This window comes from Netta rufina (genome assembly GCF_964035555.1).
Source record: "Netta rufina genome assembly, chromosome: 29".
Lineage (NCBI taxonomy): Eukaryota > Metazoa > Chordata > Aves > Anseriformes > Anatidae > Netta > Netta rufina.
The window spans coordinates 2,656,995-2,792,765 of record NC_140153.1 but is presented as its reverse complement, the minus strand read 5'-3'; the positions used below and the strand labels follow the sequence as shown (position 1 = coordinate 2,792,765).

Below are 135,771 nucleotides of genomic sequence, written 5' to 3'. Positions count from 1 at the left end.
TATAACCAGTACCACTATAACCAGTACCACTATAACCAGCACCACTATAACCAGCACCACTATAACCAGCACCACTATAACCAGCACCCTCACCTCCACCACCACCGTTACAGGCAGCTGCCAGACGAGGTCACTCCAGAACAAGATACAGGAGATTCTCCCCCTTGTGCCTTCCCTTGCCTTTTCACTAAACGAGAGACAAATTTCTCCGTAGAGCCTCAAGTGTCTCAGCACTAGATAAATAAATAAATACAGTTTCGTTCTGCCCTTCCAGAGCACAGCAGCTGGCGTTTTTTGATGGCCATTATTTCCCCAAGAGCGCGATGCGTAAGTGGCACTGACTACTGAGCGTATGATCAGCACAGTACATAACAGCATCTGACTCGGGAACTTGTAATACGCAGCTCTTGGTGTTGGTTTGAGTGCTCCCAGCTCTGTCAGTTTTATTGCTGCTTTCCATCACCGCAACGATGCCAGGCAACTGGACGTGCTCTGTGTTCTCGCACATCTCTACCAGCTTTGCTTCTGTGCTCTGGTCAGAAGAAAACTGCCCGGCTCTGGGCGCTGCTGCTGTCAGACCCCAAAAACTTGCCCCCTGTATTTGTGGAGCTGCTAACAGTCGTCGTGAAGAGCTGGGGAAAATAAGCCAAAAGTTCTGCAGCTGAGCGATTGTCCCTTGTGTGTTCTTTTAACTTTCTTCTTTTTAAGTTATGCCATATTGGAAACATCTGAGAGACAGCAGCTTTCACATACCTTCTAGAATAAGTGTCTTGTAAATGAGAAATCCATGTAAACATAATTGCTTGTAAAAACAAATTGAGTTTTAATAACTGCATTTGCTTTCACTTTCTTAACGATGTCACTTGTCTTAACTATGCTCAGCTGTTTCAGAATTATCATGATTTGCCCATGAGTAATTCCATCACTTCAAGTGCCTGGCCAACTCTTACACAGATTAAAGCCAGATAGCTAGGAGTACTATTGCTTGTAATACTACCAAGCACTGAGTGATTTCTAACACTCAGAGGCAAGTTCAGCAAATGATTTAGCAGGCTCTTAGATCCCCAAGCCCATGGCTCAGCGAGGAGCAGTGCCCATAGCACAGCCCCACTGCTCGGTTCTCCTCCCTCTCCAGATCTGGCCAAGCCTTGCTCCACACAGGTAGGCTGCTGCTGCTTCTCCCTTGCAGAGGTCAAAGAGAAATCCTGTTGCTTTCCACTTCTCCCTCATCTACTCTTCCCTCTCTTTAAAATACAACTTCTTCTATAATACTGATCTAAGTTCTATTCTAAGACACATGTGTCTTTGCAGCCACCAATACTTGCAGTAACCTTGCAGATAGAGCTGGTGTTTGATTCCTAGTGAAAGAACATTTCCTATGCCATTAGAAATTAGGGTGTACTAGAGAAAGGAAAAAGAAACCTGTTGGGGAATTTGCAAAAGTTGCAAATAGAGCACCTTAGAAGACCTGCAGCGAAAGGCACACAGCAGGAATTTCCAAATTTAAATGGTTGTCTCAGTGGGCGGTTCATATTACTATCTTCTTCATGATTCCTCCCTTTGTTCTAAGAAATATTTTTGCTTTTCAATAGTATGATGTTCCTGGAATTTTCTTTGTAGTGAAAATGCTTAACCTTAATGTAGAAATTATGCAGAAATTTAAGCCTACAGCTATTCAGAAATCCAGAGCAGAGAGAGATTAATATTCTTCCTCCTTCTATCCCTCCTCATTCTTAACAAAGGTACAACTAGTCTGTTCAGACCTGTGATTTGAATGAGGAGTAACTCTAGATGTCTTGGTAAGAGAAAAATTAAGAGTCTCTCTCAGGAAAAGCCTCTCATTAATTTGTGTAACATGTTAATGTAGGAGATCTCAGTAACAACCAACCTTCCTACCCCTGGCAATATGCATCAATTAAGATGGAAATACCCCTCATTATATCGTAAGATAAAATACTTTAATCTCAACAAGTCCGTGCTTCAAAGAAAGCCCCAAACGCATGCGTTTATCTTTAACACCAAAAGCTTCAAGCATTTCGAGAGGTACGATCTCAGCCCACAAAGCTGTGTTAACTTCAGCAGGAGCACTGGGTGGGAGTGCACAGGAGGTGTGATTACACACCGGTGTAAAAAAAAAATACGACCTCTGTGTGTAGATTTTTAAGGAGCTACACTTATTCACCAAGTCAAGAATCAGCCAGGACTTTCATAAGACACTGCTGAGTTTTAAACGCAAAGTGAAAGGTAGTAGACATGCAAATTGCTTTCCTGTAATTGGAGAAAAAGACTTTGCAATATGCAATTAAAAATAATTAAAAGTACTAAACTGTAAATCACTGTCTTGAAACAAGAATGCTGATATTGAAGCTGATTTCATGTAATTTGAGCTCTGCTTTTGAGGAATGAAAACATCTTGTTGATGTTTAGTTCTTGTTTAATAGTGTGTTCTATAAAGAAAACTATTTTGCGGTAGGGTAAAACTCAATTTATCTTTTCATATTATTTTTCCTCAAGTGAAAAAAATCATGATTGAGAGTAATAAAAGCAAGGTAGTTGACAATGCATTGTGGTTTAACAGCTTCCTGATTACCAATTCCTTCCTGGCAATTATTTCTTCTGTGGTCTCATCCGATTAGGCAAGTCCACTTGACATTCCTCTTCTTGAAGACATTTAGTAACCTACACGTTACGTAGATTTAAGAATTTTGAATTGTGGCCATTGGAAGCGTTTCCAATTCACACGTTATTCTGCAGAGCACTTAACTTGCCTGCAGGACTCTGGCTTTGCATAAACAAAAACCCACTGGCTGCTTTTTGGACACAAGGCCTCATTTAGATATGTGACACTTGGCTTTATGGCCAAAACGTTGATAAGGCGACTGATGAAAATCAAGTTCCAATGAATATAATCCCAGGGAAAAAATATGATAGAATATTGCTCATGTTAATATGTAATGTAATCATGTAATGCTTCATTTTTTTCCCTTTAAAGTTCAGCACTGAGATACCCCTACATTCTGGCTGCCCCTCACCACTGCTCTTTTTTGTTAAATGCTGCTCTTTGTAGAGTATTTCGGACAATCGGCTGGGCAGACACCGTTACACCAGCGGACGAGGGCTGTACGTACACAGCCAAACCACCCCGACTAACCGACCGTACCGAATACAACTTCCGCCACGACAAGGAGTTCATAACCAAAAAGGAAGTTTCACCCTTTTGTTCTCATCACCGGTGTTTATTTTCCAGTGTCTTTAAGTCTGAGCCAGAAAGCCATATAAAAATTACAGAGCTGTAAAGCAGACCAAAGGTACGTCCGTCTGTTAAAGACTGAAATCGAGCCTGGAGAGCGAGGAATCTTTTGAGAACGTGGTCTTAACAGCATTTTAAAATTGATTTGGGGTCAGTTTATGCAAGCAACAATTGTAAAATGTGTTGTTAGTAAGTCCATAAGAACAAATTCAGGGAAGGTGGAAACTATATATATAACGGTAAAAATCAGGAAACAAAACTGTATTTCAGTAATACTAAAAGTACATTAAACAGTAGGAAAGTTCAAATACTTGATTTTAATGGTGTGTAACTTGATTTCACTTGGATGAACAACCTTAGTCGGCAAAATAGCAATTCTTATTAAACAAACTAATGATTTAGTTTCCTGGAAATTAGGCAGTAAGATTCCTTTTCTCCTCTGCTAGCAGCTGAAATGGAGATGAAGGTATCTTTGTAAAACATAAGGTTTTTTCCTGCAAGTTTGAAGAACGAGAATTTCTTTCAACTTCATGTTTTTAGATTGTCTTAATTTATGTGTAATTAAAAATATATCTATTTGATTTTTAAAATACATACAGGATAGTTTTTCACTGGCTCAATCCTGTTTCTGTCTTCATAGATATTTTTGTAATGAGCTGATAGCTCATCATGCTACCTATGAGACCATGTGTATATACATATATTTATGTTAACAAGGTTTTCTTTCTGTTTAAAAGCAAAAGGATTAGCTGTTTTTGTGGCATTTTTAAATACGGCATTGCTTTTATGACTTCTAGTACAAAACAGGGCAGCACAAAGACGTGAATTAGTTTAATTTTCAAGGCTGATCCTATTTTTTGAGGAGATCGTCTGACAGTGATGAAGGAACAGAGAGAAGAAAATATTATTAGTTTTCAGAACCACAAATTATCAAAGGCGTGTATTCGGTACTTCATGTATTCCGAATTTATGTATTTCAGTATTAATAAGTTTTTACTGTAACAGGGGAGCTCATTAGTAACAAACAGCAGCAGAGGAGAAATACCACAGTGTACTTTTCGGCAGAAGAACAATTATGAGTCATTGCTGTGATGAAGCTAAGGGAAAAAAAAATGCGGTTCTAGAACGTATTGAGAAAGGCACTTGCTACAAAGACATGCTAGTATCAGCATCGTTATCATCAGGAGCTCTCTCCCAGCCTTAGGCTCTTAATTAAACATTATTTCTGCATGTCCCCAGTACTACCACAAAAGATAGATTCCCAAGGGAGAAGGATGTGGCAAAGTTATCCCATTTTCATTGCATCCCCCAGGTTTTCAACTAGGTTTTCCTTCAAGCTTTGCTCTGAGGCCCTTGCAGGAGCGTATCAGGGGAAACACACCGTCACCCAAGTTTATCACACAGTTACCACACAGCTTTAAGCAAATAAACAAATGAAATCAAACTTTGTCAACTGATAGTGGTCTAACTAACAGACTCCTCCATCCTGGGGGAAATAAAATATATTTAAAAAAATAAAAATAATTTTAAAAAAATAGAGAGATTTTCAGTTTTCCTTAAGCTCCCAATGTCCCTGAGCTAAAACACCTGATGGATGCTCCTCCACCAGAAGAGACCAAGAGGTCTCTGGGGTTGGGAATGTGGGAACGGTTCCAGGTACCAGGCACCTTCCTAAAGCCCACTGCACACCACAGAGGTTTTGCTTCCTGGTGGTTCTGAAGGGTACATGATGCCAGCAAGGCTTCTGCCAAAGTCAGGATTAAAAAAAAAAACAAAAAACAAAACAAAACAAAAAAAAAAAAAAACTGTTAAGAGAATTTATTTAAAACAAAACCCCTCCACCCTCAAAAAATATCTTGAGATAGATTACTTGGAGATTTATATTTTGGAGAATTCTATATTTTTATATAAATCTACTTGCATAGAAAGTACATTAATATTTTGTTTTCCTGTAGTCTATGTTCCTTATGTTCTAACTAACAAAAAATACCAAGCAAGCTGAGAAAGAATAGCAAAACAGAATTTTATTCTTAAATACCACACTGAAAATCATCAAAAAAACGAATCTTAATACATAAACAGCCCCTTCGAAGCAGTACTTCGTGAGGTCGTCCCTCCAGACCTGCAGCTCTACCAGGCTGCAGCTGAGAGCCCCCGCACCCAGCACTGGCTCTGCCTGGAGGAGCGCCTCGTGCAGAGCTTCTTTTTCATCTACCGCAGGCCCGTTTTCTTTTTTCCTTTCATTTTCCCTTTTCTCACCACCCTCGGAATGCATGATGTGTGTTACACCCCTGTCTCGTGTGCTTCCTCCCACCCTGGGGGTCCCTGGGGATGACAAAGGGATGCGGTGAGTGCCCGTGGGGCAGAGCCGGTGCTGGACCCTACTCAGCACATCGGGGCAAAGCCACCCCGGGGTGCACAGTTCCCGAAGACGCTTCCAGGAACCTCAAATAAGATTATTTGCGCAACTGTTTTAACGGACAGAAACTATTAATCTTCAACTAGGAGGCGATGAGGAACTCTCATTTGCTCCCCCGCACTCATCGATACAATTATTTTATTTGAATTAGCTTTACTGCAGGACATGCACATCAAACGCACCATTTTAACATATTAATATAGGAAAAATACCTCTTCTTTTCCAACACAAAACCAAACATGAAGTCTGTGGTCATTTTTTTTTCTGGAACAGAATGCTTTTCCTCAGTGCAACGAGTTCCCAGCTTTTATGTACAATGTGGTTTTCTTTTGGTTTGTTGTTGTGGCCATACATTTATTTTTGGATTCTCCCTCAGTTCTGGCAGTTAAATTTGAAGCATGACGGAAGGGTTTCCTCAATTGTTTTGGGGGGCATTTTGTTTGTTTTTAAATGAGACACTCAAAGCAGAAACCGAAACATGCTATAAACTTTAAAATTAAAATTTTTATAAAAAAGCATTCTCCAAAAGAATAAGCTATAACTCAAGTGAAAAATCTGCCAAGAGGAGTAGCACCAGAATTTTCCCTGCCACAGGCTATGCCCTGCAGAAACAAATTTGCTGCCATCCTGCTCCGAGCAGCTGTTCTCACTGACTTTTTTTGCTGCCATCCTGTGCATTTTGCAACCCATGGGCAGCTGCTCGCTTGCCAGTCCTGCTGATCGGCGAACAGCAAATGGCGAGCGTGAGCGCATACTTACAACTCAGGCAGCAAACCCAAGCAAAACTGAGAGACTCAGAAAGCAGAAAAGGGAAAAAATATTCTTATAACTTCTAAACTGACCTCATTCTTTTGGTTCGGACATCTGCAATGTTTATGATTGGTGAAACTGGTATGCACATTTTTAGTGCACAGCAACTCTATTGCTGCCAAAATCAACACACACAGTATTTCGTTTACAGTTGAACGGGGCAAAATGTTCTTTTGGATAATTCACACTACTCCGTCATACAACTCAGGGTATTTTTCACTGTTTTCCAAGCCTGCATTCCTGAATCTATGTCCATCCACTTCCCCTTTATCACACAGTACCCACAAAGAAGCTCAAAAGCACGCTTCCTGAAGGCTAGGGGGGTAAAGGACCCTCATGGTGGTGTGTTCTCAGCAACATGGCTTTTTGAGCTAAGTTTCGCTTGGGGGAGAAGGATAATTAGCAGTCCAGGAGCATATGGGGATGGTTTTAGATGAGCCCCTGGTTCCACCACACACCAACAAGCAGCCTCTCTGCCCTGGACCAGGGCTCAAACAGTCCAGTGAAGGGAAGGTGCATGGTTTAAGAGGCCACAGACCCCACAACAGCGAGGTCTACATGAAATCAGGCAGAGCCACAGGAGGAGGGCGGCAAGGACTGGGGAAGCCATCAGGTAACCCCACATCCACCGTGCTTCCAGCTCAAATGTGAGGAACAGGCACATAAGATGCACCTGGAGCATGAGCTACATGAAAACATACTCTTTAAAAAAAAAAAAAATTATCTATAGCTAGCTTATTTGTTTTTTTCCTTCGAGGTAGCAAAGCCCAGCTACACTCATCCTCCCTCATGCAGAACATTGGGAACTACTCTGGGGTTTGTGTTTAATCTTTTTTTTTTTTTTTTTTTTTAATTGGGGGAGGTGGGAGTCGGACTCGGTACTAAATTCTGCTTTTCACACCAAAACACCACGTGCTTTGTGACCAGACAGACGGACAGGACAAGCCTCTGTGAGGGGACGGGGACCCAGCCTCCCTCAGCAGGGACAAGCAGGGGCGCGGGCAGCCGCCATTATGGAGCCACCGTTGGGGGTGGGCGGGGAGAGGGGGCGGGGCATCGCTTCAAAGCGCCCCCAGGCTTGCGCGGGACTGGGCGGGCTCGCACGGAGGGGCGGAACTGCGGCAAATCTCAGCCAATCAGCTGCAGGGACGCGCGGCTCGGCCCCTGCTGCCCGGAGCCGGGGAACCCCGTGGCTGGCGGTTTCCCGCTCTCGGGGGGCCCCGCGCGGCCTCAGGCGGGGCTGAGGGAGAGTCCTTGGGGGGAGGGGGGAGCTCGTGAGGGGGAAGCCGCTTACAGCGTCCCTGCCCCGGAGGGAAGCGATAATAGTGGAAATAAGGAGATAAGAGCCCACAGGGGTGGTGTAAGGGGGCTGGAAAAGCGATAAAAGGGGCAACAAAAGATGAGGAAGCCGCCCAGCCGGCCTCCAGCAGGACTCGCCTTCACTGCGACAAAATGGAGGACAGAGTCCCCCTGGGGCTGCTGCCGGAGCTGGGTGCGGGCTGGTGCGCTGCCAGCCCTCAGGAACAGCCCCTTGGCCAGCCGTGGGGAAGGATTCCCCTCAGGGAGGTGGCCGCAGGGACCGTCCCGCATTTGGGAGCCGAGGCAGGGAGGAAGGTGGTTTGGTGCAGGTCACGGCAAGCTGCTCGCCTCCACCAAAGCGAGCCCACACCCGCCCCTCGCCTCGAGTTTTTGCCTATTTTGAAGGCATGCCTACACAGCACCAAGCTTCCTCTCAAGCTCCCTTGTCGTGCGTGTGCCAGAATGATGTAACTCGGGTTTAGTTTGCATAAAGCCACCCGTATCCCCCCAAACTAGGCTAAACTTCCACTGTTAAAAACAATCCTAAAGCCTCGCTTTGCCCGTTTGCCCTTGCTCCAGTGGGCAAATTGCTCCGTAGGGAGCAAGCGCTGATGGAAAGGCAACTGCTTACCCTTCCCACCCCCCTTTAAAAAAAAAAAAAAAACACAGAAAACCACCCATTTCTTGGCTAATCACTCATCTGGTAGAAGAAAAGCCTGTTTAGTTACTAGCTTTCTCAAGTGTGTCCAGGGGATTTTTGCCAAGAATGCTGGACTAATCCCAAAATAAAAACAATGCTATGTCTAGCTGTATAGGAGAAGCAGCTCTTCCCCCCCTTATTTTTTTTTTTTTTAAACATTGTTCTTGAATGAGAAGTAATTTATACACACCAAGGCAGCTACTTTGAGGGAACAGCGTTAAGCTTGCGGCTCGGGCTGCCAGACACATCAAGTCACCATTTCTGAAGAGCAAAATGCAGTCTCTAGATTTTCAGTTTTGTTTCTTAAGACTCGCCAGATTTGTATAACTAAACTACACTGAAATAGTACGGATTTATAGAGTATGCAAAAGCCCTGTCAGCTCCAACACTCATTTCTGTACTAAACTCATCTGGAAACACTAAGTGAGCCATGCAAACATCACCATGGGTTGTACACTGCGTCCTTCCTCGACCACGGCAACGTTACCAAGACCTCCAATACCATTAAGTACCATCTCTAACCCCACGACACACGGTTCTGGAGGCTTCTCAGCAACTAAAAAGACAACAGGAATGAATGATTACCTCTTACTCCGTTCCTGAAGACGGACGGTATTCTCCTCTTCACAGCTGTACATACTAAAAGAAGTAATCCAATACAATAGTCTCAATTTATTTGAAATAATTCAGTTTGAAAACTTTTTAATTTAAAATTTACAGCACACGTGGGGAGGAAACATGTTTTGTTACAACTAAAAGTTATCAGAAGAGTGCTGCAGGGTTGTTTTCTTTAATTTAACACTGTCATGGCTTTATTCAAAACACAGTTGCACAAAATCTGTTACTCCAAAGTTTAAGGAAAGAGTTTGATAAGGAACCAAAACACACTATATACATACTGCCATACAAAGAGCATTAAAATAGGACAAAACCTCTACAAAATATAAAACCCACCCTTACATATTTGCATGAAAAGACCACCCACCAAGCAAAAAAGTTTCAAAAGTTATCTGGAGGCTCTGTATTATTTATTCTTAAAAAATGCTATGCTGTTTAATTGCATGCCAAGCTGACAAATATGAAACTATACTTAGATGGTAACGCTGAGGAAAAGACAAAATTACTTAGGAAGTAAGTTTTGTGTGAGGCTCAGTTTCTGAGATGTAGCAGCCGACGCACTACACTGCAAGTTGGCTTTAGGAAGCGGTAAGTTTGCATATCTTAGGGAAAGTCTGCTAACCCCTTCTAAGTTCATTTTGTTTTGTCACATTAGCTCATTCAACGTTAAAATTGGACTTGTTTACTGAAACAAGCCCAGTTCTGAAATAGTTTTAATTCATCAAAATAGTAAATGTTTCCATTTAAAACTAATTCTATATGCATCAGTAAGAGATAGTTAAGGAAAACCCTGATAACGAAGTCCTTTAAAAGTACACGCTTATAAATAAGTTTTCAATCATTCGCTGAGGCTAAAAAAATATAGCAAAAAGGATGGGAAAACACTTCTCTATCTCAAAGCTGAACACAAAGCAACTGCCTTGAACACAGAGCCTCCATGACAAGATAGGATGTGCACTTACCTAAGGTTTCTATTCATTCAGTATTCATACACAAACACAGGAACTTAGATTGTGGTTGCAAATGTAGTTTTACCACTACTTCTCTAGTGTCTTTACAGATATTCATTAAAAAAAATGCAAAACTCATTTAGTCAGTTTATTCCCAAGCATATTGCCATCTGCCTGACTCATTTCATTCAGATGCCTTTAATGGCTGGCTATGCTTTACAGCTACATGAGAAACTATGATTTAAGGCTCTATTTGGGGGGAAAAAAACACACACACAAGAAATTGGGCTTCGCAGAACTTCAACCCTGCAGTATCTAAACTTGATTTAAGAGCTGGAAGTCACATTTAAAGTCTGCTAGTGTGTGAAATACCTTATTAAATATTCACAAGTAACCGATCTATGGGTGACTGACTCTTACTTAGGTCCAGGAAATCTCCCTCTTCCCCACCCTTGGTGTCTTCCCCAGTTTAATGACAGCTATTGTCAGCCAAGACAGATACAAAAATAAGTCTCTTGAATAAAGCTGTGTGTGATATTTGGTTCAGTACCTACGTGAAACAATGTAAATTAGTTTTATATCAAGACTACTGCTTTAAATCCAAATCACGACTGAAAGAGGAATGCTGTATGTTTGAAATTGTTTCGCAGTGGCTCAAATAGAAAACATGAATCCCTTGGGGCAGAATTATTACGACCTGTTGGTCAGAACCAGGCTGCCAGAAAAGAGCTTGTCTGCATGTCTCCTGCACTTGCCACCAACTTGCAATGGAACAAGTTTCTGCAGCCGTTCTACATATATATATATAAAAAAAAAAAAAACAACTAATCTATTAATTAGTATTATACATGGACTTGAATGTTTTGGCTACAACCAGATTAAAAAATTTAAAAGGTGACCTGCAAAGAAAGACTAACTTATGTGCACCTTTCCCCCTTCAATGATTCTAGAAAAGGGTAAGGGGGTTTGTTGGAAAAGTGTGCTTGAAGGAGTTACCCGTTAACTTCTGCATTAGAAATGCATATATTTTATAGCCAAGCACAAGGATTGTTGCAGAATTCCTGAAGTGACAATGCAAGAGCTAAGTGAGTGAAAGTTTAACCAACGCTTTCTGCAAAAATGGTTTCAAGCTATGGATTATTTGCTTCTGTTAATATCTGCAGCGACCATGTATTTTGGAGAAAAGTTTAAGGATTACAACCCTCTCCGTTTGCCAAGATACATTCTTGAAGGTATCCCTGGCAAACACTGAACTTCTGAACAAGCAGGAAAAAAAAAGATCTTCTGAAACCCACTTAGGCTTTGCAATGCTAACATGCAAAACAGGGTAGAAGACTTAAAAGTTACAGGAGTCACCTTTTAAAAAGCTGAAATCAGTTGTAATCTAGTTGTTGGTTTCCAATAGTTAAATCCCTGGCGAACTCAGACTCTAGTCAACTCCTCAACAGAATCAGACCTGAACTTGCCAGGTAGCATTTCTGAGTTCAGCTTTTTAAGTATAAAAACTTTAAAACCTTGAAGGAAATACATGATATTAAATCCATGGGAGATGGGTGTTTTAACTCTGGGGAAATGATAACCAACACAGCAAGCTTGTATAAAATTAAAGAGCTCCAAACAAAACTCTAGGGGGAAAACCTGACAATGGCTTCAGTGTCTATAGGGCTGAAAATTGTTTTCTACATATAGGCTCACTACCAGGCTATTTATTGTATCTTATTTGGAATGATAAAAAGGGCAAGAATAGTAAAACCACACTTCTCCTATAAAAAGTTAACATATCTTCTGTAGGGACATCTATGGTACATGGAGACATACAGATCTGCATAATCACTATTGCGTATTCTGTAACTTAAGAGTCTGGTCCTACTCGTGTCTATAACAAATTAATCATCCTCTTCCTCGCCTTCATCTTCAGGGTCTCGTTTCCTCTTCTCCCCTCGAATACCCTCTGCTAAGGAAAAGAGGTATGGCATAGATCTCATTAGATTCTCTTCAGACATCACAAACAACGTTAAAGCATTTAGAAAAAGGCAATGGAAACAGATTGCTGTTTGCAGTTAATGCATTCACCACTGCAACATCCCTGAGTTGCTTATGGCTCTCAAAAAAGATCAGTTTACATTACCCTGAATAATTCATGCAGGCCATATTCAACTAAATACAAGCTAAGCATGTGATGTTCCATAAGGAATTATAAATACACTTCATATTGGTAAATGTTTGTTAACATATTTAAAAAAAAATAAATTTCCTTTTTTTTTTTTAAACATTTCCCTGACTTTCAGTTTTCAAAGGTGCATAAACTCCACCCAAAACCCATCAGCTCCTGTCCATACCAAATGGAAACCGCTCTGTTCTCTCTCTCCAGTTGATCAAGTGCTCCGAGCATCTTGCATAAAAATCTTTCAGCTTATTCTTAGAAATATGCCTAATTCAGTCAGTGGACTGTGCGCTCTTGTGGTGAAATCATGAAATGCAATTTTGTCAAATCTAATAGATTTATTTTCCAGCAGTCATTTCCTGGCTAATTAGCCATCCTGAGCGCCTACTTTGTTGTCTTAATAGATCTGAACGCTGCATTTGTACAAAGTGAGGAACTTCGCATCGCTGCTGCAGAATTTCAGTTTTTCAAGCACAAGATGCATCTCCCCAAACTGCTCCATTAAGCCGAGCATACAAATCAGGTGGGGACTAGCCTAGCGAGAAACTTTAAAAATCCCAGGATTCATCTGCATTTTACACAGCCACGGAAGAGGGCTTCAGGACTACAAGGCAACACACAACTCCGCAGCTATGGATAGCTGGGAGATTAGAACATAGCTGCTAACCATTAAAAAAGTGCAGTTCTGGAACAGTCTTCTAGGACCAAAAAGAAAAAAAAAGGGAAAAGCCAGCTGATTTTAAGATGAAGCTTGATACTTTTAGTTTTGAAAGGACTTCAGCAAGCAGTAATAGCACGGCAGTCCTACCCAGTGCCAACCTCACCACTGGTAACACAGATGCACACAGGAGGGTAACCCCTCCTGCCGCCCGCTACGCAGAATACCCTGGTATCTGAGCAAGATTTGAGATTAAACCTTCTGCAATACAGCAATTCCTGCTCCAGTCCGCCAGAGCAGACTAGGAGCTTCAAACGTAAGGTTGGGCCTGACCCTGAAAGGCTTCCAAACCTCAAACCACGTGGAAACATAGAGCGAGTAACGTGTTTGTCCTGTTTATTTTCTCACAGCTCCTTTTTAAGTATTAAACGATAAAATTAGTTATTGTATGAAAAAAAGGACTCAGGTAACCCACTTCTTGCAAACAGAACATCTGAAAACTAGCAAAGGAACTGCACCAGCCCACAAGAACGCCGCTTTTTCAACATCAGCTTTCTACATGATATCTTCTTAAAGCAGGATGCCACACATTGGCGCTTTTTTTTTTTTTTTTCAAGCTTTCAACTATTTCACATCTGACACAGGGACTGAACGCAGTGAAATCAAGAAGTTACAACCACGGATAAAAAGACTAGATAGAAAAAAATACGAGGCTGAATGTACAAGCCACCAGACGGTGTACTGGATTGAGCTTGCATCCTAGGAGCTGCCTCTAAATTGAGGGTTTCACTGAAGAAGCCACTCTTAGATTGATAAAGGGAAAAGATCCAGCTACTGCTGCTGCTAGGGCTTCGCCAGGGAAGCCTCCGTTGCATTAAACAAGATATTTTAATGTATTTTGAATGGATGTGACACTCGCAAATTACTAGAGGACTTACCTTCTTCCTCCTCATCACCTCCTTCTTCAACATAGTCGTCATCATCATCTTCATCCTTTAAGAAAATGGTGAAATACTTTTAAAATTGCAGTGTACAGAAGTTTGGCTGAAATGCTGATCCTGAGCAGAAATTCAAAAACCAGCAGAACAGTGAATATCTTCACGAAATCATGGTTTCTATACCAAATGAAGTAAGTAGGTGGGGTGGGTTGTATTTTTATTATTATTATTATTTTTTAAGGTCATTGCTGAAAAAAAAACATAAAACAATTGACCAGCAGAATCCCCCAGCATTAAACAGTGGTGCAAGATCTTTGGTCTAGAGACAACTCTTTTCTTTCAGCTCTTCATACAGCCCCTTGACCGCCACCTGTTTCTTCTCTAAATAAATACAAAATTCAAACTCAGCATCTGGTTTTGCTGCACCATCATCAGAGGAGTTGAGAGCCGTGGCACTTCTAACACCTTCACAGCTCCCCGTGATTATTCCTAGCCACCTACCACACAGAGCACATACACTATAGGCCGTGTAAATAATTCCCAGTATTCCTTCATCACACATTGTTCGTGTTCACAAGAACATCCCAAGGGCTCAGCTTCAAAACAGACTTAGTTTTAGCTCCATGAATTGCGTTACAGCCTCCTAACACTACAGGAGACAGCAAATCATTAAAAGAGCCAAACGAGGAACACCAAAGAAAAGTTAGCATTGAGATTTTCTGCACATCCGCTGCAAACGCAGCTGCTGTGATGTAAACTGTTATCAAAAGTAAGAGAAAAGGATGTGATGCCCGGTTTTTGATCTGAAATTGCAGACTTGCAAGCCAAATCCACGCCGGATGCATTCTCCAACTGAAACCCTTGGAACCACGAAGAGGACTGAATCGGGGCTCCTGGGTTTTGCTTCTGGGAAGCAACCATTTCTACATGACCAGCTTATTTCTACAAGAACCCATCCATAACCTAGGCTGTTTGTTTTCTTATTAAGCGTGTTTGTTTTCTTATCCTAGCTTAATATTCCTCCATTTACTTTGAAGCACAGTATCCCCTAGGATTTTTTAAGTGATATTTTTCACAGCTTTTCAACGCTACCGCTAGGAAAGTTTTCAAGCGAGTACATAGGAAAAAAAAACAACAGTATTTATTACAGAAAAAAATAATGACTTTTTTCCTTCATTTCATCTTACTTGAAGTATTGGTGATGTGATCCAACATCAACCTTTCTGCATGATTCCATGTTGTTGCTGCATTCTCTTCTTTTACCAGACTAACATAGCTTCAGTTTTCCAAAATAAGTTAATTTATTCTACTTTATATTGCTATTTTGACAGTTTAATTGGTGGTAGCACATAGTTCCAAAACATTAGAGAAAGACGATGCTTTAGTTTACAGAGAATAAAGAGGCTCTGGCATCCTGCAGCCCTAAGGGGTGGATAGAAGTGAGGCACGTTTGGGAAGTCAGCCAGAAGCACCTTCGTACCTGACAGCCACCGCTCACGTCCAAGCCAACGCCTCCTATTTCAGCAACATTCTCCCTAAAATATCTCCCTGCATCTACACCACACTCAGTGCCTGCACGTTTAAATTAACACAGAAGTCTGTGTGCAGTTTCTCTTCATTTCTTGCATTTGGAAGAGTCGACTAACTTTACCTGAATCTCCTCTTTCATCAGGTAGGAAAGACCAACTTCCTCCTCCTCCTCCTCGCCTTCCCCCAAATCTGAACCTCCATCATCTTCATCATCTTCCTCTTCATACTCTCCTGGAGGACCAGCTTCATCCTCATCTTCATCATTGTCGTCTTCATCTCCTTCTGAAATGAAATACACGCTCATATATATATATATATATATATGCTAAAAATTAAATTTCATTAACTCCTCTTTATGCAAGTTAATATATGCCAGGCCAAGCTTTTTTTTTTCCACAAGGTTATTTTTTTTTTTTTTTAATGCAGGTAATGTGGGAAACGAGTATGATTTAAATAAAGTTAATCTTTGTAATTTTTTTCGCCCTTGAAGAAAGGCTACCAACTTTTTTACATCACGAGCTTCAGGCAACATTCTCAATGCCTGAAGCAGCTGCGTATGCAAACTCCTGCAAGGGAGCTGAAATTTAGTCGATGGAAGAGAAGCTTGTCTGTAGAATCAAACCCTACAAATATTTAAAGGCAAAACCAGCACAACATATTACATTTATCTGGTTTTTAATCACTCACTAGTAACCATGAAGCACCTACGGTTGCAAAGAGCTGATCTCTCATTTCTTTTCTGTCTGGAGCCCAATCACATTCACAGTTGCAGCGATGTGAATTAGAAGAAGTGACAAGGTGACTGAACACTTCAATTCAGTTTCCAGTTAAGAGCCTATTAATCAATTTTCCACTACTGGGTTTATTTTCACATTCCAGGTACAGACACTTGGCTTTCACCAGGCTGTTTTAAGTGCAGACTTCCAAACTTTGATGGGTGACTACTACTTGGCAGCAGCAGCTACTGGCTAACGACTTAAGGGCAGGAGAAAACACTGAGAAACCCGTCATAAACAGGTACGACCCAAATCTGGCTAGTTTTTCCTCTGTGTATCTGGATGGATGTGTGACACTGCACCGTAACAGCAGCCCTGTCCTATTTGCTAGCAGCATTTAGACACGTTTTAGCTATTTTCTCCTTACAGCTTCGACTGTGTCAGTCATCTGCTGAGCCAAGGACGTTCACAGAGGAGCACACGTGCCCCATCCCTGCGATCGCATCAAGGCAGGACTCGCAGCCAGGCGCTGACAGACCTGTACCTAAGGGTTTCACGTGGAATCTAACAACGGGGAAAAACACAGGAATAGCCCCATCAGTGATTAGGACTGAGGTCAGATCAAAAGGAACCCTAAGGTTTTCATACAGAAACCTCTACTGTGGGATGGGACTGAAACCATCACCTTCATCTTACACTTCTTCCGTGGGCAGAAACAGTAAAACCAAGTTTTTCATACAAAATAACGTATTTGTCCCTTGGCTTTGTAACAGTGGTGCTAAATTGAGTTACTACCAGCAATAATGTATTTTGAGAACGTTTCTATCTTTGCAACAATATCTTTACTCATGTTTCCTTACACTTAAGAGGCTTCTGAAAGAGCACTCAAACCTTTGACATCAGTTTTCCTTCCCTTAAGTGGGTTAACACCAAACACATTCCAGAAGCATGCCTCAAGAAGAAGAGCACAGGATGATGCTCAAGCATTCCCAAAGTCCCGATACCCCGTGCCAGATTTACGTCTTTATTACAGTAAGCTATTGCTATCCACAGTTGATTTCATGAAGTTACCCTCATCATCCTCATCTTCTGAGTCCGGCGCCTCATTATCTTCCTGATCAAATCCGTCTAGGTACGTGATTTGCTGAAGCAGATCAAAAATGCTGTCTCTGTAATCCTCAAGGTTTGTAATCTCACAGCTGAACAGGTCAAGGCTCTTCAAGTTTTTAAGGTTTTGCTGAAAATAAATGAAAAGTGGTTTTTTTCCCCCTCCTCTTCTTGATACAACCACATGGTACCTCAAGTTATAAGCGCTGCCGTACCCCAAATGCGGTTACCCACAGCCAGGTACAGGATTTATTTTATCCCCATCCCCTCCTATTCAGGATTTTGCTCTCCATTTGGTGCAAATTTCAGTTCAACGTACTGGTTGCAGTAGCCAGATCTGCAAAAGCATTCTCACGAGGAATTCAACTCCACAGCATGCCCTACACATCCATGGAGCACCAGACCACCACGCACACACTGTGCAGCACATATTTGGGGTTGGTTTTTGTTGGTTGTTTGTTTTTTTTCCATAGCCTGCTTTTGTTCACGCAGCCATGGGCAAAAACTTAGCTCCAGCAGCCTTTCAGTAAACAGTTTGAGTAATTTAATTACAGGCATCTTGCGAGGAGCAAGCAAGAGGCACTTGGTAGGATTTATAATGACACTACCAAATTTGCTTCCCGAGCAGGAACAATTAGACAACCGATCGTGATTCTTCTCACCTTCCTGACTTCACACACACACACAGAACGAGCCACCTGCACGGCTTGGCAAGCAGCTAAGACCAAAATAAAAGCGTTTCTTCTGTAAAGCGCTGGAACCACGCTACTTGCTCTCCTAACCGCTAGGTTAGAGCACTGCGAAAGCAGGCAGAGAACCTCGGAGAAGTTTTACAAGTATGCAGGCTGTACCAAAATCCTAATAAAAACCAGAACGCTGCCAAAATGGGCGCACAGATCGGGGAGTGACAGACGTCGGCAGCTCCCTCCCACGTTTCAGTAACCTACTACTTGCGCTGCTCAGGTACGCTCCTAGCCAGCCGCCTCAGCCACACATCCTAATCACTTCACAGTTTAATGAAAGCTTATATTTTGTCTAATAAGCAACTGCCATATCTTCCCAAACGAACACAAGAGGATTAGCAACACGTAACTTGGATACTCTTCTATCAAAGACAAAACAGAAGCTCAAAAATCTCTTGCTCGGTACATCCCATTACGAGCAGAGGAGGAATTTTACAGCACTACGTTTACCAGGACTGTCTCTAAAAAGCAAGACATTGAGTTAATCAAGTCGGGACTGGCTGGAATACTGACAAACCTAAAATACCAGGGTCCTCTCAGCTGAGACGGCAAGGGAAAAATACGGAGAGAACATCAGACAGGTAAGAAAGGAAACTTCATTACCCCCTGCTTTGTTTCATTTCTCCTACTTAAAAAGGTGCCTCACATGCAGCCCTTGCAGCTGTTTCAACCACTCTACTGCAGCCATTTATTGATTAAAAACCAGCATTTATTACTTTTAAATCCTCAGTTTGCCCCCTCTCGCTTCATACTTACAAGAGCTTCCACAGTGCCGAGATCTTTGATTTTGTTGCCACTTAGATTTAGATATGTGAGATTCGGACACCTTTCCGCAAGGACCTCCAGGCCTCCTGAAATGATGTTGTCGCTCAGCTCCAGCTAGCGCACAGGGAAAGCGAAGTGATTAAAGGGCTGGCTCCTGAAAATGTCTCGAAGTTTACGCTGATAATTACAGAAGTACTCCTTAGATACCCAAACCTGTGAAATCTCAAGTTTTTGGCTGGCAGAACACAAAGCACTGCAACTCGCAGCACTCCCTCAGCACCCAGGGACGCGACCACCCCTTTCCCAGATGAGCGTTTACCACTCTAGGAGTCGTTGACCAAGCCCAATTTGGCCATAATTAGCTAGAAAAACTTTCATTGAACCCTCATAAAGCAGCCTGGGCCGTACACGAGCCCCATGAGGAGCAGCCCAGGGCTTTTCCTTCCCCACTCAGCAGGTGAGGGCCAACACCTACCTTTCGGAGCTTGCTCAACGTGGGAAGCTTGGCCAGCGACGTCAGCTGGACGTTGGCCATGCTAAGAAACTCAAGTTCTTTGAACGAGTCATTCAGGCCTTCGATTTCCCCGTTGCTGGACCGGCAGTTATCGAGCACCAACTCCGTCACCTTCAAACAGGATATCGAGTCACTCGGCAGCCGGAGGAGCGCCGCTGAGCCGCGCATCGCGCCCAAACCGCGACCCGAGAGCTCCAGCTCGGCCCCCAAAAACCAGCAGGGGAGGAGCAGCCTCGATGTTTGAGCACCTGGGCTTCAGCTGCTGGCGTGGAAGGTGGCAAAAATGCCACCACCACCCGGTTCCTGCCCTCAATCGGGGCAGGAGCTGTCGCTGCTTTTGCACCCGAGCAGCCCACCAGCTCGCTCCTGACTTCCACACGTTTATTTGTGCGATTTGAATCGTTAAAGGCGCTCGGTTTCGTTCGGGATCCAAAACCTCCTGGCTCCGGATTATTTTAGCAGCGAGCTCCGCAGGTTAATTAAGCCCAATTAAATAACTTCCTCGTGCCGACGCCGCTAAAACAACCAGATAATCAATGCAGGTCGCACGCTTCGAGAAGAAGTAACGAGGAGCAGCTAATTAATTTAAAATCATCTCATCCTTTGTGGAGCACACCCCTCGTTAGGAAGGACATTAATAAGGCCACCGTCCCCTCCTCCTGCACGCTTTCAACTCCAGCAACCTGAAGGCTGCCTCCTCGTGCTGCAGGAGCATTTGTCAACTTCACGTGGAGTCCCAGCACCCCGGATCCCAGCACCAATGTTGGGTTTCCTCCGGGACCAGCACCCCAGAACCCTTGGGTGCACCCTACCCAAAACCTCCAGCAGGGCAGAGGGAGCCCCCGATGCCTCCGGCGGTGCAAACCCAGGCCTTTAGCGATATCTGCCCCCAGTAAACCCACCGAGGCACGTGCTGGCGAGCCTGAGCAACGCTCGCAGGCACTTTTGTGGATTTTTTTCCCCCCCCCCAAGGTTTGGTCGGGCTCTCCCTGCAGCTCTGGACTTTACTCCTGGGGCGAGCGCGTTGCACCGCTCCGCAGCGTCCTCACCGCCCTCCACGCAGGGGCATCCCCCAGGCCCACGGCCCCAAAAAAAAAAAAAAAAAAAGCAGCTGGGGAAGCCGAGCAGCAGCCCAGGGCTTCGGCCCAAACGTTGAGGGGTTTAAATTTGTGGTTTTTTTTTATTATTTTTAAAGACGTTTCCTTAGAAATGGGAAGTTGGAGGGAGGGCGCAGAGCACGGCGACGCCGCTCGGGACTTTCGGCAACTCGCTGCGGAGCTGGAGGGGGCTCAAAGCCCTGACGGGGGCTCGCAGCTGGGACCCCCCCACACCCCAAAAATAGTACCCCAAAAAAATCCCTCCCCAAAAAAAAAACTCCCCCTAAAAACAGCCCCGAGCCCAGGGGTCGCAGGAGGTGGCCGGGAGCTACCAGGGAGGGCAGGAAACCCACGGAACAGCGGGGGGGGGGAGAATAAAAATTCAAAAATTATACATTAATAGGAATAACAAGGGGGGGAAGGATGTCATTTAAGATGGACTCGGTGCGGCTGTGCCCTGTTTACGACAGCCGCGCACACGCAAGTTCAGCCCGACGAGGCGAATGGGGGGGGAGGAACATTTAAAACAAAAATAATAAATAAATAAACAGCGTTAATAAAGAAATAAACCCGCCCCCCCGGGGCACCAACTGGGGGGAAAGTTGGGGAGGCGGCGGCGAGCCCCGACCCTCCCCAAACCCCCTCAAACCCCCTCAGCAAACTTCGGGGGGCGAGAAGCGGGGTCCGGGGGGGGCCTCACCGCCCCCCTCAACCCCCCCCCCCAGCCCGGGGCCGGCTCCTGCGCCACGGCTGACCCAGATTCGGCAGCGCCAAGGGGGGAGCGAGGCCGGGCCCCTCCCGGCCTGGTACCTCCGGGGAAGGCAGCGCGGCCGCCCCCCGCCCCCCCTTGGCCGGCCGCTCACCTCCTCCGGCGCCTGGTTCCTCAACTCCAGGTTGATGCGCTTCTTCATCTCCATCGCCCTCCTCCTCCTCCTCGCCCTCCTCCTCCTCCTAGCGGCCCCGCGGCGGTGAGGGAAGGGTGGCCCCGGCGCTGCTGCTGCGGCCGCCGCCTACGAGGGAGCCGCGTGTGGGCAGGGGAAGGCCGCGGGCAGCCGCCGCCGCCGGCCCGCTCCGCGCGCAGCTCCGAGCCCTTCAATGGCCGCTCGCACACTGAGCCTCCATGACATGGCGCACGGCGCCCCCGCCCAGGGGCGGGGCTTCCGAGGGGATACCGCCTCTCTCATTGGCCCCGCGCCGCCGCCGCGGGGGAGCGGCGCGCGATTGGCTGGGGGAGCTGTCCGTCTGGCGGCGCGGCGCTTTAAAGGGGCGGGGGGGTGGAGCGGCGGGCGAGCGCGCGCGCGGGAACGGCGCGCGCGCCACGGGGTTTGCACGCGCGGGGCGGTTGCACGCGGGGCTTTGCACGCGTGTTCGTGGCGTTTTGAGGGGTTTTGCACGTTTTGCACGCGTGTCCCGCGGAGGAGCGGCCTACCGAGGGGCCGCGCTGCCAGCCGCCTCGTGCACGTGGCTGTTCGCTCGCCCGCTTGTGCGCGGTGAGCGTTGCACGTTGTGGGGGGGGAGGTTTGCAAGGTTTGTTTGCCCACGGGGGAGCGTTGCACGCGTGGGAGGCTGCAAACGGGGGGCTGCGTGGCCCGTTGCATCGGGCACGAGGGTGTTTGGGGGGGTTGCACGAGTGTTTTTGCAGCTGAGGGGTTGCGTGGACGGTTGCACAAGGGGGCTGCGGGCTGGGGTTTGCAGGGCTGGTTGCACACGGGGCTTGCAGGTGGGCGCTTGCACGTGCTCTGGCGCCGGAGGGGTTGCGCGCAGGGTGTTGCATGCCCGGTTGCATAAGGGGCTGCAGGCGGTTTTGCACGCTGGGCGTTGCACGGTGGAGGGCCGCAGGTGGCGTTTTTGCACGCTTGGTGAATTGCAAGGGGGGGGGTCTTTTGCACCTAGGACCTTGCACGGGGGGTTGTGCAGAGGGTTTTGCACGCCCAGTTGCACAGAGGTTTGCACGCTGGGGTTATACCCTCTGCTGGTGGTTCCAAAGGGAGGCGGGGTGTGGGGGCTGCGCTGCTGTTGAGCTGCTCTGGTGCCTCCTCTGCACGTGCTGTAACAGCAGGAGAGGCAAATTGCAGCTGCCCAGGAGAGCCTTTGGGCGTTAAACTTCTGCAGGAATCCCCTGGAAAGCTGAACCCAACCATGCATCCCTTGCTGCCTTTTAGCCCGGTCCCACAAGACTAAAGCCCATGTGAGAGAGCTCAAGGAAAACTTTGCCAAATTGCTGGCCCTGCTTAAAATTTGGATGCCTTCAGCAGCTGATGCACAGCAAGCTCCTCCCCAGCAAGAGCTGCTTGGGCCTTGCAGCAAAGGCTGCAAAAATGCCCCGTTTGGGTTAATTGGCACAAAGGCAGCTTTGCAAATCCACTGGGGAAAGGTAGATGCACAAGCAGACGGTGAGCTGGTAAGTGACAGCGTAATTCTTTAATTTCAAGGCACAAACACACAGGTGGATATACTGTCTGCACATCTGGAAAACTTCTTTGCTACTTTAAAAAATAAAAAATTCTATATTTTAAGGCCACGGGAGGTGTTGATGTCCAGCAGTGGAGCCACCGAGTTCCTTGCCAGGCTGAAAGCGCTGCAGCAGCGGAGCTGCTCCAAGTATTTGTGTGTTGATTCCCTCGGCTTCGAGGCACAAATAGCCCCAGACGCTTTGGCAGCCGAGCATCTGAGCAAAACCACGGGAATCTCTGCTGGGAGGGGAGAAAATATTTCCTGGTTCAGGCATTGCAGGCTTTTCCTCTCCAGTTGTCGAGAGCTTGGCCGGTGTGTTCCCATATTTATCTGAGAAGGGGTTAAAAACGTGGTCAAAAGGACCCAATCTTGGCAATTCTTCAACATATTTGGTCTGGAAGGTATTTTTATTTAGCGGGTCAGAAGCACACAAATGCACCCACTTAGGGGAAAAAAAACCCTGGCTGGATTTGCTGAAGAGGGCAATCCGTTGTGGTGGCACTCGGGGTGCAAAAGGCTGAGCATCGCTTTATTGAAAACCGACTTTTCTTTGCAACAGCTGATATTGAAGTGCTTTAAAAGAGGCAATTCCCTCGGTGCAGAAATAAAAGCTCATCGGGGAGCTGGGGCAGGATTTAATGCCAGCTGTCTTGTCAGCGTGGCAACTTTCACCTGTTTTGGGACCTTTCCTGGAAAAGGCAGCAGGAAATGAGTGCCCTGTGTGCCAGGGAAGGAAATTCCTCGCAAGGGAAGGACGGGAGAATTGTGCTTTTTGCCTCAGCCTCACTTTTGCCCCCCTGCAAACGCTTTGGGATCACGGCGTCAGCATCGGTTTTGTGCATTTGTAACTAATGAATAATAAATAATAAATGCAGGAAACGGGGCTCAGCCCTCGCCACGGCGCAAAGCAGCGCTGCCTTCCCAGAAATGCCATCCTGGCTGTCAGCAGCTTTCTGCAAAGCCCTGACCCCAGTACATCCCCGCTGGCCCTGTGGAGGGCAGCTTCGAGCTCCTTTTTTCAGCTGCCTGCACGTTTTGGGGTGCACAGCTGGGTTTTTTGGGGGGTGAACCCCTAGTGGGGTGCCGAGCTGCCACTAACCCCCCTTTTTGGGGCTGGGGGCGTGCAGAAAGGGTCACAGATGCCAGGAGGTGGAGGTGAGGAGCCCCAAAGCCCCCCCAGCCTCCTGGTTTGGGGTTTTGCTGCTGCACCCGCATCGTGCCGCGGCTCCTCCAGGAGGCCGATAGGGCTGGAAAACCCAGCAGAGACCTTGAGAGCCCTTCTGGTTTCTTCCTGCGCAGAGATAATTGTGAACGGTTCTCGAAAACGGAGGGAAATCCTCTTTAGCCTTAAAGCTGCTTAGTGCATTTAGGGGCCGGGAGGCAGAGCCGAGCGGGGCACGATCGGGGTCCGGGGGTGAATAACGGGGGAAGCTTCAACCTCCTGCTGCAGCCAGGGGGCTGGACGGGCTCTGGGTTTTCCTACAGGGGGAAAAACGCCTGCAGGCGTCCCGAAGGGAAAGGATTAAATGAATGCTGCACGGTCTGAAGGTGCCCCGGTGCGTGCCCTGCGCGAGCTGCGGCTCCCGTGATGGAAACCTCAGGATTTTCCTGCGACTTGCGGCAAGCTGCACGGTGCTGTGTTGGGAAGGAGGCGTCTGCAGGCTCTGCCGAGTAATACCAGCTTCCAGGAGGCTGCAGGGCCCGTTCCAGCCCTTTCTTTGCCCGTTTGCCACCAGCTGGGAGAGGGCTGGCGCCTCCAGCTGCGCGGTGCGAGCCCTGCAGGAGCCGTGCGTCGCGGTCAGCGCCCGTCTCGTGCGGTCGTGCACGGCGGAGACAAAGTCAATTGTTCGTCACTTTATTGGCAGGAGTTCATATTTACAACAGAAGAATAGGAAAGAGGAAAGAACCTCAGCGTTACAGAGCCCCTCGGTGTTTGCACAGCTTTTATGGCCCGCGATGGCATCATCCATCTGCTGGGAGCCGTGGGTGTCGAGTCACCGCCGTGCTAAAAACAGAGGCGGCTGCTTCGGTCGGAGGATGTAACTTCCAACGCGGTGACGAAATTCTTTTCTTCGTCCCAGTCGCCGCGTCTGCAGAGAGGGGAAGAGGCTCGGAAGCGATTCCCATGTCCTCCCATTGTGTTTCGGGGCGGGCTGGCGGCCGCGCGGGGATCCTGCGCGCACCTGGCTGCCGGCGAGCCCAAAAAAGAGGCTTGGGTGCTTCGGGAAAAAAAACTAAGCTGGCTTTTTGGCATTTCTGCAGGCAGTCCCGGTGGTGATCTGTGCTTCTCTGGTTGTCCCCGGCACGGGGCTGGCTGCCCAGAAGGTTTCCTTGTTTCGGGGAGGCGCTGCCGGGTGCTGCTGCCTTGGGGATGTCGGCGGTAGCGAAATGCTCCAAGCCCTGGTGCTGTGTGGCTCTCGTACCTGCCAAGCCTGGGGAGTCACAGCAGGAGACCCAGGAGGCTGAGAAGGACGACGAGGGGCAGGTGGCAGTGGAGGGGCGATCCCGCAGAATCTGGCATCTCCTGGGAAGCCGAGGAAGAGAAATCAGCTGGGTCCAACACGCTCCACCGATCCCCTCTGCCCTCCCCTGTCCCTGTGCGTGGGCTGCGGGGCAGAAACCAAAGCGCCCCGGAGCCTCCCTGTGGCAGCTGGGTGAGCCAAATAGCTCCAGGTCACAGTTAAAATTTGGGGAGAAACCCTCTGTTTTGCACATCCCTTCCCCAAAGCCGGATGGTGCTCGAGCGGGTGGTCAGGAGCACGACCAACCCTCGTTGGGGCATCGGGCGTTAAATTTGGCTGGTAAGGTGTGCGGGAGGAGCCGATTTTTTTAGGAATCCGAAGAGAAATGCTTCGGGTACTCACCTCGTACATGTATATGGTGGGGAGTATCGTGACGTTCTCGGGGTAGTACTCGATGGTTGCGTACAAGTAATCACCTGCAGCGAAAGCAGCGTCCCGGTGAGTCGGTGCCACCCAGTGGAGGCTGGGAGCTGGACCCCGGGGGGCTGCGGGGCCGCACCAGTTGCACCAGTTTGCACCAGTGCAGCGGGTGTGGGAAAGCCAATGCTGCATCACCCCGGCGGGGTCTCTGCTCTTTGAGCACCTCGGTGAGGTTTTAGCTTGGCAGAGCGTGATCCGGGATGTGAGCGAGAGCCACTGGGGGCAGAGCAGCTCCAGAGAAAGGGCTTTGAGCTCTACTTTTAATCCTCTTGTACCGTTTTACGCAGCTCTGGTCCCAGCACTGCTTAATTTCGGCCCTTCCAGAGGGAGGATGCCCCTGGGGGCGTCCGGACCCCTGCCCCCCCTCCCCTGCTCCTGTTCCTGCAGAGCCTCAGCACGGGGTTGCCCTGCCCTTGCCCTGTGGTTCGTGTCGAAATTAGCAAAAAGCGAGAATTTCTTACTGAAGTGAGATGCGTATTCATATAAAAACTGTGTTATTTCCTCTTCTTCTCCCGCTTCAGCATACCCTAAAAACACAAAATCGAACAAACAATCAAGAGAGGAGCGGTTTGTGCCCCACCAGCGTCAGCAGACTTGCGTGGAGCCGGCTCGCTCCCCACCCCAGTGGGACGTGATTTCGCAGGAGCAGCTTTGCTGCTTTATGGGCACTTTGCGCAAAACTTGCTCCCTCGTGGGAGTGCCGGATTTGCATTCTGACCCCTAATTAAATCAGGGACTTCAGAGCAAAAGCTCTCATGTTACGGAGCGGACCGCAGCTTGACCCACGCTTGGGATTTCCCTCCGCGGGTTTGCCAAGAGAGGGATCGGGGGCAATGGGGCCACAGGCATGGGGCTGCATCCCCGTGCCCTGGGGCCCATCCCCATCACGGAGTCATTTCCTCGGGCAAGCCGCTGTGAATGGGTCCGTGCACCTCACAACTCGTGCCGAGCCCTGCTCATTTCCCTTTTCCACAGCTGCACTTTTCTCCTCTCACGCTCGGGGACCGCTGTGACCCGACTCCCTTATTCCACTCGTGCTGACGGGTGGCACCCGCGGGTTCCCCTCTCCACCCCCTGCCCCATGTCCTCGCGTGACCCCGACATCCCCGGGCTGTGCCCCCAGCCTGGAGCCTGGTTCCCAGCACCACGGCGTGCTTTGACCCAGCCTCGAGGTGCGTGGGGAGGCAGCACCGGGACCGGGTGGGCGCCTGGGACCTCCCTTTGGGAGGCTGGGACCCGTCGGGAACGCTCCGTTCCTTTCCAGCTGCGCTCACGTCAGCTCCCAGCCACCTTCTCCCTGCGCTGGGCTTTCTGAGAAAGTTTTCTGAGCCGGCTCCTATTTGTGCTTGGGATAAAAAGGGAGCTGCGTCCGGAGCAAAGAGCTTCCATCTGGGAAGCTGCGGCTTCTTTTAACCCCTTGTGCAGTGCAGGACGCACGGCTCCATCCCCTTGTTTGGCAGAAGGGCTCCCTGCAGCCCAAAGCAGTTTCCAGCCACGGCTTTGCTCCGGGCACTGCTGCTACCCCTCTTGGCTCACCTGGTGCCCTCCAGCTCGTGAGCACCCACCTGAGGACTCGGGCAGTCCTGTTTGTTCCCCAGCCCACGTCCCTCTCCCTTAATCGGTCCCAGCTGCGTGCCGCGAGCTCGTTTGAACGCAATGTGGGAAGCGTTAGGGATTGTCAAACCGCCTCCTGCAAGCACCCGCTCTGCTGCGACCCCCGGCATGTACAACCCATAGGATGCGTGCACCGAGCTTTCCCCGGCTCGGTTTTGCTCCAAACACCTCAGCCACCGAGCAAACCCCCCCAGCCCCTTCTGCCCGACCGCAGCCGGGCACCGTGCAGCATCCCGGGAGCGTGCACGCTCCGAGCTGCTCGAGCACCCAAATTGCGAGGCAGGTAAAAGAGAAAGAACAATGCGTTTACCCAGCAGAAAAGGAAGAGCCAAGACCGCCACGAACAAAAAACTCATCGTCCCGCCTCGCCGTGCCGTCTGCTGATGCCTCCCGGTGCTGCTGCTTGGCAATTTCTCCAGATGTCCCAGCGGCACGGCCGGGAGGCAGGAAATGACACTGCTGGGGGCCGGGCCGAGCAGCCCCCGCGCTGGGGAGAAGGCACCACACGCTCCTCCGAAACGCGCCCACTTGGATGCAGTTGTGGGGTGGCTGGGTCGGGGGGGGGGCTCAGGGCTTCCCCCGGAGTGGCAGCAATTGAGGATTTCCCTTGGCGAAAGAGTTTCCCCTTTGCCCAGGTGCGGGGCAGGTGGCTCCGGGGGTGGCTGCAGGCGGTGAGCAGCGCGCGAGGGCTGTGTCTGCAGGACGAGTGCTTCGGGAGGATAAATCTGCAGCTGAGGGGCAGGGGCAGAAACGCTGGCTGGGAGCCAGGGCTGCTAAAAGCGGCTCCTGACTTCCCTTAAAAGTTTAGGGGATTTCTGTTGTCCTGGCTCGCGTTTAGCCTCCGTGTGCCTCACGTTCTCGGGCGGTAAGAAGAACCGGGAATGGTGGTGGGTGGATTTTATCCCACGGGGTGCAGAAGTGCTCCGCTGCGGCGTGCCTTAGGCCCCTTCCTTCTCTCTGCTCACCGTGCTTTGCGCTCCTGTCGCTGCATCCGCAGGGTGTGGTGCCCTGGTACGAAAACTGAAAACTAAAAACAAGCTGGGAGAACGTTTCTTGGAAAGAAACCAGGAGGAAAACGAGATGTCTGCGCTCTGCTCTCTGGGGAAAGACGCTGGCGCAGGAGGGCTCCAAGCCGGGCGTGAGAGCGGCGGCAGCAGGAGGAGGCTTAGGGGCACGCGGCTTGCTGCAGGCCGCACCAATCCCTGTTAATGTTTTTTTGGGGGAAAAACACGCCTGGCCGCCGTGGGTTCTTCTCCCAGCAGCAAAACCGTCGCGATGGGCACGGCGGCGCAGAGCTTTGGGGGCTTTGGTCACCCCCAGCACCCCTGGCACCGCTTCCCAGCCCCGCTGCCTCTTGTCCTCCCCCTGCAAGACGGAATTTGCAAAACCCTGGCCTCATTTCGGGGCTGGAAGTACAGGAGCGAGGCGAGGAGGGAGGCTGATGGCCCACGGCCACGCCAGCTCTGCTCCGAGGCGCCGGGGCACGGGCACCGTGGGAGCAGCAGCACGGAACGGTTTTCCCCTCCTTGTGCTCTTCCTGTCAGTTTTACACTGAGGAATTAGCCAAAGTCTTCTGTCTTTTTTTGTCGTTAGAAGCATCAAACAGAGCCTGGAAACGTTTCGCAGCCACCCATCGTCGCGGGTGCTCTGCCCAAGGGGCTTTTTCCAGCGATCCGGAGAGCTTGACAAAGGGTTAAGCGTGGAGGAATGCTGAGCAACCGAGCAGGCAGGAAGCGAGTATCTCCAAAGCGTCCCCCCCGACCCACAGAAATAACATCAAAACCAAAATCTCAACCCAAGCAGAAATCTGAGCTGGCTGGGAGCGATGCGGCGAATTCCAGCGGGGCTCGGGTGGGAACGGCAGCGTGGGAGGGGGAGAGCCGTAAAAGGCCTAAACACCGGGGTTTTGGGGTTGGTGGGGAGGGAGGGGCGAGGCAGGTTTAGGAGGATTATCTTGTGTTTTAGACAGGGAGATGATGGGGCTGGGAAGACAAACTTCTTGGCAGGCAAACGAGCTGCGGTGGGAGCATCGTTCCTTTGGGGCTGAAATGGGGAAATGGGAAAGGGGCTGTGGCGGTGCTGCCGTGGGGGCTGTGCGATCTGCTCGGGGGCTGGCACGCACCTTTAGGTCTGCTCCTGCTCCCTCGTAACATCCGGCAACACAGAATTAAAACATCACCCGAGAAAAGCGGCCAAAAAGCAGCGCCTTTCCCATCTCTGCCCCCACGCGCCTATTTCAAAATCTCGCTCCTATTTTGCGTGAGCTCTGCGTTTTTCCCTCTTTTCCCTTCTTAAAGCCCGCGTGCCAAAAACCAAGCCCTCCGAGGTCGCGCGGCGAGGGACAGAGGGCGGCCCTGCACGTGGGAGCTCTGCAGCCGGCGGTGGGAGCGCGGCCTTTCACATGGGAAAGTGTGGGGCGGGAGCCAAAAAAAAAATGTGTTTTTTTGTGCAAGGAACCACGCAGCTCGCACCGACGGCTCTGACCCCTCGCGGCACCCAGGGAAGGCACCCAGGGAGCCCGGGAAGGTGCAAAGGGAACCACTGGGGTCCTCTGCTTTAGGCTGCGTGGCGTCATTTCCCAGCTTTAATAGGAGGAAGCAAAACTCGAAGGGAAATTAAAAAAAAAAAAAAACGCAGCTGGTAAATAAGGCTGCGCGGCTAACAATGCCTCGCGCCCGAGCAGATGACATTAGCAGGATTCCTGCGGAAGCGGCCGAAGGACGTTGTTTGGTGCTTCTGCTGCAGAAAAGGAGAAGATGGATGGAGCCACCCTGCGATGGGAGTGGGAGGGAAGCCCCCAGCCTGCTCCCCACAGTGCCTGCACCCATGGGTGCTGGGATGGGGACCCCACGGTGCCGCGCAGCGGGCGGACAGGTAGGTGGGGTGGGCGCTTCCCGCAGGAGCCCCCCATGGCAGGAGGGGATTTCTGCCAAGAGAAGGAGCCGATCCTCCTGCACGGCGCGGCGTTCTGCTCTAAATAAAGCTTTCCTGCCCTTCCCAGCTGGTTTGTGAGCAGCTCTCGGCAGAGCAGGGCGTGCGCGGCGCTGGGAGGGAGGCGCTGAGATGGGAGAAAGGCAGCTGTGAGCGGGGATTCCCAAAAAGCACCCACGGTGCAGCCAGGGTTTTCCCCGTTCACGCTGGTGTTTGTTGCACCGTCCTCTTGGGGGGCTCCAAGCAGGCTCTGGCCAACACAAAGGGGGTCTCCAGCCCCACGCCGCCCCCCTGCTGCTCCTCGGCTGGGACAGGCGCCGAGACCACCCCTGGCCTTCGTCCTGCACCGCCGACGCTGGGTGGGGAGCCCCAGGAGGATGTCTCCAAGCTGTTTGGTTGGCAAGCATCTGTCCCTTCCTAATTAAACACAGAGCAACGAGCTGGCTCCCAGGCTGGAATGCGGCTCGCTTCCCTTCCCCTCCCCATGGAGATGCTCCTCCAGCTGCGCGCGTCCGGCTGACGCCGAGGGGCCAGCGCAGCCCATGGGGGCACCACGAGTTTTGGCCCCGTCGCTCGGTGGTTTCCCCTTGGGGTTCATGTCCCAGCCACAGGAGCAGCAGCACACGTGTGGAGGGGAAGAGGAGGTTGTGGTAAACCCTAAAGCCAGGGGAGCCTGGATGCCCCAGCACGGGGCTATGCACACAGCCACGGAAAGGGAAGGTGCTGAGAGCACGGGGAGCATCCTCGGAGCCGCTGCGCATAGTGGGGTCGCCCTTCAGGAAGCAAAATGCAGAGAGGAGGGGCTAAAACAGGGCTGTGCTTAAGGCTCGAAGTGTAAAGGGACCTTTTTTTTGCCCTGTTCAACAGGAGCTCCCTGTGGCTGTCCCACGGGGTAGCACAGGGAGCAATCCCAATGAAGCCGAGACCTCCGTTGCTTACCAAGAAATCATGATTTTATTATCTGCATGGGATTCCTCACGGCTCTCGAGCTTCCCGCAGCGCTCTCCGCGTTCCTCCTCCCCCTCTGCCATGAAGCCGAGCAGGGAAATCCAGCAGAGCGCAGGATCCCACCACTTTCCCTTTCCTCTCTTGTTTTCGCTGCTCGCAGACCGCAGGCTTCTGGCAGGGCGGGCGCGGGGAAAGGGCTTCTCAGTGCCCCAGCGCCGCGTACTCGCACTCGGTCTGCAAGAGAGAGCGAGAAGCCGCGCGGTTGGGGCAGCGCTGCGCCTGCAGCTGCAGGGGATGCTTTGCCCGCGCCAAAGCCCCCGGCCGGGCTGCTCGGGAGCTCCTTCCTCCTGCCGTGCCCACAGCCTCGTGCCGGGGGCTGGGGAAGCAGCTCACCTCCGGGCCCCGTCTCGGCACCGCGCGGGCCGGCCTTCGGCGGAGCCGGGCTGCCCAGCACATCAAGGCGAGGACGGCGGCGCCGGGCGGCACGAAGGCCAGCAGCCACAGGAAGCATCCTGCTGCAGGGAGGGACGGGAGGACAAGGAGACGTTGGAATGGGGCACGGAGCTGGCGCCGGGGGCGGCCGGGGAACGGGAGCACGAGAGAAGCGGCTGCAGAGCGGGGAGATGGGGCCAGGGCAGCGTTTGCAGCGTTTCAGCCCAGGGAGACGGGGAAAAAGGGATTTAAGGCTGGAAGAAGCGGGCTTGGAGTCCCTGCAAGCGCAGACCAAGCACAGAGCAATGCCCGCGGTGCCCAGGGGGAGGCTGCTCGAGCTCACCCGTCCCAATGGTCTCGCTGACGATCCTGCCCGTGCCGCGCTCCGTGGCCGTGCAATTCATGGCCCCGTCCCAATGCTTGGCCGAGACCCAGGTGAGGTTCCAGGCACCGGGGAGGTGGCACAGCAGGGGGACAAAGTCCAAGGGCTCCTCCATGTCCACGGGCACCAGGAGGGAGACCTTGGGCTCGGAGGCATCTGAAAGTGAGAGGGAAAACCCAGTGTCCCCAGGGATGTCCCCAGGGATGTCCCCAGCACCGCCACATGCTGCCACACTCACCTGTGACGAGGAGCCTGGTCCCGTTCCCAAACTGGGAGTGCAACACGGAGGAGATGCAGTAATAATACCCAGAGTCCTCACGCTGCACATTGCTGATATTCAGGGAGAAAATACCCTGTGCTCTCATCGTCCCTGAGTATCTCTCATTTGGTTTTGAGGCCTTTGCGCTCCAGTGAATCCATTCCAAGCTGCCGTCCGGTTTCTCCCTGTACCAATTGGCACGGTCTAGGTTACCCGAGATGCTGCAGCTCAGCTCGGCCGTCGCCCCAGGGTGCAGCCAGAGCTCGGCCGGGCTCTGCTGGATCCGCGGCTCCTCCGCAGAGGCGGCTCCTGCACGGGGGGAGCGGGTCTGAGCGCAGCAGGCAGTGCCACGGGGTCACCCTCGCACTTCAGGCTGTCACCTTCTGGCTCCAAACCAGCGGGGTTTCGGGGGTTTGTGCAAGATTGGCGTTGCACAGCGAGGCAGCAGCACCCCGGGGTTTACCCCAAGCAGGTTGAGCGTAGCAGAAAGCGAGGCTGGAGCATTGGTGCAGCGGGACGGGACGGGACGTACCTGTCAGGAGGAGCAGGAGAACCCCGGGCAGGCTGCACATCTCCGCCTGGGGCTGCCCACGCTCCTCGGTCGCCTCTCGGCTCCTGCAAAAGGCTTCGACACGGCACAAGGGAGCCTGGCTGTCGTCTGGGGTCGCGGAGGCACAGAGGGAAGGGGAGGCGATGCCTGGCGAGGGGACGGAGCTTCGAAAGCCAAACCGGCCTCCTTCGCCCCCGCCACAAGTGCTCGATGGGCTCCTGCTTGCGGACTGCAATTTAATTGCAGCTCCTCATTGCAGCGGGGGGGTCCTGCTGCGCTTTGTCTGCCTGCGCCTCGCCCCGAGGAGCCCCGGGCATCGTCCCCTGCTTCTTCCTCTCTCACTTCAGGCTGCAGCAAATCTCAGGAGGCCGTGCCACGTGCACGGGGATGCGTGGAGGCACGGGTCTGCTCTGGAGAGGAGCACAACGAGCTCCGGGGAGGGCGGCGAGGTGCCTCTGGGCCCCCACGGAGCTGGAGGAGCAAACTCTGCTCGTGGAGGCTCGGCCTCGTTGCAGCAGCTGGAGGCTGGGTGCGGAGCTGCCGGAGCCGAGGAGCGCTGCGGTCAGCCTCACCTTGTTGATTTTGTCACCTCTCTGCTGTTTGCTCGCACCGAACCCCTGCCCCCCAGCAAACCGTTGGGTCTGAAGGTTTTTGTCGCCAAAGCTGGGCGCTGGGGTAGCAAAGAGCCACGGTTGCCGAACCACAACAGGAAAGCAGGGCAGGGCTGGGGGACCAGAGTTGCCTCTCGCCTTCGGGCCGCGGCCCTTTGAACGTCACCGTTCAGGTCACTTCGGCTGACGTGAGGATGGCTGGGGGGGCCGCGGCTGGGGGTGCAGCCGCCCCCGCCCCGAGGCAGCTCCCCAGCCTCTGCGCTGCGGTTTCCCCAAAGCAAGAGCGGCGGCACGGTGCGCTGTGGTTTGGAGTGCCCAGTGCTGGGGCTGGCTCCTTCCTTCGTCTCGAGAATTTGGGGGTGGGCACCCGAGGGCGTCGCGGGGCCTTTGAGGAGCCACCTGCAGCCCTGAGCGTCACAGAAATGGTTAAAAGCCAAATTTTCCTCCCGGATGTGGGTCCGTGCCAGCAAGCTGACAAGAGCTCTGCACCCGGCGATGCACCCCACAGCTGCCGGCAGCGGCGCGTGGGGAGGACGCATTCCCCGTGGGGACACCGCGTCCTTCGTGGGGACACCGCGTCCTCCGTGGGGACACCGTGTCCTCACGGCTGGGGGACATCGCTGCCAGGACCCCACACTTTGGGTAGCTGCAGGTCCCGGTGCACTCGGCCGCCCTGCAGAAGGACTGGGACGAGCACGCCGATGGCACCCCTGGGTTTCTCCTGCACGAAGGCGCTGCTGGCCACGGGGCTGCTGCTGCTCTGTCTGGGTGAGCATCGGGGCAGGCGCTGGGGAGAGGGGCTCCTCTCGCTTTCCGAGTGATCTCTGGGCGGTGGGAGCACAGTCTGGGCTTGGAGAGCAGGCGGTGAATGAGCCCCCGGTCGGTCCCTACAGCACCGGCAGCGCCACTGGATCTGCACCAGCCCCAGCCCGTCCTCTTCGTGGAGCCCAGCACTCCGGTGCAGATCAGCTGCATTCTGGGCGAGGGGCTCGATGGCAAACTCAACGTGTTCTGGTACCGGCGTGTCCATGGGGAGCGGCCCCGGCTGATCCTCAACTGCAGCCAGGAGGTTCAGGATGGATTTTCCTGCGAGTACACGAAGGGACGCGCCGTGCTGCACATCGCTGCTGCACACACCAGCCACACCGGCCTCTACCTCTGCGCCTACTACATCAACTCCAGGCTGAAGTTTGGCAATGGCACCACGCTGATTGTGGGAGGTAGGGGGGCTGCTGGGCTGGGGGTGGCGGGTGGTGTGGGGACCCCAACTTGTACCCCTGAGCCCTCCCTTGTTAGATGGGGAACCCCCCAAGTCTCCCCATTGCACAGTCCACACCCATGTCCCTACAGCAGATGGGACCCCCGTTTCTCCCCATTGCATGGACCCCCCCCATGCCCCTCGTGTCACTAGGAGGGGTCCCCAGGGGCGCATGGGGTCCCTGTCCACATCGCAGCCCACCGAGCCCCTGCTCTCGTCTCTGCAGACAGCTGGAGGGCCCAGAGCTGGGTGCGGGTGCTGGCGCCCCACGGCTCCCCTTCAGACCCCCCCGGCCTGGTCTGTGCCGTGGGCAACGCCAGCGGCCCCGTCCTCGTCTCCTGGCCGGGGGGGCCCCGACCCCAGCAGGTGCTGGGGCTGGGGGGCAGCACAGAGCCGCTCATCAGCCCCGCGGGCATCGCCGGGGGCACCGGGGGGCTCTGCGAGGTGCGCTTCAATGCCTCCGGTCCCCCCGTCCGCAGGAGCGTGGAGCTGCACGGGGCCAAGGGTGAGCACGAGCCTGGGCACCGGGGTGAGCAGGGGACAGGGCAGATGGGGTCAGCCCCCCTTCACGGGGGTTTCTCGGAGCTGGGGCACGTGTGGGGAAAGTGAGGCAGTGGGGAGTAATGGGGGATGTTGGGGGGCAATGGGGGGATGTTGGGTGGTGATGGGGGGAAGCTAGATAGTGATGGGGGCATGTTAGGGGGTGATGGGGGAATAATGGGGTGATGGGGGCATGTTGGGGATGATGGGGGGATAACGGGAAGCAATGAGGGATGTTGGGGATGATGGGGGGAAGCTGGGAGTGATGGAGTCATGCTGGGGAGCGATGGGGGAATAATGGGGTGATAGGGGGATGTTCGGGGTGATGGGGGGAAGCTGTGTGGTGATGGGGGAATAAGGGGGGGCAATGGCAGGATGTTGGGGTATGGGAGAGATCAAGGAGGGCACATGGGGGTCAGGAGATGGCTGGGACAAGCGGCCCCCCCCAGGTGCCTGCACGACACCAAGTGCCGTGGCCATGGCCGCAGCCGGGGCGCTGCTGCTGCTCGGCCTCATCCTCGGCATCTGCTGCCTCCTCCGCGCACGGACGGGTAAGGAGCCGAGCAGGGGCTGGGGGTGACAGCCCCCTGTATCCCTTTTTTCCCCTGCTGCCCGGGACCCCACTCCCCCATCCCATCCCAAATTCCCCTCCGTCCCCATGCTGGGGACACGTCTCTGTCCCCGCCAGGACTCCGGCCCAGAGCCCCGAACCCTCCTGCACCCCAGCAGCAGCAGGTGAGGCCATGCGGCCCCCAGGGGACCCCACACAGGGCAGTGGCGATAACGGGGACAGGCACAGCCCCATAAGGGTTGGGGGCTGGTCTTGGGGCCGCTCTGATGGCGTTGGTGCCCGCAGGGACAACTGACGTACGCCCAGCTCCGCTTCGCCACCCCAGCGAGGGCAGCGCCGTGACCCACGGGGCTGGGCCCCAAGGCCTCGGTGGCGGCGCCGTGCAGCCCCGGGAGGCTGCGGCTGCCCCGGCCGCCGGGACAGCGGGGAGGAAGGAATGGGACTGAAACTGCAACGAGGGGGCTCGAAGGAGGAGTGATTAACGGGATTGGATGTCAAATGTGGCGTTAATAAAGAGATTGAAACAAAAACATTGGAGAATCCATTGTATTGAAACTGAATTGAGGAGTAAATAGAGAGAGTGAACCTCAAACGAGGATGAATAATGGGAGTGGACCTCATATGTGGCGTTAATAAAGAGATTGAAACTAAAAGGAGGGTTGAACCTGAAATGGGGAGGAAATCAAGACTAAACTCAAAACTCAACGCCCCCTGCAAGAAACGCCGCTACTGCTGCCTGGGGCTGGGGGGGAAGCCCCAGGCCTGCTCCCCACGGCACCCACGGGTGCTGGCACAGGGACCCCGTGTCCTGCGGGGCCGTGGGGCAGGCGATTCCCGCAGGAGCCCCCTGCGAGGGATTCCCGCGGGTCCTGGCACTGGGGAGTTAGGAGAACAGGGCGGCGCCTGCCCCTCCACTCCCCTCGCCAGGAAGCTGTAGGCCGCCATGAGGTCCCCCCTCAGCTTCCTCTTCTCCAGGCTGAACAGGCCCAGTGCCCTCAGCCGCTCCCCACACGCCTTCCCCTCTAGGCCCTTCGCCATCTTTGTCGCCCTCCTCTGGACACTCTCCAACACTTTCATGTCCTTCGTGTACCGAGGTGCCCAGAGCTGCACTCAGTGCTGAGAATCATGCAGTCAGGGTAACACAGAATCACAGAATTTCTAGGTTGGAAGAGACCTCAAGATCATCGAGTCCAACCTCTGACCTAACACTAACAGTCCCCACTAAACCATATCCCTAAGCTCCACATCGAAACATCTTCTAAATACCTCCAGGGATGGTGACTCCACCACCTCCTGGGCAGGCCATGCTAGTGCCTGACCACTCTTTGAGACAAGAGGGTTCTCCTGATATCTAATCTCAAGGTGAGCCCGCAGTCCTGCCATGATGTCTGCCAGCTCTCTGAGCACCCTGGGATGAACCCATCCGGACCCATGGACGCGTACGGATCCAGGTGGAGCAGCAAATCCCGCACTCGTTCAGGGTCAGTTGGGATCTGATCGTTCCCACCGTCATGGTCCTCCAGCTCAGGGCACCCTGGGTCCCGAAGCCCATCACAAGCATTTGAAGACGGAGGCAAACAGGGCATTAAATGTCGCAGGGCACCACAAGTTTTGGCCCCGTCGCTCGGTGGTTTCCCCTTGGGGTTCATGTCCCAGCCACAGGAGCAGCAGCACACGTGTGGAGAGGAAGAGGAGGTTGTGGTAAACCCTAAAGCCAGGGGAGCCTGGATGCCTGCCCCAGCACGGGGTTATGCACACAGCCACGGAAAGGGAAGGTGCTGAGAGCACGGGGAGCATCCTCGGAGCCTCTGCGCATAGTGGGGTGGCCGTTCAGGAAGCAAAATGCAGAGAGGAGGGGCTAAAACAGGGCTGTGCTTAAGGCTCGAAGTGTAAAGGGACCTTTTTTTTGCCCTGTTTAACAGCAGCTCCCTGTGGCTGTCCCACGGGGTAGCACAGGGAGCAATCCCAATGAAGCCGAGACCTCGGTTGCTTACCAAGAAATCATGATTTTATTATCTGCATGGGATTCCTCACGGCTCTCGAGCTTCCCGCAGCGCTCTCCGCGTTCCTCCTCCCCCTCTGCCATGAAGCCGAGCAGGGAAATCCAGCAGAGCGCAGGATCCCACCACTTTCCCTTTCCTCTCTTGTTTTCGCTGCTCGCAGACCGCAGGCTTCTGGCAGGGCGGGCGCGGGGAAAGGGCTTCTCAGTGCCCCAGCGCCGCGTACTCGCACTCGGTCTGCAAGAGAGAGCGAGAAGCCGCGCGGTTGGGGCAGCGCTGCGCCTGCAGCTGCAGGGGATGCTTTGCCCGCGCCAAAGCCCCCGGCCGGGCTGCTCGGGAGCTCCTTCCTCCTGCCGTGCCCACAGCCTCGTGCCGGGGGCTGGGGAAGCAGCTCACCTCCGGGCCCCGTCTCGGCACCGCGCGGGCCGGCCTTCGGCGGAGCCGGGCTGCCCAGCACATCAAGGCGAGGACGGCGGCGCCGGGCGGCACGAAGGCCAGCAGCCACAGGAAGCATCCTGCTGCAGGGAGGGACGGGAGGACAAGGAGACGTTGGAATGGGGCACGGAGCTGGCGCCGGGGGCGGCCGGGGAACGGGAGCACGAGAGAAGCGGCTGCAGAGCGGGGAGATGGGGCCAGGGCAGCGTTTGCAGCGTTTCAGCCCAGGGAGACGGGGAAAAAGGGATTTAAGGCTGGAAGAAGCGGGCTTGGAGTCCCTGCAAGCGCAGACCAAGCACAGAGCAATGCCCGCGGTGCCCAGGGGGAGGCTGCTCGAGCTCACCCGTCCCAATGGTCTCGCTGACGATCCTGCCCGTGCCGCGCTCCGTGGCCGTGCAATTCATGGCCCCGTCCCAATGCTTGGCCGAGACCCAGGTGAGGTTCCAGGCACCGGGGAGGTGGCACAGCAGGGGGACAAAGTCCAAGGGCTCCTCCATGTCCACGGGCACCAGGAGGGAGACCTTGGGCTCGGAGGCATCTGAAAGTGAGAGGGAAAACCCAGTGTCCCCAGGGATGTCCCCAGGGATGTCCCCAGCACCGCCACATGCTGCCACACTCACCTGTGACGAGGAGCCTGGTCCCGTTCCCAAACTGGGAGTGCAACACGGAGGAGATGCAGTAATAATACCCAGAGTCCTCACGCTGCACATTGCTGATATTCAGGGAGAAAATACCCTGTGCTCTCATCGTCCCTGAGTATCTCTCATTTGGTTTTGAGGCCTTTGAGCTCCAGTAAATCCATTCCAAGCTGCCGTCCGGTTTCTCCCTGTACCAATTGGCACGGTCTAGGTTACCCGAGATGCTGCAGCTCAGCTCGGCCGTCGCCCCAGGGTGCAGCCAGAGCTCTGCCGGGCTCTGCTGGATCCGCGGCTCCTCCGCAGAGGCAGCTCCTGCACGGGGGGAGCGGGTCTGAGCGCAGCAGGCAGTGCCACAGGGTCACCCACGCGCTTCAGGCTGTCGCCTTCTGGCTCCAAACCAACAGGGTTTGGGGAGTTTGGTGCAAAATTGGCGTTGCACAGCGAGGCAGCAGCACCCCGGGGTTTACCCCACGCAGGTTGAGCGTAGCAGAAAGCGAGGCTGGAGCATTGGTGCAGCGGGACGGGACGGGACGTACCTGTCAGGAGGAGCAGGAGAACCCCGGGCAGGCTGCACATCTCCGCCTGGGGCTGCCCACGCTCCTCGGTCGCCTCTCGGCTCCTGCAAAAGGCTTCGACACGGCACAAGGGAGCCTGGCTGTCGTCTGGGGTCGCGGAGGCACAGAGGGAAGGGGAGGCGATGCCTGGCGAGGGGACGGAGCTTCGAAAGCCAAACGGGGCGGCGGGCGCAGCCCCGGCCTCCTTCGCCCCCGCCGCAAGTGCTCGATGGGCTGCACACCCCAGCTCCTGCTCGCGGACTGCAATTTAATTGCAGCTCCTCATTGCAGCGGGGGGGTCCTGCTGCGCTTTGTCTGCCTGCGCCGCTCCCCGAGGAGCCCCGGGCATCGTCCCCTGCTTCTTCCTCTCTCGCTTCAGGCTGCAGCAAATCTCACGAGGCCGTGCCACGTGCACGGGGATGCGTGGAGGCACGGGTCTGCTCTGGAGAGGAGCACAACGAGCACTGGGCAGGGTGGCGAGGTGCCTCTGGGTGTCTCTCGGAGCTGGAGGAGCAAACTCTGCTCGTGGAGGCTCGGCCTCGTTGCAGCAGCTGGAGGCTGGGTGCGGAGCCGAGGAGCGCTGCGGTCAGCCTCACCTTGTTGATTTTGTCACCTCTCTGCTGTTTGCTCGCACCGAACCCCTGCCCCCCAGCAAACCGTTGGGTCTGAAGGTTTTTGTCGCCAAAGCTGGGCGCTGGGGTAGCAAAGAGCCACGGTTGCCGAACCACAACAGGAAAGCAGGGCAGGGCTGGGGGACCAGAGTTGCCTCTCGCCTTCGGGCCGCGGCCCTTTGAACGTCACCGTTCAGGTCACTTCGGCTGACGTGAGGATGGCTGGGGGGGCCGCGGCTGGGGGTGCAGCCGCCCCCGCCCCGAGGCAGCTCCCCAGCCTCTGCGCTGCGGTTTCCCCAAAGCAAGAGCGGCGGCACGGTGCGCTGTGGTTTGGAGTGCCCAGTGCTGGGGCTGGCTCCTTCCTTCGTCTCGAGAATTTGGGGGTGGGCACCCGAGGGCGTCGCGGGGCCTTTGAGGAGCCACCTGCAGCCCTGAGCGTCACAGAAATGGTTAAAAGCCAAATTTTCCTCCCGGATGTGGGTCCGTGCCAGCAAGCTGACAAGAGCTCTGCACCCGGCGATGCACCCCACAGCTGCCGGCAGCGGCGCGTGGGGAGGACGCATTCCCCGTGGGGACACCGCGTCCTTCGTGGGGACACCGCGTCCTCCGTGGGGACACCGTGTCCTCACGGCTGGGGGACATCGCTGCCAGGACCCCACACTTTGGGTAGCTGCAGGTCCCGGTGCACTCGGCCGCCCTGCAGAAGGACTGGGACGAGCACGCCGATGGCACCCCTGGGTTTCTCCTGCACGAAGGCGCTGCTGGCCACGGGGCTGCTGCTGCTCTGTCTGGGTGAGCATCGGGGCAGGCGCTGGGGAGAGGGGCTCCTCTCGCTTTCCGAGTGATCTCTGGGCAGTGGGAGCACCTGCTGGGCTTGGAGAGCAGGCGGTGAATGAGCCCCCGGTCGGTCCCTACAGCACCGGCAGCGCCACTGGATCTGCACCAGCCCCAGCCCGTCCTCTTCGTGGAGCCCAGCACTCCGGTGCAGATCAGCTGCATTCTGGGCGAGGGGCTCGATGGCAAACTCAACGTGTTCTGGTACCGGCGTGTCCATGGGGAGCGGCCCCGGCTGATCCTCAACTGCAGCCAGGAGGTTCAGGATGGATTTTCCTGCGAGTACACGAAGGGACGCGCCGTGCTGCACATCGCTGCTGCACACACCAGCCACACCGGCCTCTACCTCTGCGCCTACTACATCAACTCCAGGCTGAAGTTTGGCAATGGCACCACGCTGATTGTGGGAGGTAGGGGGGCTGCTGGGCTGGGGGTGGCGGGTGGTGTGGGGACCCCAACTTGTACCCCTGAGCCCTCCCTTGTTAGATGGGGAACCCCCCAAGTCTCCCCATTGCACAGTCCACACCCATGTCCCTACAGCAGATGGGACCCCCGTTTCTCCCCATTGCATGGACCCCCCCCATGCCCCTCGTGTCACTAGGAGGGGTCCCCAGGGGCGCATGGGGTCCCTGTCCACATCGCAGCCCACCGAGCCCCTGCTCTCGTCTCTGCAGACAGCTGGAGGGCCCAGAGCTGGGTGCGGGTGCTGGCGCCCCACGGCTCCCCTTCAGACCCCCCCGGCCTGGTCTGTGCCGTGGGCAACGCCAGCGGCCCCGTCCTCGTCTCCTGGCCGGGGGGGCCCCGACCCCAGCAGGTGCTGGGGCTGGGGGGCAGCACAGAGCCGCTCATCAGCCCCGCGGGCATCGCCGGGGGCACCGGGGGGCTCTGCGAGGTGCGCTTCAATGCCTCCGGTCCCCCCGTCCGCAGGAGCGTGGAGCTTCACCGGGCCAAGGGTGAGCACGAGCCTGGGCACCGGGGTGAGCAGGGGACAGGGCAGATGGGGTCACCCCCCCTTCCCCATCAGCTTCTCGGAGCTGGGGCACGTGTGGGGAAAATGAGGCAATGTTGGGGGTACTGGGGGCATGTTCGGGGGCGATGGTGGGATAATGGGGGGCAATGGGGTGATGGGGGGATGCTGGGTGGTGATGGGGGCATGTTGGGGGTGATGGGGGGATAATGGGGTGATAAGGGGATGTTGGGGGCGATGGGGGAAAGCTGGGAGTGATGGGGTCATGCTCGGGAGCGATGGGGGAATAATGGGGTGATAGGGGGATGTTCGGGGTGATGGGGGGAAGCTGTGTGGTGATGGGGGAATAAGGGGGAGCAATGGGAGGATATTAGGGTATGGGAGAGACCAAGGGAGGGACATGGGGGTCAGGAGATGGCTGGGACAAGTTGCCCCCCCAGGTGCCTGCACGACACCAAGTGCTGTGGCCATGGCCGCAGCCGGGGCGCTGCTGCTGCTTGGCCTCATCCTCGGCGTCTGCTGCCTCCTCCGCGCACGGACGGGTAAGGAGCCGAGCAGGGGCTGGGGGTGACTCCCCTCCATACCCCCTTTTTCCCCTACTACCCTGGACCCCACTCCCCCATCCCATCCCCAATTCCCCTCCATCCCCATGCTGGGGACACGTCTCTGTCCCTGCCAGGACTCCGGCCCAGAGCCCCGAACCCTCCTGCAACCCAGCAGCAGCAGGTGAGGCCATGCGGCCCCCAGGGGACCCCACACAGGGCAGTGGCGATAACGGGGACAGGCACAGCCCCATAAGGGTTGGGGGCTGGTCTTGGGGCCGCTCTGATGGCGTTGGTGCCCGCAGGGACAACTGACGTACGCCCAGCTCCGCTTCGCCACCCCAGCGAGGGCAGCGCCGTGACCCACGGGGCTGGGCCCCAAGGCCTCGGTGGCGGCGCCGTGCAGCCCCGGGAGGCTGCGGCTGTCCCGGCCGCCGGGACAGCGGGGAGGAAGGAACGGGACTGAAACTGCAACGAGGGGGCTCGAAGGAGGAGTGATTAACGGGATTGGATGTCAAATGTGGCGTTAATAAAGAGATTGGAACTAAAACGGTGGATAAAGCATTGTACTGAAACTGAATTGAGGAGTAAATAGAGAGAGTGAACCTCAAACGAGGATGAATAATGGCAGTGGACCTCATATGTGGCGTTAATAAAGAGATTGAAACTAAAAGGAGAAGTAAATCGTGGGGTTGAACCTGAAATGGGGAGGAAATCAAGACTAAACTCAAAACTCAACGCCCCCTGCTCCCCACGGCACCCACGGGTGCTGGCACAGGGACCCCGTGTCCTGCGGGGCCGTGGGGCAGGCGATTCCCGCAGGAGCCCCCTGCGAGGGATTCCCGCGGGTCCTGGCACTGGGGAGTTAGGAGAACAGGGCGGCGCCTGCCCCTCCACTCCCCTCGCCAGGAAGCTGTAGGCCGCCATGAGGTCCCCCCTCAGCTTCCTCTTCTCCAGGCTGAACAGGCCCAGTGCCCTCAGCCGCTCCCCACACGCCTTCCCCTCTAGGCCCTTCGCCATCTTTGTCGCCCTCCTCTGGACACTCTCCAACACTTTCATGTCCTTCGTGTACCGAGGTGCCCAGAGCTGCACTCAGTGCTGAGAATCATGCAGTCAGGGTAACACAGAATCACAGAATTTCTAGGTTGGAAGAGACCTCAAGATCATCGAGTCCAACCTCTGACCTAACACTAACAGTCCCCACTAAACCATATCCCTAAGCTCCACATCGAAACATCTTCTAAATACCTCCAGGGATGGTGACTCCACCACCTCCTGGGCAGGCCATGCTAGTGCCTGACCACTCTTTGAGACAAGAGGTTTCTCCTGATATCTAATCTCAAGGTGAGCCCGCAGTCCTGCCATGATGTCTGCCAGCTCTCTGAGCACCCTGGGATGAACCCATCCGGACCCATGGACGCGTACGGATCCAGGTGGAGCAGCAAATCCCGCACTCGTTCAGGGTCGGTTGGGATCTGATCGTTCCCACCGTCATGGTCCTCCAGCTCAGGGCACCCTGGGTCCCGAAGCCCATCACAAGCATTTGAAGACGGAGGCAAACAGGGCATTAAATGTTGCAGGGCACCACAAGTTTTGGCCCCGTCGCTCGGTGGTTTCCCCTTGGGGTTCGTGTCCCAGCCACAGGAGCAGCAGCACGCTTGTGGAGGGGAAGGGGAGGTTGTGGTAAACCCTAAAGCCAGGGGAGCCTGGATGCCTGCCCCAGCACGGGGTCGTGTGCGTGGCCACAGACAGGGAAGGTGCTGAGAGCACGGGGAGCATCCTCGGAGCCGCTGCGCATAGTGGGGTGGCCGTTCAGGAAGCAAAATGCAGAGAGGAGGGGCTAAAACAGGGCTGTGCTTAAGGCTCGAGGTGTAAAGGGACCTTTTTTTTGCCCTGTTTAACAGCAGCTCCCCGTGGCTGTGCCACGGGGTAGCACAGGGAGCAATCCCAATGAAGCCGAGACCTCGGTTGCTTACCAAGAAATCATGATTTTATTATCTGCATGGGATTCCTCACGGCTCTCGAGCTTCCCGCAGCGCTCTCCGCGTTCCTCCTCCCCCTCTGCCATGAAGCCGAGCAGGGAAATCCAGCAGAGCGCAGGATCCCACCACTTTCCCTTTCCTCTCTTGTTTTCGCTGCTCGCAGACCGCAGGCTTCTGGCAGGGCGGGCGCGGGGAAAGGGCTTCTCAGTGCCCCAGCGCCGCGTACTCGCACTCGGTCTGCAAGAGAGAGCGAGAAGCCGCGCGGTTGGGGCAGCGCTGCGCCTGCAGCTGCAGGGGATGCTTTGCCCGCGCCAAAGCCCCCGGCCGGGCTGCTCGGGAGCTCCTTCCTCCTGCCGTGCCCACAGCCTCGTGCCGGGGGCTGGGGAAGCAGCTCACCTCCGGGCCCCGTCTCGGCACCGCGCGGGCCGGCCTTCGGCGGAGCCGGGCTGCCCAGCACATCAAGGCGAGGACGGCGGCGCCGGGCGGCACGAAGGCCAGCAGCCACAGGAAGCATCCTGCTGCAGGGAGGGACGGGAGGACAAGGAGACGTTGGAATGGGGCACGGAGCTGGCGCCGGGGGCGGCCGGGGAACGGGAGCACGAGAGAAGCAGCTGCAGGGCGGGGAGATGGGGCCAGGGCAGCGTTTGCAGCGTTTCAGCCCAGGGAGACGGGGAAAAAGGGATTTAAGGCTGGAAGAAGCGAGCTTGGTTTCCCTGCAAGCACAGACCAAGCACAGAGCAAAGCCCGCGGTGCCCAGGGGGAGGCTGCTCGAGCTCACCCGTCCCAATGGTCTCGCTGACGATCCTGCCCGTGCTGTGCTCCGTGGCCGTGCAATTCATGGCCCCGTCCCAATGCTTGGCCGAGACCCAGGTGAGGCTCCAGGCGCCGGGGACCCCGCGCTCATCCACGGCCGTCACCGGGGTGTCCCTGCCGTGCTGCCAGCGGACGGTGTCCCAGCCTCTTGGGAGGTCGTGGAGGTGGCACAGCAGGGGGACAACATCCGAGGGCTCCTCCGCGTCCACGGGCACCAGGAGGGAGACCTTGGGCTCGGAGGCATCTGAAAGTGAGTGGGAAAACCCAGTGTAACCAGGGATGTCCCCAGGGATGTCCCTAGGGATGTCCCCAGGGATGTCCCTAGGGATGTCCCCAGCACCACCACACGCTGCCACACTCACCTGTGACGAGGAGCCTGGTCCCGTTCCCAAACTGGGAGTGCAACACGGAGGAGGTGCAGTAATAATACCCAGAGTCCTCACGCTGCACATTGCTGATATTCAGGGAGAAAATACCCTGTGCTCTCATCGTCCCTGAGTATCTCTCATTTGGTTTTGAGGCCTTTGCGCTCCAGTGAATCCATTCCAAGCTGCCGTCCGGTTTCTCCCTGTACCAATTGGCACGGTCTAGGTTACCCGAGATGCTGCAGCTCAGCTCGGCCGTCGCCCCAGGGTGCAGCCAGAGCTCGGCCGGGCTCTGCTGGATCCGCGGCTCCTCCGCAGAGGCGGCTCCTGCACGGGGGGAGCGGGTCTGAGCGCAGCAGGCAGTGCCACGGGGTCACCCTCGCGCTTCAGGCTGTCGCCTTCTGACTCCAAACCAGCGGGGTTTGGGAGTTTAGTGCAAAATTAGCGTTGCACAGCGAGGCAGCAGCACCCCGGGGTTTACCCCAAGCAGGTTTAGCGTAGCAGAAAGCGAGGCTGGAGCATTGGTGCAGCGGGACGGGACGGGACGTACCTGTTAGGAGGAGCAGGAGAACCCCGGGCAGGCTGCACATCTCCGCCTGGGGCTGCCCACGCTCCTCGGTCGCCTCTCGGCTCCTGCAAAAGGCTTCGACACGGCACAAGGGAGCCTGGCTGTCGTCTGGGGTCGCGGAGGCACAGAGGGAAGGGGAGGCGATGCCTGGCGAGGGGATGGAGCTTCGAAAGCCAAACGGGGCGGCGGGCGCAGCCCCGGCCTCCTTCGCCCCCGCCGCAAGTGCTCGATGGGCTCCTGCTCACGGACTGCAATTTAATTGCAGCTCCTCATTGCAGCGGGGGGGTCCTGCTGCGCTTTGTCTGCCTGCGCCTCGCCCCGAGGAGCCCCGGGCATCGTCCCCTGCAGCAAATCTCACAAGGCCATGCCACATGCACGGGTCTGCTCTGGAGAGGAGCACAACGAGCACCGGGGAGGGCGGCGAGGTGCCTCTGGGTGTCTCTCGGAGCTGGAGGAGCAAAGGCTGCTCGTGGAGGCTCAGCCTCGTTGCAGCAGCTGGAGGCTGGGTGCAGAGCCGAGGAGCGCTGCGGTCAGCCTCACCTTGTTGATTTTGTCACCTCTCTGCTGTTTGCTCGCACCGAACCCCTGCCCCCCAGCAAACCGTTGGGTCTGAAGGTTTTTGTCGCCAAAGCTGGGCGCTGGGGTAGCAAAGAGCCACGGTTGCCGAACCACAACAGGAAAGCAGGGCAGGGCTGGGGGACCAGAGTTGCCTCTCGCCTTCGGTCCGCGGCCCTTTGAACGTCACCGTTCAGGTCACTTCGGCTGACGTGAGGATGGCTGGGGGGGCCGCGGCTGGGGGTGCAGCCGCCCCCGCCCCGAGGCAGCTCCCCAGCCTCTGCGCTGCGGTTTCCCCAAAGCAAGAGCGGCGGCACGGTGCGCTGTGGTTTGGAGTGCCCAGCGCTGGGGCTGGCTTCTTGCTTCGTCTCAAGAATTTGGGGGTGGGCACCCGAGGGCGTCGCGGGGCCTTTGAGGAGCCACCTGCAGCCCTGAGCGTCACAGAAATGGTTAAAAGCCAAATTTTCCTCCCGGATGTGGGTCCGTGCCAGCAAGCTGACAAGAGCTCTGCACCCGGCGATGCACCCCACAGCTGCCGGCAGCGGCGCGTGGGGAGGACGCATTCCCCGTGGGGACACCGCGTCCTTCGTGGGGACACCGCGTCCTCCGTGGGGACACCGTGTCCTCACGGCTGGGGGACATCGCTGCCAAGACCCCACACTTTGGGTAGCTGCAGGTCCCGGTGCACTCGGCCTCCCTGCAGAAGGACTGGGACGAGCACGCCGATGGCACCCCTGGGTTTCTCCTGCACGAAGGCGCTGCTGGCCACGGGGCTGCTGCTGCTCTGTCTGGGTGAGCATCGGGGCAGGTGCTGGGGAGAGGGGCTCCTCTCGCTTTCCGAGTGATCTCTGGGCAGTGGGAGCACAGTCTGGGCTTGGAGAGCAGGCATTGAATGAGCCCCCGGTCGGTCCCTACAGCACCGGCAGCGCCACTGGATCTGCACCAGCCCCAGCCCGTCCTCTTCGTGGAGCCCAGCACTCCGGTGCAGATCAGCTGCATTCTGGGCGAGGGGCTCGATGGCAAAGGCAACGTGTTCTGGTACCGGCGTGTCCATGGGGAGCGGCCCCGACGAATCCTCAACTGCAGCCAGGAGGTTCAGGATGGATTTTCCTGCGAGTACACGAAGGGACTCGCTGTGCTGCACATCACTGCTGCACACACCAGCCACACCGGCCTCTACCTCTGCGCCTACTACATCAACTCCAGGCTGAAGTTTGGCAATGGCACCACGCTGATCGTGGGAGGTAGGGGGGCTGCTGGGCTAAGGGTGGTGGTGGGACCCCAACTTGTACCCATGAGCCCACCCCTGTTAGATGGGGAACCCCAGTGACTCCCAGTGGATGGTCCCCTCCCATACTGTCCCCAAGTCTCCCCATTGCACAGTCCGCACCCATGTCCCTACAGCAGATGGGACCCCCGTTTCTCCCCATTGCATGGACACCCCCCATGTCCCTCGTGTCCCTATGCCGGGGTCCCCAGGGGCGAATGGGGTCCCTGCCCACATCGCAGCCCACCGAGCCCCTGCTCTCGTCTCTGCAGACAGCTGGAGGGCCCAGAGCTGGGTGCGGGTGCTGGCGCCCCACGGCTCCCCTTCAGACCCCCCCGGCCTGGTCTGTGCCGTGGGCAACGCCAGCGGCCCCGTCCTCGTCTCCTGGCCGGGGGGGCCCCGACCCCAGCAGGTGCTGGGGCTGGGGGGCAGCACAGAGCCGCTCATCAGCCCCGCGGGCATCGCCGGGGGCACCGGGGGGCTCTGCGAGGTGCGCTTCAATGCCTCCGGTCCCCCCGTCCGCAGGAGCGTGGAGCTGCACGGGGCCAAGGGTGAGCACGAGCCTGGGCACCGGGGTGAGCAGGGGACAGGGCAGATGGGGTCAGCCCCCCTTCACGGGGGTTTCTCGGAGCTGGGACTTGTGTGGGGAAAATGAGGCAATGTTGGGGGTACTGGGGGCATGTTCGGGGGCGATGGTGGGATAATGGGGGGCAATGGGGTGATGGGGGGATGCTGGGTGGTGATGGGGGCATGTTGGGGGTGATGGGAGGATAATGGGGTGATAAGGGGATGTTGGGGGCGATGGGGGAAAGCTGGGAGTGATGGGGTCATGCTCGGGAGCGATGGGGGAATAATGGGGTGATAGGGGGATGTTCGGGGTGATGGGGGGAAGCTGTGTGGTGATGGGGGAATAAGGGGGAGCAATGGGAGGATATTAGGGTATGGGAGAGATCAAGGGAGGGACATGGGGGTCAGGAGATGGCTGGGACAAGTTGCCCCCCCAGGTGCCTGCACGACACCAAGTGCTGTGGCCATGGCCGCAGCCGGGGCGCTGCTGCTGCTTGGCCTCAGCCTCGGCGTCTGCTGCCTCCTCCGCGCACGGACGGGTAAGGAGCCGAGCAGGGGCTGGGGGTGACAGCCCCCTGTATCCCTTTTTTCCCCTGCTGCCCGGGACCCCACTCCCCCATCCCATCCCCAATTCCCCTCCGTCCCCATGCTGGGGACACGTCTCTGTCCCCGCCAGGACTCCGGCCCAGAGCCCCGAACCCTCCTGCACCCCAGCAGCAGCAGGTGAGGCCATGCAGCACCCGGGGGTCCCCACACGGGGCAGTGGCAATAGCGGGAACAGGCACAGCCCCACTGGGGTTGGGGGCTGGTCTTGGGGCTGCTCTGATGGCGTTGGTGCCCGCAGGGACAGCTGACGTACGCCCAGCTCCGCTTCGCCACCCCAGCGAGGGCAGCGCCGTGACCCACGGGGCTGGGCCCCAAGGCCTCGGTGGCGGCGCCGTGCAGCCCCGGGAGGCTGCGGCTGCCCCGGCCGCCGGGACAGCGGGGAGGAAGGAATGGGACTGAAACTGCAACGAGGGGGCTCGAAGGAGGAGTGATTAACGGGATTGGACCTCAAATGTGGTGTTAATAAAGAGATTGAAACTAAAATAATTGATTAAACATTGTATTGAAATTGAATTGAGGAGTAAATAGAGAGAGTGAACCTCAAACGAGGATGAATAATGGGAGTAGACCTCATATGTGGTGTTAATAAAGAGATTGAAACTAAAAGGAGAAGTAAATCGTGGGGTTGAACCTGAAATGGGGAGGAAATCAAGACTAAACTCAAAACTCAATGCCCCCTGCAAGAAACGCCGCTACTGCTGCCTGGGGCTGGGGGGGAAGCCCCAGGCCTGCTCCCCACGGCACCCACGGGTGCTGGCACAGGGACCCCGTGTCCTGCGGGGCCGTGGGGCAGGCGATTCCCGCAGGAGCCCCCTGCGAGGGATTCCCGCGGGTCCTGGCACTGGGGAGTTAGGAGAACAGGGCGGCGCCTGCCCCTCCACTCCCCTCGCCAGGAAGCTGTAGGCCGCCATGAGGTCCCCCCTCAGCTTCCTCTTCTCCAGGCTGAACAGGCCCAGTGCCCTCAGCCGCTCCCCACACGCCTTCCCCTCTAGGCCCTTCGCCATCTTTGTCGCCCTCCTCTGGACACTCTCCAACACTTTCATGTCCTTCGTGTACCGAGGTGCCCAGAGCTGCACTCAGTGCTGAGAATCATGCAGTCAGGGTAACACAGAATCACAGAATTTCTGGGTTGGAAGAGACCTCAAGATCATCGAGTCCAACCTCTGACCTAACACTAACAGTCCCCACTAAACAGTCTAACAGTCCCCACTAATCAGTCTACAACTTCCTCGTAAGGGGGTGTCGAGAGGCAGGACACCTTTTCTCCATTAACACTAGTGACAGGACCCGCGGGAACGGGGTTAAGCTGAGGCAGGGGAAATTTAGGCTGGACGTCAGGAGGGGGTTCTTCACAGAGAGGGTGGTTGCACACTGGAACAGGCTCCCCAGGGAAGTGGTCACTGCACCAAGCCTGTCTGAATTTAAGAAGAGATTGGACTGTGAACTTAGGCACATGGTCTGAACTTTTGGGTAGACCTGTGCGGTGTCAAGAGTTGGACTTGATGATCCTTAAGGGTCCCTTCCAACTCAGGATATTCTATGATTCTATGATTCTATAAACCATATCCCTAAGCTCCACATCTAAACGTCTTCTAAATACCTCCAGGGATGGTGACTCCACCACGTCCCTGGGCAGGCCATGCTAGTGCCTGACCACTCTGTGAGACAAGAGGTTTCTCCTGATATCTAATCTCAAGGTGAGCCCGCAGTCCTGCCATGATGTCTGCCAGCTCTCTGAGCACCCTGGGATGAACCCATCCGGACCCATGGACGCGTACGGATCCAGGTGGAGCAGCAAATCCCGCACACGTTCAGGGTCGGTTGGGATCTGATCGTTCCCACCGTCATGGTCCTCCAGCTCAGGGCACCCTGGGTCCCGAAGCCCATCACAAGCATTTGAAGACGGAGGCAAACAGGGCATTAAATGTTGCAGGGCACCACAAGTTTTGGCCCCGTCGCTCGGTGGTTTCCCCTTGGGGTTCGTGTCCCAGCCACAGGAGCAGCAGCACACGTGTGGAGAGGAAGAGGAGGTTGTGGTAAACCCTAAAGCCAGGGGAGCCTGGATGCCTGCCCCAGAACGGGGTTATGCACACAGCCACGGAAAGGGAAGGTGCCGAGAGCACGGGGAGCATCCTCGGAGCCGCTGCACGTTGTGGGGTGGCCGTTCAGGAAGCAAAATGCAGAGAGGAGGGGCTAAAACAGGGCTGTGCTTAAGGCTCGAAGTGTAAAGGGACCTTTTTTTTGCCCTGTTCAACAGCAGCTCCCTGTGGCTGTCCCACGGGGTAGCACAGGGAGCAATCCCAATGAAGCCGAGACCTCCGTTGCTTACCAAGAAATCATGATTTTATTATCTGCATGGGATTCCTCACGGCTCTCGAGCTTCCCGCAGCGCTCTCCGCGTTCCTCCTCCCCCTCTGCCATGAAGCCGAGCAGGGAAATCCAGCAGAGCGCAGGATCCCACCACTTTCCCTTTCCTCTCTTGTTTCCGCTGCTCGCAGACCGCAGGCTTCTGGCAGGGCGGGCGCGGGGAAAGGGCTTCTCAGTGCCCCAGCGCCGCGTACTCGCACTCGGTCTGCAAGAGAGAGCGAGAAGCCGCGCGGTTGGGGCAGCGCTGCGCCTGCAGCTGCAGGGGATGCTTTGCCCGCGCCAAAGCCCCCGGCCGGGCTGCTCGGGAGCTCCTTCCTCCTGCCGTGCCCACAGCCTCGTGCCGGGGGCTGGGGAAGCAGCTCACCTCCGGGCCCCGTCTCGGCACCGCGCGGGCCGGCCTTCGGCGGAGCCGGGCTGCCCAGCACATCAAGGCGAGGACGGCGGCGCCGGGCGGCACGAAGGCCAGCAGCCACAGGAAGCATCCTGCTGCAGGGAGGGACGGGAGGACAAGGAGACGTTGGAATGGGGCACGGAGCTGGCGCCGGGGGCGGCCGGGGAACGGGAGCACGAGAGAAGCGGCTGCAGAGCGGGGAGATGGGGCCAGGGCAGCGTTTGCAGCGTTTCAGCCCAGGGAGACGGGGAAAAAGGGATTTAAGGCTGGAAGAAGCGAGCTTGGTTTCCCTGCAAGCACAGACCAAGCACAGAGCAACGCCCGCGGTGCCCAGGGGGAGGCTGCTCGAGCTCACCCGTGCCGATGGTCTCGCTGACGATCCTGCCCGTGCTGTGCTCCGTGGCCGTGCAATTCATGGCCCCGTCCCAATGCTTGGCCGAGACCCAGGTGAGGCTCCAGGCACCGGGGAGGTGGCACAGCAGGGGGACAAAGTCCGAGGGCTCCTCCGTGTCCACGGGTACCAGGAGGGAGACCTTGGGCTCGGAGGCATCTGAAAGTGAGAGGGAAAACCCAGTGTCCCCAGGGATGTCCCCAGGGATGTCCCCAGCACCACCGCACGCTGCCACACTCACCTGTGACGAGGAGCCTGGTCCCGTTCCCAAACTGGGAGTGCAACACGGAGGAGATGCAGTAATAATACCCAGAGTCCTCACGCTGCACATTGCTGATATTCAGGGAGAAAATACCCTGTGCTCTCATCGTCCCTGAGTATCTCTCATTTGGTTTTGAGGCCTTTGCGCTCCAGTGAATCCATTCCAAGCTGCCGTCCGGTTTCTCCCTGTACCAATTGGCACGGTCTAGGTTACCCGAGATGCTGCAGCTCAGCTCGGCCGTCGCCCCAGGGTGCAGCCAGAGCTCTGCCGGGCTCTGCTGGATCCGCGGCTCCTCCGCAGAGGCGGCTCCTGCATGGGGGGAGCGGGTCTGAGCGCAGCAGGCAGTGCCACGGGGTCACCCTCGCACTTCAGGCTGTCACCTTCTGGCTCCAAACCAGCGGGGTTTCGGGGGTTTGTGCAAGATTGGCGTTGCACAGCGAGGCAGCAGCACCCCGGGGTTTACCCCAAGCAGGTTTAGTATAGCAGAAAGCGAGGCTGGAGCATTGGTGCAGCGGGACGGGACGGGACGTACCTGTCAGGAGGAGCAGGAGAACCCCGGGCAGGCTGCACATCTCCGCCTGGGGCTGCCCACGCTCCTCGGTCGCCTCTCGGCTCCTGCAAAAGGCTTCGACACGGCACAAGGGAGCCTGGCTGTCGTCTGGGGTCGCGGAGGCACAGAGGGAAGGGGAGGCGATGCCTGGCGAGGGGACAGAGCTCGATGGGCTCCTGCTCGCGGACTGCAATTTAATTGCAGCTCCTTATTGCAGCGGGGGGGTCCTGCTGCGCTTTGTCTGCCTGCGCCTCGCCCCGAGGAGCCCCGGGCATCGTCCCCTGCTTCTTCCTCTCTCGCTTCAGGCTGCAGCAAATCTCACGAGGCCATGCCACGTGCACGGGGATGCATGGAGGCACGGGTCTGCTCTGGAGAGGAGCACGACAAGCACCGGGGAGGGCGGCGAGGTGCCTCTGGGTGTCTCTCGGAGCTGGAGGAGCAAACTCTGCTCGTGGAGGCTCAGCCTCGTTGCAGCAGCTGGAGGCTGGGTGCGGAGCTGCCGGAGCCGAGGAGCGCTGCGGTCAGCCTCACCTTGTTGATTTTGTCACCTCTCTGCTGTTTGCTCGCACCGAACCCCTGCCCCCCAGCAAACCGTTGGGTCTGAAGGTTTTTGTCGCCAAAGCTGGGCGCTGGGGTAGCAAAGAGCCACGGTTGCCGAACCACAACAGGAAAGCAGGGCAGGGCTGGGGGACCAGAGTTGCCTCTCGCCTTCGGGCCGCGGCCCTTTGAACGTCACCGTTCAGGTCACTTCGGCTGACGTGAGGATGGCTGGGGGGGCCGCGGCTGGGGGTGCAGCCGCCCCCGCCCCGAGGCAGCTCCCCAGCCTCTGCGCTGCGGTTTCCCCAAAGCAAGAGCGGCGGCACGGTGCGCTGTGGTTTGGAGTGCCCAGCGCTGGGGCTGGCTCCTTCCTTCGTCTCGAGAATTTGGGGGTGGGCACCCGAGGGCGTCGCGGGGCCCTCAAGGGGCCACCTGCAGCCCTGAGCGTCACAGAAATGGTTAAAAGCCAAATTTTCCTCCCGGATGTGGGTCCGTGCCAGCAAGCTGACAAGAGCTCTGCACCCGGCGATGCACCCCACAGCTGCCGGCAGCAGCGCGTGGGGAGGACGCATTCCCCGTGGGGACACCGCGTCCTTCGTGGGGACACCGCGTCCTCACGGCTGGGGGACATCGCTGCCAGGACCCCACGCTTCAGGCAGCACTGGTCCCGGTGCACTCAGCCACCCTGCAGAATGAGCACACCGATGGCACCCCTGGGTTTCTCCTGCACGAAGGCGCTGCTGGCCACGGGGCTGCTGCTGCTGTGGCTGGGTGAGAAACGGGGCAGGTACTGGGGAGAGCAGCCCCCGGGATTTGGGAGCACAGGCTGGGCTTGGAGAGCAGGCGGTGAATGAGCCCCCGGTCGGTCCCTACAGCACCGGCAGCGCCACTGGATCTGCACCAGCCCCAGCCCGTCCTCTTCGTGGAGCCCAGCACTCCGGTGCAGATCAGCTGCATTCTGGGCGAGGGGCTCGATGGCAAAAGCAACGTGTTCTGGTACCGGCGTGTCCATGGGGAGCGGCCCCGGCTGATCCTCAGCTGCGACCAGGAGGCTCGGGAGGGATTTTCCTGCGAGTACATGAAGGGACGCGCCGTGCTGCACATCGCTGCCACCCGCCGTGACCACATCGGCCTCTACCTCTGCGCCTGCATCTCCGGATCCAAGCTGCTCTTCGGCAACGGCACCGCGCTGATCGTGGGAGGTAGGGGGGCTGCTGGGCTAAGGGTGGCGGTGGGACCCCAACTTGTACCCATGAGCCCACCCCTGTTAGATGGGGAACCCCAGTGACTCCCAGTGGATGGTCCCCTCCCATACTGTCCCCAAGTCTCCCCATTGCACAGTCCGCACCCATGTCCCTACAGCGGATGGGACCCCCGTTTCTCCCCATTGCACGGACACCCCCCTATACTCAATGCCCCTTGTGTCACTAGGAGGGGTCCCCAGGGGGACGCGGGGTCCCTGCCCACATCGCAGCCCACCGAGCCCCTGCTCTCGTCTCTGCAGACAGCTGGAGGGCCCAGAGCTGGGTGCGGGTGCTGGCGCCCCACGGCTCCCCTTCAGACCCCCCCGGCCTGGTCTGTGCCGTGGGCAACGCCAGCGGCCCCGTCCTCGTCTCCTGGCCGGGGGGGCCCCGACCCCAGCAGGTGCTGGGGCTGGGGGGCAGCACAGAGCCGCTCATCAGCCCCGCGGGCATCGCCGGGGGCACCGGGGGGCTCTGCGAGGTGCGCTTCAATGCCTCCGGTCCCCCCGTCCGCAGGAGCGTGGAGCTGCACGGGGCCAAGGGTGAGCACGAGCCTGGGCACCGGGGTGAGCAGGGGACAGGGCAGATGGGGTCACCCCCCTTCCCCATCAGCTTCTCGGAGCTGGGGCATGTGTGGGGAAAGTGAGGCAATGTTGGGGGTACTGGGGGCATGTTCGGGGGTGATGGGGGGATAATGGGGGGCAATGGGGGGATGTTGGGAGTGATGGGGGGATGATGGGTGGTGATGGGGGGATGTTGGGGATGATGGGGGGAAGGTGGGAGTGATGGGGTCATGCTTGGGAGCGATGGGGGAATAATGGGGTGATAGGGGTATGTTGTGGGGGTGATGGGGGGAAGCTGGGAGTGATGAGGGAATAATGGGGGGCAATGGGAGGATGTTGGGGTATGGGAGAGATCAAGGAAGGCACATGGGGGTCAGGAGTTGGCTGGGACAAGCTGCCCCCCCCAGGTGCCTGCACGACACCAAGTGCCGTGGCCATGGCCGCAGCCGGGGCGCTGCTGCTGCTCGGCCTCATCCTCGGCATCTCCTGCCTCCTCCGCGCACAGATGGGTAAGGAGCCGAGCAGGGGCTGGGGGTGACAGCCCCCTGTATCCCTTTTTTCCCTGCTGCCCTACACCCCACTCCCCCATCCCATCCCCAATTCCCCTCCATCCCCATGCTGGGGACACGTCTCTGTCCCCGCCAGGACTCCGGCCCAGAGCCCCGAACCCTCCTGCACCCCAGCAGCAGCAGGTGAGGCCATGCAGCCCCCAGGGGACCCCACACAGGGCAGTGGCGATAGCGGGGACAGGCACAGCCCCATAAGGGTTGGGGGCTGGTCTTGGGGCCGCTCTGATGGCATTGGTGCCCGCAGGGACAACTGACGTACGCCCAGCTCCGCTTCGCCACCCCAGCGAGGGCAGCGCCGTGACCCACGGGGCTGGGCCCCAAGGCCTCAGTGGCGGCGCCGTGCAGCCCCGGGAGGCTGCGGCTGCCCCGGCCGCCGGGACAGCGGGGAGGAAGGAAAGGGACTGAAACTGCAACAAGGGGGCTCGAAGGAGAAGGGAATGACGGGATTGGATGTCAAATGTGGCGTTAATAAAGAGATTGGAACTAAAACGGTGGATAAAGCATTGTACTGAAACTGAATTGAGGAGTAAATAGAGAGAGTGAACCTCAAACGAGGATGAATAATGGGAGTGGACCTCATATGTGGCGTTAATAAAGAGATTGAAACTAAAAGGAGAAGTAAATCGTGGGGTTGAACCTGAAATGGGGAGGAAATCAAGACTAAACTCAAAACTCAACGGCCCCTGCTCCCCACGGCACCCACGGGTGCTGGCACAGGGACCCCGTGTCCTGCGGGGCCGTGGGGCAGGCGATTCCCGCAGGAGCCCCCTGCGAGGGATTCCCGCGGGTCCTGGCACTGGGGAGTTAGGAGAACAGGGCGGCGCCTGCCCCTCCACTCCCCTCGCCAGGAAGCTGTAGGCCGCCATGAGGTCCCCCCTCAGCTTCCTCTTCTCCAGGCTGAACAGGCCCAGTGCCCTCAGCCGCTCCCCACACGCCTTCCCCTCTAGGCCCTTCGCCATCTTTGTCGCCCTCCTCTGGACACTCTCCAACACTTTCATGTCCTTCGTGTACCGAGGTGCCCAGAGCTGCACTCAGTGCTGAGAATCATGCAGTCAGGGTAACACAGAATCACAGAATTTCTAGGTTGGAAGAGACCTCAAGATCATCGAGTCCAACCTCTGACCTAACACTAACAGTCCCCACTAAACCATATCCCTAAGCTCCACATCGAAACATCTTCTAAATACCTCCAGGGATGGTGACTCCACCACCTCCTGGGCAGGCCATGCTAGTGCCCGACCACTCTTTGAGACAAGAGGTTTCTCCTGATATCTAATCTCAAGGTGAGCCCGCAGTCCTGCCATGATGTCTGCCAGCTCTCTGAGCACCCTGGGATGAACCCATCCGGACCCATGGACGCGTACGGATCCAGGTGGAGCAGCAAATCCCGCACACGTTCAGGGTCGGTTGGGATCTGATCGTTCCCACCGTCATGGTCCTCCAGCTCAGGGCACCCTGGGTCCCGAAGCCCATCACAAGCATTTGAAGACGGAGGCAAACAGGGCATTAAATGTCGCAGGGCACCACAAGTTTTGGCCCCGTCGCTCGGTGGTTTCCCCTTGGGGTTCATGTCCCAGCCACAGGAGCAGCAGCACGCTTGTGGAGGGGAAGGGGAGGTTGTGGTAAACCCTAAAGCCAGGGGAGCCTGGATGCCTGCCCCAGCACGGGGCTATGCACACAGCCACGGAAAGGGAAGGTGCTGAGAGCACGGGGAGCATCCTCGGAGCCGCTGCACGTTGTGGGGTCGCCCTTCAGGAAGCAAAATGCAGAGAGGAGGGGCTAAAACAGGGCTGTGCTTAAGGCTCGAAGTGTAAAGGGACCTTTTTTTTGCCCTGTTCAACAGCAGCTCCCCGTGGCTGTCCCACGGGGTAGCACAGGGAGCAATCCCAATGAAGCCGAGACCTCCGTTGCTTACCAAGAAATCATGATTTTATTATCTGCATGGGATTCCTCACGGCTCTCGAGCTTCCCGCAGCGCTCTCCGCGTTCCTCCTCCCCCTCTGCCATGAAGCCGAGCAGGGAAATCCAGCAGAGCGCAGGATCCCACCACTTTCCCTTTCCTCTCTTGTTTTCGCTGCTCGCAGACCGCAGGCTTCTGGCAGGGCGGGCGCGGGGAAAGGGCTTCTCAGTGCCCCAGCGCCGCGTACTCGCACTCGGTCTGCAAGAGAGAGCGAGAAGCCGCGCGGTTGGGGCAGCGCTGCGCCTGCAGCTGCAGGGGATGCTTTGCCCGCGCCAAAGCCCCCGGCCGGGCTGCTCGGGAGCTCCTTCCTCCTGCCGTGCCCACAGCCTCGTGCCGGGGGCTGGGGAAGCAGCTCACCTCCGGGCCCCGTCTCGGCACCGCGCGGGCCGGCCTTCGGCGGAGCCGGGCTGCCCAGCACATCAAGGCGAGGACGGCGGCGCCGGGCGGCACGAAGGCCAGCAGCCACAGGAAGCATCCTGCTGCAGGGAGGGACGGGAGGACAAGGAGACGTTGGAATGGGGCACGGAGCTGGCGCCAGGGGCGGCCGGGGAAAGGGGGCACGAGAGAAGCGGCTGCAGAGCGGGGAGATGGGGCCAGGGCAGCGTTTGCAGCGTTTCAGCCCAGGGAGACGGGGAAAAAGGGATTTAAGGCTGGAAGAAGCGGGCTTGGAGTCCCTGCAAGCACAGACCAAGCACAGAGCAACGCCCGCGGTGCCCAGGGGGAGGCTGCTCGAGCTCACCCGTGCCGATGGTCTCGCTGACGATCCTGCCCGTGCCGCGCTCCGTGGCCGTGCAATTCATGGCCCCGTCCCAATGCTTGGCCGAGACCCAGGTGAGGTTCCAGGCACCGGGGAGGTGGCACAGCAGGGGGACAAAGTCCGAGGGCTCCTCCGTGTCCACGGGCACCAGGAGGGAGACCTTGGGCTCAGAGGCATCTGAAAGTGAGTGGGAAAACCCAGTGTCCCCAGGGATGTCCCCAGGGATGTCCCCAGGGATGTCCCCAGCACCACCGCACGCTGCCGCGCTCACCTGTGACGAGGAGCCTGGTCCCGTTCCCAAACTGGGAGTGCAACACGAAGGAGGTGCAGTAATAATACCCAGAGTCCTCACGCTGCACATTGCTGATACTCAAGGAGAAAATACCCTGTGCTCTCTCCGTCCCTGAGTATCTCCCCTTTGGTTTTGAGGCCTTTGCGCTCAAGTAAATCCATTCCAAGCTGCCGTCCGGTTTCTCCCTGTACCAATTGGCATGCTCTGGGTTACCCGAGATGTTGCAGCTCAGCTCGGCCGTCGCCCCAGGGTGCAGCCAGAGCTGTGCCGGGCTCTGCTGGATCCACGGCTCCTCCAAAGAGGCGGCTCCTGCACAGGGGAAGCGGGTCTGAGCGCAGCAGGCAGTGCCATGGGGTCACCCTCGCGCTTCAGGCTGTCGCCTTCTGGCTCCAAACCAGCAGGGTTTGGGAGTTTGGTGCAAAATTGGCGTTGCACAGCGAGGCAGCAGCACCCCGGGGTTTACCCCACGCAGGTTTAGTATAGCAGAAAGCGAGGCTGGAGCATTGGTGCAGCGGGACGGGACGGGACGTACCTGTCAGGAGGAGCAGGAGAACCCCGGGCAGGCTGCACATCTCCGCCTGGGGCTGCCCACGCTCCTCGGTCGCCTCTCGGCTCCTGCAAAAGGCTTCGACACGGCACAAGGGAGCCTGGCTGTCGTCTGGGGTCGCGGAGGCACAGAGGGAAGGGGAGGCGATGCCTGGCGAGGGGACGGAGCTTCGAAAGCCAAACGGGGCGGCGGGCGCAGCCCCGGCCTCCTTCGCCCCCGCCGCAAGTGCTCGATGGGCTGCACACCCCAGCTCCTGCTCGCGGACTGCAATTTAATTGCAGCTCCTCATTGCAGCGGGGGGGTCCTGCTGCGCTTTGTCTGCCTGCACCGCTCCCTGAGGAGCCCCAGGCATCGTCCCCTGCTTCTTCCTCTCTCGCTTCAGGCTGCAGCAAATCTCACGAGGCCATGCCACGTGCACGGGTCTGCTCTGGAGAGGAGCACAACAAGCACCGGGAAGGGCGGCGAGGTGCCTCTGGGTGTCTTTCAGAGCTGGAGGAGCAAACTCTGCTCGTGGAGGCTCGGCCTCGTTGCAGCAGCTGGAGGCTGGGTGCGGAGCTGCCGGAGCCGAGGAGCGCTGCGGTCAGCCTCACCTTGTTGATTTTGTCACCTCTCTGCTGTTTGCTCGCACCGAACCCCTGCCCCCCAGCAAACCGTTGGGTCTGAAGGTTTTTGTCGCCAAAGCTGGGCGCTGGGGTAGCAAAGAGCCACGGTTGCCGAACCACAACAGGAAAGCAGGGCAGGGCTGGGGGACCAGAGTTGCCTCTCGCCTTCGGGCCGCGGCCCTTTGAACGTCACCGTTCAGGTCACTTCGGCTGACGTGAGGATGGCTGGGGGGGGCCGCGGCTGGGGGTGCAGCCGCCCCCGCCCCGAGGCAGCTCCCCAGCCTCTGCGCTGCGGTTTCCCCAAAGCAAGAGCGGCGGCACGGTGCGCTGTGGTTTGGAGTGCCCAGCGCTGGGGCTGGCTCCTTCCTTCGTCTCGAGAATTTGGGGGTGGGCACCCGAGGGCGTCGCGGGGCCTTTGAGGAGCCACCTGCAGCCCTGAGCGTCACAGAAATGGTTAAAAGCCAAATTTTCCTCCCGGATGTGGGTCCGTGCCAGCAAGCTGACAAGAGCTCTGCACCCGGCGATGCACCCCACAGCTGCCGGCAGCGGCGCGTGGGGAGGACGCATTCCCCGTGGGGACACCGTGTCCTTCGTGGGGACACCGTGTCCTCACGGCTGGGGGATATCGCTGCCAGGACCCCACACTTTGGGTAGCTGCAGGTCCCGGTGCACTCGGCCGCCCTGCAGAAGGACTGGGACGAGCACGCCGATGGCAACCCTGGGTTTCTCCTGCACGAAGGCGCTGCTGGCCACGGGGCTGCTGCTGCTCTGTCTGGGTGAGCATCGGGGCAGGCGCTGGGGAGAGGGGCTCCTCTCGCTTTCCGAGTGATCTCTGGGCGGTGGGAGCACAGTCTGGGCTTGGAGAGCAGGCATTGAATGAGCCCCCGGTCGGTCCCTACAGCACCGGCAGCGCCACTGGATCTGCACCAGCCCCAGCCCGTCCTCTTCGTGGAGCCCAGCACTCCGGTGCAGATCAGCTGCATTCTGGGCGAGGGGCTCGATGGCAAACTCAACGTGTTCTGGTACCAGCATGTCCATGGGGAGCGGCCCCGGCTGATCCTCAACTGCAGCCAGGAGGTTCAGGATGGATTTTCCTGCGAGTACACGAAGGGACTCGCTGTGCTGCACATCGCTGCTGCACACACCAGCCACACCGGCCTCTACCTCTGCGCCTACTACATCAACTCCAGGCTGAAGTTTGGCAACGGCACCACGCTGATCGTGGGAGGTAGGGGGGCTGCTGGGCTAAGGGTGGTGGTGGGACCCCAACTTGTACCCCTGAGCCCACCCCTGTTAGATGGGGAACCCCAGTGACTCCCCAGTGGATGGTCCCCTCCCACACTGTCCCCAGGTCTCCCCATTGCACAGTCCGCACCCATGTCCCTACAGCGGATGGGACCCCCGTTTCTCCCCATTGCATGGACCCCCCCCATGCCCCTTGTGTCACTAGGAGGGGTCCCCAGGGGGACGCGGGGTCCCTGCCCACATCGCAGCCCACCGAGCCCCTGCTCTCGTCTCTGCAGACAGCTGGAGGGCCCAGAGCTGGGTGCGGGTGCTGGCGCCCCACGGCTCCCCTTCAGACCCCCCCGGCCTGGTCTGTGCCGTGGGCAACGCCAGCGGCCCCGTCCTCGTCTCCTGGCCGGGGGGGGCCCCGACCCCAGCAGGTGCTGGGGCTGGGGGGCAGCACAGAGCCGCTCATCAGCCCCGCGGGCATCGCCGGGGGCACCGGGGGGCTCTGCGAGGTGCGCTTCAATGCCTCCGGTCCCCCCGTCCGCAGGAGCGTGGAGCTGCACGGGGCCAAGGGTGAGCACGAGCCTGGGCACCGGGGTGAGCAGGGGACAGGGCAGATGGGGTCAGCCCTCCTTCCCCATCAGCTTCTCGGAGCTGGGGCACGTGTGGGGAAAATGAGGAAATGTTGGGGGTAATGGGGGCATGTTCGGGGGCGATGGTGGGATAATGGGGGGCAATGGGGTGATATTGGGGGTGATGGGGGGATGCTGGGTGGTGATGGGGGCATGTTGGGGGTGATGGGAGGATAATGGGGTGATAAGGGGATGTTGGGGGTGATGAGGGGAAGCTGGGTGGTGAAGGGGTCATGCTCGGGAGCGATGGGGGAATAATGGGGTGATAGGGGGATGTTCGGGGTAATGGGGGGAAGCTGTGTGGTGATGGGGGAATAAGGGGGAGCAATGGGAGGATATTAGGATATGGGAGAGATCAAGGGGGGGACATGGGGGTCAGGAGATGGCTGGGACAAGTTGCCCCCCCCAGGTGCCTGCACGACACCAAGTGCCGTGGCCATGGCCGCAGCCGGGGCGCTGCTGCTGCTCGGCCTCATCCTCGGCATCTCCTGCCTCCTCCGCGCACGGACGGGTAAGGAGCCGAGCAGGGGCTGGGGGTGACGGCCCCCCATGCCCCCTTTAATCCTCTGCTGCCCGGGACCCCACTCCCCCATCCCATCCCCAATTCCCCTCCGTCCCCATTCTGGGGACACATCTCTGTCCCTGCCAGGACTCCGGCCCAGAGCCCTGAACCCTCCTGCACCCCAGCAGCAGCAGGTGAGGCCCTGCGGCACCCGGGGGTCCCCACACGGGGCGGTGGCGATAGCGGGGACAGCCTCAGTCCCACTGGGGTTGGGGGCTGGTCTTGGGGCCGCTCTGATGGCGTTGGTGCCCGCAGGGACAACTGACGTACGCCCAGCTCCGCTTCGCCACCCCAGCCAGGGCAGCGCCGTGACCCACGGGGCTGGGCCCCAAGGCCTCGGTGGCGGCGCCGTGCAGCCCCGGGAGGCTGCGGCTGCCCCGGCCGCCGGGACAGCGGGGAGGAAGGAACGGGACTGAACATCCAAGGAGGGGGCTCGAAGGAGAAGTGAATGGCGGGATTGGACCTCAAATGTGGTGTTAATAAAGAGATTGAAACTAAAATAATTGATTAAACATTGTATTGAAATTGAATTGAGGAGTAAATAGAGAGAGTGAACCTCAAACGAGGATGAATAATGGGAGTGGACCTCATATGTGGCGTTAATAAAGAGATTGAAACTAAAAGGAGGGTTGAACCTGAAATGGGGAGGAAATCAAGACTAAACTCAAAACTCAACGCCCCCTGCTCCCCACGGCACCCACGGGTGCTGGCACAGGGACCCCGTGTCCTGCGGGGCCGTGGGGCAGGCGATTCCCGCAGGAGCCCCCTGCGAGGGATTCCCGCGGGTCCTGGCACTGGGGAGTTAGGAGAACAGGGCGGCGCCTGCCCCTCCACTCCCCTCGCCAGGAAGCTGTAGGCCGCCATGAGGTCCCCCCTCAGCTTCCTCTTCTCCAGGCTGAACAGGCCCAGTGCCCTCAGCCGCTCCCCACACGCCTTCCCCTCTAGGCCCTTCGCCATCTTTGTCGCCCTCCTCTGGACACTCTCCAACACTTTCATGTCCTTCGTGTACCGAGGTGCCCAGAGCTGCACTCAGTGCTGAGAATCATGCAGTCAGGGTAACACAGAATCACAGAATTTCTAGGTTGGAAGAGACCTCAAGATCATCGAGTCCAACCTCTGACCTAACACTAACAGTCCCCACTAAACCATATCCCTAAGCTCCACATCGAAACATCTTCTAAATACCTCCAGGGATGGTGACTCCACCACCTCCTGGGCAGGCCATGCTAGTGCCTGACCACTCTTTGAGACAAGAGGGTTCTCCTGATATCTAATCTCAAGGTGAGCCCGCAGTCCTGCCATGATGTCTGCCAGCTCTCTGAGCACCCTGGGATGAACCCATCCGGACCCATGGACGCGTACGGATCCAGGTGGAGCAGCAAATCCCGCACACGTTCAGGGTCGGTTGGGATCTGATCGTTCCCACCGTCATGGTCCTCCAGCTCAGGGCACCCTGGGTCCCGAAGCCCATCATAAGCATTTGAAGACGGAGCCAAACAGGGCATTAAATGTTGCAGGGCACCACAAGTTTTGGCCCCGTCGCTCGGTGGTTTCCCCTTGGGGTTCATGTCCCAGCCACAGGAGCAGCAGCACGCTTGTGGAGGGGAAGGGGAGGTTGTGGTAAACCCTAAAGCCAGGGGAGCCTGGATGCCTGCCCCAGCACGGGGTTATGCACACAGCCACGGAAAGGGAAGGTGCTGAGAGCACGGGGAGCATCCTCGGAGCCGCTGCGCATAGTGGGGTCGCCCTTCAGGAAGCAAAATGCAGAGAGGAGGGGCTAAAACAGGGCTGTGCTTAAGGCTCGAGGTGTAAAGGGACCTTTTTTTGCCCTGTTTAACAGCAGCTCCCCGTGGCTGTCCCACGGGGTAGCACAGGGAGCAATCCCAATGAAGCCGAGACCTCGGTTGCTTACCAAGAAATCATGATTTTATTATCTGCATGGGATTCCTCACGGCTCTCGAGCTTCCCGCAGCGCTCTCCGCGTTCCTCCTCCCCCTCTGCCATGAAGCCGAGCAGGGAAATCCAGCAGAGCGCAGGATCCCACCACTTTCCCTTTCCTCTCTTGTTTTCGCTGCTCGCAGACCGCAGGCTTCTGGCAGGGCGGGCGCGGGGAAAGGGCTTCTCAGTGCCCCAGCGCCGCGTACTCGCACTCGGTCTGCAAGAGAGAGCGAGAAGCCGCGCGGTTGGGGCAGCGCTGCGCCTGCAGCTGCAGGGGATGCTTTGCCCGCGCCAAAGCCCCCGGCCGGGCTGCTCGGGAGCTCCTTCCTCCTGCCGTGCCCACAGCCTCGTGCCGGGGGCTGGGGAAGCAGCTCACCTCCGGGCCCCGTCTCGGCACCGCGCGGGCCGGCCTTCGGCGGAGCCGGGCTGCCCAGCACATCAAGGCGAGGACGGCGGCGCCGGGCGGCACGAAGGCCAGCAGCCACAGGAAGCATCCTGCTGCAGGGAGGGACGGGAGGACAAGGAGACGTTGGAATGGGGCACGGAGCTGGCGCCGGGGGCGGCCGGGGAAAGGGAGCACGAGAGAAGCGGCTGCAGAGCGGGGAGATGGGGCCAGGGCAGCGTTTGCAGCGCTTCAGCCCAGGGAGATGGGAAAAAGGGATTTAAGGCTGGAAGAAGCGGGCTTGGAGTCCCTGCAAGCACAGACCAAGCACAGAGCAACGCCCGCGGTGCCCAGGGGGAGGCTGCTCGAGCTCACCCGTGCCGATGGTCTCGCTGACGATCCTGCCCGTGCCGCGCTCCGTGGCCGTGCAATTCATGGCCCCGTCCCAATGCTTGGCCGAGACCCAGGTGAGGCTCCAGGCGCCGGGGACCCCGTGCTCATCCACGGCCGTCACCGGGGTGTCCCTGCCGTGCTGCCAGCGGACGGTGTCCCAGCCTCTGGGGAGGTCGTGGAGGTGGCACAGCAGGGGGACAACATCCGAGGGCTCCTCCGCGTCCATGGGCACCAGGAGGGAGACCTTGGGCTCGGAGGCATCTGAAAGTGAGAGGGAAAACCCAGTGTAACCAGGGATGTCCCCAGGGATGTCCCCAGGGATGTCCCCAGCACCACCGCACGCTGCCACACTCACCTGTGACGAGGAGCCTGGTCCCGTTCCCAAACTGGGAGTGCAACACGAAGGAGGTGCAGTAATAATACCCAGAGTCCTCACGCTGCACATTGCTGATACTCAAGGAGAAAATACCCTGTGCTCTCTCCGTCCCTGAGTATCTCCCCTTTGGTTTCGAGGACACTGCACTCCAGTGAATCCATTCCAAGCTGCCGTCCGGCTTCTCCCTGTACCAATTGGCATGCTCTGGGTTACCCGAGATGTTGCAGCTCAGCTCGGCCGTCGCCCCAGGGTGCAGCCAGAGCTCGGCCGGGCTCTGCTGGATCCGCGGCTCCTCCGCAGAGGCGGCTCCTGCACGGGGGGAGCGGGTCTGAGCGCAGCAGGCAGTGCCACGGGGTCACCCTCGCGCTTCAGGCTGTCGCCTTCTGGCTCCAAACCAGCAGGGTTTGGGGGGGGTTGGTGCAAAATTGGCGTTGCACAGCGAGGCAGCAGCACCCCGGGGTTTACCCCAAGCAGGTTGAGCGTAGCAGAAAGCGAGGCTGGAGCATTGGTGCAGCGGGACGGGACGGGACGTACCTGTCAGGAGGAGCAGGAGAACCCCGGGCAGGCTGCACATCTCCGCCTGGGGCTGCCCACGCTCCTCGGTCGCCTCTCGGCTCCTGCAAAAGGCTTCGACACGGCACAAGGGAGCCTGGCTGTCGTCTGGGGTCGCGGAGGCACAGAGGGAAGGGGAGGCGATGCCTGGCGAGGGGACGGAGCTTCGAAAGCCAAACGGGGCGGCGGGCGCAGCCCCGGCCTCCTTCGCCACCGCCGCAAGTGCTCGATGGGCTCCTGCTCACGGACTGCAATTTAATTGCAGCTCCTCATTGCAGCGGGGGGGGTCCTGCTGCGCTTTGTCTGCCTGCGCCTCGCCCCGAGGAGCCCCGGGCATCGTCCCCTGCTTCTTCCTCTCTCGCTTCAGGCTGCAGCAAATCTCAGGATGCCGTGCCACATGCACGGGGATGCGTGGAGGCACAGGTCTTCTCTGGAGAGGAGCACGACAAGCACCGGGGAGGGCGGCGAGGTACCTCTGGGTGTCTCTCGGAGCTGGAGGAGCAAAGGCTGCTCGTGGAGGCTCGGCCTCGTTGCAGCAGCTGGAGGCTGGGTGCGGAGCTGCCAGAGCCGAGGAGCGCTGCGGTCAGCCTCACCTTGTTGATTTTGTCACCTCTCTGCTGTTTGCTCGCACCGAACCCCTGCCCCCCAGCAAACCGTTGGGTCTGAAGGTTTTTGTCGCCAAAGCTGGGCGCTGGGGTAGCAAAGAGCCACGGTTGCCGAACCACAACAGGAAAGCAGGGCAGGGCTGGGGGACCAGAGTTGCCTCTCGCCTTCGGGCCGCGGCCCTTTGAACGTCACCGTTCAGGTCACTTCGGCTGACGTGAGGATGGCTGGGGGGGCCGCGGCTGGGGGTGCAGCCGCCCCCGCCCCGAGGCAGCTCCTCAGCCTCTGCGCTGCGGTTTCCCCAAAGCAAGAGCGGCGGCACGGTGCGCTGTGGTTTGGAGTGCCCAGCGCTGGGGCTGGCTTCTTGCTTCGTCTCGAGAATTTGGGGGTGGGCACCCGAGGGCGTCGCGGGGCCTTTGAGGAGCCACCTGCAGCCCTGAGCGTCACAGAAATGGTTAAAAGCCAAATTTTCCTCCCGGATGTGGGTCCGTGCCAGCAAGCTGACAAGAGCTCTGCACCCGGCGATGCACCCCACAGCTGCCGGCAGCGGCGCGTGGGGAGGACGCATTCCCCGTGGGGACACCGCGTCCTTCGTGGGGACACCGCGTCCTCCGTGGGGACACCGTGTCCTCACGGCTGGGGGACATCGCTGCCAAGACCCCACACTTTGGGTAGCTGCAGGTCCCGGTGCACTCGGCCGCCCTGCAGAAGGACTGGGACGAGCACGCCGATGGCACCCCTGGGTTTCTCCTGCACGAAGGCGCTGCTGGCCACGGGGCTGCTGCTGCTCTGTCTGGGTGAGCATCGGGGCAGGTGCTGGGGAGAGGGGCTCCTCTCGCTTTCCGAGTGATCTCTGGGCAGTGGGAGCACAGTCTGGGCTTGGAGAGCAGGCATTGAGTGAGCCCCCGGTCGGTCCCTACAGCACCGGCAGCGCCACTGGATATACACCAGCCCCAGCCCGTCCTCTTCGTGGAGCCCAGCACTCCGGTGCAGATCAGCTGCATTCTGGGCGAGGGGCTCGATGGGAAACTCAACGTGTTCTGGTACCGGCGTGTCCATGGGGAGCGGCCCCGGCTGATCCTCAACTGCAGCCAGGAGGTTCAGGATGGATTTTCCTGCGAGTACACGAAGGGACGCACCATGCTGCACATCGCTGCTGCAGGCACCAGCCACACCGGCCTCTACCTCTGCGCCTACTACATCAACTCCAGGCTGAAGTTTGGCAATGGCACCACGCTGATCGTGGGAGGTAGGGGGGCTGCTGGGCTAAGGGTGGTGGTGGGACCCCAACTTGTACCCATGAGCCCACCCCTGTTAGATGGGGAACCCCAGTGACTCCCCAGTGGATGGTCCCCTCCTATACTGTCCCCAAGTCTCCCCATTGCACAGTCCGCACCCATGTCCCTACAGCAGATGGGACCCCCGTTTCTCCCCATTGCATGGAGTCCCCCCATGTCCCTCGTGTCCCTATGCCGGGGTCCCAAGGGGCGCATGGGGTCCCTGCCCACATCGCAGCCCACCGAGCCCCTGCTCTCGTCTCTGCAGACAGCTGGAGGGCCCAGAGCTGGGTGCGGGTGCTGGCGCCCCACGGCTCCCCTTCAGACCCCCCCGGCCTGGTCTGTGCCGTGGGCAACGCCAGCGGCCCCGTCCTCGTCTCCTGGCCGGGGGGGCCCCGACCCCAGCAGGTGCTGGGGCTGGGGGGCAGCACAGAGCCGCTCATCAGCCCCGCGGGCATCGCCGGGGGCACCGGGGGGCTCTGCGAGGTGCGCTTCAATGCCTCCGGTCCCCCCGTCCGCAGGAGCGTGGAGCTGCACGGGGCCAAGGGTGAGCACGAGCCTGGGCACCGGGGTGAGCAGGGGACAGGGCAGATGGGGTCAGCCCCCCTTCACGGGGGTTTCTCGGAGCTGGGGCACGTGTGGGGAAAGTGAGGCAGTTGGGAGTAATGGGGGATGTTGGGGGGCAATGGGGGGATGTTGGGTGGTGATGGGGGGAAGCTAGATAGTGATGGGGGCATGTTAGGGGGTGATGGGGGAATAATGGGGTGATGGGGGCATGTTGGGGATGATGGGGGGATAACGGGAAGCAATGAGGGATGTTGGGGATGATGGGGGGAAGCTGGGAGTGATGGAGTCATGCTGGGGAGCGATGGGGGAATAATGGGGTGATAGGGGGATGTTCGGGGTGATGGGGGGAAGCTGTGTGGTGATGGGGGAATAAGGGGGGGCAATGGCAGGATGTTGGGGTATGGGAGAGATCAAGGAGGGCACATGGGGGTCAGGAGATGGCTGGGACAAGCGGCCCCCCCCAGGTGCCTGCACGACACCAAGTGCCGTGGCCATGGCCGCAGCCGGGGCGCTGCTGCTGCTCGGCCTCAGCCTCGGCATCTCCTGCCTCCTCCGCGCACGGACGGGTAAGGAGCCGAGCAGGGGCTGGGGGTGACAGCCCCCTGTATCCCTTTTTTCCCCTGCTGCCCGGGACCCCACTCCCCCATCCCATCCCCAATTCCCCTCCGTCCCCATGCTGGGGACACGTCTCTGTCCCCGCCAGGACTCCGGCCCAGAGCCCCGGACCCTCCTGCACCCCAGCAGCAGCAGGTGAGGCTGTGCGGCACCCGGGGGTCCCCACACGGGGCAGTGGCAATAGCGGGGACAGGCACAGCCCCACTGGGGTTGGGGGCTGGTCTTGGGGCCGCTCTGATGGCGTTGGTGCCCGCAGGGACAGCTGACGTACGCCCAGCTCCGCTTCGCCACCCCAGCGAGGGCAGCGCCGTGACCCACGGGGCTGGGCCCCAAGGCCTCGGTGGCGGCGCCGTGCAGCCCCGGGAGGCTGCGGCTGCCCCGGCCGCCGGGACAGCGGGGAGGAAGGAACGGGACTGAAACTGCAACGAGGGGGCTCGAAGGAGAAGGGAATGACGGGATTGGATGTCAAATGTGGCGTTAATAAAGAGATTGAAACTAAAATGGTGGATAAACCATTGTATTGAAACTGAATTGAGGAGTAAATAGAGAGAGTGAACCTCAAACGAGGAGTAAATCATGGGGTTGAATTTGAAACGAGGAGTAAATATAGAGATTGAAGCTCAAACAAGGAGGGAATGAGGGGATTGAAGGTCAAACGTGGAGTAAATAACAGGATTGGACCTCAAACATGGAGTTAATAATGAGATTGAAGCTAAAATGAGGAGTAAACAATGGGATTGAATCTCAAATGAGGAATAAATAATGGGATTGATGCTCAAACGAGGAGTAAATATAGAGATTGAAGCTCAAACGAGGAGGGAATAAAGAGACTGAACGTCAAATGAGGAAGAAATCGAGATCAAACCCAAAAACCAACGCGCCCCCCCAGGGGGCGCCACAACTCTCCCCGAACTACAACTCCCATCATGCCTCACGGCGCTGCCTCACCTCCACCACCCTCCCCACGGCCTACATCTCCCATGGTGCCCCGCGGCCTGGCCGCGCTCTGCTATTACCTCGCCCCCCCCCACCCTTTGCAGGACTACAACTCCCGGCGTGCCCCGCGGCGCCCCGCCCGCCGCCCGCCGACCATGGGGGCCGCCGTCTTCTTCGGGTGCGCGGGCATCGCCTTCGGGCCCGCGCTCGCCCTCGTCCTGCTGACGGTGGCGGCCGAGCCCCTGCGGGTCATCATCCTGGTGGCGGGGTGAGGGGGCCGGGGGGGCTCGGGGGAGGGCCCGGGAGGTCGCCCCGGGGGGGGCCGCCCCGGTATAAGGGGCCCCAATGGAGGCCGGCCCTATATAGGGGCCCTATGGAGGCCGGCCCTATATAAGGGGCCCTATGGAGGCCGGCCCTATATAGGGGCCCAATGGAGGCCAGCCCTATATAGGGGCCCTATGGAGGCCGGCCCTATACAAGGGGCCCCTATGGAGGCCGGCCCTATATAGGGGCCCTATGGAGGCCGGCCCTATATAAGGGGCCCCAATGGAGATCGGCCCTATATAAGGGGCCCCAATGGAGGCCGGCCCTATATAAGGGGCCCTAATGGAGGCCGGCCCTATATAGGGGGCCCTATGGAGGCCGGCCCTATATAGGGGGGCTCCTGTGGAGGCCGCCCCTGTGGAGGCTGCGCTCTTGGGGGGGGGTGTTTGGGGGAGCCCTGGGTTGTGAGGCAGCCTCTGGGGGTTAGGGGGGCTGAGCCTCACCCCAAATCCCTCCTGGCAGCCTCCCCGTTGGTTCTTCTGTTTATTCAGAGCCTCGGTGCTGCTCGGAGCCGCTCCCCTCAGCCCCCGACCCCCCCCCCCAGGATGTGGTTTTGGGGGCTCCCAGCGCCAGGAAGGTGCCCGGAGGCTGTGGGCTCCACCACAACCGCAGGGTTTGAACCCACGCAGCCTCCGCCCCGGTGGCACCGTCCCTGCCATGGGGGCCAGCCGAGCTGCCGGCCCTTTTTTTGTGGCTTTTTGGGTGTCTCCGGGAGATGTGGGGGCACTTTCTTTCTCTTGAGGCCATTTTGCCTTCCCTGGGCAAAGCGCCGAGCACCTCAGAGGGCAGCAGCTGTCCTCGGAGGAGGTTGTGGTGGCCCTGAGAGGAGAAAGGAAGATTTTAGGCTCCCAACCCGTTTGATTTTTCAGCCACCTCCTTGAGCCAGGACCTGTCGTGACCCGGAGCCAGGACAAAGCCGAGCAGCCTCCGATGGAGCTGCTCATCCTCGTGCGATTCCGGTCTCCGGCTCATGATGGGAAGCACCTCAGGGGGGTCCCAGCCTCACCTCGTTGTTCCTCACCCTCCGCAGGGCGTTTTTCTGGCTGGTGTCTCTGCTCCTGGCGTCCCTCATCTGGTTCGTTTCCGTCCACCTCAGTGACCGGGAGGACGCCAAGCTCCAGTACGGGCTCCTCATCTTCGGGGCGGCCGTCTCCGTCCTGCTGCAGGAGGCTTTCAGATTCGCCTACTTCAAGCTGCTGAAGTAAGAGCCTGGCCGGGGGCAGCGCTCCTCACAGAGCCCCCGTGGCTGCTTCCCCAAGCATCCCTCACCCAGGGCTCTCTTGGGATCCAATCGGTGCCAAACGCTGCTTTTTTTTAATCCAAGCAGCCCCCCAAAACCTCTTCCTCCTTAGATCTTGCTCCGGAGCTGTTATCCCTTGCTCCTGCCTTGTTTATAACCCCCTTCAAACCCTTCCCTGTTTGTACAAGCTCCTTGTGCAGCACGGAGCCCCGTGCAGGCCTGATTCCTGCCCTCCTGCTCACTCTTTCTCCCCTTCTTGAGCAGGAAAGCGGACGAAGGCTTGGCCACGATCAGCGAGGACGGCCGCTCGCCCATCTCCCTCAAGCAGATGGCTTACGGTGAGCACGAGCCCGGGCAGGGCTTGGGGACAGCAGGACCCTCAGCTATCAGAGAGCAGCGGCAGTGACCACGAGGCCACGAGGCTCACTCGCCCTTCCCAATTCCCTTTTCTACCTTTTCCTGCACAATTTGGGGAGTGGGGAGCGTGTGGGGGCACTGAGAGTGCCGGTCGGTGTCAGTGGGGACCTTAAAGATGATCCCGTCATGATTAATTTGCTCCTTGATTATTTTTTTTTCCCATCTGCGCATCGCTAAGAGCCTCAGCCTGGTTCTGCTCCTGCACCCCCAGGGGGGCTGCGAGCCCCCGGGGCGGGCAGGAGGGGCGGTGGGCTGCGCTCGGTCTCCTTTTTCCTGATTTCCTTCTCCCTCCGCAGTGTCCGGCCTGTCCTTCGGCATCATCAGCGGCGTCTTCTCCGTCATCAACATCCTGGCTGACTCCATCGGGCCGGGCATCGTCGGGATCCACGGGGACTCGCCGTATTACTTCATCACCTCCGGTGAGGCTGGGGATGGGGGCAGAGCTCTCTTGGTGCAGATCCCGCAGCGTTTAGCCCCAAAACCAGTCGCACGAGGCACAATTTTGCCACCGGCGCCTCCCAAACGCCTGAGGGAGCCCCCCCGGGACCCCTAGCGTGAAGGTGTCGTTTTTTTTCCCCCCCCCCAGCGTTCCTCACCATGGCCGTGGTTCTGCTCCACACCTTCTGGGGAGTGATTTTCTTCGACGCCTGCGAGCGCCGCCGCTACTGGTGCCTGGGGGTGGTGGTGGCCAGTCACCTCGCCACCTCGGGGCTGGTGAGTTGGGGGCACCCGGGGGCTTCCCCCAAAATCAAATCAGCCGTCGGCGGCGTCGGGAACCGCTCTAGGGACAGGGAGAGGACCCCGGGAGCACCTGGAGGCGTTTCCAGCTCCCCCAAATCTCCTCCGGGGATGTGTGGGGCCACTCGGAGCACTCTGGCACGACCCCAACCCGCTTGGGGTGGGGGGGGGCAGCGGGATTTAAGCGGGGCTAAGGAAAACCTCGGGGGCAGCGGGAGGATTAGCTGCTAATCCCAAACGGGAAACCTCGAGGCTGGAATTTGAGCTCCTGGCTGCGCCGTCGCCGTTTCCCGTTGCTCACCCCGCTCTCCGTGTCCCCGTGTGTCCCCCCCCCACACCCCACAGACGTTCCTGAACCCCTGGTACGAGGCCAGCCTGGTCCCCATCTACATCATCACCGTCTGCACCGGCCTCTGGGCCTTCGTCACGGCCGGGGGCTCCTTCCACAACGTCCTCAAGTGCCTCTCCTGTAAGAGCCGGGCCGGGAAGGGCACTTTTGGGGGAATTTTGGGGCCTCTCTGCATGTCCCGTGGGGGGCGGGGTGACCGCGGGTTTCAGGTGCCCTCAGCACCTTCCCCCAGAGCTGCGGGGCGGCGAGGAGGGGTCTCACCTGGACCCACCTCCCCGCTGCATCTCCTGGAAGATCGGGGTTCCTAAAAAACCCCAAAAAACGCCCCCCACCCCACAACGTTTCCACCCTCTCACCCTCTTCATCCTCGCCCTGCCTGGGTGTTTTTTTTTTCCCCCCCCCTCCAGGTAAGCAGGAGGCCGACAGCCGCGTGATGATGTACTCGGCGCTGCGGGTGCCTTTCGAGGAGTGAGCCGCGACCGTCCCCGGACCCCAAATTTTACCCCCCCCCCGGGGGGAACTGGACGATGCTGGGGCTGGGGGCAGCCTCCGTATGGGGTTTTTGGGGGATTTTGGGGAGTTTTTGTCCCCCCACAGCTCCCGGCTGGCTCTGCAGGGCAAGGCCGAGCCTCTCCGCCCATCCTGCCCCAGGGCACAAACTCAGCTCTGAGCCCCAACCCTAAACCCCCCCGTTCCTTTTTGGGGGGGTTTTGGGGCCGTTTGTGTCCCCCCCCGTGCCGCGGCACCCCCGTTAGCTTCGGTAGTGCCCCCCCGTTGACTTTTCCTTCCCAGGAATCCCCACGGGGTGGGAGAAAAACCCAGGGACAGCCCCGGGGCTGCTGCGGTGCCACCAGGCTCAGGGCAGGGCCCCCCCCGTGTCCCCCCCCCCGTGTCCCCCCACCCCCAGCACAAGGGGCTCAGGGCTGTGGGACCCCCCCCCAGAGCATCCCATACAGCCCCTGGGAGCGGGGTGGTCGCTGAGGGGGATTTTGGTGCCCCCCCCACTCGCTGCTCCCCACTTTTGGGTCTTTTCTAAGCGCCCCCTGGGTGGGGGGGGGGGGGTTAAATTATTTTTTTGATTCAGAGTAAAACCCTTTTAATAGTGACTACGTGGCCCCGAGCTTTGTGGGGTGGGGTGGGGGGGAGGGAAGGGGGGTCGGCGCCCCTTATCCCACTCTGCTCCCAGCCCCCTGGGTGCTGGGGGGGGGATTATTTTTGGGGGGGGGCTGGTTCAGGGCCGGTGGTTCTCGGGCGCGCGGCGCGAGGAGGCTTTGAAGACCACGTCCTGCTGCTGCCTGCTCCTCGCGCTGCCTCGGGGGGAGACAGAGACCCTCAGGAGGGTGGGGGGAGAAAATTGGGGGGGTCCTGGCCCCCCCCCCCAGTGGGATCAAGTGGGATCAGGGTTTGTTTTGGGGGGGGGGGGGCTCTCACCGCAGCCTCTTGCTCGCGAAATGGACGGCGAGGAAGAGGCCGAGGCAGCCGAAGACGGTGCCGAAGACGATGGCGACGACTTCACCTGCGTGGAACCCCCCAAAAAAAAAAAAAGAAGCACTCGGAGGGAGGGGGGGGCAAAAGGATGCCCCCAAAACCCCCCCCCCCAGCCTCTCTGCCTGCGCCCTACCTGTCGAATATCCCTCGGGCCCTGCAAGGGAAGAGCCAGCGCTGCCCTCGGGCCCTTGCTGGGGGCTCTGGGGGGGCGCCGTGTGTGTCCCCCCCCCCCTCGTCCCACCCCATTTCCCCTCACCGCTGCTGAAGGATGCCAGCACCAGCCTCTGGTTGAGGTCCTGGGGGGCCCGAAAATTCTCCTCCAGCCTCTCGGGTTGGGGCTCGTCGGGCGCCGTGGCGTAAAGGGAACCCCGCAGCTGCTCCAGCTGACACGGGACCGGGGTGGGGGCTTCAGGGGGTGCTCCCCCCCTCGTCCTCGACCCCTAAATTCCCCTCCAGACCCCCCCCAAAATCCCCACCTGGGCCCGGCTGAGGAGGACGGGCTGCTGGAAGACGCTCCAGAGGACACTTTGGAAGCAGGGGGGGGTGGTGAGGGACCCGTTGTAGCGGTAGTAGCGATCCAAGCGCTGGGGCAGCAGACCCCGCAGGCTGAAGGAGGGGATGGAGGTCGCCTGCCCTACAAGAAATGAGGGGGGGGGAACAAATTGGGACCCCCCCCGGGGGAGGTGAAGCCCCCACTGTCCCCCCTCACCCCTCACCGGCGTAGCGGATGCTGCCCAGGTGCCTCAGGATGTTGTCGTAGGCAGGGTTGGGTTCGTCGCCGGCCTGGATGGAGATTTGGGGTTTTTTTTTGGGGGTGGGGGTCCCGAGGGGGTCAGGACGGTGTTAATAGGGTTTGGGGGTGGTTGTGGGGGGGGGTTCCCGGCCCCCCCTGTACCTCCAGCAGGACGCCCAGCACGGCCAGCCCGGCGGCGTGGTGCTGAGCCTGGCTGGCGTTGGCGAAGCGCTCGGCGTCGTAGTGCACCACGTGCAGCTGCGGGTTCAAGGGGGGGGTCCCCTCGGTGTGCCCCCCACCCCAAACCCCCCGGGCGGTGCCCTGCGCCCTGCCCCAGCCCCTTCCTGCTTCCCACAGCAGGATCCCTTCGCTCCGTGCCCGTTTCCCACCCCCAGCCCCCGTTCTCAGCCCCGTTCCCGTACCCGATTCCCACCCCAGGACCCGTTCCCTGTCCCCATTTCCCAACCCATTCCCGTTTCCATACCTGATTCCCACCCCAGGCCCCGTTCCCGTACCCATTCCCCAACCCACACCCGTTCCCATGCTGATTCCCACCCCAGGACCCGTCCCCGTACCCATTTCCCACCCCCAGCCCCGTTCCTTCACCCGTTCCCGTGGGGGATTCCCACCCCAGGCCCTGTTCCCATGCCCATTCCCCACACCAGGACCCAATCCCGCACCAATTCCCGCACCGGGCCCCGTTCCCACACCGGCCCCTCACCCCGACCCCAATCCCACACCCATTCCCACACCCATTCCCACCCTAGCCCCCTACCCTAACCCCAATCCCACACCAATTCCCACCCTGACCCCGTTCCCACACCCATTCCCACCCTAGCCCCCTACCCTAATCCCACACCAATTCCCATCCTGACCCCATTCCCACACCACCTCCTACCACCCCCGACCCCATTCCCACACCAATTCCCACCCCAGCCCCCTACCCTCACCCCAATCCTACACCGATTCCCACACCGGGCCCAACTCCCACACCAGATCCCACCCTGACCCCATTCCCACACCCAGTCCCACCCCAGCCCCCCACCCTAACCCCATTCCCACACCGATTCCCACACCAGATCCCACCCTAACCCCAATCCCACACCGGCCCCCCACCCTAACCCCAATCCTACACCAATTCCCACACCGGGCCCCATTCCCACCCCAGCCCCCCCCAACCCCATTCCCACACTGCCCCCCTGACCCCACTCCCACCCCCATTCCCACCCTGACCCCATTCCCGGGGAGGGGCCACCCCATACCTCAGCGGGTGCCCGGTACCCATCCAGGAGGTGCTCGGCCCCCCCCATTCCGCCCCCAATGGAAATGGAGCTGAGCGGCCGCGAAGCTGTGGGGCAGCCCCCCCAGGCGCAAAGAGGGGGGCAACGCCAGCACCGCTATAGGGTCGGGGGGGGGTTTCACTGAGCGGGGACCCCAATAAACACCCCCCCCCCCACCTCCATCATCATCGTCACCCCCCCCCCCCCGGTAGCCGCTCACCGGTGTGGCCGTTGTTGGCGAGGCCGAAGGGGGCGGCGGGGGGGGCGGCCGTAGCCTATGGGGCGCAGGGGGGGGCAGCGAGGGGTCCGGCAGCGCCCCCCCCGTCCCAATATCGATGGGGGATTGGGAACGGCCCCCGCAGGCCGGGTGCCCCTCGGGCCAGTGCTGCTGCCCCCGGGGACCTACGGGCACCAAGCCCCGTGGGTGTCCCCCCCCCATTTCAAACAGCCCTAAAAATACCCTAAATACCCTCATTTCAACCCAATTTCCCTCTAATTTCCCCCCACCCTATAAAAAAAAAAACCCAAAACCCAACCCTATGGGGACGCCGCCACCGCTCCGCAATCTTTTTTTGGGGGATTTTTTTTTTTTTTTGGGGGGGGGAAGCTGCCCCGGGCTGACCCCACAACTGAGGCACCTGGGGGGGGTCCCAGTCCCTTGGGGGGGGGCACTGGAGAGGGGGGGGGGCTTAATGGGGATTTGGCCGGGGCCGGACCCTAATTGGATTTTGGCAGCCGGAGCGGGGCCCCACGCCTTATGTAAAGGAGCACAATGGGGCCATTGGAGCGCACGGGTGGGATTTTTTTTTGGGGGGGGGACACACAAGGATATGGGGGGGGGCTCTGCCCATCCCGCGGCACCCCAATTTGGGGGAAAATGGGGCTTTTCGGGGGGTTTTCTGGGGTTGTCGCCCACCTGGTGGCATCCCAAATTGGGGGGAATTCTGGGGGGGGAGGGGTTGGGCACCTGCTTTTTGGGGGGGTCCCAAATGGGGAAATGGGGGATTTGGGGGATTTGGGGTGAGGGGGGGCAGGGGGGGCCCCCAGGGATGCTGCCACCCCCCCCCCCCGACCCCACTCACCCTCGTACGTCCAGTGGAGACCTGCGGAGGAAGGAGAGGTATTTGGGGGGGGGGGGGGCAAGGTTTTAGGGTCGGGGGGGCCCCCTCCCTATGCCCCCCCCCAAGGGACAGAGTGAGGCGAGCTGGATGGGAGCAGCTGAGCCCGGATTTGGGGTGAAATCCTGAGGGAATGGGAAAAGGGGGGGAGTGGGGGGCTATGGGGGGGGGGTGCTGGGGTGGGGGGGGCACTCACCGGCGGGGAGGGCGGGGGCCAGGCCCCCCAGGAGCAGCAGTAGGGTGAGCAGCATGGTGGGGGGGGGCAATGGGGCCGGGTGCCGCCGGCCCCCGCTTTAATACCCCCGGGGGGACCCGAGTGGGGGGGGGGGACGAGGGGGGGGGGGAGAGGGCGGGGCTGGGGGGCTCGGAGGGGGCTGGGGGGCGGGGGGGGTCCTGGGGGGGGTTGGGGGGCATTGGGGGGGGATAGGGGGTCTAGGGGGGGGCTTAGAGGGTCTGGGGGGGGGATGTTGGGGGGCTCGGGGGGGGGGTTAGGGGGTGGGGGGGGTCCTGCGGGGGGGGGGTTGGGGGATGTTGAGGTTCTGGGGGGTGTTGGGGAGACGGGGGGGGGCTTGGGGGACTGGGGGGGGCTTAGGGGGTGTTGGGGGGGGCATTGGGGGGCTTGGGGGGGTATTGTTGGGGGTCCTGGGGGGGGTTGGGGGGCCCGGGGGGGGCGTTGGGGGTCCTATGGGGTGTGGGGGGGCCGGGGGGGGCCGATGCTGGGGGTCCTGGGGGGGGTTGGGGGTGTTGAGGTCCTGGGGGGGGGGCTGGGGGGGGGTGCTGGGGGGTCCGGTGGGGGCGTTTGGGGGGGCGGGGGGGGGGGTGCTCAGGGGGTGTTGGGGGTCCTGGGGGGGGGCTTTGGGGGTCTGGGGGGGGCTGGGGGTCACTGGGGGTCACTGGGGGTCCGGGGGGGCTCAGGGGGCACTGGGGGGGCTGCCCCCGCCCCGCCCCCTCCTGCCCCCGCCCCTCCCCTCCCCGCCTGCCCTCGCGCGCGCTCCCGCCGCCCCCGCGCGCTCCCGTTCCCGCGCCCGCCCCCGCGCGCGCTCGTCCCGCCCCGCCCCTCCCCGCCCCCACGTGGGCGCACACGCGCCTGCCCCCCCCCCACCCCCCTCCCCCGCCCATTATGTAACGGGCGCCGAGGCGAGGCCGCGCCCTCCCATTGGCTGCGCCCTCCCGCCACTCAATCCGGAGACCGCCTCCCATTGGCCCTCCGCGGGGGTGGGCGGTACCCAGCGTCCGCGCGGCCACATGGAGGGGCGTGGCCGCGGCCCTCCCCCTCGCAACCAATGGGCGCGCGGCGGCCACCGCATTGGGCACGGCGGGCGGGCGCGTCAGCCAATGGAAGGCGAGGGGGCGGGGCGAGGAGCCGAGGCTCCTCCCACCGGTGGGGGCGAGGCAGCCAATGGGAGCGCGGGGGGGGGCGGGGCGTCGCGGGAGGCACGTGCGGCCGTGCACGTGTCCGCGTGGGGCCGGGGCGGAACCGGCGCCGGGACCGGGCCCGAGACGGGGACGGCGGGGACGGGACCGGGACAGCGGGGACGGGACGGGGACACCGGGACCGGGGCACCGGGATCGGGACGGGGGGAACCGGGGAAGTGGCACCGGCACCGGGACAACGAGACCGGCACCGGGACCCGCATTGAACCGGGACAGCGGCACCGGGACCGGGACCGGGATATTGGGACCGGGACATTGAGAGCGGCACCGAGCAACCGGCACCGGGTGCAGGCATCGAGACATCGGGACATCGGCACCGGGACACCGGGATCGGGACCGGGACTGGGACCGGCATCGAACCGGGACACCGGGACCGGGACCGTGACATCGGCACCGGGACACCGGGACCGGCACCGGGACACTGGGACACTGATACCGGGTCCGGGACACCGGCACCAGGACCCGGACCCGGACACCGAGACCGGGGACACCGGGACATCGGTACCGGCCCCGGGACACCGAGACCGGGACCGGGACCGGCATTAAACCGGGAAACCGGCACCGGGACCAGGACCCGGCCACCGACACCGGGACACCGGGACCGGCCCGGGGCCAGGGCCGTTGGCACCGGGACCCCGACCCCGGGGGCGTCCACACCGGGACCGAGCCACCGGCAGCAGGTGGGGGGCGCGGAGCCGGTACCGGAGGTTGGGGGGCGGCACCGGGAGGGGACCCCCCCACCCCCCCGTCCTTCAAACCGCGCCGATCTCCGGTTCCCTTTTTTTTATATTTTTCCCCAAATTTTCCCGTTTTCCCCTTTTTTTTCCTCCAGGTGATTCCGCCCCCCCCCCCCCCCCCGGATCCCCGCCATGGAGCCCTCGGGGACCCCCCCCCGCGGGGCCGAGGCGGGGACCCCCCCCCCGGACCCCCCCTCGGAGCCCCCCCCGGGGTCACCCCCCCCCGGGATCCCCCCGGGACCCCCCCTCGGGACCCCGTAAGCGACCCCCGGGGGGGCACCGGGAGCCCCCCCCCGGGGGGAAGAGGCACAAAACCGGGGAGCCCGGGGCCGCCCCCCCCGCCCCCAGCGACGGCGACCGCCTTTTTGCCCAAAAAGTGAGGGTTTGGAAGGAAAAAAGGGGGAGGGGATAAGAAGGGGAAGGGGGCGGGTTTTGGGGGGGGCTTGGGGGGGTTTGGGGGCGGTTTGGGGGGTTTTGGGGTGATTTGGGGGGTTTTGGGGTGGGTTTGGGGTTTTGGGGGGGGCTGTGGGTTTTGGGGTGGTTTGGGGTTTTTTGGGGGGGGTTGGGGGTTTTGGGGGGGTTTGGGTTTTTTTTGGGGTGATTTGGGGGGTTTTGGGGTGATTTGGGGCGATTTGGGGGGGTTGGGGGCGGTTTGGGGTTATTTGGGGGTTTTGGGGGGGGCTGTGGGTTTTGGGGTGGGTTTGGGGGCTTTTGGGGTGCCTGTGGGTTTTGGGGTGGTTTGGGTTTTTTTGGGGTGGTAGTGGGTTTTGGGGGAGCTGTGGGGTTTGGGGGGCGGTTCGGGGGGGGCTGTGGGTTGGGGACCTGGGGATTTTGGGGTGGCTGGGGGCTTTTTGGGGCTTTTTGGGGTGGCTGTGGGATTTGGGGGGAGGCTATGGCTTTTGAGGGCTTTTGGGGTGGTTGTGGGTTTTGGGGTGCTTGGGGGGGGCTGTGGGTTTTGGGATGGCTGCGGGTTTGGGGCTTTTGGGGTGAATTTGAAGAGGGGGCTGTAGGTTTTGGGACGCTTTGAGGTGACTGTGGGTTTTTTGGGGGGCACTGTGGGTTTTGGGGTGATTTTGGGGGGGGGCCCTACACTGACACTGCCCCCCCCCCAGTGCCGGGAGCTTCGGGGCTTCATCCGCCCTCTGACCGAGCTGCTCAACGGGCTGAAGATGGGGCGCTACGACAAAGGTTGGGACCCCCCCAAAAACCCCAAAACCCCCCAAAAATCCCCCAAAACCCCCAAAAATCCCCCCCCCCGGGGGGCACATTCCCAGCTCCTGCTCCCCCCAGGGCTCAGCAGCTTCCAGCAGAGCGTGGCCATGGACCGGATCCAGCGGATCATCGGCGTCCTGCAGAAACCCGAAATGGGGTGAGCCCCCCTCCAAAAAAAAAAAAAAAAAAACCTTTTTGGGGTCCCCACAGCTCCCCCCCCCCACCCTTTTTAGGGCCGGGGGGGGGGTTTATGGGGTCGCCTTCCTCTCTTATAGGGCCCGTTACCTGGGGACGCTGCTGCAGGTGGAGGTGATGCTCCGGGGCTGGTTCCCCCACGTCGCCCCCAAACCCGGGGCCCCCCCCCGGTTCTCAGGACCCACCCCCCCCAAAAAAAAATCCTGACCCCCCCCAGGAGGAGGGGGCTTGGGGAACCCCCCCCAGCCCCGTGGGCGTCCTCCTGCTCCTCCACGACCGCCTCCGGCCCCGTCGGGCCCCCCCCCCCCCGGGGGGGTCACCACCGACACCTCGGGGACGCCACCGCCGCGCCACGGGGGGGGGCAGCACCCCAAATGCCCCCCCCCCCCACACCCGGACTGGACCCCCTGCCCCCCCACCCCCCCACCCCACGGCTCCGGACGCGTGATTTTGATTTTTCTTCGATTTGATTATTTTTATTATTTTTTTTTTTTAGGGGGGGGGGCTGTTTATGGGGTGCCCCCCCCCCCCTCCAGGAGTGCTGTGCCTTGCCCCCCCTCCCCCCCCAACATTTTGGGGTCCGAGGGGGGGACACACACGGGGGGGCGGGCCCCCCCGCAGCGCGGCCTCACCCCGGCCTTGTGCCTTCCCCGTGAGTTTTTTTTTTTGGGGGGGGGGGTCCCGTGCCCCCCCCCAACCCCCCCGGCTTGATCCCAGCCCCCCCCCCCGGGAGCAATAAACGGGAGCGGCCGGGGCCGTTTGGTGCCGGTGTCCTTGTCCCCTTTTGGGGGGGGGTTTGGTGGGGGGGGGGTTTATGGGGTCCGGGGGGGGCTGCAAACCCTGTCCCCCCCCCCCTCATGCCCGGTGTTCCCTTGGGGGGGGTCCAGAGCCCCTCCTGCAGGGCCTGGTGTCCCTTGGGGGGGGTCTTATGGCCCCCCCCCAGCTCTGGGGTCCCCCTGGGGGGGGTCTCATAGCCCCCCCCCCCCGGGTCTAGTGTCCCCCTGGGGGGTCTCATGGGGCCCCCCCCCGGTTGTGCTGCCCCACTGGGGGGTCTCACAGCCCCCCCCACAGGTTTGGTGCCCCCCGGGGGTATTAAACCCCCCCCCCAAGCCCCAGTGTCCCCCTGGGGGGGGGGTCTCACGGGGCCCCCCCGGGGACTTATCCCCCGCCCCCCCAGCCCCTGGGGCTCCCCCAGCCCCCCCCGTGTCCGGTGCCCCCCCCCCGGGGGTCTCAGAGCCCTCCCCAGCTCCCCCCCCCAGTTTTGGCGCGCTGGGGGGCGTGGCTCCAGCAGGCCCCGCCCACCTTCATCAAGCCGCGCTGGGTTGGCCCCGCCCCCTCGCACTACCCACGCCCCCTTCACTCAACCCACACCTGTTTGCTCTGGCCACGCCCCCTTCCGTTAGGCCACGCCCCTAAATAGAGCCGCGGCGACTTCCGCTTCCGGGGCGCGCGGCCTGGGAGAGGAGCCGGGGGGCGGAGGAGGCCGCGGGGAGGCCCGGAGGGGGCCGGGAGCGTCCGGGGGGACCCGGAGCGTCCCGGGGGGGGGCCCGGCCCGGTTCCAGCGCCTCTCAGCGGAGCCGCCGGGCCATGGCGAACCACCTGCGCTTCATCGGCCGCACCGTCATGGTGCGCAACGGCAACGTGGACGCGGCCTACGGGGCCCTCAGCAGGTGGGGGGGAAGCGAATAAACCCCAGGGGACGGCCCCCCCCCCCCCCCCATATCCCCCCGGAGCTTCGTTTCCGGCCCTCGGAGGCCGCTTTTTAACCCTTTCGCCGCCGCTCTCGGCCCGCCCGCAGGATCCTGGCTCACGACGGTGTCCTGGAGACGGTGAAGCAGCGGCGCTACTACGAGAAGCCGTGCCGCAAGAGGCAGCGGCTGGCCTACGAGGCGTGCCGGCGCGTCTACAACGCCGAGATGGCTCGCAAGATCGCCTTCGTCGCCCGCAAGAACCGCCCGGACCCCTGGCAGGGCTGCTAGCCGGGGGCGACGGCTGGCTGGCCGGCCGCCTGTCCTGCTGGCCGGCTGTCCGCCCAGGTGCCAATAAACCACCGCGCTCTCTAATAAATCGCTCCTTTTTCCAGCTCGGCTGCCCGCCTGTGAGGGCTGCGGATGAGGGTTTTTTTTGGGGGGGCGATTTGCGGCCTCTCTTCTCCCTCTGGGATTGAGGGCAGGCCCCTGGGGATTTGGGGGAGCCCCCAGGGGGGCGGGAGCAGCTGGGGGTGTGGGGGGAGCGCGTTTCTGCTGCCTCTTCTCCCCTCCACGGGACAGGGAGGAGGCACCCAGGGGATCCAGGGAGCTCCCTGGGGTCGGGGACAGCTCCTGGGGGTTTTGGGGGGAGCTATCGAGGGTCGGGGCAGCCCTCGGGGGGGGCAGGGGGAGGCCTTGGGGATGGGCTGAGCCTGCCGGGGCTTTGGGGCAGCCCCCCAGGGAATTTGAGGGAGCCCCCAGAGGCTTTGGGCGGGACCTCGGGCTTGGGGGGAGCCCCCCGAGGGGCTTGGGGGAGCCCCCGGGGCTTTGGGGCAGCCCCAGGGGGCGGGGGGCGCTCCCCGAGGTCATGGGGGGGAGACCCGCGTCACGTGGGAAGGGCCTGGAGTCACGTGGGAGGGGCCCTGCGCCGCGCCCCGCCTTCACCCCCTCCACGTGATCCCGGCGACGTCGGCCACGCCCCCTTTCCCCCCACCCCACCCCCTCCACCTTCTCGGCACCCTTCGCGCGGGCGGGCGCGCATGCGCCCGGCGGCCTCGGCGGCCGTTTCCGCTTCCGGCCCCGCCGTGCAGCCGCCGTCAGGGCCGCCGCCGCCGCTCGGGGCCTACCGGGGCCTACCGGGGCCGAGCCCCGCCGCGGTGAGGGGGCCGGGAGGAGCCGGGGGGCTCCGAGGAGCGCCGGGAAGCTGGGAGGGGGGAGGAGGGAGCGGGCCCGTTAGGCCCTGAGGGGCTGCGGGAGGGCGGCGCTGCCGGGCGGGAGGTGCTTGGGGAGGGGGGGGGCGGCGGCAGCCTGAGGCGAAACGGCTCCATGTGGGGGCGGGGAGGGGGCAGCCGTAGGGAAAAACCCACGGATATGGGAGATGAGGGGGGAGCCGTGTGTAAATACCCACGTATATGGGTGTTTAGGGGGCACCCGGGTGTAAATAGGCGCAAATGCCTGCGTTTAGGGGGCACCCGTACAAAAATAAAGGGGTGTGTGTGAATTTAGAGGGCACCCCTACGTGAATAGCCACGTATATGGGCGTTTAGGGGACACCCATACGTAAATACGCGTGTATATATACGTTTTGGGGGCACCCCTGCATAAATACCCGTATATATGGATGTTTATGGGGCACCCATGTGTAAATAACCACTTATGAGGACGTTTAGGGGGTACCCTTACGTAAAACGCGTGTGTATATATAAATTTAGAGGGCGCCTGCCTATAACTACCCACATAGATGGGTGTTTAAGGGGCACCTGTATGTAAATACCTGTATATATGGCCATTTAGGGAGCACCCATACATAAATAGATGTGTATATTTGCATTTAGAGGGCACCCCTATGTAAATACCCACGTATACGGGCATATAGGGGGCACCCACGTGTAAATATGTGTTTATATAAACATATTTAGGGGACATCCATACGTAAATACGCACCTATATATACATTTAGGGGGCACCCATCCATAAATACATCCATATGTGTATGTTTAGGGGGCACCCACGTGTAAATACCCACACACCTGAAGCTCTCCCTACTTTTAAGGCTGGATTTGGAGACAAAACGCTGCAGCAGAGTTCTCTCGGGCTGCGTTTGGTGCTATTTCAAATCCATCTCCATGAAACTGCTGCGGGAAGTGTGCAGCTGCGAAGGTTTTCCCCTCTTCTCAGGGAGTTCCAAGCTCCCCAGGGAAAACCTGTCCCCCTTGATGCTGTCTCAGACCTGTGGGTTTACTTTTTCTGCTTGTTTTTTTCGCAGCCTTTCTGATCAGAAGAGCTTTGGTAGAGTTAAAACCCAGGATTTTAATTAATTCTTCCTTGAAATGACGGCTGCATTTCAAGCTTTGTCTGCTTTCTGCTCAGACAGAGCCACAGCAGCATCGAGGCTCGGCGAGCCCGTGCTTTTGGGCGAGGAATGCCGAGGTCAAACACATTCCCTTAAGAAGATTTTCTCTCGTTTCCAGATAAAGGAGACTTGGGTTCCAAATCAGATTAGTGCCCGGCCGCGTAATTAAACATTATTGCTTCGGCATAGCTCACGTTAACGAGGCGAGAGCGGTTAATTGAGATTGCTGGACTGGCAGCCATGGAACTTCTGCACCAGGCACAAGTGACAGAAATTAAAGGCTTGTGTCATTTTAGCTTGTGGCTTAAAAATAAGGGAGCAAAAGTGATCTCCGGGAGCTTTTACCAGCCCTCAGCTTTCTCTCTCATGAGAAAAGGCACCAAACCGAGGGTGAAATGATCCTTTTTTTTTAGGATTAACCTGTGGTTTTCTTGCCCGATTTCTCTGCAGGTGTGAGCAGAGTGACTTGGGCCGCCAGCCGCGATGGCGCTGTCCAAAAGGGAGCTGGACGAGCTGAAGCCATGGATCGAGAAGACGGTGAAGCGAGTGCTGGGCTTCTCCGAGCCCACCGTGGTTACCGCAGCGCTCAACTGCGTGGGGAAGGGCATGGACAAAAAGAAAGCGGCCGGTACGTCCCTCACGCTCCCAACCCCACCCCACAGCTGCCTGTAGGAGTGCTCGGGCCCCCTGGAAGACCGAGAACAGACCAGAAACCTGCATCTGCACATCCCTGAGGCCCCTGGAGCCCAGGATGCTGCACTAATTGGCTTGAAACCTCCTTCTAACTCAGAGTTTTATGGCTTTGCAGAAATTTCTGTGAGTTCTCAGCTCTCCCGCTCGTGCTGATCAGGGAATTGTGCCGTTCATGCAGCTCCTCTTCTTTTCCAGACCACCTCAAGCCTTTTCTCGACGACTCCACCCTGAGGTTTGTGGACAAGCTCTTCGAAGCGGTGGAAGAAGGCCGAAGCTCCAGGCACTCCAAATCCAACAGCGACCGGAATCGGAAGCGAGAGCTGAAGGTGAGCTGAGGCCTGGTTATCGATTGTTGGTTTTTGTTGTTTGGCGGCCGTGGAGGCAGCTCTGGTACCCTGCCACACTTTCCTCTTCCAGAGAGGTACATCCTACACCGCTTACAGTTCAAGAGAAAAGCCCCTCCTCCGTGACGAAGTGTGTGAGCCTTTACCTTTCAGTTCTCTTGACCTCCTGGCGAGGGAGCGCAGCGCTCTCTGAGGTGGTGTCCGAGGTGGAAGCCTCAGCTTTTGGTTTCTTTAACAACCTCCACTAGGCTCGTGCAGCGCAGGGACTTAAATAACCGGGCTCCATCTCCCCGTTTCCTTTCGGGCTCGATACCGGCGCACGTGGCAGCGCTGAGGCTTGGCTGCCCTGCAAGCTGGCAGCCCGGGGCAGGGCATCCCACCTCCAAATAACTTCCTCTTGCTCTTCCTCGCTCAGACGTGCTGTATTTTGGTCTGTCAGCTCGTGCTGCCCAGCCCTGAGTGAGCGGGTCTTCCTCTGGTGGCTTTTCCTTCTCTTTTTTTTCCACCTGGAATCCACGCAGGGTGATTTTTGGCAACCTTTCCCCCGCCGCAGCACGAGGTGGGTTACAGCAGGGATTTCCAGCCCTGTGGTGTTTCTCCCACCTACCACCTGCCTGGGACGGTGGAAGTCTCGTGCATCCAAACCTCTTTTCACCTCCTGTGTTCTCTTGAAGCCTTCACTCCCCACCTTCTGGAAATGTGTTTGTTTCACCACTCACACACTGGGTTTAAAAGTTTACTCACAAAGTTTCCTTTCACTTTTTCTGAGGTCCCTGTTTTCTGGCAAATTTGCGTTTCTCTGTAACTCTGTTTCTCTGTAGGTGTTTAGTCAGCACCTAACCTCAGTTATCCATCCCAGCTGCCCTCATTCCCTATTTTCTTGGAGGAATTTGCTTCTTCTCCCACCCTCTGGCAGAGGTTTTTAACACCAGCCAGGGAAGGGCCTCCTCTGGGCTCCAGATGCCTTCACGAGTTAAGGAGGAGTATTTAAACAGGTTCCATCCTGCCCATTTCAGTGCAGCCCGAGGAGCAGCAGGGTTTTAAAACCCAGCCTAGTTAACTGCTCTGCGTTTGGGTGTCCCAGTGACCGATGGAGCTTGAAGGACTTGAGGCTTTTGCCACGGTCTCGGTCAGAACAAGGGTGCCAGCAAGCATCTTTCGAGCACTTCCGTGCTGTGGTTCTGCTTGAATTTGGGTGTTAGCCTGGCACACGTGCACGTTAGCTGCCACGGGGTTATTAGAAAGCGAGATTTGGGCCAAGGCCCTTCAACACTTTTCCTTTTGCCCTCTTGGGGAGATGGTGGAGAGACAGGAACATCGAATTGTGTCGCTGCTCAGCAGTTCGTGGCCCCAGGCCGCAGCTTTGTGGGGAGACTTTTACAGTCCTGTGGCACTGCTGGCTTGCGTGGATCTCCCCGTTTCTTCAGAACCTGAATTCAGCCCCAGCTGGCTTCCAGCTGTCCTCTCGTCTCTCATCTTCCTCGTGGCACCTCGCTGCGAAGCGAGGTGGCGTAGTGAGGGGGTCGGATCGTGGCCGTGTGTGTCGAGTGACTGCCCCCCACCAGCGCTGCAGGTTTTAGGGTTGAATTTGTACTCGTGTGCTCAGGTCTGCGGCATCGAGCAGCGGATTAATTCGGAGCGCTGCTCGTCGTGTTAGCCGGCTCCAGCCTTCTGTCTGCTCTTCCTCCTCTCTCCTTGGTTAATTCTTGTGGGGTAGGTCATTGCTCGGGAAGTTTCAGGAACTAAAACGTAACGGTTTACACACTTTATACTATGGGCAAGTCCTTTCTCTTGAACTTGTAGGTTTTCCAAGAAGTACCTGTGTCTGGATGAGGATGTGTCCCTGTAGAATATGAGCCATTGTAGTGAAGAAGGGATTCCAACTAACGCTTACAACCGGTGTGTATATTTTCATTTCAAATAACACCCTCACACACTACAGTTACACGGTTGCATGGACAAATCCAGCTTCCTGTATGCAAAACCGGCACTGACAGACGGAAATCTGTGGCTGCAAGTACACAAAGGGTGCTTGAAGCCCTCCCTCAGCGCAGAGCTCTGTGGGACGGGCACTTTTCCTTTGGTTCCGTGCGACGGCCGCTTCACGCGAGTCCGTCCGTGTGGTTGCTGCTCCCCGAGGAGAGGGAGAAGGGAGGCTCGGTTTGAGCACGGTGCATCCAGCTCCAGGCTGGAGCCTCGTGGGTTAGGAGCGTGAGGAAATGCAGCAGGTTTGCCCTAGGACTGCGTTCTGCCTTTGGTGACGGCGTGGCGGGACAGCAGCCTCCTGTGCCCACCCCTCTGAAGTTGGCTGAAGACACAGACGCCGTTTCGGCCCGCTCAGGGGAGCTCGTGTGCAGGCTTCTCCCAGCTCGCTGGGGATTTGAGCGAGAACTTGGATCCCAGGGCCAAAAAATCCCTTCGCCACCTGAGAGCGGCGGTGCCTTTTCCGCAGGGGTATCCCCGTGTGGCCCCCCCTGTGCTTTAAGCTGCCGGGTGGATCGTCGGCGATGCTTCTCTGGTGGGGAAGCAGGGCACAGGCTGCACGTGGGACTCACGGTTAGGTCAGGCTGCGAGTGTCCCTGGAAACTCTCAACCACGACGCGGTGCTGACCTTTCGGTGCTGGATTTCCTTCTCCTGGTGCTTTCTCGTCCTAAAGCAGCGGCCCTGAGGGGAGTTCTTGGCTTTTAACCAGTCTGCTCTTTCTTTTTGCTGCTGTAGGATGTGTTTGGTGACGACTCTGAGGTATCCAAGGAATCTTCTGGAGTCAAGAAGCGGCGCATCCCGCGGTTCGAGGAGGTTGAGGACGAGCCTGAGGTTATTCCAGGCCCACCATCAGAGAGCCCTGGGATGCTGACCAAGCTCCAGGTCAGTCCAACCGCGCTGTGTTACGCCAGCTCTGCCCCCAGAACCAGCGCTGCCCATCTCAGAGATCTCAAATCCCGATACAGTTTAACGTTTTCTTTGTTATCTTGACTCGTATCACAAGCTGAGGAAGCAAACAGCGAGTTGCTTTTGCCTGTCCTTTGGTTGCTGCCTGTGTTCCCTTCACAGAGCTCACTGCCACTTGTGCACGGGGCTAATGATAATGCAAAGTCTTCAAGTGGGAAAGTTTGGACGTTCTCTGCACAAGCTGGAGTGAACGGGAAGGGGAAAGGGGCTTTGTAGGCAGTGCCGGCCCTGTAGGATTCCTTTTCTAGAGCTGGAGGCCATCAGTTAAAGCAGTTTGATAGAGCCCTGTGCTCACTGAGCTGGTCTGCACGCATTTGCAACTGTCAGTGGGTGTGAAAAAGATGCTGGTGACCCCTTATCTCCTTCTGATAGAGCGTCAAAAAAAAATCACCATCCAATTTTCTTCCCACAGATCAAACAGATGATGGAGGCGGCCACTCGCCAGATCGAAGAGAGGAAAAAGCAGCTGAGTTTCATCAGTCCTCCGACGCCACAGGTATCTGCTGGGAGTAACGCGTTGGCGTGACCCGGCTGTGCCAGCCCAGCTCCGTAACAAAATGTATTTCTCTGTCAACAGCCAAAAATTTCTTCTTCGTCCCAATCGGAACGTCTCCCCATCGGCAACACGATCCAGCCCTCCCAGGCAGCGACGTTCATGAACGACGCCATCGAGAAGGCGAGGAAGGCCGCCGAGCTGCAGGCCCGAATTCAGGCCCAGCTGGCTTTGAAACCGGGGCTCATCGGCAACGCCAACATGGTGGGGCTGGCCAACCTGCACGCGATGGGGATCGCGCCTCCGTGAGTAGCCCCTGTTCTTCTGAGCTCCCTAATCCTGATGGTTTTAGTGCCAGAATGCCGGTGGAGGGTCTGATCAAAGGTTTCTTCGGTGCTACATCAGTTCCCAGCAGTGCTTTAATGATTGCTGAAGGGATAAATTATTTTAGAGAGGCAAAACGGAGGTTGCTCCATCCCAGGGTAACGCTCTCCCAACTTCTGTGTGCCAGATTTGAGTCCTTTCTGGCCGTATAGATAAAAAATTAACGGTAGAAAGAAACCTTTCACAAAATTTTCACAAAGTATAGGCTGGTCTGGTGCTTGCTATGGAAATGTGGCTCTTGCTTCCTTCGAATTACTGCTGTAGCCACGTTTTAATGATGTGGTGTCTCTGTCTTGCCGCCAGGAAAGTGGAATTGAAGGATCAGACAAAGCCTACGCCACTGATCTTGGATGAGCAAGGCCGAACTGTTGATGCAACTGGTAAAGAGATTGAATTGACTCACCGCATGCCAACCCTAAAAGCAAACATCAGAGCTGTGAAGAGAGAGCAGTTCAAACAACAGCTTAAAGAAAAGCCCTCGGAAGACATGGAGTCGAACACTTACTTTGACCCCCGGGTCTCCATAACCCCAGCCCAGCGTCAGAAACGCACCTTTAAGTTCCATGAAAAAGGCAAATTTGAGAAAATTGCCCAGAGGTTGCGAACGAAGGTATTGGAGGTCTTGCCATGCTAACTGACAGCACAGAAACGAGGGTTTGGTTTAGGAGGGGCGTTGACTCTCCTCTCTTGGGTTGTGAAAGGGAGCTCTGTTCACTTGAGTAAGAAGCTTTTTGAGTAAAATCACCTGCAGCTTTTCTGTCACCATCATTCGTGTTGAAAAGGTAGACATCCGCATCAGAATGTGCTTAAAAAGCATTTTCAGATCTCTTCCCTCGCTTGGTGAAAGACAAAATCTGGTGTTTTATTGAGTTTGTTTGTTTCTTTTTGACAAAAGACTGCAAATTTCCGAAGAGAGTAGATCGTTTTCTGGCTGAGTCTTCTTTCTGCAGAAGTGGTCACCTTACGGGTGCAGATTTTAAAAAAATCTTGGTAAACTGCCCAAGTTCCTGGGGAGAATGGGGAGAAGAGCTTAATTAGAAAAGCCTGGGGATGTGCATCACAGGGATGACGATGTGCAACCCAGGGAGATGTTATTTTGGGATCGTTCCATGCTCCTATTAGGCTTGGTAATAAGACAAGTTTTGGGGCAACTTTGTGAGCAGAAGCACTCCATCATCACCTTTTATGTGGTTTCTTCTGTGGTCTGCTTCAGCTTGTGTGCACCTGCTCTTTTATTATTTATTTTATTTAAGCGTGCTGTGCTTAAAAATGAACGCTGGATGACCTTTCTGTGCCCCTTTCCTCTCCTTGTTCTCAGGCTCAACTAGAAAAGCTGCAGGCAGAGATATCTCAGGCTGCCCGAAAGACAGGGATACACACTTCTACCAAGTTGGCTCTTATTACCCCGAAAAAGGAGCTGAAGGAGGGGGAGATCCCAGAGATAGAGTGGTGGGACTCGTACATCATCCCCAACGGCCTTGACTTGTAAGTAACCGATGTGCCAGGCTTTGTTCTGCTGCAGGAGGAAACTTGGGGGAGGTTTGGGGAGGTAAATGTGGTATCTTGAGCACTTGGGCACCTCAGGCTGGACAAATCTGCTTGAGCTATTGAATTCCAACGATGCCCAACTCTCTCCTCTCTAGAAAAGGCGGAACGTCTTCAAAGAGGGATGAGTACTTCGGCATCACAAACCTCGTGGAGCACCCAGCACAGCTCAACCCACCAGGTACTGCCCTGTAGCAGCCTCTCAGATTTCACCAGTTTGGGTCAATTTTGCTGTGAAGCTGGATGCAAAAAACTCCAAAAGGTTGACGTGAGGTGGGGCAAACCAGCGTGCGAGCTGTCAGCAATAATACTGCTGACCTGTGGGTCTCTCATCCCTGTAAGGAAAGAAGCCATGCGAAGATAAATCTGAAAATCCTGTAAAAATGGTCAAAATTGAGAGGGAGAGTCTCTATTGTTTTTTGGAAAGTTGTTTTAAGACCTGTAGTGGTTTACCAGTAGCTTGCATACCTTTTGGTAGCCTTCCCCTTGCTAGCTGGGTAGCGGTGCAGCTGCAAGATCTGCAAGATCTTCATCTCGGGCAGGTCAGTTTTGATATTCTTGCCCTGAGGAAGGGCCATAAAACGACGACAAAGAATTTTACTTTCCTGTATAAATCTGTGAATAGCAAAACTGTTTTCCTAGCTCAGTAGTCAGCGCAAACAATCCCTGCAATGCTACAGTCAATGAAGTGTGGATATAACAGAGCATGATGCGAGCGTATCCCTCCCGTGAAAGATGCAGGTGATATTTTTTGTTGCTGCTTCAAAGCAGATTTACGTTTCCGTTGCCTTGTTTCTCTTCCCAGTGGACAGCGACACACCGGTGACCCTGGGTGTTTATTTAACCAAGAAAGAGCAGAAGAAGTTACGGCGACAGACTCGGAGAGAAGCCCAGAAGGAGCTACAAGAGAAGGTCAGGCTGGGCCTGATGCCGCCGCCAGAGCCCAAAGGTAAGGCTGCAGCAGGCTGCGTGCCAAGAGCTGGGCTAACGCAGCCCCTTAGCTCTTAAACCAGTAACCTGGGCCAAGGATGAAGGGCAAACTGGGCTGCTGGGAACCTCTCACAGCTCCCCTCTCGTTTTCCTCGCAGTAAGAATTTCAAACTTGATGCGCGTGCTGGGGACGGAAGCTGTTCAGGACCCGACAAAAGTTGAAGCTCACGTCAGAGCGCAGATGGCGAAGAGACAGAAGTAGGTGGCACGCTGCCCATTCTGTGTTTGTCCTTTTTAGGTGGAATTAGTGGCGGTGCTGCTTTTGTTCCTAGAGAATGAAATCCCTGAACAAAGCAAGAGCAGTGGGATTATGTGCGTGTGGTGCTCTTGCAGCCTGTTTCAGCTGTCCTGAATGGGCTCCCCAAAGCCCTGCGCAGGGAGAATGGTCTGAGGGATCGATTCTTGGCACTGAAGAGGGACTTTGTGCCCCGTATTAACTGAGTTTCCCACCATGATGATGACTGGCATCCCAGTTGTTACTAATGAATGTGTTCAGGGAAGTGACCAGGGGAGAATTGGACTGGTGACTGGATTAAAAAAGCCTGTGGCCTGTTAATTCGGGTGGGTTAAGGTGGGAATCTGGGTGGAAGTTGAAGCAGTTTTGGGATCCGTGGAACATATTCTTTGTGTAGGAATTGAAGGGTCCGTTTTGAAGCTGTAACGGGTACGTTGTAGGCTGCATTTCTGCTTATTGCTGTGTCTGTCTGTACCCAGAGCTCACGAAGAAGCAAATGCTGCAAGAAAACTAACAGCAGAACAACGGAAAGCGAAGAAGATTAAAAAGCTCAAGGAAGATGTTTCACAGGGAGTTCACATAGCTGTGTACAGGTGAGTGCTGGGCTACGCGCTCTTGACAGATGCTTGTACACGTGTCTGTTTTCTAAATAAACCTGAGAAATGCCCTACAGAAACGTGCTACTAGAGAGGATACAGCTGGGATTGAAGTTGCTGATGAGGAGACTGATTTACTGGGATATCAGAGCTAACTTGATACGTTGCTGTTCAGAAATGTTAGGAAAAAATCAAGATCTAAACAAAGCTTGAATAGGAAAGGGTAGGTGCAGCCTCTGAGCGGTCTGATTACAAGAATAGATGATTTGGAAGTGTAAGTAAAGCTCTACATCTCTGAGGAGCTGGAGGAAGGAGACATTGGAGAGCCAGCTGAGGAAGGGTAGGGAGTGCTTAGGCTGATGATATAACTGTTTTTCCACAACCTCTTGTTCTTTATCCCATTTTCAGGGTCCGAAACCTGAGCAATCCAGCCAAAAAATTCAAAATTGAGGCGAACGCTGGCCAGCTGTACTTAACAGGCGTGGTGGTTCTACACAAAGACGTCAACGTGGTCGTAGTAGAAGGAGGTGAGGACTCGGGAGGCAGGCTTTTTGGTCACAGCGCAGTGTTCTAAAGCTTGCCTCTAGCGACAATTACACCTGCGTGTGAAAACAGCTGACTGAGGGTTATGGAAAAACGAGGAAGTAAGGAGGCTCTTTGAAACTCCCTTAATTACTGTTATAATGGGGTGAGCACCGACTGCAGAGAGCGCTGTAATCCAGTTAGAAAATCCAGTACACTTGATGCTGAAGGGAAAACACGCTTTAGATTTTAGATCCTTGCTTCTGCCCAGAGCAAGGAGGGCCTCGGCTCAAAGCCTGGAGTGTTTTCTCACAGTTTGCACAGTTCTAAGCATTTTTGCGAGGTGTTGAAGAGCACGTTTGGTAGCAGGAAATCCTGAGATGGCCAAGAGCTAAGTGCTGTGCCAGTGGCTGTGAGAAGACTGCTGTGTTTGTGGGGGCCGTTGGTTTCTGCTGCTTTTTAGAATCTCCTAAAAGCTGAAGGTTAAGGAACGATGTGAATGTGATTCTGACTTTCCCCCAGGCCCGAAAGCACAGAAGAAATTCAAACGTCTTATGCTCCATCGAATAAAATGGGATGAGCAAACATCAAACACAAAGGGAGAGGGTAAGTGTAAAGGTCTGTGGGGAAGGGGGTGGCAGGAGATCATCTCGTGGCCGTAGGGAGGAAAAGCTTTTCTGGAGGAGACCAGATTTAACCGAAACGCAGCCCTCCGTAACGAACACACCAGTGCTGGAGGGGGAAAAAATTTTGGGGTGTGCATTTGTGGAGGATATCTTGCAATTCCTGAGTGTTCCTGGTGTGTTGTGCAGAAGCTGGGGGGTCAGAGTTTTGGGGTTTGACGAGGCAGACGCTCGAGACAGCAGCTGTAAGTGCAATCGTGCAGCAGAGGGGGTGGAAGGAGGCGGTGAGGCAGCAGCTGGGGTCCCGCAGGACTAGAATTTGCTTTTTGTTCTTTTTTCCAGATGATGATGAGTCCGATGAGGAGTCTGTTAAGAAAACAAACAAATGCTCTCTGGTTTGGGAGGTGAGTAGCAGTTCTGATCTAATCTGATCTCCGGGGATTTGAGTGGGGCGGAGGCTGAACCTGTCCAACAGAGCAGCTGAGGTTGAAATGATCAAATGACAATCCACAGAACTGAACAAAAACATCTCCGGGCTGTTTCTGTACACATCTAACTGTAGTGGAATTACGAGTGTCTCCCCTGCAGCGTAAGGTGTGCTTGTGCAACGAGCTTATTGCTTGTTAACCTGGGAGAACATTTGTTCCCAGGTTCCCCGAGGGGTTCGGAGCCTTATTTCAGGGACTTTCCCCCCAGAGACGTGTCGCCAAGTGTCCCGTTTCTCCTTCCAGGGCACAGCAAAGGATCGCAGCTTTGGCGAAATGAAATTTAAGCAGTGCCCCACTGAAAACATGGCACGGGAGCACTTTAAAAAACACGGCGCAGAGCACTACTGGGACCTGGCTCTGAGCGAGTCCGTGCTGGAATCCACAGACTGAGGGTGCCGCTGCCCCGGCACCCCTCTTTGTTTGAGAACAATACCTCGTGGGATCTTGGACAAAACCCCTTCCTCCCCTCCGGTCTCCACAGTACAGCGCATACGATTAAAGAAATATTTTTTAAAACAAATCAGTTACACGTTTTCTGGATAAATTCAGCCCTCGGAGATTGCAGTGCCAGGGCGGCTGCGCTTTAGTGTCTCTTACCTTCTCTGGAAAGAGTTGCTTGGGGGTTAGAGGGGAGAAACAGTTTTCAAAGATGTCTTTAGTCCTTAGGGAACGAGCCCACGGTCTCAGAGTGAGGTACGAGGGGCGAGGGCACCGGGCAGGGTTCGTGGTGCCACGGGGCGCCGTTTCCCCGCGGGGCAGAGGGGGGTGAGCACGGGACAGCCCCGCGGGCTGAGGGCGCAGGGGAAGGAGCACTTGGCGTTTGTAAAGCAAGAGTAGGAGACGGGGACTTAGCCCACATCCTATATTTCAATAATAAACGTGTTTTTTTTTAAAAGCTGAAGCTGTGGTAGTCGATGTGAATTTCTGGGGTTGGGGGAGCAGCGGGGCCGGGGGTCTTTTTGCCCGGGTGTTTTAACCAAAGGCTGACCCTGCTGTGAGCGCATCCCTGTGAGGGACCTGAGGTGATTCAGCCCCCGGGGCCGGGTAATGGGGTGGGGAGACCGGTAACGCTCCCGGTAATGCTCCCGGTAAGGCACGGCTCCCCAGTAAAGCTCACCAGTAAGGCAAGGCTCCCCGGTAACCTGGTATGGCACGGGTTCCTAATAAAGTTTCCCTAATAAAGCTTCTGGTAGGGCAAGGCTCCCTAATAAGGCTCCCCGGTAAGGCACAGCTTCCTAATAAAGCTCCCTAGTAAAGCTTCCCGGTAAGGCACGGCTCCCCGGTAAGGAAAAGCTTCCTAATAAAGCTCCCCGGTACGGGAAATCTTCCTCATAAAGCTCCCCGGTAAGGCGCGGCATCCCGGTAAGGCTCCCCGCTCCGCCTGGGCTTCCCGTTAAGACCCCCATTAAGGCACAGCCCCCCGGTAAATCTCCCCGCTAGATCAGATTCAGCTTCCCGGTAGGGTTAAGCACCCCGATACGGCCCCATTTCCCGGTGGGCCTCCCCGCTCCGCCTCCTCTCCCGCTCCCGTTTCCCTCAGCGCCCTCCCCTCTCCTCCCTTCCCGCCCCGGCGGCGGCCATTTTGTGGCGCGGGGCAGGCCGGGAGCCCCTCAGAAGGGGGCGGGTGGGCGGGGGGGGCGGGGGCGCGCAGGGCGCATGCGCAGCGCCTGAAGGGGCCGGAGCGGTTGGGGGGGGGGGGGGGGGCGCCGTGTGAGGGAGCCTGGCACAAAATGGCGGCGGGGGGGCGGGCGCTGCGCTCGGGGGGGGGCCGCCGCCGACTGAGCGGCTCCGCCGCCTCCTCCCCGCTCATCCCCGGCCGGGGGGGGGGGGCTTGGGGGCTTCAGGGGGGGCCCCTCCGGCCTCCTCGAGCCCTTTGGGGTTGAGGCGTTTGCAGGCGGCTTCGTCAGCCGCAGCCTCTCCCCGCCCGCCAGCCAGCGGTGAGGGCCGCGGCGGCGTTTTTTGGGACCCCCCCCCCCCCCCTTCCCCGGGGGGGAGGCCTGAGGGGGGGGTAAAAGCGGCGGCTGCGGCCTCCCCCCGCCCCCCCCCCCTCACGGCGGGCAGCGGCCGTTGAGGCTCCGCCGAGCGGCCGAGGCCCCGCCTGGGCGAGGAGGGCAGGAAGATGGCGGCGGGCGGCGGCGGCAGGGCCTCGTCGTCTTCCTCCTCCTCTTCCTCGGCCGCCTCCTCCTCATCCTCCTCCTCCTCCACCTCCTCCTCGGCGGCGTCGTCTTCAGCCGGCGCCCTGGAGGCCTCGCTCGACAGAAAGCTGCAGGCGGTGACCAACACCATGGAGTCCATCCAGGGCCTCTCCTCCTGGTGCCTGGAGAACAAGCGGCACCACAGCACCATCGTCTACCACTGGATGAAGTGGCTGAGGCGCTGTGAGTGCAGGCCCCGGGGGCGGGGGACGCCCCCTTCCCTTCCCTCTTTCCCCCTCCTGGGGGCTCCCACCCCAAAAAAAAAAAAAACAAAAAAAAAATCCCCAGGGTTGAGGGTCCTGAGGGGATGGGGGCAGCCCTGAGGGGGGGGGGGAACGGGGCCTTGTTGTGGGCTCGGGGCTGGTGTCCTTGGGGGGGGGCTCTGTGCTGAGGGGGGGTCCCCAAGGTGATGGGGTCCCTGAATTTGTAGGGTCCTTGTGTGGGTGTGAAGGCAGAGCCCCCAGCCCCATATTCCAGCCCCAACCGCTTGCCCCATGGGCAGGGGGCAGCTTGGAGGGGAGGGGGCTGGAGCTGTGGGGTCGCCCCCCCCGGGTTCCCAACCGAATTCAGGGATCGAGCTGCGGTCTGGCGGCCTCTGAGGCGTGATTACCCGGAGATATTCCAGCCTTGCGTAGCTCCTGGGCGAGCTTTCTGCTTGGAATCGCAGCTTTGTGCTTTAAAATTAAAAAAAAAAAAAGGGGTACCTTGGGCCTCCGAAATCCTGCCCGCGCTCGCCTCGGTTGCGGAGCGTTGTTGTGAGGGATGTGGTCGTGGGGCTCAGGCGTCGTCACCCTCCTGATCCCTGGAGCGAGCGGCCTGCCAGAGGCATAAATATGAAAAGATTTAAGTGCTGGGGGTCCAAATTCCCCTTTGGCAAACCCCAGCAGCAGGCAGGGTGCCAGAGGGGGGGTGGGGGGGGGGGAATGTTTTCCCAAACCTAAATAAGGCTGAGCTCACTGCTGCGTGGACGCTTGTGTGGTGCTGTGGGGCCGTGGAGGTGATGGCAGCGAGGGCTGAGGGCAGCAGAACAGCCCCCAGCTCCCTCCCCGTGCTCAGGGACACGCAGAGCAGCTCCTCCTGCTGCCACCCAAGTGTTGTGGCTCCTCGGCCCGTGATCCCTGAGATCCCTGAGCATCTCACCGTGGGTCAGGCTCAGCATGACCCGGCTCCCAATTCCCTGCCTGCATCTCAGGGCAGCTTTTCCTTGGCCTGCGCCCTCGCTTCCAGCATTTTTCAGGCACAGCCCTGCTCGTTTTTCTTCCTCAGAGCTCCTGTCCCGCTCGCTCACGGCGCTGAGACCCTTCCCCATGCCCCGTGGCTGCAGCATTTGTCTTTCTGCACAGCTCCTCCACTCCACAGAGCTCCCAAAGCCCCTTTTCTACCCCTCGCTCCTGGCACTGCCCCTTCCTCTCATTTGGTCTCCTTTATTAGCCTTTATCTTGCTCCCAAGTTCATCAAAATCCATTTAATTGCTCTCTTTTGGAGGCTGACGCTCTGCTCCTGCTCTGCCAGCTCCCGGTCGCCACCAAGCTCTTGGCTCCCCCCGACCCGTTGGGACCGACGTGGGCTTTTCTTTGTCATTATTCTTATTTTAATTTATTTTCTTCCTGGTGACTTCAAGGCCAGAGCACCGTGGGCAGGACGAATTGGGGCAGAAAGCGAAGAAATGGGGGAAACGAAGCGCTCAGGAGGCTGCACGGGGTTAAATGTGATTATTCTTAGAAAATTGTGCAGCCCCAGAGCTTCAGGGGCCCTACGAGCCCCACGCTCCAGCAGCTGACCTCCTGGTGCTGGCTGCTGCCTCTCCTTCTGGTGCTACCTTCCTCTTGTTTAGGGGATGGCGCAGAAATTGTGGGTTTTTTTGGGTGTATTTCTGTGTTCTTGCTGTGCCCGAGTCAGGACAGGGGCCTGACGTTATTAGGAACAACGTTTATTTTTGGGGAGAGCTGGAAGTGAGGTGGCTGGGAGCCATCCCCTCTAAGCTCCTGAGTTCTCCCGTTAGTTTGGGCTTGCTGCTAGACAGAATGGCTGCAAAACAAAAAAGCAGGCGCTTAAATTATATCAGAAGTGCCGTGGGCACGGCTGCTTTTACCTGGGGATGAACCTGAACGTTGTTTGTGTGTTTGTTTTTGCCTTCAGCCGCCTTCCCTCATCGACTGAACCTTTTTTACCTGGCCAACGACGTGATACAGAACTGCAAGAGAAAAAACGCCATCGTGTTCCGCGACACGTTTGCAGAAGTGCTCCCCGAAGCTGCTTCGTTAGTGAAGTAAGTAACGGCGTGCTGGAAGCCTGGGCGTCCCCAAAAACATGCTCCTGAACATCTCCCAACTTTAGAAACGTTAGCAAAACGTCACGGATTGTTCCTGTTGGGTTCAGCCCTTTAAAACCCCTCGTTTTGAAGGTGTTATTTCGTGCCCTCGTGCTTGCAGACACCGGTCCTGCTTTCCCGAGGCCACTCGGCGTGCTAAAAATGCTCCGGGGCTGTGGTGTGAAGCTCAGTGCTGTGACACCGAGAGCTGTGCCCATCCCGGGGGCTGCCAGGAGGGCGTGCGGCTGCCTTTTGGCCCCTGGGGGATCTTGTTCACCTTCAGGTTCTCAAATATCCGTATCTACGGGTTCTCAAAGTCAGTCTTTAGTCCAAATTTGGGGTTAGAAATGATAATGTGGGAGAAATCACAGTGAGATTGCTGCTGCTCTCTGGCATGGGGATGTGATTTGCTCTGAAGGGTCTTGGAAACTTGATTTTAACCTAGAATTACTTTACTCTTTTTAGAATCATGAGAAATTGGTGTGTGGAGGGAAAAAAAAATAATAATAAAGAAAAAACATTCTGTTCTTCTCTTTCAGGGATCCGTCAGTTTCCAAATCTATAGAAAGAATCTTCAAAATCTGGGAGGACAGAAATGTGTACCCCGAGGAAACTATTCTGGCACTAAAAGAAGCTCTGAGTAAGTCATTTGCCCTTTTTGGTTCTTAACTTACCAATGCACGTGCAAGTTTGATATGGTTAAAGACTACTCCTGATGCCAGAGTGAAATGCCTTTGTCACGTGTGTGCTCTTTCTACCCTTGCACAGAGCAAAAAGGAAAGGTAGCGAGGTGTGAGGGGCACAGAATTTGTCTGCTTCGTGCTTCTTGTACCTAAAGACAGCTCTGAATCCTTTAAGGGAAGCTGGAGTTGTTCCAGCTGAGAGCAAAATCCGCGTGGATGTGAAGTGGTCTTGGAAATCCCGAGCGTTGTGTCCCGGGAGAGGTTGTGTCTGCCTCTTCCTTTGAGCACGAGCCCTCTTACACCTGAACTGAGCCTTGGATGTGATGGAGGTGTGAACAACGAAGGTGGTTTTGTTCCTCTCCACTCAGTTTTAGTACTAAGTTGTAGTTCCTGATATTTGTCACGTAGGAAACCGGCTGAAAGCAAAGCTGGAGGCTGAGGTAGCCTGATTGTGCTTACCAAACACTCTGTTTAAAAACTGAAATCACTAAAACTGACCTGGAAACATGTGTAGTCAGGTAAAACCAGCAATTAAGCCAGCACAATTAGCCAAAGATAAGTGTATGGACTTATCTCGAAGGAAAATTAGACCCCGTTTGTGCTCTGTTTGGTTACGTCAGTAACAGCCAAAGGAGCTGCAGGAAATCCTTGCCTGTGGTTTCGAAGGGCCAGCTGTAGTTGTTGCAGAGGGATCCAGCACCCTGGGCTCCGATTTTGGCACACGGAGAGTCTGTAGTTGAGCACTGCATGTGGAGAAGTGAAGTTTGTGTTAGGAAACCTGGAGCTTCTGTAACTTGAAATGTGTTTCTGATCACTTGCAGATCAGGTGTGATGTCTGTTTTTTCAACTTGCATTGCTTGTCTGTTGAATGCTGATTTCCTAAAAGCCTACCTAAAGGGCAGTTATAAAACTAAACCACTTTTTTTTTTAGATGCATTGTGTTTTTCCTTTTTATTTTGGTCATTGCTGTGATTTTTGAACTGTCTTAGTGCAAGGGCAAACAGAAACTTGATTTAAAACTGGAAGACCATCCCGCAGGTTGCTGTATCCCTGAGTAAACTTAGGTTCTCTTGGGCATCCAGCAGCTCATCGAAGGAAGTTGGTCTAGGTATTTTAAAACAAATTTCTGTTCACTCTTTTTACCATACAACCATATGGCACCAAAAACCAGATTCTTAAAGGAATCCCATAATGCCAGACTGCAAAAACTGAAATGTTTTCCAGGTACCACTTTCAAAACTCAGAAGCAGCTGAAAGAAACTCTGAACAAACAACCGAATAAGCCGTGGAAGAAATCTCAAAGTAAGGAACCAATGTGAACTCTCTGAACTAATATAAAAATTGCCTTCTTGAGGAACAGAAGAAAGGCTAGCCCTAAACGGGCAAAGTACCTGGACTAAAATACGAGCCAGCATGCACCTTCCAGGCTTGTAAAGCTCCTTACAGACTAATATGTAAAGTGCCAAGGAGTTGTTGCTAGAGAACCACTTTTTTTTAAAGGAATGAAGTGTGAAAAAAAGACTTGAGAGCAGAGAGTAGAGGAAAGATCAGGTGAAACCTCTTGGAAACTGGCGTTAGACTATGCAGAGATGGAGAGAAGACAGCCAGAACCCTGCGCTTGGGCAGCAGGAAGGCGTGGTGGACAGGACCTTCATGTTCAGGAACACATCTTCACCAGCAAGCTAGATGCTAGAATAAAAGCAACCTGCAAGCTGGCAGTGCAGATAACGAACTTTGCCATCCAACATTCCCAGGAGTGCAGCCTAGCTGGAAATGCATTTCTCACAGGCTAATCTCAGTGTACACTGAAGCCCCGAATGCAAGATGATGGAAGGGTAGGGCTAAGATGCAGCACGCGCCTGCTGGTACCAGTGCTGAGAGCAGAAGGTTAACGAAAGGGCTTGGAAGCTTTAATTACTTGGCTAACACCACCAGCAAAAGTGCATTCCCCAACCCAAGTGCATTCAGCATGGATGAAGGATGTAGCCTTTCACTTCAGCTCACACGTTTCTCCTCTTTTTGTCCAGAAACAAACGGATTTAGCGTCTCCTGATGGTGGGATTCCATCCGTCCCGTTAGTGAGGTGTCAGAGTAGGGGTGTAGGATTTTTTGTTGAGGTTGAGAGCTTGGTTAAGCCCCGTAAGTAGGAAAGAGAGACCCCATCTGAAGGAAATAATGAGCTGTGTGGTAGCTCCGAGTCTGGCATTTAGGAAATCTTATTACCTTGTAGGGAAGTATAAGCTGTCACCTTATCAATCTTTGCAGGGACTTGTCTTCCCAACAGCAGAGCTGGAGAAGGTACGCACAGCAAACTTGTGTAGCACGTAAAAATGTGACATTAGTCTGATTTGTTGGCCACCATCACAACCTAGCTGTGCGTGACCGTGTCCGGTTTAGCTAACGGAAAGCCAGAGCACTGAGGGACATCGGTGTGGAGGGCAAGCTGCGAGGAATAACAGCAGCCTGCGAGCCTTTTGTTGAGTTTTGTTGAAATGTTTTTGATTAGAGCTGCCTTTTGTGACTTTTGATTAGCATCAACCTGTGATTCCTCGGTTTCTTTATACTTTTCCTTTCTTCCAACAGCATCCACCAACCCAAAAGCTGCTTTGAAGTCCAAGATTGTCGCTGAATTCAGAGTAAGTCTGCAAGTGGAAATGTTCTGTTGTGCTAACCTCTGTCCTTGGGCTGTCGCTTTTCTGTCTTACGTCCACCAGCAGCATAAACTTGATCAGAAAATCTAGTATCCAGTGTCTTTTTGTTCCTTGGTGCTGTTGGCTGGTAGGCATTTCAGCTGTGAGCCTTGTTTAGGGCTAGTAGTGAAAAGTGCAGCTTGGGGTGGTGGAGGAGATGGTGGCAATAAATTCTTCTAGAATACTCCCCCGGAAGGAGCAAGATCCATTGCAGAAATGCATGCTCACTGCTGAATGTAATGATTAAAAAAAAGTCCTGTCCCTGTTCTTAATCATCACAGCTAAGCCAGGAGACCTGTAGAAGTGCCAGCCCTGCCTAAACCTCTGTCAGCTGATCTGGTGGACTTCAGGTTCAAAATCCAGAGGTTCCCCTAGTCTATTCCTGCAGTAGCTTTAACTCAAAAATGAATTAAATTAATTGAAAAGAAGCATTGCTTGTTGCCGAAGTAGATCTGCGACGTTAGCTTCGCGAAGCAGGGGGATCTGTTCCGCAGGATGTGATGAGGATTCTTCTCTCGTTTGATTTTTTTCAGCCTCAGTCTCTCATTGACGAATTGCTGTTGTATAAGCGCTCGGAAGACCAGATAGAACTGAAAGAGAAGCAGCTCTCCACTATGCGAGTGGATGTGTGCAGCACTGAAACACTGAAATGCTTAAAAGGTAAAAATAGCGTCTAATGTATAAAAACTGCTGTCATGAAGGAGGCACGAATACACGCTCTGAGATGTCGCAACTCGTACTTTCTGTTGAGCCTTAAACCAGAAATTGGACTCTGTGCAGTTCAGAATCACTAAACAGGTGCCTAAAATATTTAATTTGGACCTCAATGTAGAAACAATAATGAAGGAAGGACAGAACTCCAGATTTTTGCCTCTTCCCAAACAGAAGGGGGCTCTCTGGTTAATAGAAACAGCAAAACGTTGCACTTCTGCCTTTATTTATCATTAACCACAAACGAGTTGGAAAACAACAAGGACTGCTTGCAGCTCGGCCTCTTGCAGTGCCTTTAGCTGGTTGATGACAGCCTGGTTCTCATGCAACCGATCTCCTCACGCACCAGAGGGGTGATGTGTGTCACATGTGTGTCACTTTACACTTTCAGGATGCTGCAGCAGTGTTTTAATGCCATGGTATCACCTCACCTGCTCAGCATGGTGCATGAATGCTGCTCGCTGCCTCACTTTGCATGCCCAAGGCAGGGCTTTGTGGCTGCTGATCCGTGAGCAGAGCAGTTTGGGGAGCAGAAAGTGGTGCAGTGCGTGGGGTCTCCTGTCTCAGCTCCCCACTCACTGCTGTTCAGGGGACACTTCTGAGGGCTGATGTCCCGTTTGGTGGACGACAGCTGACCCGTGTGATGTTATTCTCCTTCTAGACAAAACAGGAGGCAAGAAGTTCTCCAAGGAGTTTGAAGAAGCGAGTTCAAAGCTCGAGGAGTTTGTAAACGGCTTGGACAAGCAAGTGAAAAACGGCCCCTCGCTAACTGAAGCCCTGGAGAACGCTGGTATATTTTATGAAGCGCAGTACAAGGAAGTCAAAGTCGTAGCGAACGTAAGTGTGATTTTCCTCAGCCTTCCTCGTGTGGACTGACGTTTGCCTGTGTTTTGCTGGGTAAACTGGAGGCTGAAAAATGCATCCTCTGTCTGTTTGGGAGAAGGAGATGCTACAAAATTCCTGGGTCGGAGGCTGAGTTTGCAGAACCTTGCACATTGCTGCAGTTTCAGCTCCTCTGCGTTTTTGAAAGGGGAGATAATTGCACTTAGTCTAACAAATCCTAAATTCTGGAAACCACACGAGGTGGTGTAGTCAGTATGAGAACTAGATGAGCAAACTGAGAGAATTTGGTACAGCATTGTAGAAACAGAACAAACAACCCTCCCCCCAAAAAAAGAACAACAGAAACAGTAGCTCATTTGTTTTGTATGAAAATTGTTTTAAGTAACTGGAAACAGCTTTTATCTAACCCTTCTTATGCGTTCCTTGCTCTGCAAGTCAAAGCTGAGATCTTACTGCAAGGTTCTGAGTAGGGTACAGATAATTGGAAATGGAGATGGTTTTCTCAGGATGTGTTCTGCTTTGGTTAGAGAAGTAATTGAGGCATGTTGTCTTCCGATAAAAGACGCAGTTCAATGTCTGTTCCTTCTCAGGCTTACAAAACGTTTGCTAACAGAGTGAGCAATCTGAAGAAAAAGCTGGATCAGCTGAAAGCAACGCTTCCTGATCCGGAGGAGTCTCCTGTCCCCTCCCCGAGTATGGACGCCCCATCTCCAACGGGCTCCGAGTCCCCCTTCCAGGGGATGGGGGAGGAGGACAGCTCACGTTCTCCAGCAGTTGGAAACCGCAAGACGGCGTCTCCAGAGCCCGTGACAGATAATCGGGACGTGGAGGACATGGAACTGTCTGACGTGGAGGACGATACGTCTAAAATCATTGGTATGTTCTGCGCGAGCAGCGGTGGGACTGCGTAGAACTTGTATCTGCCCAAAACACCCTTTGCAAACCTCATTTGGGAGGGAGAGCAGGTGCAAAACCCTCGCTGGGCTGCGGATGGCGCACTTGAGTTGCAGTCTGCACCACTCCTCCAGCCCCAGCAGGGAAGTTGCGAGCTGCCTGGGATTGTTCCCCCTCTCCCAAACCACTCCCCAGAATGCTTTTTAGATAACCTCAGGGAGTCAGACTCAAATTCCCTGCCCGGTGGTAAATGAAGATCGCATCGAAAAAATCTCATACCCTAAATAACCCTTAAAAGACAGAGAGATAATTCTGGGCTTCTTCTCCCCCTGCTGCAGTGGAGGAGAGGAAGGAGAAGCAGGCTGCTCCACCTTCAGCCCCTGTGAAGGCTGAAAATGCCCCAAAAGCAGCGCCGGCCACCGCTGCTGTCAGCACAACCTCGGTGACAGTGACAACACCCGCCCAGACTCCTCCAACTCCTCCAGCTCCCAAGGTGGTGAGCGCGGCGCCCGTCCCTCCATCGCCAGCGCTCGCCTTGCCAAACCTTGCGAACGTCGACCTGGCAAAGATCAGCTCCATCCTCAGCAGTTTAACTTCTGTCATGAAAAACACAGGTGAGTGCTGAAGTGGTCCCGGCGCAGGTGCTTGCCTTTGAAGAGCTGACAGTGGAGTTTTCCCTCTGTAATCTTTTAGAGCTAAGTTGTCATAAAATAACTGTCGCAAAATAAACACGATTGAGTTACTGCTTAAAGGTTGAGTTATTGCTTAAAGATTGGCTCGGTCTCTCTGACACAACTCTTGGCTTCGTGAGCCTCTCCTTGCTCACGCTCGCCAGAACTCTGCTGTGGTTGTATCTGTGGGAAATGTGAGCCAAAAAAGCTCCTCTTAACGAAGCAACATAGGTGAGCGGTGTGTGCTTCCATCCTAGGTGTCAGTCCTGCATCAAGACCTTCTCCGGGAACCCCGACAAGCCCAACAGCTCTAACTAGTGGCCTGAAGACTCCTGTCCTGGGGACTCCATCTGCTCCTTCAAACCCGTTAGCAAATATTCTCTCCAAAGTGGAGATAACTCCTGAGAGCATTCTGTCTGCCCTCTCCAAAACCCAGACTCAGACTGCGCCAGCACTGCAAGGTACTGGGGTGGATTTTGAGTGAACGTCTTAACGGTGCGTTCGACGTCAGTGTCGGCGCTGACACGTGCTGCTCTGCAGCCCTACAGCGAAAGTGAGGGGAGAAAAAGCTTAATTGAAACGTGTTACATTTTTTGGCAAGCAATAGATGACCTCCTCGGGTAACAGGAGTGTTGTGGAGCGGTGTTTTGTTACCTTCCTGTACATCTTCACGTTTCTGACCTGACCGTTGGGCATTTTTCCCGGAGCACTTCATGGAAGAACAGGGAGTGTGACAGGAGAGCAAATGAGGTCATTGTGGTTTCTTTGTGCTTCTGAGAGAGCTTTTCTAGTGGTTAGAGCAGAAAACTTCTCAGAGGCGCTCGTTGTGCTTCTGCAGCTCTGGTCAGCAGCGCAGCGTGCGCGCCTTTTATACTTGGCTGCAAAGCCAGGATGAGTTATTACTGAACTTACTCAGACGTATGTTGTAACTTTTATTTATAGGTTAATTATTGCCTCTGGCAAAAGTCCATAGCTCTGTGGGTGCTCACATTAATATTAAATGCTGCAAAATCCAGTCGTTTTCCTGGCTAAAACACGAAGTAGTTTTACGGAACATCTGTAATATAAATATAGGAGTCTCGCCCTTGACAGCGGTTGAAGTTCTCTTGCCTCTTACCCCAGTATCTGATCGCAGCGTTCTTTCTTCCAGGTCTGTCATCCTTACTTCAGAGCGTTGCTGGAAACACCATTCAGTCGAGCGAAGCCGCCTCGCAGAGCACTTCAGCGTCACCAGCCAACACGACTGTACCGTGCGTGAAGGGAAGGAATATTCCTTCCAACACCCAGTCCTTTATATCCAAAACTTTTGGTTATTCTCCCAATTCGTCAACCGCCGAGGTTTCCTCGACTTCAGTTACGAAGGCTCCCATTGGACATACCGCGGGGCTTTCAAGTTCCAGTTTTAAGCCGCCAACCAATTCCCTGGGATTCTCCAGTTCCCACCCTCCCAGTCCTTCCTCCCTTTTACCCACAGACACCTCAATGAGTCAATCCTCCGAAATTTCAAAGGCGAAGCTGGAATCGGAACCCCCCTCCCCAAGCCTGGAGATGAAGATACACAACTTCCTGAAGGGAAATCCCGGCTTCAGCGGCCTGAACTTGAATATTCCGATTTTAAGCAGCTTAGGGTCCAACATCGCAACGGAAAGTCACTCGGCTGACTTTCAGCGTGGTCCTACCAGCACTTCCATGGACAATGTGGACGGAACGCCGGTGCGCGATGAGCGGAGTGGGACGCCCACCCAGGACGAGATGATGGACAAGCCAACGTCCAGCAACGTTGACACCATCTCCTTGCTGTCAAAAATCATGAGCCCCGGTTCCTCTACTCCCAGCAGCACCAGGTCGCCTCTCCAGAGCAGGGACGATGGCTATCCCCAGGAGCTTTCCAATTCTGTGCACACCTACCGGCCCTTCGGCCTCGGCAGAGATTCTCCGGCCGGCATGTACAAGCAGCCTGCAGATAGCATGGAAATCCCCTCCTCTTTAATGGACTCCTCGCAGGAGAAGTTTTACCCGGACACGTCTTTCCAAGAAGACGAAGATTACCGTGACTTCGACTACTCCGGGCCCCCCCCGTCTGCCATGTTAAACCTGGAGAAAAAGCCCGCAAAGTCGATTTTGAAATCGAGTAAATTATCCGAAGCTGCGGAGTACCAGCCGGTCCTGTCCAGTTACGGTCAAAGATCGCAGGATTTCAGCGTCAAGTCGTCGTTCCCTCAGTCGATGAGGTCTATTCTCGATCAGAGCGAGAGCTGCGACCCGCTGTCCACGTCTCCAGGGCTGTACGGGAGCTACGGGCTGCGGGGCAACGACTCCACCTCGGATGGTTCCCCTTCGCCCAGTAAGAACGACGTTTTTTTCGCACCCGACTCCAATCACAACAACTTGCCGAAACCCGTGGTGCACTCGGGCCTCTCGCAGAAGCAGTACCCGGACTCGCCCCACTCCATCCCCCACCGCTCCCTTTTCTCCTCCCAAAGCCCCGCGGGCAGAGCGGCCGCGACGGGCGTGGACAAATCGTTGGGATCTTCCATTTCCGCCACCTCGACGATGGAGTTCAAGAACATGCTGAAGAACGCCTCCTCACGTAAACCCTCCGAGGAGAAGCATTTTAGCCAGATTTCTAAAAGCGGCTCCAACGAAGGGGTCGCTTTGTCCAGCCACGGCCAGGCCGGAGGGGCCAAAGGCGAGCAGCAGCAGCAGGAGGAGCACTACCGCATCGAGACCCGGGTGTCGTCGTCCTGCTTGGATTTGCCCGACAGCACCGAGGAGAAGGGAGCCCCCATCGAAACCCTGGGCTACCACAACGCCTCGAGCAGCAGGGGCATGTCCGGGGAGCCCATCCAGACCGTCGAATCCATCCGAGTGCTGGGGAAAGGAAGCAGAGGCCACGGGCGAGAGGCGAGCAGGTCGGGGTGGTTCGAGATGGGCAACGCGGCGAGCGCCTTCGATAACGGGCCCTCGAGCGCCTCGGAGCTGCCCGGCATGGGGGGCTTCCAGGCGCAGTACAAGGAGCACGTGGCCCCCTTCCAGGAGAGCGTGAACAATTTCAGAACGAATAACTTCAGCCCCGCTTTCGACCACCACATGCCACCTCCCATCCCGCCTCCTCCCCTGGAGCACGGGACTCCTTTCCAGAGGGATCCCGTCGGCCCTCCCCCGGGCCCCCCGACCGCTCCCCCCAAGGATCACGGCAGCCTCTTCCCGCGGGATCACTCGGTCCCCCCGCACCTGCCGCCCGTGGATCACACTAACCCCTTCTCGAAAGAAACCTCCTCTCCCCTCGCCCTGCCCCACGGCGTGCCCCCGCCTCCTTCCGTGGAGCACACCGGGGTCCCCTTCCCCGCTCCCCCGCCGCCCCCCGTCCCCGGGGAGCACGCCGGCGTCCCCTTCCCCACGCAGCAGCCGCCGCCGACCGGGGAGCACGGCGGCGTGCCCTTCCCCGCGCCTCCCATCCCCGTGGAGCACGGCGGCGGCGGCGCCTTCGCCAAGGAGCACGGTACCGTTCACCAAGGGACGCTGAAGGAGCATTTTAACGTGCACCCGGGACCCAGGGAGGCGACGGCCCAGCCCCAGCGGGACCCCGGCGGCGGCGGCGCCCCCCTGGTGGGCCGCGTGCGCGAGGCCGTGGGGCTGGGGGGCTCCCTCTCCAGGGAGCAGCAGCAGCTGGGGCCCGCCCGCAGCGTCACCCCCCTCGGCCCCGCTCACAGAGACACTGCCAACCGCGGCGGGATGATGGTCAGGAACCCGCGGGCAGACTTCAGGCCCAGGGAGCCCTTCCTAAACAGAGACCCCTTTCACAGCCTGAAGAGGCCCCGGCCGCCTTTCGGGAGGGGATCCCCCTTCTTTGCACCAAAACGCCCCTTCTTCCCCCCCAGGTACTGAAGCAGACGCCCATCTCTTGAGCGAAGGTATCCGGACATTGTAGAGAGCAGGGGAGTAGCGCTTTCACTTGGTTTTTCCTTTTTTTTTTTCTTCCCCTTTTTCCCCTTCCCTCTCTCCCTCCCTCCTGAAGAGCCCCGTAACACTTTTTTTCCTAAATTAAATGTTCTGTATTTTTTGGTTGTTCATTTCCTAAGCCACCCAGTTGGTGCGAGACTAGAAAAAAAAAATGTTTTAACAAAAAGAAGTATTGCTGTTGTAATAAAACTTCCAGTAGTAGTCTAAACAAAAAAAAAAAAGAGATGAAATGCGCGATGTTGGGATCTTCTTTTAGCTGATTACCAAATGGCTTCGCCTCCTGAGCCCTCGCAGCCCGTGTCAGACCACGAGGAGAGGTTGGGGGCAGGAGCTGTGCCGCTGGTAGGGAAGAACGAAGGGTCCAAGCGCTTTTCTGTGGTGATGGAGACCCCAACCACCCCAAGCAACCCCTCCTGTGCCTTTCCTGGGGGGGAATAACCCCCACCAACACCCGCAGGCTCTGCGGGGTGTCCCCCTGACTGCTTCTCTGGCTGGCAAAAAAAAACCACCACAAGCCCCTGCTCGGTGGCTGCCCCAGGAACCTTGAACTTGGTCTGCCTTCGGGCAGCGGGCTCTGGCCTGCGCGCTCCCCAGCATCTCCCGCGCAGGTTTTGACCCCAAAAACCAACAAATCGGGAACTCTCCAGCGGCCGGTGTGTTCCCTACACCCACCTGGCCGCAGCACCCTCCGCACGGCCGCGGCTCGCAGCAGCCCGCGTGCTCGTGGCCCCTTCCGTGGAGCTTAACCCCCTTTGGAAAAACCCCTCTTGTTTGTTATTTTTTTGTTCGTTTGCGTTGTTTTTTCCCCTTTTTTGTTGTTTTTTTCTTTCTTTTTTTTTTTTCCCCTGGGAACACTGTTTGACTTTCTCTGTGTGTGTATATATAATCGCTTTTTAACGCCATCTCTGATTGTGTGAAACTCACAGGCTGTAAGCTGAGAGACAGAACCTGCATGCGGAGGAATGGGGACGAGGCCGGGCCCCCTGCTCCCTGCGTGCTCTCCGTGGGGACGGCCCTGCCGCCGTGTGCGCAGGGGGCTTTTATATGAAGTTGGAATTTTACTTGATTAATTTTTATTTTATTATTATTTTTTTTTTTTTAGTTGGTAGAATTCATTATCTATACGTTTGATAAAGGTGTAGGGTTAAATATCTACATAAAAATTGCAAAAAAGAGCAAGTGGCAGAGCATTTCTTTGTTGCGTGTGCTCGGGCTGTGCTTTATTTAACGCAGAGGGGGTGCCCGCGAGGAAGCTGCGAGGTTTTGGACGGGGAGCTGGGCGAAATGTGGCAGGGAAGAAGCCAACGAAGGACGTTCAGAGGCACGAGGGGCTGGAGAGGAGAGGAGCTCGGGGCTGCTCGTCCTTTCCCTGTGCGTCAAACCCTTCAACACCCAGCTCTGACTGCTCCAGGTCATCTTCGTGTCCGGGTTTAGGGTCTGGCCTCCAAACCGCAGCCACGTGGGGACAGAGCCAGCGCTATCTCCGACCACCTTTTCCCTCTAGATACAAGAATGTGAATGATTTTTCTGCTGCTCTTGCTTCAAGTGGTGATTTCCAGGTCCAGCTGGGTTCGGCCGGGAGGTGAGGGTGGCCGCTCGCCGGCGTCCTGCCGCTCCGCGGTGGCTTTTGAGGTCAGATGAAGTGAAAGGACTCGTGTTAAGGCAAAAAAAAACAAAAAAAAAACACAAAACATTTTAACAGTGGAAGCTGCGAGGTTTTTCTGTCTGGAGGTTTTCCATTTTCCTCTGTGCTGTTACTTTAAAATAGCGGAGGCCCCACTGTACATATGTAAAAACCACCCGGTGATTTTGGGGACGTGAAGGCGTTTGCTTTTCCTCCCGCGTCTGTGATTTCAACCCCCGTTAACCAGACTTTAACTTTTGTATTTCACCTGACACGGAAAACAAATGAAATAAACGTGTATTTTTTAAATAAAAGCATGAAGCAGTGTGTCTCCTCACGGCCACGGCTCACCGGCACGCCTGCGGGACCGAGAGGCCGGACAGACACACGGACACCCACCACACTGTTGGATAATGTGAATAATGTGCGTCTTTTTTTTTTTTTTTGATGATTTTTGTTTGTTTTTTTTTTGTTTTTCTAAACCCTGCAGAATAACCGAGCGTGCTCGGAGGCCGCGGGAGGGTGAGCTGCTGTCGTTCCCAAACCGCTGTAAATACCGCCTGCTTTTTTTTTTTTTTTCTTTCCCTGTGCCTGTAAAGACGAGCGGGGGTGCGTGGGGTCGGGGGAGAGGAGGCGGTGATGAATCCGCAGATCATTTTGAAAAATGTGTATTAATACATTTAATAAAACACCTACTTCGGCTGGTTTCACACTCTTCTTTAACGGGGCCTTCTGCTTGCCTCTGGGGGCTGCTGGTGGCTGCTCCCAGGCCTCTGCTCTCCGCTGCTGCTCTTCCTCCTCCTCCTCCTCCTCCTCCTCCTCCTCCTCCTCCTCCTCCTGGGTTTCCCCTTCCCAGGATCCGAGGGCACTGGGAGAGGATCGGAGCCTCGCCGAGCACCTCCGTGGAGCCAAACTGCCACTGCACGTGCTGCTCTCCCCTGCTCCACCTCCTAGGGTTTTTCTTTCACACATGACTAATTTGGGGCTCTTTGTGCTGTTTCGGCTGCTTTTTCCTTGTGTTTTGCTTCAATCGGATAAGGGCAAGGACCCGCTGGGGGCTGGTTGTGTCCCAGCCCTGGGTATTTCCCTGCGGTGTCCCCAATTTTCCTGTCCCCCACGGGCTGGAGACGAAGCACGGCCACACTGAGGATGAGTGGAGTGAGCATCGATGCAGGCTTTTACCCCAAAACGGAGGCTGCTGCTACGGCTTCGTCCCCACAGCACCCACGTGCAGGATCCTCGGACCTCAGCCTACAGCAGGGTGAAACCTTTGGAGAAAGAGGGGGCTCCCAGACCCTATAACAAGAAGCCCCCAAAGGTTTTTGGGGTCCCAGAGTGGGGGGAGCCAAGGCGAGGAGTTGGGGCTGCTGCTGGGTGGGCTACAGGGGGGCTTCTGGTGGCTGGATGGGATTTGGGCTGCAGGAGAGGAAAATGGGGGTGTTTTGGGGTCTGGAGGATTTGGGGCGTTTTGAGGGATCTGGCCATAGGAATGTGAGCTGACAGTAGTTGGTGGCTGGAGGATTTGGGGTGTTTTTGAGGTGGAGCTGGGGGTAGGAGTGCAAAATGACAACGTTCTGGGGTGCGGAGAATTTGGGGCGCTTTTGAGGTGGCCGCAAGAAGCGTCAAGTGGTGTTGTGGGGTCTGGAGAATTTGGGGTGTTTTGAGGGGGATCTGGCCACGGGAGTGCTCAACGGCATCACCTCGGGGGCTGGAAAATTTGGGGCACTTCTGAGGTGGCCGCAGGAGCACACAATGGTGGCGTTTGGGGGGTTTCTGCTGAATTTGGGGTGTTTTGAGGGCTCTGGCCACACAACGGCAGCATTTTGGGGTCTGGAGAACTTGGGGCACTTTGGAGGCGGCTGGAGGAGCCTGAAGCGATGATGTTCTGGGGGCTGGAAAACTCGGGGCGCGGGACCACAAAACGGAGGCGTTTGAGGGGGATCCGGTGCAATTTGGGGCAGTTTTGAGGTAAAGCTGGAGGCGGGGACTCAAAATGGCGGCGTTTTGGGGTCGGGCTCCCGCGGTCCTAAAACCTTTGGGGACCCCCAGAAGGGGCCCAGCCCCCGGTGGCGGCCGGGCTCGGGGCCTGAACCGGGGCCTAGGCCCGGACCGGAGCCGGGGGCTGGGGTGGGAGCGGAGCCGGGGAAGCTGAGCCCGCCCCGGGGACGGCCCCGGCGTCCTCCCGCTGCCGGAAGGGGCGGCCCAGGCCCCGCCATGCCGCCGGCCCTCACCGGGGGGCGGCTGCTGCTGGGGGCAGCCCCTCGCCGGTACCGGGTGCGCCGAGCCCCGTGTTCGGGGTGTGGGGGGTCCCCACCGGGGGGCTCCCCCATCGCCCTGACCCCCCTTCCCCCCCGGGTTCTCCCCGCAGCCCCAGGTCGCCGAGCGGCTGCGGCTTTTCCAGCGGCTCCAAGAAGCTCGGGAGAGGAGGGCTGGGGGCGATGCCGACGGGGGGAGCCCCCCAGTGGGGACCCCCATCCGCATCGCCCTGCCCGGGGGGCGCTGCCTGCACGGCCGGGCCCTGCAGACCACCCCGCGGCAGGTGGCCGAGCAGTTGGGGTACGGCATTGGGGGGGTCCCCCCTTATCCCCCCTTGTCCCCCCTTATCCCCCCTGATCCCCCTGGGTCCCCCCGGTTCCCCCGTCCCGCTGCCGGGCTCCTTTCCCACCCCCACTCCATTTCACGATGTCCCCTCCTTGTCCCCGCAGGTCGGGCCTGGCCGCCTCGGTGCTGGTGGCCCGGGTGAACGGGGCCCTGCGGGACCTGGAGCAGCCCCTGGAGGATGACACCGAGCTGGAGCTGCTCGACTTCGCCGCGCCGGAGGGGCGGGCGGTGAGTGGGGGCTGTGACGTGGCCCCCCAATATCCCCCAGTGCCCCCGCGTCCCCTCTGTGCCATCCCAATCCCCCCTATTGCCCCCCATTGTCCCCACATCCCCCATTTCCCCCACCATGGCCCCCATGTCCGCCCCCATTGCTCTCCGTGTCCCCCCTAATCCCACATTCCCCCATATCCCTCACCACCTCCATGTCCCGTGCCCCCTGGGCTTCCCCCGATAGCCCCCAAGCCCCCCACACTCCCTTTGTCCCCCACATTCTTCATGCCCTTGGTGTTCCCGATGCTCCCCACGCTTCCCGTGTCCCCCACCACACACCCTGTGTCCCCCGTGCTTCCTGACATCTCCCGTGTCCCCCCGTGTCCCCCTGTGTCCCCAGGCTTTCTGGCAGTCCAGCGCCTTTGTCCTGGGAGCGGTGCTGGAGCAGTTCTACGGAGCCACCCTCTGCAGCACCGTGGCCACCGAGGATGGCTTCTTCTGTGACGCCCACATGGGGGACAGGTACGGGGCCTTCGGGACATGGGGGGCGATGGGGACGGTGCCCTGTAGGATCCGTCCTCACATCCCTAGCTCATCCCCGTGCCCCGCAGGACGGTGCAGCGCAGCGAGCTGCCGGCGCTGGAGGACGCCTGCATGGCTTTTGCCCGTGCCCAGCATCGCTTCGAGCGCCTGGAGGCCACCCGCGAGCAGCTGGGGGAGCTCTTCAAGGTGAGACCCCCTCGGGTGTCCCCTCCCTGAGCACATCCCGCTCGGAGCTGGCAGAAACCTCTGCCACCCGCCTTGCTCCCCCCCCCCCAGCACAACAGCTTCCAGCTGCAGCGGATCCAGGAGGAGGTGACGTCCCCCACGGCCACTGTCTATCGGTGAGCGCCGGGTGTCCCGGGTGACATCCGTGGGCTGCTCGGGGCAGGGCGGCGACACGGCCGCCTGCTGTGTCCGTCTGTCCGTCATCTGCTGTGTCCGTTTGTCCCTCCGCCGCCCTCGCAGGTGCGGCCCGCTGCTGCAGCTCTGCCGCGGCCCCCTCCTGGGGCACACGGGGCTGATCGGGGCCCTCCGTGTGCTGACGGTAAGCTCAGCGGGACGGGGGACGCGGGGCCGGTTGGGGACCCAGCCATCCGGGTTCCCTGACGCCGCCCGCCCCCCCCCCCTTTTTTGCTCCCTTCTCTCCCCGCAGAGCTCGGCGGCGTTTTGGGGGGACCCCTCGGAGCGCCGCTCGCTGCAGCGCGTCGCCGCCGTCGCCTTCCCCAGCACCCAGCAGCTGGAGGCCTGGCAGCAGGCGCAGGACGCGGCCGCTCTCCGCGACCACCGCCGCATCGGCCGGGTGAGCCCTTGGCAAAGGCCAGGATTTTGAGCCCTGGAAAAGAGCCCTGGATTTTTGGGGGCTCGGATGCCGGCGTCCCCAGCGGTGACGTTTTCCCCGACCCCCCCCCCCCCCCGCAGGAGCAGGAGCTCTTCTTCTTCCACAAGCTCAGCCCCGGCAGCTGCTTCTTCCTGCCCCGCGGCGCCCACATCTACAACGCCCTCGTCGACTTCATCAGGGTACGGCCACAAAACCTCCCCCGAGGCCTCGGGCTGTCCCCTTACCCCGCCGCCGTCACCGTCACCTCCTCCGGGAGCCGCTTGGGGACGGGGCTCTGCCTCTGCCCGGCTGCGCCCCGACCCCCTGGGCCCCCCCATCGTGGTTTTGTGGCGGACTCGGTGGCGTTAGGTGCACGTTCGGCTGATCTCAAGGCTCTTTTCCAACCTCAAATATTCCGTGAACGCCCTCGCCTCGCCGTGGGGGGGCCGTGCAGCTCCCCCAGGGCTGGGCTGACGTCCCCACCGCCTCCCCGCAGAGCGAGTACCAAGCCAGGGGCTTCTGCGAGGTGGTGACCCCCAACGTCTTCAGCCCGCGCCTCTGGGAGCTGTCGGGGCACTGGGAGCACTACAGCGCCCACATGTTCTCCTTCAGCGCCGGCGCCGAGACCCTTTCCCTCAAACCCATGAACTGCCCGGCCCACTGGTGAGCCGAGCGCCCGGGGCTGAGCGCGGGGCGGCGGGACGGGGCTCGGCGGGGCTGACACCGCGTCCGTCCGTCCCTCTGTCCCTCCGTCCGTCCGTCTGTCCCTCCCCAAGCCTGATGTTCGCCCACCGGCCCCGCTCGTGGCGGGAGCTGCCGCTGCGCTTGGCCGATTTCGGGGTCCTGCACCGCAACGAGCCCCCCGGCTCCCTGACGGGGCTGACGCGGGTGCGGCGCTTCCAGCAGGACGACGCGCACATCTTCTGCACCCTGGAGCAGGTGTGGGGCGGCCCCCCCCCCCCCCCCCCCCCCCCTCCCAAACCCCTCCCCAAAATCTTTTCCTGCTCACGGCTCCCTCCCCGCAGCTGGAGGCCGAGATCGGCGGCTGCCTGGACTTCGTGCGGACGGTCTACGCCGTGCTGGGCTTCTCCTTCCGCATGGCGCTGGCCACGCGCCCCGACGGCTTCCTGGGGGACGCCGCGACCTGGGACCGCGCCGAGCAGGTGGGGACGAGGGCTACGTGCCACCAGGAGCTGGCTTTGTCACCGCATCCCCCCCCCTCCTGGCTTCGCTGTCGCATCTCCTGCGTGCTGCGTGCGTCACCTCCGTGCCCCGAACCTCCTGGGCGTCCCCTCCTGGCTGTGCCCTCGTTGTTGGGTGCTGTCTGCGGTGTCCCCCTGTCCCGTGCGCGGTGTCACCTCCCCTGCTGTCACCTCCCCTGCGTCAGGTCCCCTCCATCTGCCCCCCTGCCCCGCGTCCCGGTGTCCCCATCCCACCCCCGCCGCCTCCCCGCACCGCATCCCCGGTGCCCCCCTTCCCACCTTCACCCCCCCCTCATCCTCTGCATCACCTCCCAGTGTTCCCAGTGCCCCCCCCCCGCCACGTCGTGCCCCCTCCTCACCTCCCCGTTTGCCCCCCCCCCCCCCCCCGCAGCAGTTGGAGCGGAGCCTCCAGGATTTTGGGGAGCCCTGGGAGCTGAGCCCGGGTGACGGCGCCTTTTACGGCCCCAAGGTGAGCGCTGCAGGGGACGGGGGGCGCCCAAAGGAGCCCGTGGGACACGAAGGGGCCCTTTGGGACCCCCCAGGTCTGCGAGTCGGGGTGGAGAGAGCTTCACTTGCTGGCCCCCCCCCCCCCCCTGCTTTTTTTGCAGATCGATATCCGGATTCAGGATGCGCTGGGGCGGCATCACCAGTGCGGCACCATCCAGCTGGATTTCCAGATGCCCGAGAGGTTTGGGCTGGAGTACGCCAGGTGAGGGGGGGTTTGGGGGGGAATTGGGGATTTTGGGGGGCAGGATTTGGGGGTTTGGGGGTAGGATTGGGGATTTTGGGGGCAGGATTGGGGATTTAGGGGGTAGGATTGGGGATTTAGGGGGCAGGATTGGGGATGGGGAGGGGGATAGGGGTCGGGAGGGGTGCTCAGAGTTGGGGAAGTGTTTGGGAACGGGGACAGGATTGGGGACGGGGGGGTGTTGAGGGTGGAGGGGGCAGGATTGGGGACGGGGGGGCTCAGGGTTTGGCGGGGGGGGGGGGCGCAGCTCAGGATTGGGACGGGGTTGAAGGAATTGGGGCCGTCAGAGGGATCAGGGTGGGCAGGGAGGGGATTGGGGCCATGTGTGGGGTGGGGAGCTCAGGGCTGAGGCTGTGCTGGGCACTCGGTGCCCCCCTGCAGCCCCCCCGGTGCTGCCCCCACCCCAAAAATCCCTCTGTGCCCCCGCAGTGCCGCCGGGGGGGCCACGAGGCCGGTGCTGATCCACCGCGCGGTGCTGGGCTCGGTCGAGCGCATGGTGGCCGTGCTGGCAGAGAGCTGCGGGGGCAAATGGTGAGGGGCTGAGGACCCCCCCCCCAAAGTCCCGGGGCATCCCAATCCCCTTGGGCAACCCCAAACCTTAGGGGCACCCCCAAATCTTAAGGACATCCTAATCCCTGGGACACCGTAATCTGTAAATGCACCCCAAATCCCTGGGACATCCCAATCCCCTTGGACACCCCCAAAACTTTGGAGCACCCCCAAACCTTAGCGACACCCCCAAACCTTAATGACACCCTAATCCCTGGGACACCCTAATCCATAGAGGCACCCCAACCCCCTGGGACATCCCAATCCACTTGGACACCCCCAACTCCTTGCAGCACCCCCAAACCTTAGGGGCACCCCCAAATCCCTGGGACACCCTAATCCCTGGGACACCCTAATCCGTAAATGTACCCCAAATCCCTGGGACATCCCAATCCACTTGGACACCCCCAACTCTTTAGAGCACCCCCAAACCTTAGGGGCACCCCCAAATCTTAAGGACACCCTAATCCCTGGGACACCCTAATCCATAGAGGCACCCCCAACCCCCTGGCCCACCCCCACCCCTTGGCCCACCCCCATCCCCAGACCACCCCCAGCAAGCCCCAGGGGCCCCCAACCCATCCCCAATTCCCTCAGCACCCCCTCTACCACCTCCCCCCTATCCCCCCCGATCCCCCCCTAATCCCCCCCATCCCCCCAAACCCGAGGGACCCCCCCTCACCCCCTGTGCCCCCCCCTGCAGGCCGCTGTGGCTCTCCCCACTACAGGCCATGGTGGGCCATGGTGATCCCACAAGCACCCGACTCCGAGGGCTACGCCCGCGAGGTGAGCACGTGTCCGCCCCCCCAACGCTGTGTCCCCCAGTGTCCCCCAGTGTCCCCCAGTGTCTCCCAGTGTCTCCCAGTATCTCCCAGTATCCCCGCTGAGCCGGTGCCCCGCAGGTCCACGCGGCGCTGCGTCGGGATGGCGTGGCGGCCGACCTGGACGCCGACGCGGGCTCCACGTTGAGCAGGAAGATCCGCCGGGCACAGCTCGCCCATTACAACTTCCAGCTGGGTAAGGGGGCTCAGGGACCCCCCCCCCACGGTCCCTAAAATCACCCCCGGTGTCCCCGTCCCCCCCCCTCCCCGTTTGCTCCGGGTACCCCCCCCCAAGCGTGGGAGCGGCTGCGCTGAGTCAGTGGTTCCCGGCCGCCCGCCCGCCCCCGCATCCTCCTCCCGACCTGGAAGCTGAGATTTGGGGATTTGCGGGGTGGGGAGGGCCAGGAAGCGGCGGTGGGAACCCCCCCCCCCACCGTGGGATTCCTCCGGGAATCCTCCAGGATTCCCTATGGGGTCGAGTGGGGGGGGCCCCACGCGGGTGCGGGGTGCGGGTGCGCAGCCGGCAGGGGGCTCTGGGGGCTCACGGGGGGGGCACGCACACACGGGGGGGGCCCAGACACGCAGGGGGGGGGCACACAAACATTGGGGGGGGGCCCCCACGCGTGGGTGGGCTTGGGGGTGGCAATGGGGGGGGGTGGCACACGCGTGGGTGCATGCACGAGGGGGGTGCCCACGGGTAGGTGCACGAGGAGGGGGCGCCGTAAGCGTGCCACGGGTGGGGGGGGGGTGCAGAAAAGCGACGTGGGTGTGCAAGGTGTTGGGGGGGGGGGCCCCAAAAAGTGTGGGGGGGGGCACCCACGGGGCGTGGGCACAGCCTGGGCGTGAGCGTGTGTGCGCACGGGGGCGTGGGTGTGCACAGCGCGGGCGTGTGTGCATGCCGCGAGGGGCACCCCCCCCCTGCACCGCGAGGGAGCCGGGGGGCCACCGTAACCCCAAAAACCGCTCTCTAATCCTTCCCCCCCCCTCCTCCAAATTTTTTGTGCCCCCCCCCTCAAACAGTGGTGGGCCGGCGGGAGCAGGAGCGCGGCACCGTCAGCGTCCGCACGCGGGACAACCGGCGGCTGGGGGAGCGCCGCCTGCCCCTGCTGCTGCAGCGCCTGCGGGAGCTGCGGGCCGCCCGCGTCCCCAACGCCGAGGAGCTCTTCTGACCCCCCCCGTGCCCCCCCCCAAAAAAATAAATCAAAAAAAAATCATTAAAACGCTGCAAAACGCTGCCGGGCTGGGTGGTTGCGGGGGGCGCCGACCTCATCCGGAGCCTCCCCGGTGATGTGAGCAGACCCCCAGGGTCCCGGGGGGGGGGGGCAAGAAGCCTGTCCCCCCCCCCCTCATTTTCCATTTGCACACTTGTGCCCCCCCCCATTTGCACAATTGTGCCCCCCTCCCCATTTTCACCTGCGCCCCCCCCATCTCTAACCCTGCACCCCTCCCTTTGCACACCCGTGCCCCCCACCCGCACGCCACCACCCCCCCCCATCCCCAAATCCCCCCCCCCCATCCCCTTAAACCACCCCCCCCAGCCTCTAAATTCCCCCCCCCCCAATAAAAAAAAAAACAAACAACAACGTCTGGGTCCCCCCCACCCTGACGCCTGTTGCCCCCCCCCCCCCCCCCCCAAACCCGGACGCCTTTGCCTGGGTTTTCCCCTACCCGGGGGGGGGCCAGGGGGGGGTTGCGCAAACCCGCGTCAGCCGGCACCCGTTGGGCAATCGGCGGGGGGGGGCCTCTGCGGGCACTGACCCAAAATTTGGGGTGCCCCCCCCCTTCCCTGTGCCCCCCCCACGATGCTGGGAGCGGGGTCAGCACCCCAGCGGGGTGCGGGTGAGCCGGGGGAGCCCCTCTGTGCCCCCCCCCTATTTCCAAAGTGGGGGGGGGGAATTTTTTTTGGGGGGCCCCCCCCCACATTCTTGGGGTTAAGGGACGTGACCGAGGTCGTGTGACCCGGGGGGGGGTCACCTCCTTTGTCCCCAAGGTGTTGTTTTTTTTTTGGAGGGGGGGACACGAGGCTGAAGCCACCCCTAGGACGGGTTTGGGGGGGGGTCCTGCTGCAGGTGCCCCCCCCCCCAAGTCCCCAATCCCACCGCCCTGTCCCCGTGCCAGTGCCCAAAAAAGAGGGGGGGGGGGGGGGGTGAGTCACCGGGCGGGGCATGGCCGAAACGGGGCAAAAACCGCAAAAATCCGCCCCGCTTTGACGCAGGGGTCCGAAAGGCGAGGAGGGGGGGGGGGGGAGAAAAAATGAGGGGGGGGGGGGGTTGTTTGGGGCAACTGGTGAAGGGAAGGGGGGGGCACCGCGATGCCCCCCAGTACTCCCAGTGCCACCAGTAAGCCACCGGCCAGGCCGGTTGTGCCGGTGGCCCCTGGCTTTGACCCCACAAGGCCGCGGCCAGGCCCTGCCCGGGGGGGGGGGTGCACCCTTGGGTGGGGGGGGGGGGGGGTGAAGGGGTGAGGTGGGGGCCAGGGTGCCCCCCCCCGTGGCCCCCGCCGCGACGTCAGGGCCGTGACTCAGCCCGCGGGGATGAGGCCCCGCGCCGCCCCGGCCCTACAAAAGGCGGAGGAGCCGCCGGAGGCCCCACAGCGCCCGCCGCCATGGCCGCCTTCGGCCTCCTCCTCCTCCTCCTCCTCGGCACCGCCGGTGAGTCCCGCGGCCGCCACCCGCCACCACCGCCAGCGGGGCCGGGACGGGACTTGGGGACAGGGGGGGGGACGGGGACACCCTCAGGGTGAACAACCGGGGGTGTTTTTTGGGGGGGGGGGTGTCCTCCTCCTGGTAGCTGGGGCGCTGCTGGGCTACCTGGGAGCCTTCCCTGGCTACCTGGGGCACTTTGGGGCTACCTGGGGACCCTCCCGGCCACCCCGGGTTCCATCCCCAGGCATTTTTTGGCCACTTTTTGGCCACCCCAGGTCCCCTCCCAGCCACTTGTGTCCCCTCCTGGCCACCTGGGACCCCTCCCTGGCCACCTGGGGCACTTTTGGGCTACCTGGGGACCCTCCTGGCCACCCAGGTCCCCTCTCCAGCCACTTTCTGGCCCCTGTTTGGCCACCCCAGGTCCCCTCCCAGCCACTTGTGTCCCCTCCTGGCCACCTGGGTCCCCTCCTGGCTACCTGGGACCCCTCCCTGGCCACCTGGGTCCCCTCCCTGGCCACCTAGGTCCCCTCCTGGCCACCCAGGTCCCCTCCCCAGCCACTTTGTGGCCCCTGTTTGTCCCCTCCCAGTCCCCTCCCAGCCACCCAGGGCCCTGCTTGGCCACTCCCGGTCCCCTCCCAGCCACTTGTGTCCCCTCCCGGCCACCTGGGACCCCTCCCTGGCCACCTGGGGCACTTTTGGGCTACCTGGGGACCCTCCCAGCCACCTGAGTCCCCTCCCCAGTCACTTAGTGGCCCCTTCCGAGCCACTTTCTGTCCCCTTTTTGGCCACCCCAGGTCCCCTCCCAGCCACTTGTGTCCCCTCCTGGCCACCCAGGTCCCTCCTTGGCCACCTGGGACCCCTCCTGGCCACCTGGGTCACTTTTGGGCCACCTGAGACCCTCCCTGGCCACCTGGTTCCCCTTGCAGCCCTTTTAGGGTCCCTTCCCCATCCCCTCCGTGTCCCTGCCCGGCCCCCCATGTCCCCCCCCCGGCATTAGGGTCACTTCCCCTTTTCCTACCCCGGTCCCCGCCTGCCCCCGCCCTACCCCCGGCTGCGGGATGGGGGGGGTGGGGGTGAGTTTGTGGGGTCTCTGCCGGGTGGTGGGGGGGGGACGAGGGCTGTGCTCACTGTCCCCCTGTCCCCAAAAGCGGCCCTGAAGCCCCGCCACCCCGTGGCGCAGGAGCAGCTGATCCCACAGCATCCCTATGACATCGAGCAGGGTGAGTGGGGACGGGGGGCACTGGGAGGGGGGGGGGACACATATGGGGACACAGGGGCAGGGATGGGGACGGGAATGGGAATGAGACAAGGGGTTGGGGGACGCAGGGGGGGTTCCCAGCGATGGGGACATGGATGGGGGGTGACACGGGGATGGGAGGTGACATGGGGATGGGGGGAGGACATGGGGATGGGGGGTGACATGGGGATGGGGGAAGGACACGGGGACTGGGGGAGGACACGGGGATTTAAGGGGATGGAGGGGACAAGGGGACAGCTGGGGTATGGGGGCAGGAAGGGACAGGAGGGGACAGGAGGACATGGGGCCAGGGAAAAAATATGGGGGGGGGGGGACACCTGGGACCACAGGGACACCCAGGACCGGGGTTGGGGGGGGTCATGCATATAGGGTTGCCATTTTGGGGTGGGCAACGCGTGCTTGCAACAGGGCCGCATGCCCACACACCCCCCCATCCCCTTGTGTCCCCCCCTCCTTGTCCCCGTCCCCGCAGTGATGCAGGAGGAGCTGCCCCCCGGGGTGGTGGACGCGGCCAAAACCCCCCCCAGACCCCGGGCGCCATCGTCCCCGGATTCCATCGACGCCTTCGGCGCCTCGTCGTGGGGCAGCACCTTGGAGGGTTTCCCCCCGGCTTGGCCCCTTCCCGACGCCTTGGCCCGGCACTGCCGCGCCCCCACCCTGCTGCCCCGAGCCCCCCGGCCCTCGTTGCCCCCCGCCGCCTTCGCCCACCTCCGCCGGCAGGTGGAAGCCCTCGACGCCTTCTGGCCTCGCCTCGACGGCTGCTGCCGCCGCCCGGCCCCGCTGCCCTGCGCCCGCCGCGCCGTGAGTCCCGACCCCAAACCCCTCCAGTGGCCCTATATTGGGGTGATCCCGTCCGACCCCAAATCCGGACCCCAAACCCTTCCGTGGACCTATATCAGGGTGATCCCGTCCGACCCCCAAACCCCTCCATGGCCCTATATTGGGGTGATCCTGTCTGACCCCAAATCCGGACCCCAAACCCCTCCATGGCCCTATATCGGGGTGATCCCGTCCGACCCCAAATCCGGACCCCAAACCCTTCCGTGGACCTATATTGGGATGATCCCGTCTGACCCCCAAACCCCTCCATGATCCTATATCGGGGTGATCCCGTCCGACCCCAAATCCGGACCCCAAACCCTTCCATGGCCCTATATAGGGATGATCCCGTCCGACCCCAAATCCGGACCCCAAACCCCTCCATGGCCCTATATTGGGGTGATCCCGTTCTGACCCCAAATCCGGACCCCAAACCCCTCCATGGCCCTATATCGGGGTGATCCCGTCCGACCCCAAATCTGGACCCCAAACCCCTCCGTGGTCCTATATTGGGGTGATCCCGTTCCGACCCCAAATCCAGACCCCAAACCCCTCCGTGGCCCTATATCGGGGTGATCCCATCCCTATTGTCCCGTTTTCCCCCCCCTCGCAGTGGACCGATGTCCTGGACACCTTCTGCGATGACGAATTTGGGGTGAAGACGCGCCAGTTCCACTGCTGCCGCCGGCACGGGGCCGCGCGGCGCCGCTGCTTCACCGACGCCACCGCCGCCGCCACCGCCGCCACCCACGTCACCCAAGTGACCGAGGTGACCGTCTGGGACGTGGCCCACGAGCCTTCCTTCCCCCCCGGCGAGCCCACGGCCGCCAACATGGACAACATCTGTCACCTGCGGGGGCTGCGGCCCGGGCCCCGCGGCCTCCCCGGGCCCCGCGCCCGCTTCCACACCCGCCTGGAGCGCGACTTCGGCCGCTGCTGCAACAACGGCACCAGCCTCGAGTGCGCCCGCGCCGCCGTGAGTGTCGGGGGACGGGGACATGGGGTGGCGTGGGTGTCCCAAGGGGTGACATGGGTGCTCTAGGGGGTGATGTGGGTGCTCTAAGGGGTGTCATTGGTGTCCCCAAGGGTGTCCTGGGTGTCCTGGGGGTGGCATGGGTGTCCCCAGGGGTGACACAGGTGGCCTAGGGGGTGATATGGGTGTCCCCAGGGGTGACACAGGTGTCCTGGGGGTGATGTGGGTGTCCTGGGGGTGACATGGGAGTCCCAAGGGGTGACATGGGTGTCCTAGGGGGTAGCATGGGTGTCCCCGGGGTGGCATGGGTGCCCTAAGGGGTGACACGGGTGTCTTAGGGGGTGACATGGGAGTCCCAAGGGGTGACATGGGTGCCCTAGGGGGGTGACACAGGTGACGTGGGTGCCCTAGAGGGTGTCGTGGGTGTCCCCAGGGGTGGCATGGGTGTCCTGGGGGGTGACGTGGGTGCCCTAGGGGGTGTTGTGGGTGTCCTAGGGCGTGACATGGATGCCCTAAGGGGTGACACAGGTGACGTGGGTGCCCTAGGGGGTGTCATGGGTGTCCCCAGAGGTGGCACAGCTCTCTTGGGGGTAGCACAGGTGTCCCGGGGGGGTCACACGGGTGTCCCAAGGGTCCTGGGGAGGTTGCACAGGTGTCCCAAGGGGTGACACGAGTGTCTTGGGGGTGGCACCAAAGGCGGGGGGGGGGGTGACACAGATGTCCCGGGGGGGTGCCACAGCTGTTTGGGGAGTGTCACTGGTGTCCCGGGGGTGTCACTGGTGTCCCGGGGGGTGTCCCAGGTGTCCTGGGGGGGTGACACTGGCATCCTGATATCATTGGGGTGGCGGGGAGGGGGACTTGACATTGTCCTGAGGGGGGGCTCCGGCTGTCCCAGGAGGGTCCTGGGCTATCTGAGGACCCCAAGTCCTTGGTGATGGTTGGGGGGGGGGGTGTCCCCATGGTGCTGGTGGCCAGGATGGGGACGGCCGAGGACAATTCCCCCCAACCCCCGTGGCCCCCCCCCACAGTGGCAGAAGGGCCTGGATCGCTACTGCCGGGAGGAAGGGGCGGTGAAGATGGGTCAGCACCGCTGCTGCCAGCGGGGGGGGGGGCCGTGCCCGCAGCCGCTGCTTCGCCGCCGCCGCCCCCCCACCCTGCCTACGACCGCGAGCTGCACAACGTCAGCCTGGCCCGGCTGGGCCCCGCCATGCTGCGCACCCTCTGCGGCCCCATCAGGCTGCTCAGCAAGAGGTGGGTGGTGGGGGGGGGCACCCATAACACCGGGACACCCCCTCCCTCACCCCATAACCCCGGGAACCCCTCCCCATAACCCCAGGACCTCCTCCACATAGCCCCAGGACGCCCTTCTGCCCCCCCCCCCATAACCCCGGGACCTCCCCTCCCTCACCCCATAACCCCAGGACCCCCTCCCCATAACCCCAGGACCCCCTCCCTCCCCATAACCCTGGGACCCCCTCCCCATAACCCTGGGACCCCCTCCCCATAGCCCCAGAATGCCCTTCTGCCCCCCCCCATAACCCCGGGACCCTCTCCCCATAACCCCAGGACCCCCCCCCCGTAACCCTGGGACCCCCTCCCCATAACCCCAGGACCCCCTCCCCATAACCCCAGGACCCCCTCCCTCCCCATAACCCTGGGACCCCCTCCCCATAGCCCCAGAATGCCCTTCTGCCCCCCCCATAACCCCGGGACCCTCTCCCCATAACCCCAGGACCCCCCCCCCCCGTAACCCTGGGACCCCCTCCCCATAACCACAGGACCCCCTCCCCATCACTCCAGGCCCCTTCCGACATCTCCCTGACCCCCCCCATAGCACCAGGACCCCCTCCCCATAACCCCGGGACCCCCCTCCCCTCTCCCCATAACCCTGGGACCCTCTCCCCATAATCCTGGGACCCCCCCCCAACATCTCCCTGCCCCTCCCCATAGCCACAGGACGCCCTCCCCATAACCCTGGGACCCCCCCCATCTCTCCATCCCCCTCCCCTAAAAATCCCTGGGTCCCCCCCCATTTCCCCCCCAAAAAACCTCCCAGGGACCCCCCCCATTTCCCTTCCCATCCCCCTCAGGACCTTCCCACGCCCCCCAAACCACCCCCCAAACCCCTCATCCCCCACCCACTGAATGAACACCGGGGGTCGTGGCTGGGGGGGGGGGCAGAGAGGGGACACGGGACCCCCCCCCAAAATTAATGCCCCCCCCCAGACGGCCGGTACCGGAGCTGCTGGAGGCCGTCACCTCCTCCTGCTGCGCGTTGCCCCCCGAGGAGCAAAGCCCCTGCGCGGAGGAACAGGTGAATATTATTTTGTGGGGGGGCCAAATTCTTGTTTTTACCCCTCCCGCCTTGATGACCGTCCCCCTAATTAATGAATTAATTAATGAATTAATTAATTATCTCCCCCGCAGCTGTCCCAAAGCATCGACGAGCTCTGCGGCTCCTGGCGGGACCCCCGGGCCTGCTGCTCGCGGGGGGGCCCCGAACGGCACCGCTGCTTCGCCGAGCGTTACCTGGGGGGGGTCCCCTTGGCCGCCGCTGTGCCCCCCCCGGCCCCCAACCACCCCCAGTAGGGCCCAGGGGCAATAAAAGGACGCGAGGCCTCAACCTGCTGCCGGGGGGGAGTCGTGTTTTGTTTGCGGCTGGGGGGGGATTTGGGGGTTTTTGGGGGGGTGTTTTTGGGGCTGGGGGGGTGTTTTTGGGGTTGGGGGGGGTGTTTTTGGGGTGTGCCGGGCGTGTGCGTGTTTGTGGGGTGTCGCAGCGGGGTTGGGTCCCGCTGTGTTTGTGGAGCGGGGTGCGCCCGGGCCCGCACCCACGCGTGTCCGGGGCGGGCCCCGTGGGGCCCCCCCCCCCCATGGCGCCGCTGACCCCAACCGGATCCCTCCCAGTCCTCCCAGTAGCCCCAGTGCCGGCCTCCCAGTAGCCCCAGTACCCTTCCCAATCCCACCCCATGTACAGCGAGCTCTTGGGGGGGATTTGGGGGATTTTGGGGGGGTTTAGGGGGATTTGGGGAGTTTCGGGGGGGTTCGGGGGGGGGTTGGGGGCACTTTTGGTAGTTCCAACCCCCCCCCCCAGTCAAAATCTGGCTTTGCAGAGCACTGGAAAAGGTGTTTGGGGGCACCAGTGTTCCCAGTGCTCCCAGTGCCCTACCCCACCCCCCACCAGTGCTCCCAGTGCCCCCCCAGTGCCCTGCAGCCCCTCCCAGTGCTCCCAGTAGGCTCCCTGGAGCACAGCACCCTCTGCTGGGGGGGGCTGTCAGGGGGTGATCCTGCCCCCCCCCCCTCCTCCCCCATTGTGGCCCATGTGTCCCAGTATGGGACACCAGTACGGAACACCAGTTTGGGACACCAGTATGGGATACCAGTAAGGGACACCAGTAAGGAACACCAATAAGGGACACCAGTACAGGATACCAGTATGGGACACCAGTATAAAACACCAGTACTGGACACCAGTATGGGATACCAGTAAGGGACATGGGACACCAGTTGGGGACACCAGTATGGTACACCAGTAAGGGACACTGGTATGGGACACCAGTATGGAACACCAGTTTGGGACACCAGTATAGGATACCAGTAAGGGACACCAGTACAGGACACCTGTATGGGACACCAGTATAAAACACCAGAATGGGACACCAGTATGGGATACCAGTAAGGGACACCAGTATGGGACACTGGACACCAGTACAGGACACCAGTATGGGCTTTGGGCCACCAGTTTGGGCCACCAGTACGGGACACAGAAGACCAGTATGGGCCACCAGTTGGGGACACCAGTACGGGACACTGGACACCAGTACAGGACACCAGTACGGGATTTGGGACACCAGCTGGGGACACCAGTATGGGCCACTGGCCACCAGTTGGGGCCACCAGTACAGACTGGGCTGCCCTCCCCCGCCCCTCCCAGGAGCTGCAGGCCCCGCCCCCCGACGCCCCCGTCACGTGACCGCTCCCCACGCGGTCTCGCGCGGGTGTGGGGGGGGGGAGGGGCGGGGGACGTGGGGGGGGGATGGGCACGGGTTCCTGGAAGCGGTCACGTGAGCGCGCGCCATTGGCTGGCGCTGTTGCTGGGCGGGGCCGGGCAGAAATAGCCCAGCTGGGAGGAACGGAGGGGGGCGTGGCCACGCCCCTTCCCGGAAGTGCCGCGTTTCCATGGCAACGGGGGGAGGCCGCGGCCTAGCGGGGCCTGCACCGGACCCGAGGCCTGCACCGGACCCCGAGCCCTGCACCGGGCCGGGCCCCGCCGCCCCCCTCAGCTTCCCCGGGGCCTCCTCTGCTCGAACCGGGGCCCGTGAGCGGCTCCCGAGGCCTCAGGGCCCAGCTCCGGAGGCCTCGGGGCCCTCCCCGTTCCTGTGGGCGGTTCCCGGGGCCTCAGGGCCCTCCCCGCCCGCTCCCCATCCCCCCCCCGGTACTTCCGCGGGCGTTCGCGGAACGCGGCCGGGCTTCTCCGAAAAGCCGCGGGGCAGGGGAAGCTCCGCTCCCTCCCCCTCGGTTTCCAGGAAGGGAAGCAGGAGGCTGAGGCCCTCCCCGCAGCCCCGAAAGCCCGGCTGCAGCTGCAGGGCCCCGCTGCGGGGCTCCCCCCAGCAGCGAAAACCGAGGCGGCCGCCGCTGAGCCCCCAGCCCGAGTCCAGCGTGGCCAGAGCCTGGTGGCTGCAGCTCCTCCACCACCCCAGCAGCTCTCAGAGGCAGCCGCTCGTGGATTTTCCCCACCTCCGAGGAACTTCCCGGCTGGGGAAGGCCTCGAGAAGCAAAGGCAGGGTCCTGGGGGGTGGTTTTCTGCCAAGGGGATCCCCAGGGCAGCAGCAGCCGAGCTCCCTTACAGCAGAGGAGCGCTGAAGGCCCTTGCTCTGCTCGCACACCCCGCTCCTTTCCCAGGAAAGGGCAAGTTCCATGCCAGGGGATCGAACAGAAAACATTTATTGGCAGAACTAAGTGCTTGCTCAGCACACAAGCAGGCCTGGCGAGCGCTGCCCTCCAGCTCCCCGCTCAGGCTTGCGTGGGGCATCGCTCAGGCTGCAGGTCAAGCACCGTAGGCACCTTCTCTCCCCTCTCGCTTGCTCAGGGCCCCGTTCTGCGAGGCTGAGCTGCCCCAGGGCCCGACCGATCCACGGCTGGGGCTGGCCCTGGTGGAGGCACCGGGTTTTGGATTCTGCTGCAGAAGATTCACATTCAAATACCAGCTTCGCTCCACTCCCTGCTTACGGGATCAAGATTAGAAGGGGAGAGAAGGAAGGAACTGATACCAACTTCCCCATCTACTCGAAGGAGCTAGAAAACCCCCCAAAAAAAAAAAAGGGAGATAAAAATAAACAGGAACACCAAGTGTCGCCAGCAAGCTGTGGGCACAACGTGAGCCCCCCAGGCTGCTGCTCCTTGGCAATTTGGCTCGGGTGCATCTCTGAAGAGCTCACTCGGCGTCGAGGCTGAAGGCTTTGCTACAACCACACGAGGGACGAAGCACGGCGTGCCCGTAAGCAGCTCCGTCACGCTCAACCCCCCTGCCTCTGCACTGCTAGCTCAGTAAAAAAATGTACATATCCTACAGCTTGGAAGTATTTACAGCTTCTTTACAGCTTTCTCCGCCCCATGGCTCTTTTTTTTGTTGTTGTTTTGTTGTGTTTTTTTTTGTAAATACCCACAAAGTGCACTCCCTATTTTTAACCTGCCTGCGGCGCAGCGAGAGCAGTCAGACGGGGCAGCAGCTGCCTGCGGTCACCGCGCCGCGCCGGCCCCGCTCCGCCGCCTCCCTGCCACCTGCTGCCAGCCCCGGGGTGGCTCCGCTCCTTCCCGAGGCGGCGCCTGGCTCGCACTCGAAGCTCTGACAGAGGAGCTGCTCTCCCCAGGAGCGCCAAGCTCTGAATATCTCGCTCCCACCACGCCAAGCCCAAGGGGCTTCAGTCCGGGCGAGGCTAAAAACTCCGGGGTAAAACCGAAGCAGTCCACTCGGGCTCTCAAACCGAGCCCGTCGACCAAACTTCTCCCGCTTTCTGCTCCCAAAAGCGATAATCCTCATGGGTCCCCTCGCAATCCGACCGGCGCACGCCTTCCTTCGGAGGAAAGGATTGCTCGGGGGAGGCCTGGGGGTTCTCCTGGGGGGTCGCTCGAGTCTCAGCTTCAGAAATACGCCCGCAGGAGGAAGCTCGCCAGCTCCACGACGCAGAGCCGGGCCACCCAGAGTTCCGCACCTCTGCGGCGTGCCGGGGGTTCACCGGATCATGTAGGCCAAGCTCGCTCCCAGTCCTGCCACTCCCGCGAACGCCATCAGCACGTTCCTGATGCTGCCTTCCAGGTCTTCCACTCGGAAAAAGTCGACGAAACCCTCCTGGGGGGGGGGAACAGAAGGCAACAAGGCACCGTCACCTCCCTGCCACGGCACTCCCGGAGCCGCCACGGCCACGGGGAACCCCGCACGGCTTCGTTTTGGGGCCGCCACCGCCTCCTCCCGGGTGTAGGGCTGCGTTTTGGGGTCAGGGCCGCCCCGAGCAGCTAGGGGAAAGGCGTTGCTGCCTCCCCGGCGCCCTGGCTGTGGTTTTAACTGGAACTGTGACTCATCCCGCGTTCCGCTGACACACGCGGCTGTCACCCGGCGGGGGTGAGGGCGATAGGAAAAGATCGAATTGTTCCAAAAGAAATAATAAATAAATCAAAGGCTGGCGGGGCTGGGGCCGGGCGGCGTGACTCACCCAGCCTCCCTGGCTCACGAGCCACTCGCGCTTGGACGAGACGAGGGCGTCCGTGATGATCCTGGCCAGGGAGCCGATGCTTTTCTCCTGCTTGACGCTTTTCAGGTGCCTGGCGACGAAGGCGCCGAAGGAGATGAGGGTGACGACGCGGCCCCAGTTGGTCACCCCGTCGCTGAAGAGGTGGGCCGCCACCTCACCCACGGCCTGCAGGTCTTCCTCCTTCTTGATTTCCAGCTTCCGAAGCATTCCTGCAAGAGAGGCTGGCTCAGAGACTTGCAAAAAAAAAGAAAAAAGCAGAAAAAAAAACAAAACACTTCTAGATATTCCCCCACACACCCCGTGAAGGCTCTGGGGGGCCGGCCCCGAGGCTTGGCACCGGCGTGAAGGTGGGTGCAGCGAGCGGAACCACAAAAATTCCCCGGCGCGACCTGCGGTGCCCCCCTCCCTCATGAATAAGCAAACAAACCCTTCCGAAACCGAAAGGCAGCGCTTGTTATTGCTCAAAGCCGCAGGAAGCCTCCCTGCAGCCAGTTCCTTTTCTGCACGCACGAAGGGAACGTCCCGAGTCCTCAACGGCCAGCTCCCGGTGACCCCCGTGCTCCCCCCCTCGCCCCCCTGAGCGTGGTTTCCTTGCCAGCACCCCAAAAATTTGGCCGGGATGGTGAAACCCCAAAAATCTCGCCCAGCAGGGTGATGAGGGAAGGGGTGGGGGCCGGCTCGAAACCCTTTGCATTTTTTAAAAGTGCAACATCCTGCTGCGGCAGGGGCGGCGTCTCGCCGCCAGCTGGCTCGGGAGCTCGCTTCTGAGTTGGGTGAAACCAGCCCAAAATGGTCAAATCTCCCCCGTCCCCGTGGAGCTGACCCCAAAGGGTTGGTACGTGCTGGTCTGACAAAAATCCCGCTGCTGGGTTCTGGGAAAGCAGCCCCAAAATGGTCGGTTCCGCCCCGTCCCCAGGGGCTCGCTTCCGAGTTCCACAAAACTGACCCAAAATGGGCAGTTCCCACCGCTCCCCGGGGACTCGCCTCTGAATTCCATGGAACTGACCCAAAATGGTCAGTTCTCGCTGGTCCCTGAGAACTCGCCTCCGATTTCCACAAAACTGACCCCAAACGGTCAGATCTCGCCGGTCCCTGAGGATTTATGGCTGAGTTACGTTAAAAGGACCCAAAACGCTTGGTTCTTGCTGGCCTTAAAAAGTTTCACTTCTGAGCTATGTGAAACCAGCCCAAAATGGTCGGTTCTTCCCCATCCAAGGGCTCACTTCCGAGTTCCACAAAACTGACCCAAAATGGGCAGTTCTCAAAGGCCTCCAAGAATTCAACATCCGAGTTCCACGAAACCACCCCAAAATGGTCAATTCTGCCCGGTCCCCAAGGACTCGCCTCCAAATTCCACAAAACCAGCCCAAAATGGTCCGATCTCCTCCATCCCTAAGATTTTCTCCAAGTTAAGCAAAACTGGCCCCTTTTGGTCGTTTTTTTTCCGGTCCCCGAATTGCTCACTTCTAAAATCCACAAAACCGACCCAAAAAGACCCATTCTCACCGCTCCCCCAAAACTCGCCTCCAAGTTCCAAGAAACCAGCCCAAATTTCCCCGTTCTCGCCGCTCCCCCCAAAAACTTGCGTCCGAGTTCTGGGAAGCCTCTCCGAAATTTCCACTTCTCCCCAAAAAACTCGCCCCAGAATTCCAGGAAACCCGCCCAAAATTACCCATTCTCACCACTCCCTAAAAAATAGCCCACGAACTGCAGCAAAACACCCCAAATTTGCCCAATTTCCCCCCCCTCCTCCCCATGGACGAGGGGTTACCAACACCTCCGCCACCTGCTCACCCGGGACCACCGGGGCTGAGTTTTTTGGGTCTATTTCGGGACCGGATGAGTGGGATGGGGGTGGAATTTTTTGGGGTGGATTCCGGTAAAACCACCGGGCTCGGGGCCAGGAGCGCGGGCGGGCCCCGTTTAATCGGTAACCGGGTTATCAGCGCCCTGCAGCCCCGGCCAGTTTCCAACCCCCCCCATTTCGGGCAAAGTTCACTTTCGTTTTCGGCCGTTTTTAACGCGCTGGGCTCCGGGGGGGCCCTCCCAGCCCCCGGTAGACCCCCGTTAACCCCCGTTAAACCCCGTTAACCCCTTGTAGGCCCCAGCAGACCCCCGTTAAACCCCGGTAGAGCCCAGTAAACCCCCGTTAAACCCCGGTAGACCCCCGTTAACCCCCTGTAGGTCCCAGTAGACCCCCGTTAAACCCCGTTAACCCCCGGTAGACCCCGGTAAACCCCCGTTAAGCCCCGGTAACTCACCTTGGAAGGCCAGCTCGTGTTTCTCCAGGACTCCGTCCCCCACCCTCCTCAGCGTTTCCAGCGCTTTCTCCATCACTCCGTCCCCCGCCCCCCCGGGCCTTCCCAAAAGGCCCGGAAAAAACTTTTTCAAGCCCGGTTCCGTTTCCCCCGCCGCTTCCCGGAGATACCGGAGGATCAATTCCAACGAGTCCTGCCTCAGCTCATCCGCGGGTAACTCCGGGGGGGTCCCCGGTAGAGACCCCCCCCCATCTCCTCCTCCTCCTCCGGGCCCTCCCAGCTCGGCCTCGGGCTCGCAGCCGTCCAGCTCCTCCTCGGGGCTCCACAACGGCGGCGACCGGGGAGCGGCGGAGCCAATCAGCGAGCGAGGAGCGGCGGCGGAGCCAATCAGCAGCGAGCAGGGGGCGCCGCGAGCCGCCGGGAACCGGGAGCGGGGGGGGGCGGCGGCGGCGGCGTGAGGGGAAGGGGGAGAGGAGGAGGGGGAGGGGGGGGGGGGACGGCGGGGCCGGGGCCCCCCCCGTTGAGACCGGGCCTCCCCCTCCTCCTCCTCCTCCGGGGCCTCCTCCTCCGGGGCCTCCTCCGGGCCCGGTGCCGCCGCCGCAGTAGAGGTTGAAGCCGATGAGGGCGTTGCGCGGCAGGGCGAACATGGCGCCTACCGGAGAAGCGCCCCCCCCCCCCGCCCCCACCGGGCAGCGGCTAAACGGCTTCGAGGAGCGGGGCCGGGAGGGCGGGAGGAGGCCGCTTATATGGGAGCCGTGACGCCAACGGGGGGGTGGGGCCGGGGGGGGGGGCGAAGCCGGTTCCGCTTCCGGCCGGGCTCCGCCTCCCGGGGCCGGATCCTGGTTCCCCTCCCCCCCCCCCCGTTCTCTTGTCACGGCCCCGCTCCCCCCCCCCCGCCCCCCCCGCCACGTCCTCAGCCCCCCGGGAGGGGTTGGGGGTGGGCACCGAGTGGGTTTTGGGGACCCCCGAATGGGGCTCGGAGGAGAAAGGGACGGGGGAGGCGCCACGTGGGTGCTGGCTCTGCCCGTGCCCCCCCCCCCCGGACACGCACGGTCCCGGTGTCCCCACCCCCGGTGTCCCCTATTCCCCTTATCCCCTATTCCCATTATCCCCATTTCCCTCATGTTCCCAGCTCCAGTGCCCCCCTCGTCCCCATTACCCCCAGCCCCAGTGCCCCCACACCCCTGGTGTCCCCGCACCCCTGATATCCCCATTACCCCCACCCCCATTATCCCCACTTCTCTCATGTCCCCGTTACCCCCATCCCCAGTGCCCGATGTCCCTGTTAGCCCCACTTCTCTCATGTCCCCATCCCTGGTGTCCCCACACCTCCCTCGTTCCCATTATCCCCATCCCTGGTGCCCCCACATCCCCAGTGCCCCCATACTCCTGATATCCCCATCCCTGATGACCCTTGTCCCCATTATTCCCCATCCCCGTTATCCCCACACCCCTCATGTCCCCATCCCTGATGTCCCCTTATCCCCATTATCCCCCATTCCTGGTGCCCCCATCCCCAGTACCTGCACGTCCCTGGTGTCCCCACACCCCCCTCACCCCATTACCCCCATCCCCAGTGCCCCCCATCCCCATTATCCCCCATCCCCAGTGCCCCCCCATCCCCAGTGCCCCCACACCCCTGATATCCCCATCCCTGGTGCC

At 59.0% G+C, this 135,771-nt stretch overlaps 10 protein-coding genes across 11 annotated transcripts; 7 read left to right on the top strand and 3 right to left on the bottom strand.

The window, feature by feature from the left end:
- Positions 1–9,163: 9,163 nt before the first annotated feature.
- ANP32E (acidic nuclear phosphoprotein 32 family member E) lies at positions 9,164–21,418 on the bottom strand. 2 transcript variants are annotated; one of them, XM_084303138.1, is made up of 7 exons: positions 21,142–21,418; positions 19,143–19,292; positions 18,659–18,781; positions 17,124–17,289; positions 15,458–15,618; positions 13,807–13,861; positions 9,164–12,000 (listed from the first exon to the last, which is right to left on the bottom strand). In XM_084303138.1, exons 1-7 carry the CDS (start codon positions 21,193–21,195, stop codon positions 11,933–11,935), a joined length of 777 nt encoding a protein of 258 aa, XP_084159264.1. In that variant the 5' UTR covers positions 21,196–21,418; the 3' UTR covers positions 9,164–11,932. The 2 variants fall into 2 exon arrangements, with proteins under 2 accessions (XP_084159264.1, XP_084159265.1); XM_084303139.1 differs by having other exon boundaries at positions 9,164–11,997.
- Positions 21,419–70,306: 48,888 nt separating this feature from the next.
- Positions 70,307–74,321, top strand: APH1A (aph-1 homolog A, gamma-secretase subunit). The gene is made up of 7 exons (XM_084303107.1): positions 70,307–70,434; positions 71,521–71,691; positions 71,995–72,068; positions 72,444–72,566; positions 72,734–72,861; positions 73,231–73,354; positions 73,642–74,321. Exons 1-7 carry the CDS (start codon positions 70,322–70,324, stop codon positions 73,704–73,706), a joined length of 798 nt encoding a protein of 265 aa, XP_084159233.1. The 5' UTR covers positions 70,307–70,321; the 3' UTR covers positions 73,707–74,321.
- A 144-nt stretch (positions 74,322–74,465) lies between these two features.
- CA14 (carbonic anhydrase 14) lies at positions 74,466–76,847 on the bottom strand (the record flags this gene model as incomplete). The annotated part of the gene is made up of 8 exons (XM_084303323.1): positions 76,718–76,847; positions 75,618–75,713; positions 75,439–75,505; positions 75,199–75,356; positions 74,979–75,105; positions 74,856–74,876; positions 74,666–74,750; positions 74,466–74,541 (listed from the first exon to the last, which is right to left on the bottom strand). Exons 1-8 carry the CDS (start codon positions 76,763–76,765, stop codon positions 74,466–74,468), a joined length of 678 nt encoding a protein of 225 aa, XP_084159449.1. The 5' UTR covers positions 76,766–76,847.
- Positions 76,848–79,098: 2,251 nt separating this feature from the next.
- On the top strand, positions 79,099–82,129 carry CIART (circadian associated repressor of transcription; the record flags this gene model as incomplete). The annotated part of the gene is made up of 6 exons (XM_084303322.1): positions 79,099–79,600; positions 79,719–79,967; positions 80,120–80,400; positions 81,137–81,212; positions 81,315–81,393; positions 81,512–82,129. 6 exons carry the CDS (start codon positions 79,099–79,101, stop codon positions 81,636–81,638), a joined length of 1,314 nt encoding a protein of 437 aa, XP_084159448.1. The 3' UTR covers positions 81,639–82,129.
- A 730-nt stretch (positions 82,130–82,859) lies between these two features.
- MRPS21 (mitochondrial ribosomal protein S21) lies at positions 82,860–83,513 on the top strand. The gene is made up of 2 exons (XM_084303349.1): positions 82,860–83,101; positions 83,230–83,513. The coding sequence occupies exons 1-2, from the start codon at positions 83,019–83,021 to the stop codon at positions 83,408–83,410; spliced, it is 264 nt and encodes an 87-aa protein (XP_084159475.1). The 5' UTR covers positions 82,860–83,018; the 3' UTR covers positions 83,411–83,513.
- Positions 83,514–84,187: 674 nt separating this feature from the next.
- PRPF3 (pre-mRNA processing factor 3) lies at positions 84,188–96,230 on the top strand. The gene is made up of 16 exons (XM_084303443.1): positions 84,188–84,276; positions 85,923–86,100; positions 86,361–86,491; positions 89,229–89,375; positions 89,872–89,955; positions 90,037–90,257; positions 90,640–90,946; positions 91,655–91,821; positions 91,980–92,062; positions 92,687–92,830; positions 92,970–93,069; positions 93,586–93,699; positions 94,111–94,229; positions 94,747–94,830; positions 95,190–95,251; positions 95,579–96,230. Exons 2-16 carry the CDS (start codon positions 85,956–85,958, stop codon positions 95,723–95,725), a joined length of 2,055 nt encoding a protein of 684 aa, XP_084159569.1. The 5' UTR covers positions 84,188–84,276; positions 85,923–85,955; the 3' UTR covers positions 95,726–96,230.
- An 871-nt stretch (positions 96,231–97,101) lies between these two features.
- Positions 97,102–111,471, top strand: RPRD2 (regulation of nuclear pre-mRNA domain containing 2). The gene is made up of 11 exons (XM_084303137.1): positions 97,102–97,713; positions 99,670–99,799; positions 100,381–100,481; positions 101,749–101,826; positions 103,108–103,160; positions 103,748–103,874; positions 104,587–104,762; positions 105,359–105,644; positions 106,001–106,276; positions 106,591–106,794; positions 107,484–111,471. Exons 1-11 carry the CDS (start codon positions 97,455–97,457, stop codon positions 110,219–110,221), a joined length of 4,428 nt encoding a protein of 1,475 aa, XP_084159263.1. The 5' UTR covers positions 97,102–97,454; the 3' UTR covers positions 110,222–111,471.
- A 2,492-nt stretch (positions 111,472–113,963) lies between these two features.
- TARS2 (threonyl-tRNA synthetase 2, mitochondrial) lies at positions 113,964–120,631 on the top strand. Its single transcript, XM_084303129.1, is given in 19 exon segments — positions 113,964–114,194; positions 114,289–114,476; positions 114,626–114,749; positions 115,132–115,253; positions 115,343–115,460; positions 115,551–115,615; positions 115,740–115,818; positions 115,927–116,073; positions 116,193–116,291; positions 116,588–116,754; positions 116,868–117,030; positions 117,117–117,254; positions 117,685–117,762; positions 117,902–118,002; positions 118,471–118,572; positions 119,294–119,327; positions 119,329–119,376; positions 119,493–119,607; positions 120,432–120,631. Coding segments are annotated over 19 exon segments (2,097 nt in total). The 5' UTR covers positions 113,964–114,134; the 3' UTR covers positions 120,581–120,631.
- Positions 120,632–121,948: 1,317 nt separating this feature from the next.
- Positions 121,949–127,733, top strand: ECM1 (extracellular matrix protein 1). Its single transcript, XM_084303131.1, is given in 9 exon segments — positions 121,949–122,061; positions 123,204–123,275; positions 123,786–124,114; positions 124,746–125,108; positions 126,134–126,208; positions 126,210–126,251; positions 126,253–126,356; positions 127,332–127,419; positions 127,533–127,733. Coding segments are annotated over 9 exon segments (1,281 nt in total). The 5' UTR covers positions 121,949–122,015; the 3' UTR covers positions 127,695–127,733.
- Positions 127,734–130,030: 2,297 nt separating this feature from the next.
- Positions 130,031–134,815, bottom strand: MCL1 (MCL1 apoptosis regulator, BCL2 family member). The gene is given in 4 exon segments (XM_084303468.1): positions 130,031–131,451; positions 131,813–132,060; positions 134,113–134,606; positions 134,608–134,815. Coding segments are annotated over 4 exon segments (1,008 nt in total). The 5' UTR covers positions 134,757–134,815; the 3' UTR covers positions 130,031–131,334.
- Between the last annotated feature and the right edge of the window lie 956 nt (positions 134,816–135,771).

What these genes read in the sequence shown, in the direction of transcription:
- ANP32E (XM_084303138.1), bottom strand. Translation starts at nt 21,195, where the DNA reads ATGGAGATGAAGAAGCGCATCAACCTGGAGTTGAGGAACCAGGCGCCG. An exon ending in CGTTGAGCAAGCTCCGAAAG is followed by an intron (nt 18,782 to 19,142) that starts GTAGGTGTTGGC and finishes CCTGTGCGCTAG; the next exon opens with CTGGAGCTGAGCGACAACAT. An exon ending in AGAAGATGAGGATGATGAGG is followed by an intron (nt 15,619 to 17,123) that starts GTAACTTCATGA and finishes ATTTCATTTCAG; the next exon opens with AAGGAGATGAAGACGACAAT.
- APH1A (XM_084303107.1), top strand. Translation starts at nt 70,322, where the DNA reads ATGGGGGCCGCCGTCTTCTTCGGGTGCGCGGGCATCGCCTTCGGGCCC. An exon ending in GCCTACTTCAAGCTGCTGAA is followed by an intron (nt 71,692 to 71,994) that starts GTAAGAGCCTGG and finishes CTTCTTGAGCAG; the next exon opens with GAAAGCGGACGAAGGCTTGG. An exon ending in GTATTACTTCATCACCTCCG is followed by an intron (nt 72,567 to 72,733) that starts GTGAGGCTGGGG and finishes CCCCCCCCCCAG; the next exon opens with CGTTCCTCACCATGGCCGTG.
- MRPS21 (XM_084303349.1), top strand. Translation starts at nt 83,019, where the DNA reads ATGGCGAACCACCTGCGCTTCATCGGCCGCACCGTCATGGTGCGCAAC. An exon ending in GCCTACGGGGCCCTCAGCAG is followed by an intron (nt 83,102 to 83,229) that starts GTGGGGGGGAAG and finishes GCCCGCCCGCAG; the next exon opens with GATCCTGGCTCACGACGGTG.
- PRPF3 (XM_084303443.1), top strand. Translation starts at nt 85,956, where the DNA reads ATGGCGCTGTCCAAAAGGGAGCTGGACGAGCTGAAGCCATGGATCGAG. An exon ending in CCCAGAGGTTGCGAACGAAG is followed by an intron (nt 90,947 to 91,654) that starts GTATTGGAGGTC and finishes CCTTGTTCTCAG; the next exon opens with GCTCAACTAGAAAAGCTGCA. An exon ending in AGCACAGCTCAACCCACCAG is followed by an intron (nt 92,063 to 92,686) that starts GTACTGCCCTGT and finishes TTCTCTTCCCAG; the next exon opens with TGGACAGCGACACACCGGTG.
- RPRD2 (XM_084303137.1), top strand. Translation starts at nt 97,455, where the DNA reads ATGGCGGCGGGCGGCGGCGGCAGGGCCTCGTCGTCTTCCTCCTCCTCT. An exon ending in AACACTGAAATGCTTAAAAG is followed by an intron (nt 103,875 to 104,586) that starts GTAAAAATAGCG and finishes TTCTCCTTCTAG; the next exon opens with ACAAAACAGGAGGCAAGAAG. An exon ending in AAGTCAAAGTCGTAGCGAAC is followed by an intron (nt 104,763 to 105,358) that starts GTAAGTGTGATT and finishes GTTCCTTCTCAG; the next exon opens with GCTTACAAAACGTTTGCTAA.